At 39.3% G+C, this 144,179-nt stretch overlaps 4 protein-coding genes, 2 long non-coding RNA genes and 1 pseudogene across 6 annotated transcripts; 4 read left to right on the top strand and 3 right to left on the bottom strand.

Moving 5' to 3' along the window:
- The first annotated feature begins 31,047 nt into the window (after positions 1 to 31,047).
- LOC148742983 (adiponectin receptor protein 2-like) lies at positions 31,048 to 36,730 on the top strand (annotated as a pseudogene).
- A 4,260-nt stretch (positions 36,731 to 40,990) lies between these two features.
- Positions 40,991 to 45,801, bottom strand: LOC148742982 (uncharacterized). Its single transcript, XR_016001582.1, has 3 exons — positions 42,900 to 45,801; positions 42,478 to 42,549; positions 40,991 to 41,914 (listed from the first exon to the last, which is right to left on the bottom strand). It is a non-coding gene; the product is annotated as an uncharacterized LOC148742982 (long non-coding RNA).
- A 6,109-nt stretch (positions 45,802 to 51,910) lies between these two features.
- Positions 51,911 to 55,234, top strand: LOC148742981 (uncharacterized). Its single transcript, XM_088749318.1, has 4 exons — positions 51,911 to 52,066; positions 52,194 to 52,674; positions 52,956 to 54,260; positions 54,861 to 55,234. Exons 1-4 carry the CDS (start codon positions 51,911 to 51,913, stop codon positions 55,232 to 55,234), a joined length of 2,316 nt encoding a protein of 771 aa, XP_088605444.1.
- Positions 55,235 to 55,597: 363 nt separating this feature from the next.
- On the top strand, positions 55,598 to 56,629 carry LOC148742980 (uncharacterized). Its single transcript, XM_088749313.1, has one exon. It carries the CDS (start codon positions 55,598 to 55,600, stop codon positions 56,627 to 56,629), a length of 1,032 nt encoding a protein of 343 aa, XP_088605439.1.
- Positions 56,630 to 60,959: 4,330 nt separating this feature from the next.
- LOC148742979 (uncharacterized) lies at positions 60,960 to 64,693 on the bottom strand. The gene is made up of 3 exons (XR_016001576.1): positions 64,642 to 64,693; positions 62,620 to 62,685; positions 60,960 to 61,455 (listed from the first exon to the last, which is right to left on the bottom strand). It is a non-coding gene; the product is annotated as an uncharacterized LOC148742979 (long non-coding RNA).
- A 9,986-nt stretch (positions 64,694 to 74,679) lies between these two features.
- LOC148742978 (uncharacterized) lies at positions 74,680 to 92,380 on the bottom strand. Its single transcript, XM_088760942.1, has 17 exons — positions 92,304 to 92,380; positions 91,093 to 91,176; positions 89,642 to 89,710; positions 88,830 to 88,901; positions 86,056 to 86,127; positions 84,885 to 84,956; positions 84,343 to 84,414; positions 83,613 to 83,678; positions 82,689 to 82,760; positions 81,886 to 81,957; positions 80,959 to 81,033; positions 80,113 to 80,184; positions 78,915 to 79,935; positions 77,792 to 77,873; positions 77,157 to 77,195; positions 76,315 to 76,737; positions 74,680 to 75,891 (listed from the first exon to the last, which is right to left on the bottom strand). The coding sequence occupies exons 4-17, from the start codon at positions 88,841 to 88,843 to the stop codon at positions 75,752 to 75,754; spliced, it is 2,292 nt and encodes a 763-aa protein (XP_088617068.1). The 5' UTR covers positions 88,844 to 88,901; positions 89,642 to 89,710; positions 91,093 to 91,176; positions 92,304 to 92,380; the 3' UTR covers positions 74,680 to 75,751.
- Positions 92,381 to 113,942: 21,562 nt separating this feature from the next.
- On the top strand, positions 113,943 to 119,978 carry LOC111328020 (uncharacterized). Its single transcript, XM_088749308.1, has one exon. The coding sequence runs from the start codon at positions 113,943 to 113,945 to the stop codon at positions 119,976 to 119,978; it is 6,036 nt and encodes a 2,011-aa protein (XP_088605434.1).
- The last annotated feature ends 24,201 nt before the right edge of the window (positions 119,979 to 144,179 follow it).

The following is a 144,179-nucleotide window of genomic DNA, read 5'->3' as shown; positions in this document are numbered from 1 at the left end:
CGAAAAAAATTAAACTTGAAAATTCTGAGTGACCTGTTTCATTCCTTACTTTTCCCTCATAATTTAAGGCCCATTTAAACCAGTATCTATGCTGAGGTGAAAATCTTAACCACATGTTATGTCCACTGGATCACCGAGTAAAATAAGGAGTGTACCTTCCACAAACTACGCCCAGTAGATTGGCAGACTGATTATAACCATCACGGATACATACTCCTCATCGGCACAAGGTGCTCCGGGCGGAAAAAAGGACTTATAGATGCCAATTCTTATTTTCACATATTGCCCGTACTCCCCTTGAAGGAGCTGAGTTCTATCAAAGTCTCGAATCGTATATTGGCTGGTGTAGACCTCTGTGATTATTGCAACTATTTAAAAGAATATAGTTTCATGGAGGAAAAGTGATCACACTTTGTACATTAAATAATTAACTAATGACTGTTTATCTCGTTTTGAAGCCTCTGTTATCGTGTACGTAAACGATAATGTAAACTCTTCATAAACTCTAAGACTAGCCTCATAGAGAAATTTTCCCTTTACTTTTCTAATGCACCTGTAATATGACAGGAATTTATTCTTCATAAATCAATGAGCAAGTGAAACTCCTACGTCAGTAATTAACAACTGTGTCTTCTGCAAGAAGCTAAGAACTGGAACGTTTAAGAGCTTGGTTTGAATCAGTTTTACAGACAATTCTCCTTTCGATGGACATATAGAGGCATGTTACCCTCACACGAGCCGTCTGAGCTGTTTTTAAGGTATCCACAACAGCTTGCATCCATTCTACGAGCATTGAGTCCAACTGTAGGAGATAAGAAAGATACACTGTAAGGTACAGTGTTTTCAGTTTCAAATGAAATAAACTGCGTTATCAGGTTATCGTAAATAATTGTAGCACTGCATTACACTAAGTTCAGTTGCCGCGAATAGTTTTCACTCGCGAGTAGCGAGTGTACCATGATTGGCAAAGTGGCGGTTCGCCTTTAAAGTCATGTTACATAATTTTTTGTCAACGAACACGAGCAATAACTTGAAAAAAGAACACGAGCGCTTTTTTGGACAAAAAACAATAACAAGAGCGCTTTTTTGAGAAAAAAAAACAAACAAACAAACAAAACAAGCAAAACAAAACAAAAAGGCTAGTTAAATAAATAATATAACCTTACCAGTATGAAAACAAACACAACTGATGTCATGAAACCCGTTTTACAAAAATCGATCAAATTAATCATGATTAAGTTCACATGACCTCGATGCGAAATTAAAAGAAACCAAACAAACTGTTGTCACTTACAAAACCATAAACTTTACAAGTGACCCCAGGGCTCTGGGTGAATCTGAAGTGATTATTCAAGAAGCTCATAGTTAGTAGAGGGGACTGGTTAGGAGACCCAGCGAACTTCAAAGAGACATGCCTTTCTTAAAGTTTATTCGAGTCACGCTCTGATGAAAGTGCACAGAATCGAAACATCTGCAGAGCGTTCACTGACAAATTCGAAGCATTGCAGAATACTTTCCAAGTTTCTATAGTTTTTAAGGCGTAAAATTCATTTTTTGAGGACAGCTTACTTCATGTGATGCCAGGGGATAACTGTGAGGTGTTTGGATGCGGTTTATCCAGACGATCGAGAAGAATCAGCATATGGAAGTTGCCTACAGCAAAGGACGAAGAGTCCAGAAAATGGCGGGAAGCCTGGCTTCACGAAATAACCAAAACGCGAGAAATGGATCAGAGCTTCAGAGCACAATCAAAGTACGACAGGGTTTATACATGCGAGAAGCATTTCAAACCCAAGGATGTGCAAATATGTAAGTATAAGCGTTATCTACCTTAGTAACAGCTGAAGTAATGTTTGTTTAAAATCGAAAAGTTCAGCTCCATCGCGTCCTTCGTCTTATTCGTTCATGTTCGAGTCTTTGATAATAATCTTTGCTTCTTTTACAGTTCAATCGACGAAAGTGACAAGAAAGAAGCCAAGATTCAGTGCATTGCCTATTCTAAATATGCCTCAAAGAAGTCACGAATTGTTGACACCGACACCGCGACCAGCAAGAACGATCATGAAAGACCTAGACGCACACATCAACACAAGTTGCTATGAAACATTTTCCGAATTTTGTAAGCGGGCTACATGTCTGAAATCTTTAAATGAATGGACCTCTAAGATGTTTCCCGATAAAGCGATATTCAAGAAGAAAGGTGAGCCCTATCTTCTGCCTGAGTTCGAAGTAATTGAGGACGATAGCCTTGCTTTTACCGTCAAAGTGTTGGGATGTTACCTGGTTGAAGACCATCCACTGTACCTCAGATTTTGTCGCACCGTATGAAACGTAACTTTGTCAGCCCTTGTCAAAGAATTAAACGACTACACTTTCTGTAAAGGTGTTGATGCTTCTGAAATTACGATCAAACTGTACCACCATGTTATTCCTATAGATTCTACAAAGGAAGACGAGGGAGGACAGCAGTTTGCACACAATTTCTCTCTGAACATCAGTTTGGATTTCACCGCAATCGCTCGATGGAATTAGCAGTAACTCTCTTTACAGACCTTATCCGGAAGGAAGCGGAGGAGGTAAAGCTACAGGAGCGATCTTCATTTACTTATCTAAAGCGTTTGACATCATCAGCCAATCCGTTTTGTTAGAAAAACTGTCTCGCTATGGAATACAGGATAATGAACTGATCTGGTTTACGAACTATTTATTCCTCCGAAACCAGATCGCTCAATTTAAGGGAGTATTGTCAGAACCTAACCCTGTTTATCACAGGTGTTCCCCAAGGAAGTATTCTCGGGCCGTTATTGTGTTTAGTTCATTTAAATCATGTCCACAAGCCGCTCCGTTATTGTAAGATTATCACCTACGCAGATGACTCAGTAATTTTCGCATCCTCGAAAGACTTGGATATTATTGAACACAACCTCAGCGAAGACATCAGTAGCCCCGCCTCCTGGTTTCGAGATAACGAACTTATCATTAATCTCAAAAAAGGAAAAACTGAAGTAATGCTATTCGGAACAGCACAAAGATTAAGTGGTTTTGATGGCAAAGAACTAAACCTCTCCGTAAATGGATCTCGCATCGACACGACTACAAATTAAAAGTACCTAGGTGTCTATCTGGACCCTACATTGAATCTTGACAAGCATTTCACAAAACGTACAAGAAATCTGCAGGAAGAGTGAATTTATTACGGCGAATCCGTTCTAACACTGACACTTTAAGCGCTGAACGAATCTACAGAGCAATGATAATGCCCATATTCACTTATTGCGGTCAAATTACGCTTGGTTGGTCAGAGACACGAAGGTGCCAAATAAGAAACCTAGAGCAACCTAGTCAAAGGATTATTCTGCAAAACTCAAAATGTCTAAGCTGTGAACTCCGTCTACCCACAATTGAAAATGTTTTAAAGAAAAAGGCTCCTTTATTTGTTTTTGATTGCCTAAAAGGCAATGTTTGTAGTCCTTTCAAAGAATATTTTAAATTGTTAAACCACAATTTTAATACGAGGAACAGAGGGACAATCGTTGCTCTGCCGAAAGTGAGACTTGACTTTGCTCGGAAAAGTTTTTATTTTTTAGGAGCTTCAGCTTAAATTTTTTACCTTTAAAACTCAAGCAAATTAGCAGTTGGGTACCATTTAGGGAGTCTTTAGATCAATTTTTTGTTAGGGCATTTAGTTAGTTGTGTAGTCATTCTTATCTTATTCTTATATTTTTATCCCTATATTATGTTATGTAGACAGGACCCCATTGATAACAGTACTTCTGCACTGAAGGGCTATATATCCTGTATAAATATTCGTTATTATTACTATTATTATTGTGAAGGTGTAGTCTGATCGTCCGGGTGAGTGTAGTCCTGAGAAGGACTGTTGTCGGTGGCAGTGACTGACGTTTCGACAACCTGTGCGGAAGTCATCATCAGAGTCAAGTAAATGATTGTTGTCAGTAGAATGTTCTTATTCCAGTTCGTGCGAAAATCCCGGAAACGATTACAAAATATTTTAGTTTTTACAAAGATGAGAGGTGAAAGTTTCAGGAATGCGATTAGTTCATAAAAGGTGTAATTTTGGCTCTTGAAGAATCCATGATCAGTTTAATCAAGTCATCATTTAATTTGTCATCAACCTCAATGTTTGATTTCAGTAGTTCTGCCCTCATTTCTTGAAGCTCATTTTCCAGCTGTGCACATTTTAATCTCTGGTTTTGCAATGTCAATTTTACTCTTTCAGGGTCTGTTTTGGATACAGGTGCTTTGACATACGCAGGTGTCTATTCTATTTGGCCTTCATGAAATTATTTGCTGAAGTCTGGTATTTAGAGCAAGCAGTATAAACGGAGTCATCTTTGTTACATATTGAAAAAAAAACATCCATGGGATCTCCAACTTCCCTTGTAATTTTTCACACGAACTGGAATAAGAACATTCTCCTGACAACAATCATTCACTTGACTCTGATGATGACTTCCGCACAGTTTGTCGAAACGTCAGTCACTGCCACCGACAACAGTCCTTCTCAGGACTACACTCACCCGGACGATCAGACTACACCTTCACATGTTACCCCCGGGTTCAAACCATTTACTGCACTATTATTATTATTACAAGGGAAGTTGGAGATCCCATGGATGTTTTTTTTTAATATGTAACAAAGATGACTCTGTTTATACTGCTTGCACTAAATACCAGACTTCAGCAAATAATTTCATAAAGGCCAAATAGAATAGACACCTGCGTATGTCAAAGCACCTGTATCCAAAACAGACCCTGAAAGAGTAAAATTGACATTGCAAAACCCGAGATTAAAATGTGCACAGCTGGAAAATGAGCTTAAAGAAATGAGGGCAGAACTACTGAAATCAAACATTGAGGTTGATGACAAATTAAATGATGACTTGATTAAACTGATCATGGATTCTTCAAGAGCCAAAACTACACCTTTTATGAACTTATCGCATTCCTGAAACTTTAACCTCTCATCTTTGTAAAAACTAAAATATTTTTTAATCGTTTCCGGGACTTTCCGAGGTTAAAATATCTTTAAAACCGACGTTTCGACCAGTTTTACTGGTCTTCTTCAGGATGTTTAAAATGTTGTCAATATGGCAGATTGTTTAGTCTTTTAGCTTGGTGACCGCACTTGATTTCTTGATCATTATACGACGTTTAAACGATGTCAGATTGCGCGGGAAATGTAGTCTGAGGTCTCTCAAGTACTTCTACTTTTGCGATAATTCACTGCCTATTACAGTCTTTTTTCTTGATCAAAGAATGAGTTTAGTGGGGAGGAGCGTTGCGTGACGAGACTAAAAACGGCTGCGAGGGAGACTACCAGTCCCCTGGCACTTTGTCAAATTTAAGGTGTAATTAGGCTCAAACGAAAAATTGTAGAGGAAGTATGATCATTTTTTGGTCAGGTTGACCAAGGACAAGAATAAACAGAACAATATTGTAAGAGATAAACACAGATGATGTTGTCATTAGTAAACTTGGAAATAAATTAGTAGAGGAACCAATTTTTTTTAATTAATGCAGTGAGCTGTTGCAGCTGAAACATACATGCGAGTCAGTAGATTAGTTGTTTAACACATGTCATGGTCTTTTTAATTGTTTTCCACTGCTACGTTTGAAAATCATTTCTTTCAGCTGACTCTACACGTATACGTCATCACCATTTTAGCAAGAGTTATTCGAGGCTTGATGCTCATGACTATGTTAAGTATTTCTACAGTTTTGAAAGGAAATTAACTAAAGAAATGATCATTGTGGAAGACACATTAGGTGTCGTAAGCATAACGCCTATAAAGTAGAATGCGAGTCGAATGGTTAAAATTATTGAGCCATGTTTCCTCGTGGAAACCAAGAAAAAGATTAGCTTTAGTATTGTGGATTCTGCTAACAACTCAATTGATTTAAAACTCGAAGAAGCTTTTTATATAAATAAGATCGAACCTGAACTTAACAAACAATTGCAGCATTATAAGACTTTCCAAGCGTTTTAGTTGACACCTTTGATGTTTGGTGTCACGTTGTAATTAGTACCCGCTTTTGTATTACATCACAATGTAAATATTTTATTCGTCTAGTTGTCTGTCATATAATTACCCGCGTTCTGTTACTCACTGATTGAAGATGGCATAAGCATGCCGAAAAATATCTCTCAAAAAAGTTTTCTATCTCTTACAATGATAATAATGCTAACAATGTTAATATAACAATAATTAAAAGGGGATAGCTCGCAAGACTCATGGTTTCCAATCCCCTAGGCTCCAACATGCCTCTGCCTCTTTTACCTCGCTTGTGAATTATGAATAATTGTCCGATTCTATTGCAATTCCATTTTTTGAGGTTCTTTTTTTTTTCTTCATGCGTAAAATGTATTCGGTCATTCCGCGTCCCAACAGATTCTGCAACTCCGCTGATCCACCGTTCCATCGTTTCTCAGTTCCTCCCTTTCATCATTCTTTTGAAGAACTTAGCGTATCGTATTTCGCAGCTTACTCGCTTCGCGAATTTAGCAGCTCTGTTTCGGCCTAAGGTTACCGTGCACCTTCAGGGGTATCTCGCGTGCCAGCGAAGTAGCGCGTCCGGTTCAAACTGTAGATATCTAAACCCCTATATCAAATTAAAGCTTATAGGACTGGCTATCAGACTATACCAAAAAATTTGAAAAAAATTAATTATCGAATTTTTCACGACTTCTAAATACGAGCGTCCGAATCACCTTTTGAACGTTACATATCAAAGCGAATTTTGTTTTCCGCTTATTTAATTTGTTCCTCCGTTACCGGGGCCAAAGCGCTAAAAGAGCGTGTCTGCGATTTGCCATATTCAATTTCAGTGACACGTTACAGAACATTTTTGAAATAGAATTAAAAAAAGTGTGGAGTGATCGTACAAAAATCGCTCTTGAAAAAAAAGTATCTAGAAATAAAAAAATTCCGAGACACTTTTTTATTGCTTATATGTAAAAATAGCTACTGTCCAAATTTGAGAGCAATCGAACAAATTCCCTTTGACTTGTAGCTCTGAAAAGGTGGATTTAGAGGGCAGGAAGGAACGGAATGGTATACCATTGTCAATGAACAAAGTTGCCTCAATTTCGTTGTTAACCATTCAGTTAGGACCCTAAGTAATGGGGAAAATGGGCATTTTAGAAGACGAGAGAGTAAGTAACCAAGACCCCCTTCCCAACATAGTCACACTAATCTGAATAAGAATAATTCGTTACTGAGTACGTAAAACATGCCTAATATCTCGAAATGTGTATACATGCAATGTTACAACTGTAATCTACTTGAAGGAACGTTTCATCGAAAGGAAGCCCTAATTTAGTTTTCCTAAAAGTTCTCGGTGGCCAGATCTGATTGGTTTTAGGATTGTACTGAAAACTTGTGCGTGATAACGGTATAAACGGTGCATTAATATACAAAGCCCATCCTTAGTTTTACCACTATGGTTTTACACTCGTAAAGGTATCTATGGGCAACGCGAATAATGCAATTCTCAACTTGCATGATTAGGCTGACTGGATTACTTGTCTGTAAAATGGGGGAAGGGACGCTAATCCGAGAGTTATGGGCATTGTCTCCCTTGAATTTGGAATTCACTCACGGTGAAGCTTAATCACACGTACGCCTTGAATAATAATAGTTTGTTCATACTCACAGGAATCGAATACTTGGCGAGATATCTTTAAATTGCTCGTTGCTCACTGTGCGGATTTTGTTGAAATAAAAGCTCCTGTAAACGACGATAGAATGAAAGGGTAACTCGTTAATGACAAACATTAGAACATAAAGTTATATTAAAAAAAAAGACCAATATAAGTGATTGTGAGAGAGCACGAGTAACACCGAATGAGCACAAGTGACCACAAATGACCAAGAGTGAACCCCGAACGATCATGATTGACCACTAGTTACAAAGAGTAACCACAAGTGACCGTGGTGACCACGAGTGACCACAAGTAAACACGAGTAACTCCGAGTTACTATGAGCGACCACGAATGACCACTACTTGCCATTAGTGAATCGTGTGATCAAGAGTAACTAGTAAGCAGTAACTAGAGGAAGGAAGGAGTGGTGTCATCTTCCTGCTTCCCACCACACGAACCTTTTATCCGGTTTCAATCACTCGTCACCATGACGAAGAGAAGAGTCTTCTCTGTCAACTTTGCATCTTTGCTTTTTTTTTTCCTTTGCTTTGTTTTTATCTTTATTTTATATTTTAACGAATTTTTTGGTATTTATCGCTCGTTTTCTTCCCATTCATTTTTTAACTTAATTTCTTCTGTCTGCCGGGGTTCTGGACGGAAACGGACTTATTGGGCAACAATTTTTGACAGCGAAGTAGCTCTGGGAGCTACGCTTTCAATGAAGGAAGTGATACATTGTTTGCAAATGTCAGTCTCCATGAATGGTTTATCTACGTTGAAATCACAAGTTTTTGGATGAAGTCACCTGATGATAATGAGATTATGATGTCAGCCAAATATATAACTTCTTGCTAACCCTTGGTTGTTAGTGTTCACTCGTGGTCATTTGCTGTCAATCTTGGTCACTCGTGTGTAACTTTTGACACAACCTACTCAAATGACGGAGATGCAGAACATGGCGACGACTGCACTCTCACAAGACCCCAGTTTTGCAGTGCTTCATGAGCGTCGATTAAAAATGCTAATGAGAAACAGAGACTTACATAAGCTGCATGTTTGTTAAGCCTTTAAAAACTCCACGCTGTGGGTACTGAATATTGTTCTCCTAAACAGCCCTTGAACGACAAAGAAGACAGATCATTATTACTTAAAGTACATAAAACTCTAGAAGCAAACTTCCATTGCAAAAAAAACTTCTAATAGCTTTATTACCTCTTCCGCGTCTTATTGTAAAAAAATATCTTTATAAATTATATGACACCAAAAAGGAGATTGAAAATACCTCACTGCTTGGGACTACTTAAAACGATTGGGTAATGGCAGTTAGCGGTTGCCTCGCTTAATCCGAGTATGAGTACGCGCTGATTCATATATGGGAAAGAATTGCTACATCCTTTTAATGACTGTCTTTTTTTTCTGTGATGTGACATCATGCCAATGAGATCAGAGTTGGCAGTTGCTATCTTGGATGTAATAGCAACTTCAAACTCGAGCAACGTCATACGTGACTCTGGTAACCTCCAAGCCTAAGGTGTCTGAATCTAAGCCAGCCAAGGCAAACTCGTTTGAGTAATTCAACGAAACCTTAAGCAGAACAAGGGTGAAGGAATAAGTCACTTTTTGTGTCACGCTACACATGTGATACAATTTAACTTATAACTTAGAATTACTTATTCCTCAAGTATGTGTTCTTTTTTTTCGCAATCCCAAATCCCCTAACAGAAAATTTAAATTAACCAAATAATACGACAGCCGCTAATGAACATTGATTACAGATGATCAGATATCTCGCGTGAGGTCAAGAATTTTTACTAGTACGGTTAGGTATAATTTCCTTCCGCCATCTCGTTCATATTTGGACAAGCCTTAGAACTGATCCGGTGGCAGGGTTACGAGGCTGTTTTTCTCCATGTATCTACGCAATAAATGAAATGCACGAGACGCACTGTATCACTATTTGACAATAAAGATAATTTTAAATAATTGCTTGGGCTTAGAAACGTTTATTGTTGGGTCTGGCTAAGATCATTCGTATCAGTTTATTCACCTCATATACACGTTTTTCTTTAAATTATTCGTGCCTTGTTCTTCAGCAAACTGTTTCACTGCTCATCAAAGCTGTCCAAAATTTCATTAAAAGCATCCCTAGTCTGCTTTCGCCGGGACGAGAACATTTTGATCACACCACACTTGCACTGATTGTTCTGACCGCCGGTTACAATGGCTTAACGACGGTATATACTCACGGTGTACATCATTATGATTATTATTAAAAATATTTTAAGAGGGACCCAGTTCGCCATAGCGGTTTTCAGTGACGCCCTCAAAATTAGCAATGTATGAAATAAGTAATCACATAATTGATAAGTAAAAGCTCACAGTGGAAATTATGAAATATTTAAAATATGACATGAACAGAAAATAATAAAATCGATGAGCAAGAGATGACATACTAACGCCGATGTAAATTAGCTGTGCCTAGTTAAATTTAGAACATAGCTAGCAGAGCCGCGCAATCAAATTCAATATACGTAAACGTGCTCAAAATCCTGATAGTGCACGCTGATAGCGTCAGCAAATCGCTTCGCAATAATTTTTTTTTCCGCGCGAGCGGTCATTGTTAGCGCAGAGAAAAATAATATATTTCGCGACAATAATGGATAGAAACATTTATAACTCTTTCGAGGTTATTCCGATGTGTTTCACTTGGAAAATGCTGGCGAACTATTCAGGGACTATGTAACTACGAACGGCGCTCACGTTCCCGAGAAAACCTAAAGTTTGGTTATTTCAGGTTGTTGTTTTGCCGAGAACGGCAAAGAAATGTACCAAAATGTTAAACGGACGTGCAGGGCGACTGTTTTTTCTCATTAAGCCTATTGTTTTCTGCCGTTCTCGTTGCCGTCGCCGTCGTCGTTGTAGAGTCCTAAAGTGCTTACGTCACGTTTCCATAGCACCGGAATTCTGTGGTCTAAACAAACCAATATGGCGTCCTTAGCGTGACACATTGTCGTTGACCTCGAACACTTCAAGAGCTATAATAGCGCATTTTATCCTCCAATAATAGAAATAAGATAAAGAGAATCAAGATAACCTTTGGCCTTACTATTGAAGAGTATAATAAGCGGACAAAAGCACCTGGTGAGCAATAATTCGAGTCAAAACGCCACGGAGACGAAGTTTGCGATGGGCCAGTGTTTTCATCCAGATTGCAATCACACATCTGAAAGCCACTGCTGCCGATTCTTTTCGTTTCCAGACCAGAAAAAACATAAAACACCCTATGATAAATGGATATCATTTGCAAGGTGAGTATTTTTCGAAAAATATATATTTCGATGCTGTACCATCGATTAGAAATAGCTGTTTTTTTTTATCTCAAACTGATTCACGATTAGCTGTTTCTCTTTCTTGTCTTATTTGTTTTCTCGCGGCTTTGCCTTTCCTTGTCTTCAGTCTTGATTTAAGATTATTTAGTTACTAAAAAACTATATGATAGTTGTGAGTATCAAAGCTTTTACACTAACTAGTATTAAGTAACAAGCTCAGAGAAATACTCGCTTCGCATTCACGTCTTAGACTACAAGGTTAAGCATGTGACCAACTAAACTTTGGGTTTTTTAAGCGCAAGTATAGTAACTGCTTCTGTCTTTTTCTGTTATAGGAGAGGAGATAGAAAGCCTAGCTAACATTCGCGACTTTGCAGTTGTCACTTTAAAGATAGGCGAAAAGAAAATATGCCAACCATCAGTGACAGAAACAGGCACAAGCTGTTTGATAGTTTGGACTTGCTGCCAGGTACAGGACCAACACCTCCCAGTACACCTACCCCCAAGAAAAAAACGGAAAGTGTCTGCCGAGCCCACGAAATTACCAACTGTAGCATCTGTGCTTGAAGAGATTAAAGAGAACTCTGAACCATGTTCCACTGAATGCTCACAAGAGGAAAAGACAAGTTCCAAAGAAGCTCTGCTGTCAATAGAGCTTGATATGACTTCAACAGAACTTGCTAAACACAAGGAAGTGTCAAGTTACTATAGTGCACACTACTCTGCTAAGAGCTTGAGCCCTGAGGTGATACGGATGGAGACAGGTCTACCCACTAAGGATGTTTTTGATATTGTTGTGGGATATGTTTCAAGATTCAAGGGTGAAATAAACTATTATGCTGGATGGAAGGTTGAGGCGATCACACTTGAGGACCAGATATTTATCACTCTGATGAAACTGAAACAAAATTATACCAATCTACATTTAGCCCAGTTGTTTTCATGCAGTGTTGCAACTGTTGCTAACATAGTACTAACTTTTGTCCATGTTCTGCATTCTCTCCTGTTCAAAGACATCATGACAACTGTGCCATCTAGAGAAAAGAACAAGATGTGTTTGCCATCTTCTTTCACTGAGTACAGCAGTTGCCGCATTGTGATTGATTGTATAGACATTGAAATTGCTGCACCTAAGCTCATGTCCCAGCAGAATGCTACATATTCCAGCTACAGGGGAATGAACTCTTTCAAAGTCATTATAGGGGTTGCCCCAAATGGAGTTATAACCTATGTTAGTGATCTTTTTCCTGGCTCAGTCAGTGACAAGGTCATGGTTAAAGAGTCTGGGTTTTGTAAACATTTGAGTGCTGGTGATCTTGTTCTGGCAGACAAAGGTTTTCTCATCAGCGATGTAGTTCCAAGAGGTGTTTCAGTGAACATACCACCATTTCTCAACAATGGAAAGTTTACAGAGAGTGAGGCAAGGGCGACAAAATCAATAGCTCGATGTCGCATCCACGTAGAGCGTGCAAATGCAAGACTTAAGAGTTTTCGCATCCTTGGCTTCATCCCAGCATTTTTGAGGTGCCATGCTGACAAGCCATGCCAACTGTGCTCAGCTCTTGTTAATTTGCAGTATCCATTGATCAAGGATGGCTGCAAAGACTTTGAATTTGACTGAATAGAACTTTTTTTTCAACTAAATTATAGTACAATGAGTTTTTTTATATTATTTTTGTATTACTAGAAGCCCTACTGTAACAGATCAAATGGTATTGACATAGCTTTGGTCAAAAATATGATGTGGTCAGTTTTACATTTTTCTGATATTCATCTCCTTTATGTTCATTAATACAAACTACTATGTGTTCTGTGAAAATAGATTATAATGAAAACCAGTGACATTCTTAAATTGTCATTTCAACTAAATCCAGGTCAGGGGCATGTGACCAGTATGGAATTCTTTCGTCCACTAGTTCCAAGTGTGAAAGTCGTGCTGGCTTAAAGGTTTTACTTTTGTGTCTGTGAAGCTGGGAGCCTGAGTCCAGGTGTATAAAACTAAAGCCACACTTCAATTAGCTTAAGGGATGGTGAGAGGTAGTCAGAAAAAATAACCTGTGCTGCATGGATTTTGTTTTGGCTCTCTCCCCTTCCCTTTGCATTGCTATGCAAGCCTACTTAAGTGTGGCATAAGTTTTATGTACCTGGGCCCAGTTGAGTAACCAGGATAAGTGTTACCAGCTACCAGTAGCCATTGGTTGCAAAAAAAAAATTGTTTAAGCTTGCTTTCAGGAAGAATGTAATTTATTATTAAGTTACTATGCTAAATGGAAAAATGTGGGTTCTTTATCTTGTGTCTGTAAATTTGCCATAGCGCTTTAGTTCGCTGTACAGCCACATCCGATCTTCTCGGCTAGGATCGCGCGCCAAAGGGCTGTAATCCTTCTTCTTCGGTGGCGCTGGAAACATCTGGCTTGCAGACTGTACGCTTTCTGCCTTTCGCTTTCGTTTCCATTGGCATTCCAGGTCCGTCCTGCTAAGGTTATGGATGCCATAAATAAAGATGGCTGCCGCGTGACTGCACTTGAACTCGCCGCGAGGACACTCGCATTCTGTGTTTTTTATTTCAAGGTTTTCATCGAGATAAATCTGATAAAAAGATAATTCGAAACAGACACGTAAGTTGCAATATATATTCCGCAATATAAACATTAAATTGGAGGTGAAATCGGGGTTGGGAGTTCTTCGAATTGAACATACGTGTTGTGATCCCAAATTGGCAACTTACTGTGACTTTCTAGTCCTTATTTTTCATGCTTGCTTGGACTTCACCTTTGATGACTCCCCTGGAATAAATAAAGCTTTGGACATGGTCGGATTTGAAGTGGTTTTCTCCGCGATCAAGCGATTTCCGCTCTCCAGAAAAGAAAGAAACGAGTGAGCATATCGATAAAGACGCCATGTTTGAAGTATGAGTTTAAACTGTTTAGACCAGAAAAAAATGCTGTCATGGCAACGTGACGTCACACTTTAGGACTCTATGATTAATGGCTGACACCGAGGTGGCAAAAATCTCAAAATGCGAGTGAAGACAGAGCCTAACTTAACTTAATCAGTTAATTTCCAGGAAGCTATTCATAATCAGTGTAAGGAAAAAATCGAGGAGCCTACAAGTATTCTACACAGAGAAAAACGTTTCCAGCCGTTACTAATATTCTCCTGAATGATTCACTTAGTGAAGCACTTATCAAAGAAAAATCGATTTACGTAGGCAGTACATACAAAATGTCCCAAAACGTTTCTTCCTATAGAAAGTTCACCTTCACCGATTGAAGACATAAGGCCACTTCTTGCCTTCTTGGTATCAATACTCAGCTTAACAAAGTAAATTTAGATAAAAGCCATAATTGGGACAGAGACGGAAACGCCCAGTCAGGCCCTTGGGATATGTGAATTTCACTAAGGTTATTTAGACCCTTGCATTTATCGGAAGTTGGTTTTCCGAGAGGTCCGCAAACTTTAATCGGTGATGTCAAGAGTCATCCAAGAAAAGATGTGAGAAAAAAATGGCGTCGCGCGTGGAGGTGAGATTTATCGATGAGGGCAATTTTCTTATCCACGGGAAAGGTTTTATCTTAAAAGATGATGCCGATAATCTATATTGAGAGGTTGATTCCACGATTTCCTTGGAGTAGAATGATTCGCTCGATGAAATATCAGACTTTGAGGAGGAACTGAGGTCCGGCGCGGACAGCAATGCTGATAGCGAACTTTCAACTTCAACAAGCGCTACGCACGATAACAACGACGACAGTGATTTCGGTGCAGGACCTTTGGCACCAAATAAAGGTGGAAGAAAAAAACCTAAAGCGAAAAGCCGACAGAGAGCGGGGAATATTAATCGTCGCGCAAAAAAGTCGAGGGAGCGGAAAGTCGTTCCCGGTACTAGTGAAGCACGACCAGTAATTCCAACAAAAACAAAAACACTAAAAAGTATAAAGCAAATCGCGACGGAAATAAAAAAAAGAAAGCAACAAAGACGCTGACAAAAAAGGAACAAGACGACGTTATAATGAAACTAGAGGGTAAACGTCCCATGTGCTGGAATTTCTTATTGGAACAGCATTGTAAACAACCAGTCATGAAATATTTGGAAACCCATCGAAAGCTCATCGAGCAAATACTCTAGGCTCGCTACAACGAGCTGCGAAATCTGGTGAATCACATGTTTTTGGTGTACATGGAACATGTATCTGCAGTTGCAGAGGAAGAAAAGAAAGACCGCAAACTTCATTTGACATTGCGCTGGATGAACACTCTAACAAGCTACCTTATTATAGGAAATTAACAATGCATGTAATTAACGCGAATTTCAAAAATTCGCGTTAATTTTATGTATCTTAAATTACCTCATTGTTAATTAAAATGACGTTAATTAAAAGCATCGTTATTTAAGGACACCTTTATTATAAGCAAAGCCACAATTCCTCTACGTCACCGTCAGAGTCGGTTGACGCATCATCCTTTAATATTAAGTTCAAAATGTCCTTAGATTCATCAGTGTAGCGATCGCCTTCTCTGAGGGGATAACTCACTTCTTCAACTTTCTTGCGCAAAATGTCTATCGCATTTTTGTCATCTCATTTCATTTCTTATGTTTTTTACCGGAAATAGAGAGCAAATTTTGTTGTTGGCCGTTGTTGTTTTCTAACGAAATGAGTGCGAAAAATATTAAATTCACGTCTTAATTATGCAACATACCGCAAGGAAATTCGCGTTAATTAAATGTATGTAAACATAACTTTTGGAAAATTCACGTTAATTTTATGACGCGTAAATTTTCTTCGCGTTATTAACATGCTTCGTTATATTCCTATCATAAGGTATTTGGAAGGCTCATCAAAAAATTCAGAGGTATGTGCTCCAGTGTTTCCCGACTTGACAATTAACCATTCATCCGCTACAATTCGGGCCGTGACAGGAATTGTGCACTCTCTTGTTTACGACTTCGCCCAGTCCGAATCGTGCAATCTTGCTATGCCTGTAGATCAGGTTCAGCAGAGAATTTTACCAGAGGATGATGTTACTTTGCACAGAATGTCAGGGGCAGCTCTCTTTCAAATGATTTAACTAAGAAGATACCCTGTCAGCAAAAAAAGGCAAGAGAAAGGTCACTTCGCAAAGCAGGATCCACATGGAGCTTGAACTGGATATTTTGGAGAAACTTAAAGAATCTGACAAAAACAGTCTTTCTCAGGCTCTAAAACTGCTTGATGAGGGTAATTTGACTTTTGTGAAGAAGGATTTTCTTAACTTTGTTAGGGATGCTGATTTGACAATCACAGAATACGTGAATGAGACGAAACTAAACAAGCACAAAACAATTTTTTGGAAGTAGTTCACTTTAATGTGTATAATGATGAGCAATTGTTAAAATCTTTCGAATGGTCAATGGGAAAATGTGGAGCATTAACTACAACTTATCCTTTTTCTGTAATTAATAAGATATACCGTGATATACTTCACAAACTATGTAACACAAGAACTAGAGTTCTTCAGAGGAAAATTTGAGAAGGAGTTGGCCAAATCTGGTAAAGTTGTTGAAGCTGGTCAGTCACCGAGAGACAACCTAAAGACATTTAGTATTACTAAAAAAAGGTAGAGTCTATTAATTTTCATGTAAGAAGTATGGAACTCGGAGACATTATATGATCACACAGGTCAGGACAAAACATACTTTAAGGTTAGAGAAATTTTGAGGGCTAAAGAAAACAAACTTATAAGGGAAGCGTGGCCCTAATTTCTAACCCCAAAAACATTTACGCTCTTTACTTCAGTTTTTAAGGTAAGTATCTCTAGTAAAACTTAATTTTCTTTCAGTCAGTTCAGTTATGTGATGCTCCCGATCTGCATGTGTGATCTACATTGAAAAATTCCCTTCTTTAACACCTGTCACATTCTACCCAGCCACCAGGGGCGACAATTTGCCTGTATGAGCTGTGGCATACCTGTGAAAAAATTCTCCTTTTTCAAACCAAGTTATACAGCAAAAATGTAATTGCTTGCAGGGCAAGCAATACATGACTCTTAAAAACTCTTATATGTTAAGTTAAATGTACTGTTATCCCCTTTCACTAAAGTCAAAGAACTTGGATTAACTTTTATGGCAAAAGGCCTACGTGCAATCATAAGAAACAAATGTAAGAGTGCGCAAGCCTAGATTTTCATTGAAGAATTTTTGCATCACCCCTGAGTACCAATTTACAATATCACGACAGCTACCCTATCCATGGGGTACATAGCCTACCATGGCTCCATGCTGGCCATGGGAATGAGAATCTACAATTGCAATGGCCTCTGTCTCCCAAATTAGAACTGCCACAGTGCGGAGGCTAGAGATCATAACAGCCACTTGCTTCTGTTGCCGGCTTGCCCTTGCTTGCAAAGTGGTTATCAGAGGTGAAAAATCTCCTGATTGCAAATCAAACCCAATGGCTTGATCATAACTTGAAATATGAAAATCATCTCCACAGCTCTCCACAGCATCTTCTATGTCAAGATTTCTAGCCTCTCCATCAAACAGCAGATCATGCAGAGCATTTCCTTCAAACATTGCCTGAGCCAGTACTTCAAACCACTGACTTGGTAGGGTGCTTGCAGTTAACTCTGTGTCATGGAAGTGTTAGGAATTTATTTATTAAATGTAAATTATTTTTTGTATTCTCTTAGGATCAGTGTAGTTCGTGATTATTTGTATCTGTTACGTAATTTTTATTCTTCACTTGTGTAAACTGTTGTGTAATTAACCTTTATTGTGTATATCAAATAGTTTTCTTCATTCTTTTCGGGCACCTTGCGTCCATGTGTATTTAAGGATTTGGGTGGTTTTTTTTTGAAGAGGTGAGGTGAAGGTTTGAGAGTTACGAGCGAAGAGCGTGGAAAAATTTGAGTCAACGGAGACTCGGCACAGTATCATTTCTGAGAAATTCATTCAGAACAATCGTTCCATTTCACGGTAGAAAACCATTTGCGGGGGAACGGGTGTGCAAAGAATCTACCAGACTGTGAGCTAAAGGAAGAAGAGATAGTAACTAATTCAATAACAAGTCTGAGCGAGTCAAGTTACGAGAAGTAAAAAGCTGAAAACTGCAAAGTTGTCAGAAGACGAAGCAAAGTTGAAACGAAGGAAACAAGCAAAGTTGAGAACTGGTGAGACAGGAACCTGGTTGGAGAAACGGGAGTTTGGTTTTGGCAGGGCACTGTTTGTTGGTGGAGCGTGGTGATTTGTGGACAAGAGAAGAACACGGACGCGGGCGTAAGGTGAAACCCAACCGAACTGAACTAAAAAAAAAAAAAACCTTTTTTTTTATCTTAATAGTAATAATCTTGTAAATAGTTTTAGTGTACTGTAGTTTAAGTTAGCGTATTCCTGTAAATTAATTAGATCATTGTATTACCGTTATTGTTAGTCGCTTTATTGTTTTAATTAGCATAATAAATATCTCTAGGCCTACGTTTAGTTGTATTGTGGCGTGTGTTCTCGGGCTCGTTTATGTTCTGTGTTTTGTTTATGTTAGGGGGCACCCACCTTTGTGGCGCGGATTCGTCACACTCTGGCAGACCATGTTTGCCAAACTGAAAGCCAAACCGAGGCAATAAGGGTACATGCATTACTTCCTTGACGGCCACCAACAGTTGACTGGCTAAGGTTACCAGAAAGGGAAACCTGCTTTTAAACCAGTGATGCCAAAAGGATCGTACACCAGACAAACTGAGTAAGATGAAATAAGGTGAAATAAGGACCAATAACATGAAACTTTGACGTTTAATCTCTCCACAAAAATTGAAGGATATATAAGATTTTCTGTTGATCATAATCCCCTCCAACACTCATATACACATCATGTAGCCAAAGCAATTCCTCTGGACTCATAGCATAGCCCCTAATGGTCCCATTCATTGAATTCCAAACAATCTTTGACTTCGTCGTTTATGTAGTGATGACTCTGTTTTCCACCACAAATCAGAGTCAATGTGCCAGTTCTTCGATAAACGTGGTTACCCTGTTTCCGTCGTTCAAGCGGGTTACCACCGCGCTCAACTTATTGATCGACATTCAGCACTACAAACGTCGCATAAGGAAGATTCCGACCGCATTCCATTCACTCTCACGTTTCACCCTCACAACCACTCAGTTAAATCCATCATTCTTAAAAGCTTTAAATTACTTCAAAACGATCCAGAGACAAGCACTATCTTTTCGCAGCCTCCGCTCATTTCATTCAAACGCGACAAAAACATAGGCAATTTTTTGGTCAGAAGTTCTTTTCAGACTAATGACCAACCAGGCACTTTTAAATGCGCTCGTGCACGATGCAAAACGTGTCCTTTCATTCACAACACTGATAAAATATCGGGACCTAAACGATCCATTAAGATCACCGATCACTTCACGTGCACCTCCGCCAATGTAATCTATTGGATAACTTGCACTTATTGCAAAAAGATATACATCGGCGAAACAGGCAGAAGACTAGGTGACCGATTCCGAGAACACCGAGAGACGTGGAAAGGAATGACAAGGACACATCAAAACCAGTCGCTAGACATTTTAATTTACCTAACCATTCTAAGCAACATATGGCAATCTGCGGTCTTTCCTTCCACTTAGGTGGCACGGAAAGCCGTAAAAATCTTGGACAAAAGCTCATCTTTCAAACCGGCAGTCTAAATCCCACAGGGATCAACGAACGCTTTTCATTCCACTAATTTATTCATGTTTTTCTTGTTGCCATGCTCCCACCAATAACGTAGCTCCATTTTCTGCCTTTAAAAGCACACACAACCCACAATTCCTCTACTCGCTCCGACGAAGGGCTAACGCTCGAAACGTCAGCTTTTCTAATCATTACAGTGGCCAATTTACCATTTCAACTTTGTTGATATATCCAAATCTTTGACTGCACCTGTGTTTCATGTAAAGTAAATGCTTCCAGGTAAAATCAACTAAATTAATTATCGCTGCATTGTTGAAGTAACTGTTAAATTGCTTGCACTAAAGATGATTGCACTAAAGCAATGACTTAATTTTTTGTTCTGTCCTGTGTTTAACTTTTGCCAATTTGAACATCCAGAAATTCACGGTTTTAATTTTCCGCACTTACTTAGCTGACCTTTACAAGTGTAAAGATTTTCTACTGTATAAAAATTTTCTTTAAATAAGGCCTGATATAATTATAAGAAAGAACAAAAGAAAAAGACCCAGAAATACATGAACCAGCAGCTATATTTGTTAATTTATTTATTTTTATATTAAGACTTTATTATGGTTGCTTTTACTAGCCTTTGTCTCATCAAAAACCAGGACACCAATGCCCAATGGTCTTTTATTTCCTGTATCAACCTGTATTTTGGTGAAATTTTCATAATCTTGCCTTTGATGAGCAATGTAGTCTTCATGGATCCAAGGCCCATCAGCATTTTTGCTAATGATACGTTGAAGATATTTGGTGCACGGTACTTGCAGGATGCCTAGGTCTCGAACAGCACGAAATGCTGCTTGAATTCTGGCATAGATAGCAAGAGCTATTAAATAAAAGAAGTGAAACTACACAAAATCATTTATGTACAGTACATTAAATTGTATAGAACACAAATTATATGGTCTCCTTTTCCCTTTTATATGTAAATCAAGAAATAGACCAAGAGTTTTTTTCTATGTTTATGACACATTGTCAAGCAATTTTTTTTGGTTGTTTTTGTTCTGATATTTGGACTATTGTATACAGGGCAACACTATACTGGTAAATTCATGCCTTTGATGCATGTTTCTGGCAAAAATTTCTCTGGAAAAGCATATAAAAATTAATTAAATAATAAACTTATCAACTCTTATCGTTGCAGACGACCACCTATTACTTTGTCTGCCAGTTTCTAGAAGAAAGAAAAAGAAATGACGCGATGGGGAATGACATAAACAGAAAAAAAATATATTTATGCACATGGCCGACATGTAAATAAGCGGATAGCGAACGAATATTATTTTCTTAAAATCGAAAAAGAACACTCTGCTTTAGACGGATACATTTATTTATTGCCAATCTTCATTCATCGTACATAGTCTATATAGATATAGTTAAGGCAAAAGGAAACGCAGCGAGCTCTGATGAGCGTTTTTTAAGGTTCCGACCAATGATTTCAATTTAAAAGGGTGGCATAATGAGTATCACTTTACTTGCTAATCGACTGGTATCAAAGAGTATTTTTCACTGATTGTACATTTGTACATGTGAGTTAATTTGTCTTACAAACTACCTGCTTTACTACCACACTTTGTTTTTAAAATAGTATGAAAGAAATACGACTTTTTGAGTATCATACCGTAACTCTGGTGAAATATGGTAATAAATGATGTTTACTTTGTGTTTTTGAAAAAAGGAAGCTTAAACTTCTTGAGTTACCATTCTTGGCCTGGTCCTTGAAAAATGATTCCTTCTCCATCTGCCACATTTCACGGATAACCGCTCCAGTACCGGGCTTGTGATTGTCAGCCTCTTCCACTACTTTCGCTAAACCTTCTTGTCCTTCACTGCACTATTCAATTGACTGAACTAGTTTCACCAGTTCGCTATTCTGTTGTTGGTTGACTGTCACAGATGTTCTACTGATCATTCGCTCCGCAATTCTTATCAAATTCTTTCGCTCTTTTCGAACGTTCTCATGCCTCAATTTTTGGCTTCCGGGCTCAAGCAAGACAATCTAACTTTGGACGACGCCTGCTGTCTTTCAATGCGCTCTTCTTCTAGCAAGCTCGTTCTTCTGTCACGAACAACAAGCATTTGTCTCCTCGCAAGTCTACACTCGCTGCATATGACGCACATTTCGTCGGCCAAATCCAGCTTCCTCGGTTTGTGCCACAACTTGCACTTTCTAGCACTTATGTGTCTCCAAGGCCAAAGCTCTTCTTTCACGTTTGGTGGTTGAATGCGAATATCCGCGAAGATAGCATCGTAGTCTGAAATTCCAGGGCACATATCAAAACCTGAATGTGGTCGAAGAACCTCAATCACTCGCTCCACAGACAATCGATCGTTCAAGTCAACTTGTCCCTCGTCGACAGTTTTATGGATGAATACCTGTAATTTATAATGTCCTGATGGACAGATAAGAAATCTTACTGGATGGTACGTGCCAAGTTTTTCACTGAAGGTGCTCTCCTTGCGAGGAAAGACGCTGAGAGTTACTTTGGTGATGGCCGGATATCGCTTCCATTTCACAGTGCAGCGAAGCGTCAAGTTGATAGACTTCTTCCTCCAGCTTTTTTAATATCTGCACTTCTTTGGAGGTCCTGAGTTCCCGAAGATACTGCTCTTGGGATAATTCCTTGGCTTTCTTCTGTTTCTTTTCAAGAAGACCTTTTAAAGCTTTAACCGCGAGACGCGGACTTCTTCTCACGGCTTTCCCGCCGAAGGAAACAGAATTGGAGTCTTCTTCGGAAGACAAAACCTCGCTTATCTTGCGCTTACGAGTAGGACCGCTTTCTGCAACTTCTTTTTGTGGAACGCACTCACCAGGCCCTTCAATAGACTCATCCGGTATATTTATGCCGAAATCCAGACGCTTGTAAAACGCGGTCGAATACAAGGTCATGTTGAATATTCAACAGTCGCCATTACTATGCATATTGTGATAAGTCCATTTTCGGGTCCGCAGGCACTTAATTTCTAACGTACTGATCGAACACAACAAGCGGCCATGTTGTCTTTATTACACACACAACAACAACCACCCCGAAGGGGGTGGTGACGAAAGTAACACATTTCGTTCTAACAGGGAGGTACACGGTTTCGGCTTTTGCTACAATGCTCCCCCTCCTAAGAGACACTGTCCTCAGTGTCACGGTGCTAACCACTCTAACAGGAACGAATAAAGTCAACAATTTAACAACAGCTCTGAACGTCTTGTAAAGTTCTTCTAAAACAACAAGCACTGATCAGTAAACAACAGAAACTAATGTCACTCAAAGTTCCTTCTGTCTATCACGCTTAAGAAACTCTTCAAAAGTCTATTTGAGTGTTCAATGTCCAAGGTAATGAAGGGGTTAGACCCAATCACCGTAACGATTTGGTTCTCTCGGCTCCCTTCCATGACGTGTCCGTACATTATGTGGTAGGCTTCCTCGGGAAGGGGTCCCACTGTCCTTCTCCAACACGCCCTGTTGGTCTACAACTAGAACCACTGGCAGGGCATCAGCAGGTATCTCTGCATCTGTATCCCTTCCCGTGTCTGCTTCATCGTCAGTGTTCTCCACATCAGATTCAGGCTTCTCGGACATTGTTGTTGAATCAGGTTGGGTGCTACCATGAACAGAATTCTGAGACTCCACGGCAATGCTGCCATCCAGAACACCTTCCCTCAGCACAGTTGGAACAGAGCCACCCGGGATAACAGGCTCAATTTCTCCAACACTCGCAACTTGGGATACAGGCGTAACAGTCTCTCCTTCCTCCGAAATCCAGCTCCTCAATGCTGGTCCGAGATATGGCTTGAGTCGGTCTGCGTGAATAACTTTAGCTTTTGCCCTTCGACTTTTTTGAATACGATAGGTTACATCTGACAACACAGACACCACCAAATAAGGCCTTTCCCACGGATAATCCAACTTGGGGTTCCTGCCTTTCTTTTGGCGTACGTTGTGCAGCCAGACGCTGTCTCCCACCCGGAAAGGCTTACTGGACACTCGTTTGTCATAGTTTCTCTTCTGCCGTTCTGCTGCTTTTCCGAGATGTCGTCGTGCTACCTCGTGGGCGCCAGACAGTCTCTGTTGAAGAGCTAATGCATACTCAGTTGACAGAGGCGGCGTATCTGGAGTTGACTCAGTGACTAGGTCAAGTGGGACTTCAATTTCACGTCTAAGCATTAGCATGTTTGGGGTTTCCCCCGTAGACTCATGCACAGAGCTTCTGTAGGCCATCATGCAAGGTTGAAGTTGTAAGTCCCAGTCCTCTTGACTTTCTTTAAGTTTTCCTCGCAGCATTTCAACCAATGTTCGATTGTACCGTTCCACCTGTCCGTCTGACTGTGGATGCAATGGGGTGGTTCTAGTTTTCTCGATATCCAAGAGCTTACACACTTCAGCCATGACTTTGGACTCAAAGTTTGTTCCCTGATCACTATGTAACTCCCGAGGAACTCCAAAACGACACACGAACTCACCCACCAACTTTTCAGCTACTGTAACAGCTTCTTGATTCGGGATAGGATAGCTTTCAGTCCACTTTGTAAAGTAGTCGGTTACAACAAGAACAAATTTATTACCACGAGGTGTCTGAGGTAGTGGTCCAAGTATGTCCATCGCAAGACGTTCCATCGGAGCACCAACCACGTATTGCTTCAGAGGCGAACGTCGCTTCCTTCCCCAGCTCTTCTTGGCACCACACTCATGACAAACTTTGATCCATCTCTTGACTTGTGAAGTTAGGCCTGGCCAGTAGTACCGAGCTCTAAGCGCTCCCAGTGTCTTGTTGACACCCCTGTGACTTGCAGTTGTATGGTTGTGATGAGCTCTGAGCGCCGTTTCTTGCAGGTTGCTTGGAAGTACAATCTGGTACTGTATTCTAGTACCACTTCCCTCTTCCCACCTCCGGCATAGCACTTGATCTCGGATTTCCAGTTGGTCCCACTGGGCCCAAAGTGCCTTCACTGTGCGGTCATATGGAGAGACATCTTCCCACTTCGGTCGGACTGCACTTGCACCTTTGCACTGTAATATCACCTTTAGGCTAGGATCTGCTGCTTGTTGCTCATGAAGGTACTCTCGAGTCCACGTTAGTTCCAGTTTGATCGTTTTGCACCAAGTTTCAGGCTGATCATTGGTAAAGCAACGTTCAGTAGTAGCTGACGACAATTCTGCTCCACCTCGCTTATCGTGAAGAATTTCCGTTTGCTCCTTTACAAACTCGTCACTCCTACCCTGGGAAACATCCGTCTGAACAGCAACACTAATCACTTGCTCAACCTTCTTCCACTCCTTACACCATTTGCAACCATCGTTACAAGGTCTTCGTGACATGGCGTCAGCATTTTGATGTCGTTGGCCTTCTCGATACTCAATCTCATATGTAAACACACTGAGGAACTCTATCAATCTTGCCAACTGTCCCTCTGGTTCCTTGACTTTAAGCACTGAGCGAAGGGGGGCGTGGTCAGTCCTTATGCGAAACTTCGGCCCCTGCAAATAATGACGAAACTGCTTCACAAACTCCACAACAGCAAGCAGCTCTTTCCGCGTAACGCAGTATTTTCTCTCGGCCTTGGTCAACGTTCTGCTCGCATAAGCAACTGGATGCTCCACCCCATTCTTTAACTGACTCAAGACGGCTCCAATACCATGGTTGCTGGCATCAGTGTCAAGTATGAACTCCGCAGTGAAATCTGGGTATGACAAGACCGGAGCTGTGGCCAACAAGGTCTTCAAGGTATCAAACGACACCTGGCACTCGGATGTCCAAGTAAAGTCAACATTTACTTCAGTCAGTTTGTGAAGAGGCCTGGCTACCAGGGCAAAATTTGGAACAAAACGTCGATAGTAACTGGCAAGTCCTAGAAAGCTCTTTACTTCAGTTGTATTCTCAGGTACTGGCCACTCATGAACTCGTTTAACCTTCGCAGGGTCAGTCTCGATGCCCTTCTCAGATACAATATGGCCAAGATATGCGACGCGTTTCTGGAACAGCAGACATTTGCTTGGTTTTAACTTAAGTCCAGCTGATGCAAAGCGAACGAACACTTCCTCTAAACGCTCCAGTTCCTCTTGAAAAGTTCTCCCATACACAATTGTATCATCAAGGTAGATAAGGCAGGTCTCAAACCTTAGCCCTGCTAAGATCAGTTCCATTAATCTTTCAAAGGTACTTGGTGATGAAGTGAGACCGAAAGGCATAACATTCCACTCGTAGAGACCAGAAATGGTTAGGAAGGCTGCTTTACCACTGCTAGCTGGGTCCATAGGGACTTGCCAATACCCCGATGCCAGATCCAAGGTGGAGAACCATTTTGCACCGGAAAGAGAACACAGAAAGTCATCAATCCTTGGCAACGGGTAAGCATCTTTGACTGTTACTGCGTTGACCTGTCTGTAATCTACACAGAACCTTTGCGAGCCATCCTTCTTGGTGACTAACACCACAGGAGATGACCACGGACTGTTGGATTTCTTCACAATTCCACGTTGTAACAAGTCCTCCACCTGCCTCTCAATTTCCGCATGTTTCGATGGTGATGTGCGGCGAGGATGCTGTTTGATTGGTCTTGCATCGCCTGTGTCGATATTGTGTGTCACTAGGTTGGTTCTGCCAAGATCTTGTTCTGATAAGGAGAATACGTCTTTATGCCGGTGTAAGAGTCCAGCAACTGCCTGGCTTTCTTCTTCGGTCAACTGTTCTGAACTGCGCCGCCAAAGTTCTCTGAGTGGATCTGGTAACAGGTCTCCACTTTCCTCCGCCCTCCTATGGCTTTGGTCAATTCCACTTGTGGAGCCCTGAGAATTAATTTCAGGATACTCCAGCTCTGCCACGTTGGAAACTGGTTTGGCCACAGCTACCACAGTCTGAGCACCGATGGTTTGCGTTTTGTCAGCAGTGTTAAGAATTCGCACTGGTACAAGGCCGTTATCTCCTGCAGAAACCAGAGTCCTTCCAATATACAGGCCTTTGTCTTGTAGACGGTTGCCACAGGGCTCTAGGATTCGCAATCCTTGATTAGCATTTTCAGCTTTGGACTGTCGGTGGATAAGATGAACTGGAATTACTGCTTCACAATGTGGTTCTATCACTACAACACGGCGAGTTACACATCTGAGACTAAGTTGCTGGAAACTCTCACTACAACAGTCAATTTCCTCTCCATTGATAAGAAGTTGTTGCTGAACTAGGTCAATCTTTGCATCTACATCAGACAAGAATTCCATGCCTAATATGGCAGAGTCCTCAATGTCGGCTACCAGTACACGTAAGCTTACATCTTGAGTTCCTATCCTTATAGTAATCTCCCCTGTGCCATACGTATTGGTTCTGCGCCCGTCTGCCACAAACACTTGTGAGCCATCTTCACGTAAGGGGAATTTAGCATCCTCAGGTAACCTCTTGTAGCACTCATAGGATAAAACATTTCTCACGGCACCCGTATCTACCAGCCAAACAACTTTACACTGTCCTATGAACCCAATGACATAAAGTCCATAGGGGCGAGATCTCCGATTAGGTACTACTGTCACATTCCCACCCTCTTTAAGATTGTTAACTGCAGTGTTAGAACTTTGAGGCCCATGACTGTCCAGGTATCCTACTGGGCCCTCGAGGACACCCTGTTCCCGTTTCTCGAGTACTGGTCAGTTGCCGGTCGTCCCCTTCGTTTAGGGCATTCTTTTCTCATGTGTCCCCTCTTTCCACAATGCCAGCATTCCCATCCTCTGGTTTGGTTTCCCTGTGGCTGTAGTTGGTTTGCAAGAAATTCATTCAATTGCGTGATGATGCTTTGCTGAGCTTCTAATTGCTGTTGTTGCTGGTCTATCTGAAGCCTAAGCCCATCCACCTTTGTTTGCAATTGTGTTCGTTCTGTTTCCATGGCTCTGACTTTACTACCCACCCGTCTGAAAGAATTATTGTTGTCTAGAAGTCGGAGGGATTCCAACTCTCTAGCTAGGGAAAGGGCTTGGTCGAGAGTTCCCGGTTTTTCCCGTCTAAGATATAGCCTATCATCCTTATCACTCAAAGCATCAATAAAAATGTTGGACAGCAAAACGTTCCTGCACGGAAGCACCCAAATCCTGGTATGCTAGATCTACCATTGAACGAATATCTGTAGCTAACATTTGTAAACTCTCACCTTCGAATTGTCGACGATTTAACAGCCTGGCCTGATGTAACTCGGCTTGTTTCTCCACGCCAAATCGTAGCTGCAATCTCTCCACAATTTTGTCGTATTGTTGACAATCTGAATCCGTGAGTCCACTTAATAATTTCCTACTGTCACCACGAAGACTGGCGGCCAGAAACATCGCCTTTTCTTCCTCGGTCCATCCATTGACGATCGAGCAGCGCTCAAAATGCATCAGATATTCTTTCAGGGGTTGTTTTCCATCGAAATCTTCCGGTAGTTTAACAGGTTTCCTTGTTTGACGGACCACCGTCAACCCTTGTGACTTTGCGAGGGGTAACAAGTCATCATCGTTACGCCGGAATGGATTCGCAATCGAAGCACGTGACGTTTCGGTCGCTGGAAGTAGTGTGCTATCTCCGACCTCTGATGACTTTGCGAGGGTTAACAAGTCAGCATCGTTACGTCGGAATGGATTTGCAGTCGACGCACGTGGTGTTTCGGTCGCTGGAAGTGTGCTATCCTCGACCTCTGGTGACTTTGAAGTCGAAGCACGTGGTGTTTCGGTCGCTGGAAGTGTGCTATTCCCGACCTCCGATCGTACAAAAAACGGGCTAAGCGCCTCCAAATCTGTTTTGAAAGGATTGTCTGACCTGATAGGAGTGGACCACCGCTACCGCCAATGTGATAAGTCCATTTTCGGGTCCGCAGGCACTTAATTTCTAACGTACTGATCGAACACAACAAGCGGCCATGTTGTCTTTATTACACACACAACAACAACCACCCCGAGGGGGGTGGTGACGAAAGTAACACATTTCGTTCTAACAGGGAGGTACACGGTTTCGACTTTCGCTACAATATTATAAATTCAAGGGCTGGCGCGCTTCAATTAAGATGTGCGGACGTCTCAGGAATTAGACTTCCGTTTAATTGTAACTCTAAAAATAACTTTAGTGAAACTCACATATCCCGGCCACGCCCTCAGATTCGCTCTCTGTCCCAATTATTGGCTCTTGATTTAGAGAAAGATAAACCTGGAGTCAAAGTAATGTTTTCGAAAACAAAACTCGGGTGATGACTGCTCCAGCATGAGTTCAATACACGCTGGGGAGGGCCAAGTTCAAAGCTGGATCTGAAAGCAGGAAATATTAATACAACGAAATTAGTTGACACTTAAGTCAGGCAAAATATATAAACTCGTGCATTGAAAGACAATATTCTCGTCAAAATGAAATAATCCGGGCGATATTTGGATCAATTAAATTTTCTTTCAAATATATTTTACTAATGTCCAATCAGGAGAAGAAGTTTAGTCGTTTTCGAGCCGGGATACCTTGAGACCAGGCTTCTGTTCTAAATTGATTACAATTGTGAAGCCTTTGAGATATAAATGACTTTCAATTCTCATGCAGGTAAATCCCAAAATTAGAAAGTGTGAAGTTTGAGAACTCGGAAAGAGTCCGATTATAATGCAGCTGACTGCAAGAGCAACTCGCGGAGCGAGCTTACTGTGCGCCCGCAATACGTGCATGGGTGTTATTTGATGCTGTCCCGACCTGAAAAGACTCACTAAACCTGCACTGGGTTTGCTAGGCCAATAAGGCTATTTGGTCTTAACTGGATTCTCGACTTCGTTGATGAATCGATTCTAACATTATACCAATCATCCCACTTCACCAAGAAGCAAACTGAAATCTCTGGAACGCCGATTGAATGGTGGAGAAATACAATGAACTGACTAGAAAAAGTGGGCCTTTAGTGTTTGACATGGAATATTCAAATTTTTCTGCGAAAGACTGTTGATGTAATTACGATGGTTCTTCATGTTGCTTTGGGAACCAGCTCCTGTGAAACCACAAAGGGAACTGTTAATGTTTCGTAAGGTGGTACTGAATTGAATATTAATGTTTTTCTTTTCTTTTGGAGGAAATTGAAAGACAAATATTTTGGAAATATCAAAATACGAGAAAGTGGTGGACTGCTTTCTCTTCTCTTTTTAGCAAAATTTTTATTGCCGGTTTGGGAAAAAAATAGACACAAAATAAGGAGGCTTTTAATCGGTTGGTTAGTCTGTGGTAATGAAACGCAGGTTCAGTTACACCAAAGTTTATCGCCACACTGTTTGTGTATTTTTCCTCAATAACCCAAAAGGGAAGCTTAAATTTAATAATTTCTTATTACAGCCAAGCGATAAGTAAGGATATCTATAAAAACTAAGGATATGTTCAAAGTTATTACCTTAAAAAACCATAAGAATGAAAATATCCGTACCGCTTAGTAATGCGTTTGAATGATTTATTGAACATTGTCTATGGTTCTGAAAAGATTAAGACTCCGGTAAGACCGGGCAATCTTTCTGTTGTCGGTTAACAGTCAGAAGCGATGAAACCAAGAAAGGAAATCAACATAAACTTAAGGTCTTAAATGCTCGGAAAATATCTTTATCCTTCAGTTGCTCAAATGAGTGCGTAAGGAGCAGTATAATTCTTATAAATTTGAACCACAGTGCAGACAAGCATCAGTGAACTGAGGCGACAAACTGCTTGCTAACTAAAGGTAATTCAACTACACACGGAAAGATAATAGGGAGATTTTTTATATCCGGGTTGATGGTTTGGTCAATTAAGTGACAGCTCGAGGATAATCTTTATCACAACACTGAATGGTATTGTAAATCGAATTGTTTTGCAACACATCTCTGAGTCGTTCGAATAACTGAACTTTACACTTTCTCTTGAGACTTTATTTTATGCCAAACGCTGATACATTAAAGTAAGAGAGAAAAGTTTACATCCTTAAGCTGAAGTTAATTTTATAGCGTCATTAGAGACAATATTTTCTATGGATTCAATCATTAGCATTGTTGAGGTAACGTGATTTCAGCTGCGCGTTTCCATTTGATAAGCTAATTCAAGAAATCATTGTTATAAAATTAAGGACAGGTTTGAATTACTGGGTAAAATAATAGCACCTAGAATCGTAATTTGCATAAACGCGCGCGAGAAGATGTTGAATACAATGACCTATAGTCAGTACTGTTTAGGTTTCTTAAACCGGCGTTGTAGGTATTCATTTGATGTTTGCCTACTGGGCAGGATTGGGCTTTCTCTGTTGGATCGTACACACTTACGAGCTCAAAGGAGGCTTATATTGTTGAAAAGACATGACTGGTACTCCTCAAAGACACGAAAGAAAGCAAAACGCTGCAAAAGAAAATTCACAAGAGACTAGGAATGGTGTTGCAGAGGAAGAAATCATTTCGCCAGGAGTCAGAGTTGGTATATCATAATGAAAAACACCTTCTGACCCATTCTGAACTACCAGACTGGCCTTGCGGAAGTTAATTTTCATCCAGTTTCCACAGACCACCGATGCCATGTTTTAGATACTGCTTTAAGAGTATCTTCAAACTTCACAGTGAAACGGGTAATAAATATTTGGACTCATTTGATTGGTTTTATTGTGTTTGTGTGTATTACATCGTACATGCTTGTGCGACTCGTCACTGTCGCTAATCCATTCCCTGGAGACTGGCACGAGAAACTTGTCTTTAGCTGCTTCTTTCTCGGCGCAATCTTTTGTTTGGGAGTTTACTGGATTTTTCACACTGTTTACTGCCATTCCGGCAAAGACGGTCCCCAAGACCATTTTTCGAAGGTAAGGTTGCCTGTATTTCTGTAACTTAACATGTCAAAGTTTTCCACGCTGAGGAATGGCGCAGTCACTCGGAGGCTTGAACTGGGTTCATTCGTAAATCTTGTCTTAATGGAGTCTCGATTATATCCGCGTTTCTTTAATAAAACGAACGTTAAAGGAGATGAGCGAAAAAAAAAGCCAGCGTGAAATAAAGTCAGTCACATAATTGTTACATTATTCAAACACTCATTCGGTTCGGTCAGTCAGTCAGTCAATCTCCGTCTGACAGCAGTTAGTCAGTCATTCAATCAGTTAACGAATCGGTCAAACAAAATCTCGTTTTCAGTCGGTCGGTGAGTCAGTCAGTAACATAGTCAGTCAGTCAGTTAGTCAATTAGTCAGTCAGTCAGTCAGTCAACCAGTCGGTCAATCAGTCAGTCAGTCAGTCCGTCAATCAGTCCGTCAGTCAGTCAATCAGTCAGTCAATCAATCAGTCGGTCAATCAGTCAGTCAGTCAGTCAGTAAGCCAGTCAGTCAGTAAGCCAGTCTTAAAGTCAGTCAGCCCTTCAGTCAGTAAGCAAGTCATACTATCATTTACTCAGCTTTTCAGCCAGGTGATCATTTAGCAGGCTACATAGTCAACCCGCTGTTTGACCGGTCTACAAATCAGTTGTTAGTTAGTTACCCTGTCCAGCTAGTAAGCCATTTCCTCCTTCAGTTTCTACAAGAAAGTCTAAGATGATGTACTTACGAAATTACATATATGCATAAATACATTTCATTGAACACATCCCGGTCTGGGGCTTTTCAGTGAACAATTATATAATTTACATACTTGGTACTAAACATACAAAACTAACTAATAACCCGTTATATACAACATAAATTACTTATAACTTAAAAATAGAATGCTTATTTAAATAAAGAGTCATTCAGGAGATTCCTTTTCAAAGCTTTTTTAAAAGAATAAAGGCTCTCTTAAAAGAACCTGGTTTTTCATTTAGTTTCAATCTTGGGTCAAGTTTGTTCCAGATGGCTACACTTCTATAATAAAAGGTCCTCTAACCTGTTGTAGTTTTAAAAAGGGGAATGTTAAGTTGTTGAAAGTTCCTAGTTATACGCCCAGGTACGCTGCCTCTTGTTACAAACTCGGATTTCCAATATTCAGGCGCTTGGCCCGCTATACATTTAAATAATAAGGTAGCATCACGATAGTACAGGATGGTTTTTACCGGTAGCCAGCGTAGATTCCTTAATGTGGAAGAAATATGATCATACTTCTTTACATTGTAAATAATTCGAGCGGCAAAAGTTTGAACATATTGTAGCTTATGAACATTACAAGCTGATGTGGACAACCATACTGACGAACAGTAGTAGATCTTACTAAAAACAGCTGCGTTAATGATAGTTTCAAGCAGATCTTTGTTCAAAGCGAATCTAATGCGGCTCAGTTGGGATAGTTTCCACATGCAAGATGAGACAGTGGCAGAGATATGATTGTCAAAGGATAGTGTGGGATCGAAAGTAACACCAAGGTCTCTGACTGTTCGAGCTGGGATGATTTCCTTTCCAAGCAGGGACAATTTAAAGTCTGGCACTTTAAGAGACATACTTCGACTGCCAAAGACCATCAGTTTAGTCTTCTCAGGATTAAGCATTAAGCAATTGTCGAAACATCAATCGCATATCCGTTGCAGAGCAGAGTTCACTCTTTCTATAGCTTGAATAGAATTATTCGCACAAAAGGATAACAGAAGCTTTGTGTCATCCACATAGCATTCAGTTGAACCATCCTGACAGATGTTTGGCAGGTTATTTACATAAATGCTAATGATAGATAATAATGCTCCTAGTACACTCCCTTGCGGTACACCACTGACTACTGGTAATCTATCAGATAATACAGAGTTGATGCGGACTGCTTGTCTTCTTTGAGAAAGACAGCTTTCGACCATTGAAGTGCAGAAGATGATAAACCAAAGTCCTTTAGTTTCTTTAGAAGAATCACGTGGTTGATAGTGTCAAAGGCTTTACTCATATCAAGATATACGATTGCAGTGATTTTTTTTCTGGTTGATAGCGCGAGGAATAAAATCAGTAGTAGAGATCAGTGCTTTTTCAGTTGAATGCCATTTTTTGTTGCCGCTTTGTTTCGCTGATATTCTTTGATTAGTAGTTAAATATGAAGACAGCTGATTTAATGCCGCTCTTTCGCATATCTTAGAGAGTATTGGGAGCAGCGATATTGGTCTATAGTTGTTAGCTTCTTCGTGATCTCCATTGTTGAGAATTGGCTAAACTTCGGAAATTTTCCAAGAAGCTGGAAAAAAACCATTTTCAAGAGAGGCATTAATGATGGAGGTGATACAAGGAGCGATGGTCTGCGGCAAACTCTCTTTAATTACACGAAGTGGTACTTTGTCAATTCCTGGAGCTTTGTTGTTAGGTATTGAATTAACAACGTCTGTAACCTGAGAGCATTCCCCCGTGGTGAAAGAGAACTGTTCTGAAGTTGCTTAGTTTCTCGGAATGAAGGTGTCCGGAGCGGGTGTGTAATTAAATTTGTTAGCGAGAAGTTGATTTTTTTCTATCGTAGATTTCACAACCGAGCTAAAGAACTTGTTAAATTCGTTTGCTACGGCTTGATCATCTTTAGTAAAACTCTTGACATTCATGGGCTGTTTTGGAATACATGACCTGTTTGTTTTCCAAATGCTTCTAGTGTTGTTGGAATTCTGTCTTATTTGTTTTTAAACGAATTCCCTCTGTGCGAGCCGTATTTGGAATACATGACCTGATTGTTTTCCGAATTCTTCTAGTGTTCGTATGATGCACGATCCTTCGAAGTAGATAGCGCTATTTATGCAATAGCGAAAATCAGACCTGAAAAAAATCAGGCCTGTACGTGATTCGAACCACTGACCTCTGCGATACTAGTGCAGCGCTCTACCAATTGAGCTAACAAGCCAACTGGGAGCAGGCCGTTAAGTTGATTCGTAATAAACCCGTGATGATAAATCAGATACAATGAATATATAAAATTCATTTATTCATTACCTCTAGTCTTATTGGAATTCTGTCTTATTTGTTTTTCAACGAATTCCCTTTGTCCGACCCGTATTTGTGCGAGCCGTATATAAATTCGTTTGATAAAATGTTGATGTGCTTTGTTCCATTTGATTTTCAAGGCTCCATTACGCAGGGAGAGCAATATTTATCATGGGATCATTTCTACCTCCGTTATATTATGGTTTCTACCATTCAAGAGTTTTGAAGAGTGTATACATGTCAATGATCTGTTCTCTTGGTGTGATCTGCATCATTGTTTCCGTATGGGACAAATTCAGTGCGCTCCATTACTGAATATTTAGAGCAGGTAAATTTGTCGTTCAAAACTCAATTAATATAGCAGTTTTCAATTAAGTGTCCAAAAACAAAAGGATAAATAATAATAATCTCAGCGACCAATCAAAACAAAGGTTTACATTATCAGTGGCCAATAAGAGTTCAAAGTAGATACCCGCAAACTGCTTAAAGCGCGGGAAAACGCCGCGTTTGTTTTAGTTTTCCATCTGATTGGATGAGGATTGAATAAAGCTATCAGGTCTTATCAATATAGACTGGTTGGCTATGCGAGTGGTGCCTAATGTTTCACATTGCGGCAAGCTATTTCTTTCTTTTTTTTTGTAAAACATATAAACTAATGAAATTCTTTCGAAAATTACTTTTAATTGGCAAACCTTATTGTATTTATTTGAAAAGAGAGTGTCACAGCGACGGTATTACATAACAAAAATGATGATACATTCATAAAATATTTCTGGAGGCGCATGCGCATGCGATTGAGCACAGATACAGTGCCTGAAGAACAGCGAATAGAGCCTTAGTCATGCGCACTAGGTATGTACAACAGCGAATAGAGCCTCTTCTATGTAGAACTTGATCTTTCTCTGAAAATAAAACCTGCATTGAAAATCTTTGATATACAATGTTATGGAAACTTGAACTAGAAAGAATAAGTGTCCTTTGGCTCTTTTATATTATTATTTCATACCCATTCTCACTTCAGTTTCAAATAAAACCATAATTTTGTATGTACCAGCAAGTACTCAGTTACCGTTTTCGAAGATTTTATTCGCGATTCTTATTCAGTGGCCATATCTCTTTACAATAAAATGACAATTTGCATCACTGGAGAGCTCATCTCAGAAAGAATATTCCGCCAATTTGTTAAGCTGGGTGCGCGCTAGTCATGTGCACTAGGTATGGACAATGGAAACATAATTTGATTTCGCATGAAATGTTCGTTTCAGGTATAATGCTCTGATTTGGCTACTGCGGATTTATTCCTGTAATACATCTCATATGTTTGTATGGAGTAACTTTAGCGTACCGGCAAGCTGCGGGCGCCTGGGTCGCTCTGATGTGTCTACTCTACACTGCAAGTGCCGTTACGTGTGCCACTCGAATTCCTGAGAGATTTTTTCCCTGCAAGTGTGACATCTGGGTAAGCAAGCCTTTGCGGCTCTTATCATCAGTTTTGTTAAATGTTTCTTGGGCTCTTTATCTTTCGTCAGGTTTAACTCAAACCGCGCACTGGAAGTTCGGTTGCTAAACATCACCAGGAAATCATATCTGTATTAGAATTATGTCTAATAATTCTTCTAAGATAGATAGTTTAGATAATTCACCGAAGTCCTGCCCTTGCGGCTTTAAGTCTACCTATTAACTCTTTAAATTCATTTTTATTGACCTACGCTCGAAATGTAAGCTTTGAAAACAATGGCTAATTCACAAAATCAACTCAGATGATAAAATCAAATCTTGTAATACCTTTTACCAATGCAGCGCCACAGTTTCTTTAGAAACCGTTACTCCTCTACTTTGTATTCAGTTTCAGAGCCGCCAGATCTTCCATTTGCTTGTCCTGGCCGCAGCGTTTGTTCTTTTGGAAGGAATTTGTCAGATGGCACAGTACAGATTTGAAAAGGGACCTTTATGCGAAAGTTAAACTTTGTCAGAATCATTCTTTCCATTCAGAAGTGCACATATCTTGCTATGAGAGGACACGTATGAGTACTAGAGTGCCTTGTTGTCGAGAACACGTACGAGTACTAGGGTGCCTTGTTGTTTGAAGAGGAGGTCTGGGTCATAGTCGTAGAACGTCGCCTACAGGTCTCTCCAAACCGTCTTCACGGTCAGCGAGCGCATATACATTTTGAGCTCATTTAAGAGTAAATCAATGGAAAAGCGTTTGAGTGAAAAGTTCCAGTAACTATTAACATCAGGGAAGACACTGCACAACTCAGTTTGAAGTGATGCGTGCGAGAGAACAGCTTGAGTAGAGAGTCGAGTTCAATTTTTGCGTCACAGTGCTACTAGAATTACTACTAAGTATTACTAATATAGTGTAAAGAGGATACAAAGGCGATTTTGTATAACGCCACTATGGGGGCGTTAGGCTTGCGCATTTCTCATGCGCAGGATCCTGAAGACTTTCGCGCTTGTCTATATCTTCTTTCCCAATTGAAGGATTTCTCTGCTAAATAATTTTACAAATCGCCTATGATACGTGGGGTAACATGTCGAAGTTGCTCTGGCTATTTATAGAGTATTATTCATTCCTTTTTCGACGATTTGCGACAATTTCACATTGAATTCTTATTATGATAAAATAATCAAGCGAAGCGTTATTTTGAGCGAGTCTGTAGATCCTCGTAACGTTTTTGTATTTTAACTGGTCACTGTGGAAGGGGAACACATATGAAGCATGTCTATTCGATATCAATTTTATTGAATCTGTTTACATTGCTATTTAGAACTATACTTTTGAAGGTGAAGAATGTCTTTCTTCACATTTAGTTTACTTTTTATCAACCTGTACGCACACACCGGAACAAGAGAATGACAAGTTAAGTGTAACTCGCGGTAAATCAAGGACGGTGGAGCCGAAGCGATGGGGCTCCAACTGTAACCTCCCCAATAACATGTAAAAATATGGTAAGTTTTCGGGGAAAATTGCCCCCCATATCTCTAAGCTGCGTCCACTTGTAACTGTTCAACACTTTCGGCAGATGAGCAATCAAAATTTTTTGTACTGTTGTCCGTGTGTATTCAACGTTGTGGTAGAAATGCAATGTTTTAGTGTAGTGCATTGGTTTCTTGCGCACGGACGCAAAATCTATTCGTTTTGGTACATTTCGTTCTGGACACATGTTGGCATATGGTATTTCGCGGACTGGACTGGACTGGACTAGACTAGTAAAACGCGGACTAGTAAAGCGCGGACTAGTAAAACGCGGACTAGTAAAGCGCGCACTAGTAAAGCGCGGACTAGTAAAACGCGGACTAGTAAAACGCGGACTAGTAAAACGCGGACTAGTAAAACGCGGACTAGTAAAACGCGGACTAGTAAAACGCGGACTTGTAAAACGCGGACTAAACAACAAAAAATAATTCCATACGAAGGCGATCACAAGACTTAATGGCGAGCCAATTCAGTGAGTGACAATCCCTTTTTAACCTTTAAGCTACAAATGGGTTTGACATGCACCAGATACAAACGATTTTATAAGTTTAGGCTAACAAAGAAAGAATTTTATTGAGCAGCAGTTCAAAATCTTAAAATACACTTTTGTCGTAAATTTCTCATCAGGAAACTCGATTTTTCTTTTATATTAAAAATTGGATGAATAAAACTTGTATGAAAAACTCACACGAGTTCACTGATCATGCAAAGATTTTCTCGTAAAGAGAAAAACAGAGATCTTACGAGAAGTATTTTTTATTTCCAACGACGATTAATCTTCGAAGATTTACCTCTGTTCCGTTTTAAAATGTCACGGAAAGTCAAATTGTAAGTGAATGCAAATATGTGTTTTGGAGTCGTCAGTCTGCTTGTTTGTTTTCTGTAACGGCATGTGTAAATCGGTGTTTCTTCCACCGAAAAGCTGAAGTCAATGAGACTCTTTCTACCTAGACACAAGGAGATTTAATGCGACTTTTATTCATCGAATTCCTGCGTTTCTGCTATGAAATTTACGACGAAAGTGTATTTTAGGATTTTGAACTGGTGCTGAATAAAATTCTTTCTTAGCCTAAACTTATAAATTCGTTTGCATCTGGTGTACGTCAAACCCATGTGTAGTTTAAAGGTCAAACAGGGATTGTCACTCACTAAATTGGCTCGCCATTAAGTCTTGTGATCGCCTTTGTATGAAATTGTTTTTTTGTTGTTGTTGTTAAGTCCGCGTTTTACTAGTCCGCGTTTTACTAGTCTGCGTTTTACTAGTCCGCGTTTTACTAGTCCGCGTTTTACTAGTCCGCGTTTTACTAGTCCGCGTTTTACTAGTCCGCGTTTTACTAGTCCGCGTTTTACTAGTCCGCGCTTTACTAGTCCGCGTTTTACTAGTCCAGTCCAGTCTAGTCCAGTCTAGTCCAGTCCAGTCCAGTCCAGTCCAGTCCAGTCCTGGAAATACCATATGCCCTGGCAAATCATGTGGCTGTAAGGAATTTTTGCTCCGTCCTCCGTGTTCGTGCATAAATCCTTGTCGTCTTTAGCAAGCATTAGCCCTGATTCTGGTCGTTAAGTGAAGAGGTGTGCTTGTAATATTCCGTTAACTAAGGGAATTTTTGGGAAAAAAATGATCACGTTATAAAAGAAATCGGCTAAATTCAAGTAAATAAACCATGCCGTAATACCTAAACCATTTAAGTTTTTCCAGACATCAAAGGAGCTAGGCAATCTACTAGTGCTTCTGGGATCGTTTGCGCGTCAGTCAAAATGGCGCCTGATCATGAATGTACACGCTGTTATGGCCAGACACTGATAATCTCGGCTATTACAGCCCTTAAGTATCTTCTGACACTTCACTTTTTGAAGCTGCTTTACGTCGAAAGCAGAGAGTGGGATAGCATGTCTACGAAGTCTTACCAAAAGAACGTGAAACGTACACGAGGGGTTACTTGGCGCTTCGCTCGCTTGTTAGGAAAAATTTAGCTTGTGTTGATGCGGGAAGCAGACAGCTTACGATCACAAGTAAGGCTCCTAACATGTATTTTAACCACACTTCAAGTAACATACGCAGTAATGATAAAGTGTTGATTTCTAAAGATATATGCCGCTTGACATCACAGCAAAAGGTGCCAAAGATCGATCAATGCGTTACTTCTTTGGTGGACGCGCTCTAGTGCCTAGATCTTTTGCATTTAAAAGAAAGCTCCATGCGATTAAAACGATTAATTAGACGTTACTTAAGATAAGAGATTTAATTTTACTCGCTAGGACTTCCAGCGTGCAAGTTAACTTTGTCTGAAGCAATAGTAACCCAATCAAGAAATTCAAGGATGCGACATCTATTTATGGCGACCACCAATTAATCTTATATACGGCATGGCTTTAAAAACTTTTAATGTTTCCATCTTTTTACTCGTGTTCAATTGACCTGAATTTACAGTGAATGGTTTGAACCAGGGAATAGCAGTCAGTGGGTTAGGACATTTGAAATAAGAGTCAACTGGCTCTTCCTTTCACTCAAATCTTTAAGGGGTTGGTTACCATCACCCATAACAGTCTATTCCAGAGCCACCGTTATTCAGATGATAACACTTCATACTTTTATTATGCAACTGTCCAAAACTTTTATTTTGGATTTACTGTCTAGAACCTCCTCTGGCTCTTTGAGCACATTTGAGTCTCCACAAAATGACCATGCTAAGGTTTCCATGGATTAAAAATTAATAAGAATAGGAAGTTTGGGATTAGGAGGAAAAAAACAAAAAAGACATCTTTTGATCAAACTGTGATAGTCTTACTTTATTAAAACACAGGAATCTTTTATAAATAATTGATTTGAAGGGAAAACATACCACAACATTTTTTAACTCAGTAAGAATGAAATTTTAACTTAAAGAGAACTGGAAAAAATTATTTACTTAAGAACTTAGGTGCTAATTTCCTTTAAAGAATTGGAAACAGTATTGAAAAATTTACAAGTAATGACTCAAAAAGTTTCAAACTGATGAAAAACACAGAAGTGAATTTGAGACAACTCAAACATTCCACCTGATTCCTAAATAGGAACCTTAACTCAGCCTCAAATCAATGTCTACCTGCCTGCCTGCCCACCAAAACTCCAACCAAACACTTACCCACCATCTCCAAACACCATAAAAACCACCCTATTCCTCTTTACCCAAGTTAAAACCCTCACCCTAGCCTGTAACCCTCCCTGTCTCTAACCCAAACCCATTTAATACCCACCCATCCCAACATTTTACCTCCCCAACCTCCCATGATCCTTTTCAGTCATAGCCGCATTTGTAAACCCCCGCCCACAATAGTAGCCCTCCCTCCGTCCCAATCTGTTTCTTAGTCCTTACCATCACCACCACTCCACCACCCATACCTTCCACCCAAAACATTTGAGTTATCGCAAACCTACTTTGCTTTGACATCAGTCTGTTATATGGGAACAACATTCTAAATTTCCTCCTGAATGTCCGACAACCTCTAAATTAGAGTAATATGATATGATATATTCAAAAAATACAATTCTTTACTTAATATATGGTTTTTTGGATCTAACTACATGCAGAGTTGCTGCAGAAGTCATTTATTAAACCTTTTCAGCAAGTTTTAGAGTTCAAATAATCTATATAACATGTTGATTGAGAAATCTGAACTTTAACCTCAGCTAAGTACTTCAAGAAAATTGTAATGTGCTAAGACTTGAATCATTTTCCGAAAAAAAAAAAAAACCTTGTTAATTTTGGATTTTATCCCCTGACCTGAAACACTCAGATTTCTCCGTAAGTAATTAGTGGATTAAAAGGTTAGTTAATGTTAGATTATAAGCTTTAAAGAATATTATGGAGAGCTCAGAATGTTCCAAGTGCAAAATGCCCAAATTTTGGAAATGTCATGTTTTAATTTCCAACACCCCTGATTTTAATTCAAGTCTAAGCATGTTTTCTTGGACACAAAAAATTATTTTATACCAAGTTAAAGTTTTTGATATTTGTTGATTGTCATTCAGCTTGGTGAAATATGTATTACATCGTACAACATATTGAGAGCATCTAATTAGTTCTTGCAGTATCAATTTTGGATCAAAAATTTTGGCAAGGAAGCTTTTGGTTTTTATTCAAATTCTCCTGGTCAGTGCCTTTGGAAATTTCAAGAAAAAAGTATGGAGAATATGCACACTAATTTTAAGGTGTAAGAGGTGATTGCACCTTGGCTGGACACGTAAACCCGAAAAAACCCCGCATAGGGAAAAATGGGGACCATGTTCCCCAAACCTGTGCTATGGTGATTGAACCCTCTGGGTTTGAAGGTAGCTTAACAATGTTTTACCCTAAAATGTTTTACTACTGTAATTACACAGCCTTTGTTTGTTACTGTCCTTTATGAAAATGCCTTATCTCCTTCTTAGGCACCAGTAGCTACATTTGTAGAGGCTGAAAAAAAAAATAAAACAGCAGATAATTTTAATAATGTTGTGAAGAAAGTAGTATTAGTTAAGTGCTAAATTTTTGTAACCTATTTTGAATTATTTGGAATGTTGATTTTGCCAACACTCAAAATTTTCACACACAGTTATATCTTTTAAATGTACATTTGCTGCTTGGGTTGATGTACTGTATTCAGAGCATCTGCAGATTCTTTGAATTCAAAGTGGAAGAACACACTAACACTCTGTGAAGTGTATACTAATAATAACAATGTACCACAAGGTACTGTGCCAAAAGTCTTTTAAATGTCAAAATCCCATTATCTAATTTTTTTCGTTAAAAATAACATAGCAGCAGTGTAAGGAATACATGATTTGTTTTGTTTGAAGACGTAGATTTTTGTTAAAGGATGTTACAAGAGTTAGATTTGAAAGTTAGTCCAGAGCAATGAACCTGCATGATTGCTGGATACTTTCTCTGAAATTATTTTGTCTCATGAATAGTGATTGTCTCTTCCTTATTCTTGAAGTGTAACTTACATCCTAAAAACTCAAAGAGAAAGGACCAACCTTTAAGTTTTTGTTTCCAGCATGGGGCTTTCTAGCTGCTAAGGACTGTTTGCTCATGACTGGTCTGATAGGCTGTCAAATGGGTATAACCACAACAAGAATTATATGCCATTTTGTGGTTCATGCAGTCTCCATATATTTCAAGAGTGTTATAAGTTTTTTTTTAAGTTCGTTTGCCGAACAACTTCTATCTGACAAGTTTGGGTGTTCTCATTACCTGTTTGCTGGATATTGTAGTGATATTATTTGGGAGAGTTAATAATTTCCTTGAGGTAATTAAAGGGTTCAATGCTGACCTGGATAGGATCTATGAATTCCTTCTGGTTTATTTTGGTGCTTTCAAATGATCAGATTTCCTGGAAACTAATTAAAGCCTTCAGGCTGTTCTGCATACTGTATTTGTGACAGTTAAGCTTACTTACCTTTTTAAAAGGCTGAGAATGAGTGTCTGAGCTGGAAAAATAATAAGAATTTGTTTGTTTATTTGTCTGTAGTCTGAATTCCTTTTCCTGTTATTAATCTAGTCGTTTGCCCTGGAAATAAGACTTCAAGCTCCCAATATAAAAATGTTACCATGACTAACCTTGTTTTGATGAGAAATAGACAGAAATAAGAGACATAACTAGCACTCACCTTTTTTACTGTTAAAAAAATGTTTGAGAACATACTGGTTAGTAATATGATGAGTTATAGAATATATAAGAAGTATTATCGATACTCACCTTTTTTGCTGTTTAAATAAATGTTTGAGAACATACTGACTAGAAACATGATGGGTTATAGACTGATATAAGAAGTATTATTGATACTCACCTTATTTGCTGTTTAAAAAATTGTTTGATAACATACTGATTAGGAACATGATGGGTTATAGACTGATATAAGAAGTATTATTACACGACTCGGGCAGTCAGAGGGCCAATAACTAAAATCAACCACTCAAAATGCTCTATTGCCGGTCAATATTCTCTAAGTATTGGACCGCGCACTGTCCTGAATGGTCACAAATGATACCGCACTTGTGGCCCTTTGAACTTCAGTCTTATAATAAATCTCCTATTAACCAAGCCTGCTCAGGACTGTACTGGAAGAATATCGGCCCTTGAGCTTTTTTGTACGGACCTCGCTGCACTCGGTCGGTACTGTCAAGATCTCAGGCTGATATTCTCCCAGTATGGCCCTCGCACTTGGTTAATAAGATATATTTATTGATACCCACCTTATTTGCTGTTTAAAAAAATGTTTGAGAACATACTGATTAGGAACATGATGGGTTATAGACTGATATAAGAAGTATTATTGATACTCACCTTTTTTGCTGTTTAAAAAAATGTTTGAGAACATACTGATTAGGAACATGATGGGTTATTAGGAGTGATATAAGATGTATTATTGATACTCACCTTTTTTGCTGTTTAAAAAAATGTTTGACAACATACTGATTAGGAACATGACGGGTTATAGACTGATATAAGAAGTATTATTACACGACTCGGGTAGTCAGAGGGCCAATGACTAAAATCAACCAATCAAAATGCTCTATTGCCAGTCAATATTCTCTAAGTATTGGACTGGGCACTGTCCCGAATGGTCCCGAATGATACCGCACTTGTGTCCCTTTGAACTTCAGTCGTAAAATAAATCTATTAACCAAGCTTGCTCAGGACTGTACTGGAAGAATATCGGCCCTCGAACTTTTTTGTACAGACCTCGCTGCACTTGGTCCGTACTGTCAAGATCTCAGGCTGATATTCTCCCAGTACGGCCCTCACACTTGGTTAATAAGATATATTTATTGATACTCACCTTATTTGCTGTTTAAAAAAATGTTTGAGAACATACTGATTAGGAACATGATGGGTTATAGACTGATATAAGAAGTATTATTGATACTCACCTTTTTTGCTGTTTAAAAAAATGTTTGAGAACATACTGATTAGGAACATGATGGGTTATTAAGACTGATATAAGAAGTATTATTGATACTCACCTTTTTTGCTGTTTAAAAAAATGTTTGACAACATACTGATTAGGAACATGATGGGTTATAGACTGATATAAGAAGTAATATTACACGACTCGGGCAGTCAGAGGGCCAATAACTAAAATCAACCATTCAAAATGCTCTATTGCCGGTCAATATTCTCTAAGTATTGGACCGGCCACTGTCCCGAATGGTCCCGAATGATACCGCACTTGTGTCCCTTTGAACTTTAGTCTTATAATAAATCTCCTATTAACCAAGCTTGCTCAGGACTGTACTGGAAGTATATCGGCCCTCGAGCTTTTTTGTACGGACCTCGCTGTACTCGGTCGATACTGTCAAGATCTCAGGCTGATATTCTCCCAGTATGGCCCTCGCACTTGGTTAATAAGATATATTTATTGATACTCACCTTATTTGCTGTTTAAAAAAATGTTTGAGAACATACTGATTAGGAACATGTTGGGTTATAGACTGATATAAGAAGTATTATTGATACTCACCTTTAATGCTTTTAAAAAAAATGTTTGAGAACATACTGATTAATAACTTGATGATTATCCACTGATAACTGCATGTACATGTAGGAGGCACTAGTAGCACTCACCTTTTTTGCTGTTTGAAGAAATGTTTGTTAACATAGTGATAAATAACAAGTAAAATGATGTATGTATTTGTAAGAGAATGATGGTGCAACCAAAATAGGCTAGTACACTTACCTTGTCCTGAAAAAAAATGCAATAAATTGTCAGCCCCAAATAATGGCACTTACCTTGTTCCTGAAAAAAGTTAGTTGTTAGTAACTATGACTTTCTAAGAAAGTGACACACAGAGAGACAGTCTTTTTTTAAGAATTTTTTATATGTATATGAGAACGATCCTTCGCAGTAAAGCACTATTTGAGCAATAGTGAAAATCAGACCTGAAAAAAAAATTTCAGGCCTGTACGGGATTCGAACCACTGACCTCTGCGATACTAGTGCAGCGCTCTACCAATTGAGCTAACAAGCCAACTGGGAGCAGGCCATCAAATTAGTTCGATATAAACCCGTAGATGATAAATCAAACAACAACAAACATATGAAACATATGTGTGAACTGCGGTTATGAGACGTATATGAGAACGATCCTTTGCAGTAAAGCACTATTTGAGCAATAGTGAAAATCAGACCTGAAAAAAAAAAAAAAAATTCAGGCCTGTACGGGATTCGAACCACTGACCTCTGCGATACTAGTGCAGCGCTCTAACAATTGAGCTAACAAGCCAACTGGGAGCAGGCCATCAAATTAATTCGATATAAACCCGTAGATGATAAATCAAACAACAACAAACATATGAAACATATGTGTGAACTGCGGTTATGAGACTAGTATCGCAGAGGTCAGGGGTTCGAATCCCGTACAGGCCTGAAATTTTTTTTCACTATTGCTCAAATAGTGCTTTACTGCGAAGGATCGTTCTCTTATACGTCTCATAACCGCAGTTCACACATATGTTTCATATGTTTGTTGTTGTTTGATTTATCATCTACGGGTTTATATCGAATTAATTTGATGGCCTGCTCCCAGTTGGCTTGTTAGCTCAATTGGTAGAGCGCTGCACTAGTATCGCAGAGGTCAGTGGTTCGAATCCCGTACAGGCCTGAATTTTTTTTTTTTTTTTCAGGTCTGATTTTCACTATTGCTCAAATAGTGCTTTACTGCGAAGGATCGTTCTCATATACGTCTCATAACCGCAGTTCACACATATGTTTCATATGTTTGTTGTTGTTTGATTTATCATCTACGGGTTTATATAGAATTAATTTGATGGCCTGCTCCCAGTTGGCTTGTTAGCTCAATTGGTAGAGCGCTGCACTAGTATCGCAGAGGTCAGTGGTTCGAATCCCGTACAGGCCTGAAATTTTTTTTTTTTTTTTTTTTTTTTTTTTTTTTTCAGGTCTGATTTTCACTATTGCTCAAATAGTGCTTTACTGCGAAGGATCGTTCTCATATACGTCTCATAACCGCAGTTCACACATATGTTTCATATGTTTGTTGTTGTTTAATTTTTTATATGAACATCATTCTTAAGTTTTCAATGAATTTGCATGTGTATATTTTGGTGACACATTAATTTTTTGTTATGTTATGGAACCATCAATCTTCAGGTCTGCTCCAAAAAATGGGCTCGGAGCTGCTAGAATTAAATCCCTGAAAAGTAAATAAATTAGTAATCTTGTAGTTAAAGTCTGAAGGTAGGTTTCTGAAGAAGAATAACAGACACACAGGTTGTTTTTCTCTACTTTTTGAAAATATTACAATCAGTTGCTTGTTAAATTCTTGCTAAGGGTGGGATGCACTCTAAATTTCCTAAATGAAAAATTAAGCATCTGCAGAAACCTGAAGTGTTCCTGTGTCAGTAAATGTCAACACCCCAATTGGAACACTCAGGGTGTCCCAGATCAGGTTTAAGAGGTTGGCTAGTTAATGAGTAAGGGTCGTTATCAAGCTCTTAGACAGTAAATTTGATGCCAATTGATGTTGAAATCGAAAGACGGAATGATAGCCATAGTGAATTTCAAACCGAAAGCCGAACTCGGAATAGAATAAAACACACCGGTTTTTAAGACAATTGCTTTAATGTATGAACCAAAAGCAAATATTTTAACTGGGCCATTTCTTAAGACTAATGTGAGGTTTCCTCTCCATTGTGACTCCTCATCTGCTCCATAATGTTAGTTGATGTGTTCTATTTTTGCCCAGAATTTGAACTGACAGCTGTTATGCTATCAAACAATTATACAAGTAGTTTATTGTCTATCACCTAAGCTGGTGTGTGCAGTTCCCTATTTCCCACTAAATGAAGTCTTGTGTCCAAGTCTTGTTATTCTGCATTGGAGCTGATGTAGAGGTCTAAAATTTGCAGTTCTTGCCTCGTAGCTCTAAGTGTTTTAGTCTTCAATAGAAGCTGTAAGGAGGGATAAAGGTTCCAGTTCCCCTCCTAGTCTTAAGTCTTGTTGGTCTTCTAAAGGGGAGATGGAAGGACTTATTATACTAGTTCTTGCCTCTTGGGCTTAATTTTGTTGCCTTACACAGGGGTTGAAGTGAAGGACTAGGTGGTGCTTGATGGACTTCGTATAGTTGCAGTTGATCCAGAGAAGGGACATGGTGTTTTAAGGGCTGTAGGCTGGTTTCTTCTGGGTAGTAAGCAGCTGTATTGTTGTTTTTCAAGTTAACCATTTTCTCTCCAGTTGCAAAGGGCCTAATAAGATTAAGACTATGCAAAGGTTTAATAAGAGATTTCCTTCTACAGCATGCCAAGTGTACTTGAACTTTTTGCACGTGATTGACTAGTTGGATAATTTGTTTTTTTTTAAAGCTAACTGTTGATAAGTTAGTCACTGAATTTTCCCTAGTGGCTTAATGCCCCCTAAAAAGCTTGAATCATTTTTTAAAATGAGACCAATACTCCGTCAATTTATTCTGAAAAACTGCCTTTAAATGCTTTGTTAATTAACTTGTTGCATAATTTACCCCTTAAAGGTATTCAACTGTTTGAATTCTGAATTTTCTATTAGCAGGTAAAATGGTTACAAATATCTTTATGCTTTTGCTATATTTTACCTTATTTTCCATAGCCTTGTGTTGATGATCTCACTAAAAAGACGACCTGAAAAAACCAAAGCATGCATGCTGTTATGTACACACACAAAGCTACAGTCAACTGCAACTTACCATCTGCAGAAAGAGCTTGAGATGAATAGAGTTCTCTTCTTCATATCTATCTTAACTGGTCCATGAGATCAGCTACAGCATCATCTTTCCTGGAATTAGTAACGGTTAGTAATATCATCTTTTCTCAAAGTGGAAATGTTAGCTCCCGAAAATGAGCTAGTCTGTAAAGTGCACTTAAAGTGGTTTCTCAAACAGAGCGAGGGTCATTGAACTACCAAAAAGCACATTTGTACCTGAAAATGGGCCTCTTCATGCTGCCCTAGAGGAAAAGTTGAGTGCAATTTTGCCTCCAAATGGGCCCAGAAATCCTGAAATAAAAGATGTCAGTAGCACCTACCTTCTTTCTGGAAAAAATGTTGTATTAGTTTATGTTATGTTGATTGCACTTTGTAGCCCATTTATTTCAGAGTAAGACACAAAAACACAGAGTTGTGCGATTTTTATTTTTGAAAATGTTACATGAATCATTTTATTAGTTAATCGTCTAGGGTAGGATGCGCTTTCCTATATGAAAAATTTAGCATCTGTGGAAACCTCAAGTGTTCTTGTGTCAGTAAATGTTGACATCCCGATTAGAACATTAATGGTGTCCCAGATGGTAGCTAGCTAACGATTCAAGGTCGTTACCAAGCCTATATACAGTAAATTGGATGCCAATAGGTGTTGAAATCGAAGGTCGGAGTGATAGCCGAAGTGAATTTGAAGCTAAAAGCCGAACTCGGAATAAAATAAAACCCACCCACCTGGTGACATCTGGCAGACCTTGCCCTACCTTTCTGTGGGTTGGTTGCTGTACACACGAGGCTGGGATGTTGAGTGAGGAGTTGATTTTGCAAAATTTGGTGACAGCCTGTAAGCTGACTTGTCAAACAATTGGCTTAATGTATGATTGAAAAGCAAATATTAATACTGGGCCATTTCTTAAAACTATATTATGTTTTCTCCTCTCCATTGTGATTCCTTTTCTGCTCCATGATGTTGGTTGATGTGTTGTATTTTCGACATTAATTGGCCCGCAATTTGGACTGACAGCTATTATGCTGTCAAAATACAGCATACACTTAGCCTAGTTTATTTTCTCTGTGACCTAAGCTGGTGTGTGCAGTTCCCTATTTCCCACTAAATGAAGCCTTGACAAGCGGCTTCAACTGGAGTTAAACCACTAAACATGATAGAAGTGGCAAATGAGCTCACTTCCCAGTTGAATGGCCTAATTTATCCAGTTAAATATATAGTAACTAAATCGATGTCTGGTTGAACCTTTGGCCAAAATGGGTTGCCGCAATAATTTTTACAATATAATATGCTTCACTAGATTGCAGTCTATGGAATTGCTGCTATCGGGTGAAACATTATTAAATTGGTATTTGAGGCGCTACTAAGCAGGGAGCCCCAGCGCGGAAGAGTGGATGTTGATGTCCATGGTTGAAGAGCCATTGTAGTCCTGGGGGATATGTGCACAGTTCATCCAGTCGTGATGTAGAATCAAGGCCAAAATTGTCTAAAGAAGAATCTTAAGCCGAAACCTAACCTAAGCCGAAAGTACCTGAAAAGGAACCCTATTAAAATTAAGGGAAGAAAAAAGGGAGGCCCAGCCAACCCCAGGGGACCCAACTAACTTAGCTAACTACATTAAATTAAGCCGAATGACAAATTTCCAGACTTCTGTCTAAAATTTAAAATGAGGTTCAACCAGTGCTTTATATTATAGTCCCTCTCGTCCAACCCACAAGGAATTCTCTGACCTGTTGTGTTTGTCTTCCATCAGTGTCTTCTTACTGACTCATTCCCAGATGATCATCAGAGTAAATGCATGTAACAAGATGTAGCAGACATTGGAAAGAAGTGAAGAGAAACTCGATTTGTGGTCTCATCTTCCCAAACAGTCCAATTCCCCAAATCTTTGTATTTTCTCCATCAGAATCAATCTGGAAGGAGTCAGCCTTGACTTGTTATGTGTTAGCTGGGAAGCAGTGAGAAAAGGAAAGGTGACTGGAACGGACTAGATCAGACTGGACTGTGGTGGACTGGAGTGGAGTGGAGTGGACAGTTGGAACTGGAAGTGGACCAGTTTGTGAGGATTGAGTCAGGAACTGCATGTTATGGCCAGTAGTCAATGGGAGCTGAAAATTGATTAATGAATAATTTTATATAGAGTTAGTGATATAAACTGTAGTACTGTTATATTTTGATTGCAAGAAATTGTTTGAACATTGACAATGGGAGAGAGAGCATTAGAGAGTATTTCATGATTAGGCTAGTTTCTAAGGTTTCCTTTACACACTAAATAGAGCATGTCAATTTGTCACACAGGATAAGCAAGGAATTGCTTATTCTGTGTGACAAATTGACATGCTCTAGGAGTAAAAGTCACTCTGAAAACTTCAAGAATGTTGTGAATATGAAAACTGAAAGTTGTAAGGAATTCCTTAGGAATACTTTTATTGGGACACAAATGGAAACTTGACTGGGATCTTCAAAACTCCTTGTTATGCACAAGGGAACTTTGTCCTGAGAGGCTGTCTGTTCAAATACGAGGTTGTTGTAATGCTATAGTCATCTACCCACCTTAAATCTGCTTGTCCAGTGTAGTTTCCTTGTGGCTGACTTTGGGATGTTGTGATGATTGATCCCTTCATGATATGTGTCAGGGCTGTTGACTGTCTTCATCAGCAGCATTAATTTAGTTCTGACATAGTTACAGTTGCACTAGTGCACAGTCTTGCCTAAAGGCTTTTAGCACTTACTTGAATGGGTTTGAATCCCACTGAGACCAAAAGATCTTTAACTTTTTTTGTTTTTGTTCTTATTTTTGCAACTGTTATGGGTTTGAGTCCCACAAAAGTTCTAAGTGATACTCACCTCCGTTGATTTTAAGTCTGTCCTTTGTCGTTACAGCAAAGCATGTCTTGTATTAAATTGGCTGATCTATTGTGAAGCTGTTAATCAGGCCTTGAAATCTTTTATATTTCTTTATTTGGTGGTTGTTCGGGCCCAGACCCGCAGTGGGAGGATATCACGCCCCCCCCAGTGAGACTGGACTTGTGATGAGACCACCCTACTAAGGGCATTTTTGTTGTGTTAGTATTATGGGATATAGGAACATGGGCTTTTCGCTTGAAGTTAGCAGTCTTTTCGTTGGATTAAAAGGAGTGATTTAAACCATTGTCGAAAGTTGAAGTTATTTAGTAGTCTGAACAAAACATGGTCCTTCGGAGCCGGGTCTGAGAAACCTTTGGGGAAGCAAGACACTAAGCAGAAAAGTAAACATCGAGATAAACGATTACAGGATTGAATATGGCAGACAACTGTGCATCGTCAGCGGAGGAAATTGTGAGTGAAATGTCTTTCCCAAGTCAAAGCCGAGTTACAAAGGAGAGGATTAGCGGCAAAAGGAAAGAAATCAGCTCTCATGGCTCGACTTATTGTTGCTATAAAACAACAAGAATCTAATCTTCCATCTTTGCAAAACAAAAAACAAAAGTAAGGGATCGACTCATATAGGCTCTAAACAGGCCTTGCCAGCTGACAAAGTTCCTGCAGCATCATCTGGTGAACTTTTGTCGTCACAGTCTCCTAATCATCAGTTAAATAATTTTCAGTTGTTAAGAAGGAAAGAAATGATAATCAAGATGGACATTAATGCTGTGATACAAGTAATACTCGAGACAAGAAAAGCCCCAGCAACAACGTCATAGAATAGAAAATCGTGTTCAAAAGTTGAATGGCTACATGGAGAGTTGCAGTGAGGTAAGAGAGGAAATTATTGCTCTTATTTCTGATGATGAAGTAGCTGAAGAAGCTCAAAGGTGGATTGACTATCAACGAGTGATTGATAATGCATTAGACATAGCTCAAGAGTATATATCTATACAGGCAGTTTCCAGGGTAGACGAACAAAGTGCTTCGGGCTCAGCGGAGCAAAAACAGTCACATTTAAAATTACCAAAACTTGAGTTACCCAAGTTTGATGGAGATGATTTTAAAATTTCAAAATTTTTGGGACCAATTTGAGGTTGCTATTCATGATAATGACAACGTGCCAGCTGTTCAAAAGTTCACCTACCTGCGTTCAGTGCTTGAAGGGATTGCTTATCATACAATCGAAGGATTTGAAGTCACTAGTGCTAATTATCAGCATGCTGTTGATGCTCTGAAACATCGCTTTGGTAGGAAAAGAATAATTATTTCATCTCTAGTCAAGTCAATTGTCCAGCTACCAAGGTCAAACGAAGGAGTAGAGTTTTTGCGAGATCTCCATGATACTCTAAAGAATCGGATTAGAGCACTGGAGGCCCTAGGCAAAAAGCCAATGACCCATTCTTGTATCCTCCTTCCAATATTGGAAACCAAACTTCCACCAGAGTTATCCGAGAAATGGGAATTAGAACTAACTGACACCAACGAAGAAAGTGTTGATCTTGAACTTTTCTTCAAGTTCCTGAATAAACAAATGATTTCCAAGGAGGCCGGAAAAAGGAATGCTAATATGATTGGTGAGAATGGTGGGACAGCTTGAGGAAGTGGGGACGAGACAAGGATGGAGCTGGGGCAAGGAACACCCGGGAGAAAGTGTTTTCAGCAGCCGCTCTACTAGCAAGTGAGACAAATCGGAGAAGTTATGCAGCTTGCCATGTGTGTAAGGAGCAGGGACATGAGATCTTTATATGTCCAGAGCTTGAGCGAAAGTCAGTTGACAAACGTTGGCAGTTAGTAAGGGAGAGCCGGCAGTGTTTTAACTGTTTAAAGCCTGCAAATACTTTCCACTATTCTTCAGTCTGCCGCCAACCCAAGTGCAGAGTTGAAGGATGTGGCCGGCATCATCACAATTTACTTCATGGTGACTGGGATCCTGCCATGGAAGAAAAGGGACATACAACGTTAAGTGGATTCGTGGCTTCATACAACTCCAAGATGCAACAAACCTTATTACAGACTGGGACAGCCATGCTGGTTTCAGACGATTTCCAGAGAGCACCTGTAAGGGTTTTGTTTGACTCAGGAAGCCAGAGGTCTTATATCACCAAGAAGGCTGCAGAATCATTTGCCCTTGATGGACCTTCTGAGGTCCTTAGTGTATCCATGTTAGGGGGAGAAACCAGTCAAACGAAGAGAATGAAGAAAGTCAGGGTCTCACTTGCCTCTGTTCAAGAAAACGTTTCAACGCCAGTTAGCATGGAGGCCCTCACCATTGACAAGATCTGCACACCACTAGAACCAGTGGAGCTCAGGCTAGAAGATTATCCCCACCTGCGCAACTTGATACTTGCCGAATCGTACCCTCGTGGACCAGTTAACGTCGATACTTTGATAGGGGCAGACTTTTACTTTTCATTTATGAGTAGTAAATGCAAGAAAGGGGAAACCACTCATGCTCCCACAGCGGTAGAGTCAACACTTGGATGGATTGAAGGAGGACCCATTCAGGGTCTTCCTTCCAAGAACACTCAATCCATGCTGTCTACCGTGTGCATTGATCCAGTTACAGACATTCTTAAGCATTCTCGGGAGTTGGAATCTATTGGAATTGTAGATAAAAGGAATACGCCCATGTTCTTAGAGGAAGAAGAGTCTGTTAGACAGCTCAACGAGGGACTGAAGTTTGATGGTGAGCGTTATGAAGTGCCGCTGTTATGGAAAAGTGATAAACCACCGGGAGTGTACAAGCTGCAAAGGTTGGCATTTGGTGTTAATTGTAGTCCATTCCTGGCCATTGCCACAGTTCAAAGCCATGCAAAGAAATGCAGTGAAGAGTTCCCTGATGCATCAAGGGAAGTCCTGTCGAACATGTACGTGGATGACCGCCTTAGTGGTGCTGATAATGTTGAAGATACAGTGAAGTTACAGCAGTCCTTAAGTACGATGATGGAACGAGGTGGATTTAATCTGACAAAGTGGGCCAGTAATTCGAAGGTCCTTAGCCACATTGCAGAGCAAGATCAGGCAGAGTCCAATACTGTTAATTTCAATGCAAGGGAACCGCTCAAGGCACTGGGAATATGTTGGAATAAACTAACTGACTGCTTCCTCTTTAATGTGCCACCAAGTACGCTGGCCGTTCGTGACCCGGAAACAAAGAGAAGTCTGTTGACCATTGCTTCGAGGGTTTTTGACCCTATAGGACTAATCACACCATTTACAATCAGAGCGAAAATGTTGTTCCAAGAACTATGGTAGAAGGGTTTACAGTGGGAGGACCAGTCAGATGAGGATATTGCTAAGCAGTGGAGGTCGTGGAAATCAGAATTTTCACAGTTAAGTTGTATCACCATTCCCCGCTATTTCATGGAAAACATTGGATGAAGTTCTAGAATAGAGCTCCATGGCTTCAGTGATGCTTCACCTATGACATACGGTGCGGCAGTCTATATCAAGTGCTTGGATGAAACCGGCCATGCGTCAACACATCTTGTCATGTCCAAATCAAGGGTGGCTCTCGCAAAGGCTGTATCGTAACTGAGATTAGAGTTACTTGCAGCCGGTGTTAACGCAAGATTGCTGAAGTTTGTTGTAGAATCCCTAGCGTTAACACTCAAAGTAGAGTAGGTAGTGTACTGGACTGACAGCATGGTAACTCTTCAGTAGATCAGAAGTTCAAGTAGCCAGTGGAAGACATTCGTAGCAAACCGCGTTGCTGAGATTCAGTCCACATGGGACCCACACAATTGGAAACATTGTTCAGGGGAGGACAATCCTGCTGACTTACTTACACGTGGAGTGCCCGTAAAGGTCTTAGCTGATAGCAAGTTGTGGTGGAGTGGACCGTGCTGGTTATCTTCTCAATGCCTGGCTGAACAACGAGAGTCGCCAAACGAATTGACCGAGTCTGTGGAGAAAGAAAGAAAACAAAGGGTGACAAGAACGTGCGCGTTGATTACTATGGAACCAGTAATTGATCCATCTCGATATGAGCAGTGGCTGACGCTAATCCGGGTAACAGCACTTGTGCTTCGAGGTGTTCGAGCTTTTAAGTCAGGAATAAGTGCAGGTTCCAAAGAGCTGTCAGCCGAGGAGCTGCAAGATGCCAAGTTGAGGTGGTACCAGGAGATACAATAAGAGGTGTACCAAGCAGAGTATGAAAGGCTGGAGGAGGACCTTCCTTTACCAAACACCAGTGCTATATTAAAATTGGACCCTTATTACGACAAGAGAGATCGCTTGCTGTGGGTAGGAGGTAGATTACAGCACTCAGACTTGTCAGAGGGTACCAAACGTCCAATAATCTTACCACATAGGCATGCGGTAGTTGAGAAAATCATACAAAGTGTGCACAAGGAGTTACTTCATGCTAGACCTGAGGGCACTCTTTCGGTTCTACGACAAGAGATCTGGCTCACCAAGGGACGTCGTGAAGTTAAAAGAATCCTGGAAGAGTGCCTTGTTTGTCGACGTCAACGAGTTGGTCCATGTTCACAGAAAATGGCGCCACTGCCATCAGAGAGGGTGTCATTGTCTCCAGCCTTCACTCACGTTGGTGTAGACTTTGCAGGGCCATTGTTCGTACGAGGGAGTGCCTCCCCAGAAAAGGCTTACATATGCATCTTCACTTGTGCCTCCTCCCGCATGACCCATCCAGAGCTTACGGATGACTTGTCCACTAAAGAGTTCTTTCAGGCATTTCTTCGTATGATCAGTAGACGAGGGCTCTGTAGAACCATCTGGTCTGACAATGCAAAAACGTTCAAATGCGCTGACCGTGAGATCCAACAGTTGTTCACACAAGGGTCATCTGTCAAAAAAGGATTGTGGGACAGGATAGATCAGGAAGAGCTCCAGGCCAAATTGACCTCCAAGGGAATCAAGTGGAAGTTCGTTGTCGAGCGCTCCCCTTGGCATGGTGGCTGGTGGAAAAGGCTGGTGCATTCAGTGAAAGAACCTCTTCGCAAGATCTTGGGCAAAGTGCTGTTGTCCTATCAAGAGTTGGCCACCATCCTTGCCAGGATTGAAGCCGTTATTAACTCGAGACTGCTCACCACAGTAAGTGACGACATAAGAGATCTAACGCCTATAACACCAGCTCATCTTGCTATTGGAAGATCCCTGTTTAGCTTACTGGACTTCGTAGATGAACTTTCAGCAAACAAAAGCACAACGAGGCAGCGATATCTGTACCAGCAGAAGCTTATTAACCATTTCTGGCAACGGTGGCAGGGAGAGTACTTGCATCAGTTATCCGTCAGAAAGAAGTGGGTGAATGAACAACCACCCCTCAAGATTGAAGATGTAATGCTGATTTCTGAAGACAAGGTGTCGAGAGGAAAGTGGCCGATGGGAAGAGTTGAAAGATTGTTTCCTGGAAAAGACGGCCTCATTCGTACGGTGAAAATCAGCATAGCTATGCTTGGAACTACATGTCAGTACTTTGTAATTAGCGCTTATAGAGAGAATAATTATGTTGGGATATGTAGTAGCTGGTTTAAGAACCGTTACGAGGTCAATCACTTAGAATGATTGCCGAAAACTTTGCTGGAGCGTTTGTGGTGACTCACTACAAAACCTGATGCAGATCTTCATTGCTATGTGTGCAAATCTGAATTGCAGATCTTTGGCTCATAGCGATAAAACATGTAAGCACTTTGAAGAAAGTGCTGGGGATGTACATGTACATTGTGTAAGGTGGTTTTGTACAGCTCACTCTACTTAATCTAGAAGCTAATTTATCTCTTTTTAATTCTGATAAGTGACCAGGACAGAATTTTCCTTACATTATCAACACAATATCAAGCAGACAGGTGATGAGGAATAAAGAAACACATCAACCAGGGAGTTATTAGTTGATCCAAAACCAAATTCTCCAAGCTAACATCATAAAAACTGGCAGACAGTGAAGAGTATTATTCCACGAAACCTTGGCAGTGAGAGGGTTATCAGTCTGCAATAATTTCTGTCAGCAGTTTCCCCCTTGAAAGCGAGCTGCACATCTGAAAATGTAAAAGAAAGCTTTTAAACAATGGAATAGTATTCCATACTGGCAAAGATTTAGTTGGCTGTAATAAAGAGAGAAATGACAGAGATGAAATCAATATTTATAGAACAAGAGGATAGAGTCTATTTCAGTAAGATAGCGGCCATTAAGGAAGATAACTACAGACCCTAGCAACCTTGTTAGAGAAAGAGTTTCAGGTAGGGATATAACAAGTAGAGGTACAACACAATAGGGTCCATAGATTTTCCTTGTAATACTTTGGCAGCATTCTTTTTTGTAGGAGCCAATTGAAACCACTGGACATTCCAGCTTTTGCTTCTTAGCTTCAAGTCTTGTCTTCTCGTCTTCTCAAGGAACTAAAGTTAAGGAATACATAATCCAGTTCTTGCTTCTTATCTTCAAGTCTTGTCTGTCTACTAAAGGAGTTGTTGTAAAAGACTAAATATTCCAGGCTTTGCCTCTTAGCCTCAAATCTGTTCCTTCCCATTTATGAGGTGAAGTAAAGGAGTAAACAAGGCACTCTTTTCTTCCAACTTCAAGAGTCTTCTTCTATAAGATCTAAAGTGAAGTTCTGAACATTCCAGTTCTTGCCTCTTTGCTTGAAGTCTTGTTTTTTTTATATAGAAGCTGAAGTATTCCATTTCTTGCCTAATAGCTTCAAGTGTTGCTGTGGTCTATAGGAGCTAAAGTAATGTTGTCTTTTTTAGGAGCTGAATTGAAGGACTAACTATTTCATTTCTTGCTGCTTTGCTTGATGTCTTGTTGTCTTCAGTGAAAATGAAGTAGAGGACTAAAATATTCCATTTCTTGTCTGGAAGCTTTAACTGTTGATGTCTTCGGAAGGAGCTCAAACGAAATACTCAAGATTCCATGTCTAGCGTCCAAGTCTTGTTATTCTGCATTGGAGCTAAAGTAGATGTCTAACATTTGCAGTTCTTGCCTTGTAGCTTTAAGTGTTTTTGTCTTCCATAGAAGCTGTAAGGAGGGATAAAGGTTCCAGTTCCCCTCCTAGTCTTAAGTCTTGTTGGTCTTCTAAAGGGGAGATGGAAGGACTTATTATACTAGTTCTTGCCTCTTGGGCTTAATTTTGTTGCCTTCCACAGGGGTTGAAGTGAAGGACTAGGTGGTGCTTGATGGACTTCGTATAGTTGCAGTTGATCCAGAGAAGAGACATGGTGTTTTAAGGGCTGTAGGCTGGTTTATTCTGGGTAGTAAGCAGCTGTATTGTTGTATTTCAAGTTAACCATTTTCTCTCTAGTTGCAAAGGGCCTAGTAAGATTAAAACTATGCAAAGGTTTAATAAGAGATTTCCTTCTACAGCATGCCAAGTGTACTTGAACTTTTTGCACGTGATTGACTAGTTGGATAATTTGGTTTTTTTTTAACGCTAACTGTTGATAAGTTAGTCACTGAATTTTCTCTAGTGGCTTAATGCCCCCTAAAAAGCTTGAATCATTTTTTAAAATGAGACCAATACTCCGTCAATTTATTCTGAAAAACTGCCTTTAAATGCTTTGTTAATTAACTTGTTGCATAATTTACCCCTTAAAGGTATTCAACTGTTTGAATTCTGAATTTTTATTAGCAGGTAAAATGGTTACAAATATCTTTATGCCTTTGTTATATTTTACCTTATTTTCCATAGCCTTGTGTTGATGATCTCACTAAAAAGACGACCTGAAAAAACCAAAGCATGCATGCTGTTATGTACACACACAAAGCTACAGTCAACTCCAACTTACCATCTGCAGAAAGAGCTTGAGATGAATAGAGTTCTCTTCTTCATATCTATCTTAACTGGTCCATGAGATCAGCTACAGCATCATCTTTCCTGGAATCAGTAACGGTTAGTAATATCATCTTTTATGGAAGTGGAAATGTTAGCTCCCGAAAATGAGCTAGTCTCTGAAAGTGCACTTAAAGTGGTTTCTCAAACAGAGCGAGGGTCATTGAACTGCCAAGAAGCACATTTGCCCCCGAAAATGGGCCTCTTCATGCTGCCCTAGGAGAAAAGTTGAGTGCAATTTTGCCTCCAAATGGGCCCAGAAATCCTGAAATAAAAGATGTTAGTAGCACTTACCTTCTTTCTGGAAAAAAATGTGGTATTAGTCAATGTTATGTTAATTGTACTTTGTAGCCAATTTATTTCAGAGTAAGACACAAAAACACAGAGTTTTGCGATTTTTTTATTTTTTAAAATGTTACATGAATCGTTTTATTAGTTAATCGTCTAGGGTAGGATGCGCTTTCCTATATGAAAAATTTAGCATCTGTGGAAACCTCAAGTGTTCTTGTGTCAGTAAATGTTGACATCCCGATTAGAACATTAATGGTGTCCCAGATGGTAGCTAGCTAACGATTCAAGGTCGTTACCAAGCCTATATACGGTAAATTGGATGCCAATAGGTGTTGAAATCGAAGGCCGGAGTGATAGCCGAAGTGAATTTGAAGCTGAAAGCCGAACTCGGAATAAAATAAAACCCACTCACCTGGTGACATCTGGCAGACCTTGCCTTACCTTTCTGTGGGTTGGTTGCTGTGCACATGAGGCTGGAAGGTTGAGTGAGAAGTTGATTTTGCCAAATTTGGTGACAGCCTGTAAGCTGACTCGTCAAACAATTGGCTTAATGTGTGAGTGAAAAGCAAATATTAATACTGGGCCATTTCTTAAAACTATATTTTGTTGTCTCCTCTCCAGTGTGACTCCTTTTCTGCTCCATGATGTTGGTTGATGTGTTGTATTTTCGACATTAATTGGCCCGCAATTTGGACTGACAGCTATTATGCTGTCAAAATACAGCATACACTTAGCCTAGTTTATATTCTGTGTGACCTAAGCTGGTGTGTGCAGTTCCCTATTTCCCACTAAATGAAGCCTTGACAAGCGGCTTCAACTGGAGTTAAACCAGTAAACATGATAGAAGTGGCAAATGAGCACACTTCCCAGTTGAATGGCCTAATTTATCCAGTTAAATATATAGTAACTAAATCGATGTCTGGTTGAACCTTTGGCCAAAATGGGTTGCCGCAATAATTTTTACAATATAATTTGGTTGAAAATGCTTCACTAGATTGCAGTCTATGGAATTGCTGCTATCGGGTGAAACATTATAAAATTGGTATTTGAGGCGCTACTAAGCAGGAAGCTCCAGCGCGGAAGGGGGGATGTTGATGTCCATGGTTGAAGAGCCATTGTAGTCTTGGAGGACATGTGCACAGTTGATGCAGTCATGATGTAGAATCAAGGCCGAAATTGTCTATAAAAGAATCTTAAGCCGAAACCTAACCTAAGCCGAAAGTACCTGAAAAGGAACCCTATTAAAATTAAGGGAAGAAAAAAGGGAGGCCCAGCCAACCCCAGGGGACCCAACTAACTTAGCTAACTACATTAAATTAAGCCGAATGAGAAGTCCCCAGACTTCTGTCTGAAATTTAAAATGAGGTTCAACCAGTGCTTTATATTATAGTCCCTCTCGTCCAACCCACAAGGAATTCTCTGACCTGTTGTGTTTGTCTTCCATCAGTGTCTTCTTACTGACTCATTCCCAGATGATCATCAGAGTAAATGCATGTAACAAGATGTAGCAGACATTGGAAAGAAGTGAAGAGAAACTCGATTTGTGGTCTCATCTTCCCAAACAGTCCAATTCCCCACATCTTCAGTATTTTCTTCTTCAGAATCAATCTGGAAGGAGTCAGCCTTGACTTGTTGTGTTAGCTGGGAAGCAGTGGGGTGGACTGGAGTGGACTGTTGGAACTTGAAGTGGACCAATTTCTGAGGATCTAGTCAGGAACTGGAAGTTATGGCCAGTAGTCAATGGGAGCTGAAAATTGATTAATGAATACATAGTTAGCGATGTAAACTGCAGTACTGTTGTATTTTGATTGCAAGAAATTGTTAGAACATTGGCAGTGGGAGGGATAGCTTTAGAGATAGTTTCATGATAAGGGTAGTCTCTAAGGTTCTTTACACATTAAAAAGAGCATGTCAGTTTGACACACAGGATAAGCAAGGACTGGTCTTTTTATGAGTAAAAGTCACTCTGAAAACTACAAGAATGTTGTGAATATGAAAACTTAAAGTTGTAAAGAATTTCTTAGGATTACTTTGATGTCCACTAGATCGCACGATACCAGAAATTTTTCTTCCACAAAATCTGCCAAGGAGATTGGCCGACACGTTGTATCCATCACAAAACCCAAGGGTACATATCATCACTGCAGGGCTTTCTACCAGAAATCTTTAAGGTGAAATTCAGCTCCACATAATGCCCTTTTGGAGCTTGCAAAAGTTGGCTTAAGTGAAACTGTGGCACAACTCTGTGAAGGCATACTTCCGCCATTAGCCCAGCTGCTTATGAAATCAAGAGAAAAAGATAGGACAGTCAGTAAGGTTCCTAACTGAGATCGTGAAATATGTCAATGTCGCCAAAGCTATGAAAAGATAGCATCTCGACTAGAAGCTCTTTTCAAAGTCGTTTCAGGGAACGCTCAATATGACGTTTTGATGAACCCTAATTTTCCCCCCTACACTGTCACCCCCCTGAATCAAACATGGAGGTCACGAGAATAAAAGAAATGATCACCAGCCATTCGGAGACCATTACATTAAACGATTGAGAAATTGGCCAACGTAAACTCAGACGGATTACTCACTGAAACCTAACTGGTAAATATTCAGATAAATCTAGATGTCTTTAACCACCTGATTTTGAAATTAAGCACCCAAAACATATTGTAGATTCTTTCTGAGTGCAAAAAAAAAAAAAAAAAAATTAAATTAAAAGCGAGAAGACATCGAAGCCTGCATCCGAAGCTCTTGTCTATTTTTATTAAGATAATTCAATTCGTAAGATACACAGTCTTTTTCTTTTGTTGTTTCAGGTTGCTATCAAAATTTGATGAGTGGAATTTTTAATTAAGCGCCTTTTGGGCAGACTGTTCTCGTATAAAATGTAAATGACATGACTACGCGAGCGCGCGTTTGATGCCAAACAACAAAAGTGAAAAGTTAAAGATTCTGAGCGCAGTGAATGGGGCCCTTTTTCTTTTTTGTACAATTTTGGAAATGATCGTTTTTCAGTATAATGTAGGCAAAAATTGAAACAGTAAAACCACTAATGCATTTGTTTTGTTGACTTCAGGCGCCGCATAAATTACGACACAAACATGGTCGTGATCTGCTGCGAATAAAACCACTCAGACTCGAGAGAGAAGCAGAAATCAACTTGAGTGCTGTGTTTTCTCGTAATTTCCCAAGGAGCAGTAACTCTATTTTCTTAATGCTCTCCAGCCGGGGTTATCCACAGTGTGTCTTCCGTGCGCATATCATTTACTTTTTCGCGAGTTATTTAATGCACGCCTGGATATTTAAGGAATTAACATGCGGGCTATTTTCATGAGAACAAAAACCGAGTGTCTAAAATTAACTAATTCCAATCCTATTGAATAGGTTTAAATAACACATTTAGTCTCTTAACTTGATACTCCATTAGATAAAGAGAACAGTGCTTACAGAAAAGCAATAATGAAATCCCAGAAGGTCCTTTTGGACAACATCTTCCTGTTTTCTGCGGATGGCCTGAGGGGAAGTTTGAAGATCGAGTAGAGTTTCAGAATATACTCAAATAAATATATCTTATCAGAAGTTTTGTTGTGTGGTATTGCTGATTGTGTTTACGAATTGTGCCGTATTTTGACGAGCCCTTAGGGCGAGAGATTTATTATCCAACACGCCAAATTATTATTTCAGTGCGGGCGAATTTCGCGGATATTTCTGGAGTACAAATATCGCGTGATCTTTGTACTCGTCTCGCGCATTATTACTATATGAAGCACATTTGGATAATAAATATATCTTATTAGACGTTTTGTTGTGTGGTATCGCTGAGTATTTTTACGAGTTGTACCGTATCTTGACGAGCCCGTAGGGCGAGTCAAAATACAAATAACGAGTAAAAATACTCAGCGATACTACACAACAAAACGTCTAATAGGTTATTTGTTATCCAACAAGCCGAACTTTTGTTTCAGCGCGGGAGAATTTCGCGGATATTTATTTACGGGGAGTGCGTGACAGAAGTATGCGAAGCGGAACGGAATTGGCGCGTTGTTGTGTTGCTGTTTCTCTTTTCTTCATTAAATGAAGAAATTTTCTGGTCGTCAAGCTGTTTTTTTTCGTTCGATTCATCTAATGAACTTGGATCTATATTTGCCAGCCATTCTGACTCTTCGTCGTCGGAAATATGATTCAAATTGTCCGCCATTTGTTTCTTATTTCGTAACTACAATCCAATTCTTCGCTTGCGCGATGAGAGGAAACCTGGTTAACCGGTACTCTGCAATAGACGAGTACAAATACCGCGTGATATTTGTACTCGTCTATGGCGTTATTTGTACTCGTCTAGGTGTAGTTGGATAATAAATACATCTTATTAGACGTTTTGTTGTGTGGTATTGCTGAGTATTTTAACGAGTTGTGCCGTATTTTAACGAGCCTGTAGGGCGAGTCAGAATACAAACAACGAGTAAAAACACTCCGGCGATACTACACAACAAACGTTTGATAAGAGATTTACTATCCAACACGCCAAATTGTCATTTCAGTGCGAGCGAATTTCTTGGGTATTTCTGGAGTACAAATATCGCGTGATATTTGTACTTGTCTCGCGTGTTATTTGTACTCACGAAGAGCATTTGGATAAGAAAGGAAAGTAATGGGTAATGCATTTTTATCCAGGTGAAGCGCACTCTATATTTGTGGAATCTTGTAATACACGACAGATCTCTGATTCCGCGTCTGTCTTCCTCACAAAGAAGTTAAAAAGGATAAAATGAAGCCATATCATAATCGTCATGTATTATATAAATTTTTGAAGACGCTGCTGTACAGAACTGAAGCTTTAACGGGGACTTCTCTGAGCCGTATTTTAGCACATTTGACTACTGAATAGAAACGATTTATGTTGTCACAATATTATGAAATTGTCCCTAAACTGGAAAAGAAGGTTGGTAAAGAAATTCTTGAAAAAAGTAATTTCTCCCCTATCTTGCGATTACATTTTCTCCAGTGATGTAATGTTCAAAGTTGTCTTATTCTTCTACGGTATTTCTGCTTTATTCGAGCGCCAGAAAGAACGTGTCGCGGTAAACAATTCACTGTATAAAAAATGTGGACATATTGTTGTTATTATCCCTGCGAACAAATTCTAAATAACTACTAAAAACGTAGTATGGGAAACAGCGTTAATCAGTTTTAAAATTTCTGAACTTCGATTTCTTTTCTGAGGATTGGGCGAAGTTTTTGAGGACAGGCCTGAGTAACTACGATTTCTCTATCAGCCCTTTAAACGAAAAAAATGGAGAGGTAGTCTGAATAAATAATTGCCATGTTTAAATTCCATTGACGCAAAAAATGTCTTCTTTCCCCTGTGCAATTGAAATATCATCCTTCACTTGGTTCTTTGGATGTCATAATTTACTGTCATTTAGTCTTATCTTTCTTTGTACATTTTAAATATCAAAAAGGAATAAATACCTGAAATATATTTTCGCTGCTCCCTCGCTTCGATTCAGATCGAGTGCCTTAAAACAGCAATGAAGTCATACGCAAAAAAGCAGGCTGCATACGGCTTTTCCAGATCATTATCTTAAAAAGACATTCTAATGAGGGAGTTTTCCATTCATTTCAAGTCACAATGGACGACATCCTCAAACATATGTTCTATAACGTCAGGAATTGTGCCTTCGGCTAGTTTTGCTTTTCTATAGATATAACAGGTTTTTCAGTTTTACATGGCGTGAGTCACCAGCTTATTACTGTTTGACAACGAAAAAAAAAAAATAACATTTTATCCAAAGTAGGCTTCTTAACGGGTTTTACAGTAATTTAGAAAACATATATCAATAGAGACAATACAGAAAAACCAGCAAACTTGGAAAATTGAATTGATCATTTTGAGGTATGCTGTCGCCATTGAGATAGATGTTACGTCTTTTATTTTAAATTATACTCAAGAAGTTAACTGAGTTTATGAACTAGACCCAGTTTCTTGCCTTACGTCCAAACATATTCAACAAAGATTTTGAAATCACATGTATGATTTGGGACCAATTTACTCTCCACTTCAATGACATAACTAATTTACACTTAAAAGTCTTTGAAATCACACTTGGACAACAGATGTTATGCCTCCATCAATTCAAAGCTTCAACATCGCCTCTTGTGAGCCAAAATATGTACTGATGCCCGACCCAACTGACGGATATCATAGTCATTTTTCCTTTTTTATTCGCCGGGGGGGGGGGGGGGATGAGGGGGAGGGGGATAAAGGGTAAGATCAGTGACACCAACCCAATCCTCCCTCATTTTTATACTCCCCTGCTACTGTCGCACAGTTGAATAGCACGTTTTCTTTTACTAACTGAACACCTTAAACCGGCCATCTTTTTTATATGAGGCTTTCTAACATAAATGAACACAGTACGCATCTTCTGATTGGTCATTTCAGTTTCCAAGCGGATGCTTTATTATAGGGCCCTCATATGATCGGTGACAACTAGTTATGTCATAAGAGCAATGAAAAGCGTTTTTCCGGGCTCCAAAACACAATCAAATAACTGGGGACGTTGAGAAGATACGAAGGCGAGTGATTTTTAAACTTCATCTCTAAAGTTTTTTTATTTAGGTTCCAGTACAGCTTCTTTTGAAAGCCTATCTTTTTCAGAGCATTCTTTTCCGTTAAAACCAGCTTATCACATATTTGAGAACTGATATATCTCAGCGCTACATCGCTTATCACTGATTTATGTAGTTACAAAACACTTTTCGAAACTTATTCTTGTTTTTCTCGTTGCCATGTTCCCACCAATAACGTAGCTCCATTTTCTGCCTTTAAAAGCACACACAACCCACAATTCCTCTTTTCGCTCCGACGAAGGGCTAACGCTCGAAACGTCAGCTTTTGTAATCGTTACGGTGGCCAATTTACCATTTCAACTTTGTTGATATATCCAAATTACTTCTCGAAACCGACTTTGAAATCAGGGCTCTACAGGACAACATCGGATTGAACTTAACAAATAACTTACACTATCTTTGAAGCTTTTCCTGGTACTGAAAAAGAGTTATCACATAAAATAACTAGTGTGGACAACTCTAAATCACCAAGAGATTCTTCATCTAACCACTCAGAAACTTCCTCTTTTGATAAAAATTTTTCCCTTCCATTATCAACGCAATAATTCTCAAGTAATACCCCACCACACATATATTTTCCGCTCATCCTGGCTTCTTTTTCATCCTAACAAATCGCATAATTTGGTGAGAGGTCCATTCCAGCCGTTTTATTTAATTTGGTTTAGTTGCTTCCCTCGTCTGATAACTTCCATATTTGGTTTGTATAATTCTCATTATGTATATAAGAACGATCCTTCGCGGGTTTATACGGGTTTATATCGAATTAATTTGATGGCCTGCTCCCAGTTGGCTTGTTAGCTCAATTAGTAGAGCGCTGCACTAGTATCGCAGAGGTCAGTGGTTCGAGTCCCGTACAGGCCTGAAATTTTTTTCAGGTTTCCACTATTGCTCAAATAGTGCTTTACGAAGGATCGTTCTTATATACGTCTCATAACCGCAGTTCACTCATATGTTTCATATGTTTGTTGTAATTCTCATTATCCTGACAAGATTGTCACGAATGCTTGTTGTGATCCCTAAGGCTTCTTGTATGTGAAACTGCACCCTTGCTACCACAACTGTGGTGTGGAATCTGAAGCTCAAGCATTAATGCATCGTCCAAGTCATTACCGAAGTCACAATCACCAACTTTAGGTTGCGTAACACAACCACTATTGTCAAATTGCGTTACATCTTGTTTATTTCTTGGGACACCATCTTCGTTCAAGTTGTTCTCGTTTGTATTAAGCATCTCTTCCATTTCATCATTCCTAGAATCATTTAGTTTCTGCTCGCATTCAGATAACAACTTACAAAGCTCTGGATCATCAAAATCATTAGTTGAAAACTCGTCAAACTGAAAAATGAAAATACACGGTTTTGAAAGATTTTTAAATGAAGTAACAAAAGAGCTCATGGTGAGATTAATAAACTACACTCCATGAATCGTATTCAAATCATTTACACAGGAGAGTGATTATTCAATTACCTCACAACTTGACAACGGATAGATTTCTTGTAGCTTTTCTGAAAGTAACCAAACGATACAGGGTTTGCAAATTGCTTTTTTTGAACATACGACAGTAGGCTATGACTAGTTTATATGGCAAAAAGTCTTTTATCCCCTCAATGCTTCCACAAATAGCGCAACCGATAAAGCTTTCCCAATGTTTGGGTAATTAATAGATGAGTCTGAAATTTAGTTAAGCACTTCTTGCCGTTAGGAATATACTCCAGACTTCTCCCCGTTTATTTTTTAAGGCTTCAGCTTTATTTTCTTACTTTTGCAAAGCCTGGAAAATTTTTCGCAAAAATCCATACCTTTCTTATAATTTTAAGAGTGAGCATCTCTTGACTATCTTGACTATCTTGTTGAAGGATTGTGAAAAGCTAGAATAGTGCTGGTAAAGATCTGAATTAGGCGGTAGGTAGATAGAACTGAAGGTTACTTCTCCAGTTCCTGGAAAAAACCCTGCCATACTTTGCATTTCAACTGGAACCTGTGCGAGAACTCTCCCTGAATCGTTCTTCTGCATTTTAAGTCTGCTGCCCGACAAATCCTAAAAAATGTTGTGTTTTCGGCAGCCAGACCATACCAGGGGAACGATAGTCAATCCCTCTACACTCGGGGTCGTGGCATTTCTGGTAGTAAACACCAAGTCTCAAGTCTGCCACAATCCTAGTATTAAAAAAAAAATTAACTGCGTGTTGGTGTATTTTCCACAATCAATGATTCACCTTTCTTATAATTCATGGATGATATTTTGTTTATTAACCTCATTTTCTTTAACGGGAGTTTGGATAGCCTCCATCATTCACCACTTGCAACGAAATGTGGGTTTAAGTTGACTACTGTAAATCATGTCAACAACATAAGTGCCAAGCATTAGAATCATCGTGATCCAAACCGAAAGTAAACACATTGCAAGGCAAAGAAAATACATGCATTTTATATGATAAGCTGAATAACACGTGCAGTCTTATTGGTTCTTACTTATGATCTATTAGAGGAGAGACGCATAGATGACGTCACCATTTACATTATTTGCTTTATAACAATATAAATTAAATAGATTTCAAGTTGCAGTTATAGATCACAGAAGACATTCAAATGTGGAAAGACTTTGTTCTTATCACATTTTGACGTTACCTGTGACCTACTACAGAACAGATGCACGGAAACATGGTATCTGCTTGTTCTTCATTGCTAAAAGAGTAGCTTTTTGGCTTACACCACGTTCTTACTCTTGTAAAAAATTTCCTGTTACAATCAATATCAGATATATTTTCCAGGTGGTGACAAACATACTGAAAAAGAGAAAAAATATTCATATTTGTTCCATGATATGTGGTCACGTCAACATTCCAGAATTGTCATAGGAAGAAAAACTAGGTTATAAAGGACAAATAACTATAATTGAAGAATGTGCCAAAACATTAGATACTTTTGGAAATGGAAAGACTCCTGGTAATGACGGCAACCTGCCAAATTTTACAAAACTTTTTGGAGCTCTGTAGGTGAGCTCACGACAGATATGCTTTTACCGTATTTACCCCTGTATAATGCGCGCCTATGTATGATGCGCACCCTTGTTTTTAACCTAATTTATCAGAAAAAAAGTTTTTCACGACAAAAAAAGACAAGTTAAATACTTGTACAAGTATTTATTAAGACAACAAGAATGTGAAATTTACTATATCGTGAACATCAATATCTTTAATTTGCTACTTAGTTATTTATGACATTATTGAAATCAAACTTAAGAACTTCAAGCGAGGACTAGCTAATTTGACGATTCCATGGCCCGGTAAATATTATGAGTGTGCAACAATATGATTTTGTGTCATACCATCGTATCTTTAGAATTTTCAAATTTTCTGGCCGTAAAATCAAGTAAACAACAATATAACCACGATGAATTCCACTGCGTGCCCTTAGTACATATAAGAAATTTGCGTGTTTTCGCCTATAACAGCAAATCAAGAACTGCTTTAAATAAAGCTTTTGTCCTGAAATATTTCTAGCTCGCTTTCTTCTTGCTTCTCATCGAAAAATTCCATGTAACATGAGATCTCCTCAGAAGCGGCCAAATTTGCATATGCACTCTGAAATCTGATACATCCTTCCATACATACATACAGACATACATACATACATACATACATACATACATAAGCTTTATTTATCCTCGGATCTCAGTGTAGCTTACAAGCTAGTATCTCCGCTCCTAAGTACTAATTTTAAAAGTTACAGCAAGAACAAGGCTAGAATGATAAAAATATAATTCATAATATAATAATATAATAATATGATAACCATTAATATAATAATATAATGTAATATTAATGTAATATTAACAGAAACCGTGCACTAACAGTTTGTGCTTAAATTCACTATAATCTACAGTCTTTCTAAAGTGGTCAGGGAGGGAGTTCCAGTGCTTAACAGATGAATAGCTAAAAGAATTTACACCATATGTGGTTGTAGACGGCTTGGGAAGTGATAAAATATTGGTGCCCCTTAGCATTAACTATGCCCTTAGGGAGTAAGCAGTAGATCTTAGCTTGATCAGTTGTTTCAGATAGCACGGATATTTATCAAGATCAAGATGGAGACAGTTGAATATACAAATAATCATATTTTGTATCCTCCTGTTGGCTAAACCACACACACCTGCCTTGTCTAAAGATCATCATAGTTCGAGTCCCAGTCCTTTAAAACAAATCTTAAAATAGTCTTAAAATAGTCAAAAATAGTGGGAACTTGATGTGTTGTAGGGTATAGGCACTGCCAATTTTTACTAGCTTTTCTAGACATTTGGTACAAAAATGTGCACAGGTGTTTATGAATAGAATTCATCTGAATAGAGGAACAAAAAATTAATGTTTTTCAAGAGTGAAGTTCAAGAAAAAAGTGTGGGCTTGTAATATTGTCAGTATGCCCTATTATCTTCAAGTCATTTCTCAAATCAAATGTTAAGTTTGAAAATTTATGAACATGAGAAAGATCACCAGTACTCCCCAGTGTTAGTTGGGGCACTCTCAGTCATGTGATGCATTTAGACCGACAGAATTTGAGTGACGCTACTTTATGGATTTTATAATGAATAATGTGTAATTTCCACTTAGATACTTAAACGAGGAAGAAGAGAAGGGAAGTAGATTATGAGAATAATGAAAAAAAAATATTTTGCATTTGTAAATTGAATTCATTTCAATACATTTGTATCAGAATTAAATTTAAAGCTGACAAGCTGAACAAAATTGGAACATAACAAAAAAGAAGTTCAGACTTTCTCCTTGAAGCTCATCTTTTCTCTTAATTATCAAGAATTTAATGTCTTATTCACAGCAGTGGTGCTTCCAACTTTATTATCATCTAAACAAGAAAAGCTGAAGAAGGGCTTTAATATCCAGTGGGTCAGTGGGCTTGTAATAATCAGATTTATGTATTTTCTTGTTCACAAGTAGATGGGCCAATAACCGGGGGCCAGGGTTAAACATGTGTATGTGGCAGTTTACATTATCCCCTCCTCCTCCTCCCACTAAAGAATTTTTATTCTTACCTGCATGAAGCCACTCCTTTAAACAAATACAGTATGTTGTCATTTGCACCAAAACTTTCCCTGCTGGTCATCTCTGTCAGCAGCATGCACTATTACTTCAATCTGCCATGAAAAATATCAGCATGTAATTATCTCCTGATGTACAAAAACAGTCACTCAAGTGACTGGAAATGGGGCCACTACATGCATGTACCCTGTTATTTATCATAATCACAGAGGAGAGTGCTGTACCAGCAACTAAAACATTGAATTCTGTAGAATCAATATGACCATCCTACACAACTATGTAACACGAGTGGCGATATTGAGCAACCCTGTCACCATTCCCGCTTTTTCAAACTTTGCTGAATAAACTTGCTTTGTTTCTTGTTTGGAATAATGGCTGCAAGATTTGTAATAATGTGGTGGGCGACGAAGATGTTAATGCATTTTCCAAACAACAAGAGAAAGAGAACACAAAAGTTAAATTAAATGCTGTACGATTGAAACATTTTCAATTAATGAATTCCTTGATGCATTTTGTTTCTCGTTCGTCAATCTACTATACTGAAGAAGGAAACAATTAAATTTTATCCATTTCACGCCTCATTTCATGACCGACATTGAGGGTAGTAAAATGACTTTGCGCTATATTTCAAAGGAAGGATTTTGAATGTTTAAAATAATCGCACAGATTTCTCGGTGTTTGTACGTTGTGACTGACGAAAAAGAAAACCAAATAATCAAAGTGATGGTCCATTTTTGAGTAGTCCAACAAGGTTCTGTCCGTGGACTTGAGGTCATTGTTTTGTCCACCAACCCATTGCTTGGTGATCAGTTCTTTCAACATATGTTAGAGAGTACGTAATTCTCCTAATAAGGCACATTTCATAGACATTGAATCGGTTGAAAATCTTTTCAAGAACTCTCACCTGTCGAAGTACAAACGAGAATTTCATCGAGGCGGGTGGTAGCTATTTCACACATTCGATGTACAAAATAAAGAGAATACTTTTTCTCTAGAACAGGTTACCAAATGTAACACAGCTGTCCAAACGAAAAGTCCAGACTAAACAGCGCGACATCAGTTCTTTCACGACCAGAATAAAATTCCGTCCACCATTTTGAATGTGGTTCCAAGGAAACTGGGTCAAGAGGTAATTACGGCCAATCAGGAATAAGAAAGTGTCTTCAAAGAAATCTTCGCTTTTGATTGCAAAATCTGCATTTTGACTTTCAAATCCAGATTTTGGATTTTACTGTAAAACATGAAATCCAAAAACGGAATACGACGTTGAGAAAACCGTCCTCAAGATGGATCTGAAATCCAACTCCAGATCGCATGGATTTCTATGTTTCACTACTTTTGGGAAATCTAAAGAGGGATTTGCAAAACTACAGCTGTTGTAGGAGAGGTCTCAGTAAGATTCACCGGGAGCTGTAAAACGGCAAAGACATTAGCTTTCGTTCATTAGCTCTAGATTTGAAATACAAATCCATTGTTAAGGACGGATTTTCAGCATCGAAATCCGTTGGTCCTTTTCATGTTCTAGTGAAAAATCCCAAATCTGGAATTCCAAATTTAAATCCAAATTTCCCAATGGGAAGCACGCCAAGGTCAGAGTCGTTTTCCCAACATTCCACTTGTATTCGCAGTTTTTTGGACTCTTTTAAATAGAAATAAGATTATTCTCATAAGGTCATCAACTTAGGGCAGAAACAATTAAAATGCCTTTGGCTTTTCGAATATCAAGGCTATCTTCGGCTGCAAGTTTCTTTAAAGTTACTTCCCACTTTCAAAAGCCGAAACAATTTTTTTTTCTTTTATTGGACTAGATTGAAGTTACACATTTTACCTAACGTTTACAAAAAGAAAAATTTAAAAATCTCAAAAAGCGTCCGACTTATTTACGAAAACGTATTTTCAAATAAAAGTTGTTAAATAAGGAAGGCGTCATAATCTGGTAAAGAGGCGAACCCCCTGCGGGGATATTGGCGGCAACCTCATGTTATTTCCATATTTTGTTAACATCGCGCACTTATCAAAAGCCACACGTGGAAGTCCTCTACTAGTGGAAAGTATTTTCTCAAAAAACATAAATCAAAATTAAAGAGGAGACTCCGAGCAAAGACAAAAAAAAAGGTCCAAAGAAGAGAGAAATGGCACCATTTTGTTAAGGGAAAAGAAACAGTCACGGCAATCCTCTCCACGCTGGCATCCAGACTGCAAAGAAAACAAGAAAGCGCCATCAAATCTACATTTGTCCTACATAAGGTTAAAAACGAGGTTCCTTTAATAAGCAAGTACCGGTCTTGATACCAAACATAGGCAATGGCCTCGAATCGTATGAAATCATGAATGAACCTACCCAAAGGAACTCATCTCAGCGATAACGGTATAAGTTAAGCTGTCTTTCGATTTGCTGATTTGCTTTCAGCAGTTTCTCCAACCTCACTTTTTTTTTTGCCGCGGGTTTTTCCCTCGCCAATTTTTCCCATTACTCAATGTTCAACAGAACGAGATAAAAAAAAAAAACGTGACTGCTATGCAATACTTTTCCTGGGAAAATTTCGATCCGACTGTCATTGATGCCAGGAGGTCCCGTCTTCCCATTGGTTCGCTGTTTCAAGAGATAATCTCTTGGTTTGGCGCTATTTGTTTACAAACCTTTAGGAACTGAAATCTCGCATTTGGTTTTGAGAGGTATAAATACACTTTGAGCGAATTTATAGGTTATGTAGATTTGACCGATTTTCATGAGATCTCGCCAAAACATTACAGGGATAATGACAAACGAATGTGTGACAGAAAATTTTAATATCTGAAATATTTTCTACGTGGTTCATTCATGCAACACGTTTCGCATATTTTACGCTACTCTAACTTTAGATGCAGATATCTAGAGTTTATAATCTCTTGATTGCGGCCTATCAGGACGCCTTTGATTGGTTACTTGAGAATGTGGGTTTTGGTGATCTGCTTTAAATCAAGTCAAACGTTTCCTAATATCCTCCCACACGTGAATTCACTGTCGGGTGAATAGAACTTTATTAAACTGTAACATTTCTACATCCACCATCACCTCCGTACAATCCGCCAGAATACTACTTCGTCGTTGTTACATTTATATCCTGAATTAGGGGCGGGCGATCAGATCAAATGAGAAAATTTAGGATTATTATGGCAGTTTCTTGAGGCACTGGAAATTTTCATTAAAAAAAAAATCCACTCATGACTTCTTAGCTGATAGATGTACATCTAACATCAATATGCATATTGTCGATACTGTCTTGAGGAGAATTTGTTTAACAATTGAGGGCTTCTGAATTTGGCGACTATTTCCTTTATTCTGGTGACCTTACTGTTTGATTTAGGGGTGATATGGTAAGAAGAAATCAGATGCTAGTAACTCTTAGGGGTCAAAGAGTTGAGGAACATGGGGGGAGGGGGTAAGGAGAAATTAGATGCTAGTCATTCTTAGGAGTCAATGGGTTTATGGGTTAATGGATAGTTATCTAGAATAAAACACAATTTTTTTTAAAATTTTATTTATTTAGGCAGACATGCTTGACAATATACAGTGACTTCACTGGATAGTTGACAGTTTACCAACACAGGTTTGACTGATACATATCACTCATTTGATGTTCGTCTTACTGTCTTTCTGTATTACGTCAGTAACACCTTTTTTCTTTCAATTTGTACGAGCTTCTGCAAAATTTACTTAGGAGTAGAGAGAGCAAAAAATCCAAATGAATAAATATTTGAGCCAGATACAAATGCATCATCTGACCTGAGCACTTAGTACATGCGTGCTGTGGGGTAAATAAAATTTATGGCATAACATTGTCAAGTAATGCAGCCATCTACAAATTATTTAAGATCTCGCATTTTTTTCCCAACAAATCATGAGTAAGATATCGATAGGAACTTGGAATTGGATAAATACAACTCAAGGCCTTGCATTGTTAAACTACACAACCTTCTACTAAACATAGCGGAAGTTACAGTTGCGATGAAATAAATCATGAGTAAGATATCATTAGTAAATTTAGACTGAATAAATATGATTCATGGCTTTAAGCATTGTAATACAACACAGTCATCTACTAAACTTATCAGATATTACCACTGTGATGACAAAATCATAACTAAGATAACTTCAGGTTGAATAAGTATGATTCATGGCTTAGCATTGCTATACAACACAGCCTGTTACTGAATGCTTACAGTAGGTAAGATACTCATGCTGACTTCAAATTGAATAAATGCAAGTTATGGCTTAGCATTGCTATACAACAAGCCATCTACAAAATATATCATAAGACGTTAAGATTGAATAAAACAAATCATAAGTAAGATAGCAATATATGGTAACTGATTTAAATTTAATAATTATGATTCATGGCCTAACAATGTAATACAACACAGCCATCTACTGATATCAGCGTTAGATTGAATAAATATGATTTATGGCTTAGCAGTGCCAAAAAACCCAGCAGTGTACTTAAAATCTTACCATTTTTAACAACTGACATGTAAATAAGGGGTGAAAGTAATCTTTTCCTTAGCAGCCTATTAAGTTTGCCTGCTGTTCAGATCAGACCCTAAATATTAAACAACGCCATATGCTGCTACTTTTTCTACGCTTAGCACTAACTGAACTAAAATTCAATCTACATCTGAAATAATTTTATAAAAGACTACTCAAAGATTAACTACTTATCAAGGAAAAACCCTTAGAGATTAATGTTATGGGTAACTTTATCTGCCGGTCTTTTGGAATGACCTCTTGAATTGATAACCGTAACGCAACTGCATTTTGACGCTATTAACGAAAACTACTACAGGTAACTACTTAATCAATTCCAAATTAAATTTGTTTCACAAAGAATGCACTCCATTGAGAATACAATGTTATTGATTACACACTCGTTTCTTTTATGCCATCGATCGCTTCGTAAAACTGATCAAGGTCGCTGTCATCGTCAAACGTGGCCAGCGGTGCTCTTGGAGACTCTCGCCCTGAGGCTGCTGGGAGATTTTCATCTGCTTTGTGTTTATCTGTTGCATAATAGCATGACACAAGGCAAAAAGAAGACATTCAGTAAGTTGCCCTGCGTTAAATACCTATACTCTGTTGAGACTAATTCATAGCGAGATTGTTATATAAAGTGGGGCACCGTAGTACTACGCAAATCTTGCAAAAGCGCTTCCCGAGAACACTATCTTGTCGTTTTGCGGAAAGAAAAACAGTTCCAAGCCTTTCCAATAAGAAAAAAGTTATTTCACTATTCGAGTAAACCGCACAATGTAGTTCAGCTGGATAACGAAGGTGACGAGATTGTAGAAACAAACAATTTGTTTAAGGAATAGCGAGGAGATGTTGTTCACTACTAGTCCTCCAAATTGATGAAAAATATCTCAATGCAACACAGTTATTTTCTTTTTTTCAAAGGAAGCGGAGGCTAGAGCTGATATACATACCCTTATTCGCGATGAACTGCTCGTCTTCCCCAGCTTCCTCGTCCATGCCATCTTCATCTTGCTTCTCAGATTCCTCGAAGTCCTTTTTCGGTTCTTCGTCTTGTTTGTCAGTCTCATCTTCAATGTTATCTTCAACGTGTGCTTTGGATTCTTTGCAGTCGTTTTTCGAATCTTCTTCTTGTTTGTCAGGCTCATCTTCCATGTCATCCTCATGTTGTTCTTCAGATTCTTCTTCTCGTTTATCAGGTTCGTCTCTCTGATCTGATTGGCCTTCTTGGTCATCCTTTGGTTTTTCATCCTGTTCAGTCTCATCTCTCTCTCCAGGCTGTTCACGATCGGTCTGCTCTGCATTTTGCTCATGCTCACTTTGATCTTTCGATTCGTCATCACTGTCATCACTCTCTGCTTCTCGATGGATTAGAACTGAAAAGAGAAAAGTTATAAAATAAAAAGTGCTCTGTACTACAACTGCTACTTCCTATGAGCTTTCTCTTGACAGTATTTATTAAAACAATAACTTTGATGGCAGCTCTTTCAAAAACAAAAAATCAAGGCAGCAATGTTCATAAACTAGCTTCTCCCATAAACATCAGCGGCATTTCTTTTGATCTTTACCCGGTAACCTTGGCATTTAAATAAGGGCGACGGCTACTAACGGGATTTAATTTCCGGTCATTTTAAATGTATTTTTCTTCGCCCATCCTGGCCTCCGACTGCAAGGGTTAGTTGGTTCAGAAGGCATGAAATTTTCACTCTCTTTCCGAAAGGGCGGAACCTCTATTTACGCCTCGATCGAGCGACTTTACCCCCATGTTTACTTGAGCCGAATAAATGTTTCATACCTTCTTCGATGACTCGCATTTCCATGCCCTCATCTTGGCCTTTAGAAAACAGTTATAATATTAATCAAGCGTGTTCAAATGGCATTTACCTTCATGATTGTAAAATCAGTGAGCTGGTCGGTGTGTCAGATCTAAAGCAATAGTCAGCGTCGCCGAAGATAGTATTTTTAAGATAATCAAGCAGAAGTGCAATCACCAGAAGGTTATCGCGTTGCTATGAAACTTAATCAGATTTCAAGAACTGATGAAATTTGGTGAAACAACCTTGCACGACAAATGCTAAAATCAATTAAGGCTGACATCACAGAGGACCAGTCTTAAATATGCAAATCCACTCAGCAGGACTCTGGTGATGACTTCCCTTCAGGTTGTCTTGATATACCCTCAACCGAGAAAAATTAAACTAATCAAAATTAAGCCTAAGCATTGCTCAAAGTGAGAAATGAATTTCTCATGCCTATGGTTGTTCGGAGGACAGAGGTTGTACAAAAAATTGCTTGATCTAATGTCAATGTTAAGTATATTTTGACGTAACCCTCAGTAGAACAGGTTTGTTTTGAGAAACCGCGTCTTCAACGCACGACAAAATGATGATAGTCCTTACTTCCCAAAAACATGGTTTTCGATAAACGTACCTTCATTGTTTTGATTTCGTCCGCACTTTTCTATCAAATAGCCCAAGAACTGTTGGAATTTAGGACTCATAATACGTCGTACCTAGATACAAGGCGTCAAGAACAAAAATAGACAGTCAAAGACTGTATATGGCCACTGGTGAAGCACAATTTTAATAGCATTAAAAAGGCCAGAGCTGTTATAGTGACGCTAGCACGTAGAGTTGCAGAGTATTTGTCTCACATGCTAAACAGAAAACCTGCCTCATCCCACATAAAGATAAGTACCCTGTTCCACAAGAGAAAGATGATTCAGGAATATATTCTCCAATTGACATTGAGCCAGTACTTAAAAGTGGTAACAAATAATAGTATTCAAATAATAATAATAATGCTAACAATTTTAATATAACAATAATTTAAAGGGGCTAGCTCGAAAGAATAATGGTTTCCAATCCTCTGGACTCGAACATGCCTATGCTTCTTTTGATTCGCTTGTCAATTATGAATAATTTTCCTATTTTATTGCAATTCCATATTTTGAGGCTCTTCTTTTATTATGCGTAAAAAGTATTCGGTCATTCCGCGTCCCAAAATAATCCGCAACTCCGCTGATCCACCGTTCTATTGTTTCTCAGTTCCTCCGTTCCATCATTCTTTTGAAGAACTGAGGGTATCGTATTTCGCAGCTTGCTCGCTTCGCAAATTTAGCAGCTCTTTTCGGCTTAACTCGCTGATTCAAACTTCAAAATGCACTCTTCTCAAAGAAAAAATTCCTCAGTGTTCATTATGTACAGATCACATCTACTAAGATATTCCCGCAGAAAAAGTTTGATTTAAATTAAGCGTCGGTGGATGCCACTGTAAAATTATTTTGAGTTCTTTATCGTTAAAAGGTGATACGTTTATGCTGCGTTCTGTTTTCGCGAGGGTTTTTTTCTAGAGGAAGTTTTTTTTTTTTTTGAAAGATCAAGGTCAGTCCGAAAATATCCAAATATCAAGTACCGCTAAATTTCCTTCGTGCTAAGCCAAATGTTTTGCTTAAACTGGTTCATTTTACATTCTTCACGGCATGGAACAAATATTTATGAAAGTAACCTCTAAATCTCAGCTTATCAAAGATATGAAGGTTGCGAGTTATTACCTGTTTTGTTGATAAAGTGTAGAGAATGGGATTGATGGCAGAGTTAACAGGTAGAACAAAGACTGCGATCCAAACTGCCAGGTCACCAGGTGTACGGAAGGATTTTTCCAAGAGAGACCTCAATCCAATTACCACAATAGGCAGCCAGCAGACACAGTCGGTAAGAACAATGAAGAACACTCTTTTGGCGAGCGAGGCCTCCCTCCTCAGATCGGCTACCCTTCGCTTGGCTTTCATTTTCCTCTCTCTTTCGGTCCCTTGCTGAGCCAGGCGCCGGTTTGATGTGCAGGACTTGTAGATAATCATGGAATAGGCCACAATGACGAAGAACACAAGAATAAAGTTTAAACCAACAAACATGGCAACAGAGTACTCCCAGCCTGAGTGCTTATCAGCAGAAAGTTGCAATGGGAGACATACAACTGATCTGCCATAAAAGTGGTGACCTTTTTGGCGACTACCAAAGTAGTCGATGCCCACCGTGGGAATAAATGCAATTAACCCACCAACAATCCAGATAAGGGAACACAGAAGATGCGTAACCTTGATTGTAAGGGACTTTCCACGATAGGGGAACAGAATATTCTTAACCCGGTCGGCGGATATCAAACAAATCGTCATAACAGACACTTCACTTGACAACACGGCAATGGCACCTGTTATCTGACATGACAAACTTGAACGCCAGTTATAGTCATGCAAGAAATACTGCCCTGCCCAAATGGCATCCATTACACCTATTATGATAAGGTAGATACCCATCAGGCCATCAGACCCGGCCAAATGTATCAACATGATAGACTGTATCTTATTCTTCTCCTTTGTCTCCTTAAACACCAACCGCCACACGATGACAAACACAGCACCAACTAACGACATAATTCCAACAACCCAGAGACATATCCTAGGGGCTCGATCTCTGAACATAGTTTCACAACTGGCGAAGCTGTCGACATAAGCAAAGTCGCAATCTGCGTCCTCCTTCGTCAAATGGCAACACATCAGGTTGGTGTCTACAGTCCTACGGTTAATAAAAAAGAGTTGAAATGAATCCCAAAAGGAGAAGAAAATAGAAAATTTCGATTCTGAATTTAAGACAACGAAAGGGTAATAGTAATACTCTACATGTTGTGTTATTGTATACAGATAAATGAAATTTCTCAATTGAACATCTCCAGACACCATTCCACTGACTTACACTGTTATTAGATTTCTCATGTTCGAGAAGAAACCGGCCGGCAGTTCTCGCATTTCGTTGTAATGGAAGTAACTGCAAATTACAGGAAAGCGATTCAATTCAACATCACTCGCTAAGTTATAAAGATGCTGCTGTCTTAAGCCCAAGTATTTTCAAGCTTTCGGGCTCTCTTCTTTTCCTTTGCTCCACCCAGTTGTCACACCCCAAAAATTCACCTCTTAACACTTCGTGAGACTCCCTGGGATTCAGAGGGGTGGAAGGAATTGAAGGGTATACCACTGTCAATGAACAAATTTTCCTAAATCGCGTTGATACCCATACAGTTAGGAACCTGAGGAATGGGAAAAGTGGGCATTTTAGAAGACGAGAGAGCAAGTAACCAAGTCACACATCTGAATACGAATAATTCGTTACTGGGTACGTAAAACATACCTATTGTGTTGAGATGTGTATACATGCAATATTACATCGGTAATCTACTTGAGAGAGGACGTTTAATTGAGAGGAAGCCCTCATTTAGTTTTCCCGAAAGTTCTTCAGTGGCCAGATCTGATCATGATTGGTTTTAGGAGTGTAAAATTTGCGCGTGACTAATGGTATAAACTATGCATTAATATACAAAGTCCGTCCTTAGCTTTACACTCGTAGAGGTATCTGTGGACAACTCGAATAACGTAACTCTCAACTTGCATGATTAGGCTGACTGGATTACTTGTCCGAAAAAATAGGGGAAGGGACGCTAATCCGAGAGTTAAAGGCATTGTCTCCTTAGAACTTGGAATTCACTCTCCTTGAAGCTTACAATCCCACGTACATCTTGAATATTTGCAGCTGTTTCATACTCACAGGAATCGAATACTTGGCGCGATATCTTTGAATTGCTCGTTGCTCACTGTGCGGATTTTGTTAAAATAAAAGCTCCTGTAAGTGACGATAGAAAGAAAGGATAATTCGTTAATGACAAACATGAAAACATGAATTTAGATAAAAAAAAAAGCAGGATAATTGATTGTGGGTGAGCACGAGTGACCACGCGTGACCACGCGTTACCAAGAGTGACCACGAGTGACCACGATTGTCTATGAGCGACCACGAATGATCACTTCTTGCCACTAATTACTCGCATGATCAAGAGTAACTACTGAGCAGTAACCAGAGAAGGGAGGAATGGTGGCACCCTCCTACTTCCCGCCACACGAGCCTTTTATCCGGTATCAATAACTCGTCACTCTTCTCCGTCAATTTTTCATTTTTGTTGTTTTGTTTTTATCTTTTGTTTTATATTTTTACGTATTTTTGGTATTCATTGCTTGTTTTCTTTCCATTCATTTCCCTAAGTTCCTTCCTTCTGCCTCTGGGCGGAAACGGGCTCATTACATAACAATTATTGACAGCAAAGTAGCTCTGGGAACTACACTTTCAATGAAGGAAGTGATACATTGTTTGCATATGTCAGTCTCCGGGAATATGGTCTATCAACGTTGAAATCACAAATTTTTGGACAAATTCACCTGATGATAATGAAATTATGATGTCAGCCAAATTTATAACTTCTTGCCCTTGATCACGTGTAGCCACTTGTGGTCAATTTTGGTTGCTAATGGTCACTCGTGGTCGTTCGCTGTCAATCGTGGTCACTCGTGTATAATTTTTGACACAGCCTTCTAAAATGACGGATATGCAGAACATGCGGACGAATGCGCTCTCACAGGACCCCAGTTTTGCAGTGCTTCACTAACTTCGATTAAAAATGCTAATGAGAAATAGACTTACATAGACTGCAGGTTTGTTAAGCCTTCAAAAACTCCACGCGGCAGGTATTGAATATTGTTTTCATAAACAGCCCTTGAACGGCAAAGAAGACAAATCATTATCACCGTGACCTAAAGTACAGAAAACTCTAGTTGCAAACAATCTTCTAATTCCTTTATCCACTCTACCATGTCTTATCACAAAGATATCTTTATAAACTACGTGACGCTGAGAAGAAGATTGCTAAGGATCACTTTAAAAATTAGGTAATGGTAGATAGTGGTTGCCTTGCTTAATTCCAGTATGAGTATGCGCCGATTTATGTACGAGAAACAATTTCTACATTCCTTTAGTAATTGTCTTGTTTTTTTCTCTCATGTGAAATCTTGCCAGTGAGATCCGAGTTGGCACTTGCTATTCTGGATAATATAGCAACTTCAAACTCGAGCAACGTCATACGCGATCCTGGTAAACTCCAAGGTGTTTGAATCTAAGCCAGCCAAAGCACACTAGTTTGAGTAATTCAACAAAACCTTGAGCAAAAGTGGATCAGGGAATTAGTCTGCTCACCCTTTGCATCACGCCACGGATACAATTTAACTTATAATTTAGGAGGTTACTTATTCCTCGAGTATATGTTTTTTTTCTTTCGCGACCGCACATCCTCTAACAGAAAATTTAAATGAACCAAAAAATAAGACAGCCGCTAATGAACATTGATTTCAGATGATCAGATATCTCGTGTAAGGTCATGAATTTTACAAGTGCAGAGACATAATTTCCGTTCACCATTCTGTTCATATGAAATTGCTGGGTTTACTTACAGGTCTCTCAATTTGGACAGGCCTTGGAACTGATCCCGTGACAGGGTTACGAGGCTGTTTTTCTCCATGTATCTACGCGATAAATGAAATGCACGAGACGCTCTGTATCACTATTTAACAGAAAATATATATTTAAATAATTGTATGGGCTCAGAAATGTTTATCGTCAGGATCAGCTATGATTATTTGTATCGTTTATTCACCTCATATAAACGTTCCTTAAATTACTGGTTCCTTGTTCTTCAGCAAACTGTTCACTGCTCGTCAAAGTTGTCCAAAAATTCATTAAAAAGCATCGTCAGACTGCTTAAGACTGCTTTTACCGGGACGAGGACATTTTGATCACATCGCGCTTGCACTGATTGTTCTGATTGTTTTGATTGTTCTGTAGCGTGTGGTATTATATTTTGGTATATAAACACTAATGAAATACCTGGCGAGCTTTCGCGTAGAGTGAAAGTAACACGTTATCTTCACAAGTAAAAATACCGCCGTTACTAAAGTTCCGTAATAAAGTGCACCTTTTTGCAGCTAAAGGGAAATTACTAGGTTTTTATTGGTGTTCATATAATAAATATTACATGGCCGCTTAGGGATACGAAATTTATCGTCTCGTGTTGAAAAGTATCTTTCAAAACTCGAAGAGAAAGTTCGCTTCTTCGCGCGGCCATGCGATATCCACATGTGCGTTATCTTAACAAATATAATAATTAATGATTCTTATTTTGTGCATCTATTTTAAAAGTTACTGTATATTTTTCGATTAAAATCCTTAAACCAGCTTTTAATCAGGTCTGAGAATGTCAGAGAAATAATGGGTTGGTACACTGATTCTCTGTTTTTACCCAAAGCTCTCTTTTCATTTCTGCCCATTAAACAAGACACGCACTGAACCAGTTTTTGTTACAAACACAAATCACTTACAATGTTTCTATCTCGGAGAGATTTTTTAACTTTGGCAAATGCTGAAGTTTGTTATTGGAGAGAAAGCTTAAAAAGAAAAAACAAAAGGAAAAAAGCTGAAAAGCAAGTAAACTGCGTTGGTATTTGAGACTCTCGGGGAGTTTTTTATCCCAAAAGGGACCTCGTGAATTGACATTAAAACTTAACTGTTTATTTTTATTTTAGGTGAGTAGCTAAACCTTTCATTCCCGGACTTGAGAATGTGAAAAAAAGGTGCCAATTGTACTTCTGCTGTTTAAATGGTCGTTTACATATCATGACAGGAATTCACTTCTCAGTGTTGGTGCATCGAAACTATGAATTCGAACTGTTGAATCTTGTAGCAGTTGGGCTGTAATAATTTAAACCTTCCCTGATCGCTTGGCAAAAAAAAAAAAATGAAGTCACAAGTCAAGTGGAGAAAAGCGTTAAACGAGACAGTCAATCTCACTTTTTTCATCTATATTCTCTTTTCACTGCTATTGGTGACCACATCCACTAAAGTTAGCATTATATACCGGGGCGGAGAGGTTTCAACCTCTCCCTACTCTGTTATATACTGAGGCTAGTGAGGCGCATGCAGTAGTTTACGTTGATATGTTTATTGTAATAGCATTCTATTTGCAATGGCCGCAATGCAAAGGTTTACTAAAATCTCTTAAAAGAAATGTACGGTTTCACTCGCTGTAAAGGCGTACAAAATGCCACTTACAGCCTTTTCAACCGAGTAAGGTTGCCAAAAACATCTTCCGGAAGACGCTGAATTTTGTTGTTTGACAAATCCCTTTGAGAAAAACTGGTTAGCTAACATTTGAGAACACAAATTTTCCTTGGAAGATGGGAAAGTCCCGCTCCCAAGTATTTCTGTAATGTGAGCCAAATCGGCTAGCTGACAATAACATACTAGTAATTTTTTTACTAAATAAGGAAATGAAAAGTTTTTAAAGCGTCTTTAAAAATATCAATTATGACCAAGAATCTCCAATATGCAGAAACTGGACTCAAAGGATATATTTATTCCATCCTTAAAAATGACAGACCTTCTGCTACGATAATAATGAGAGGGAAACCTTTCATTCTATTATGACATCTATTATTCAAATAACACTTTACTCAGTAATTTCCAAATGAGCAAACTCAGTACGAGAAAGGTAGAAATGAGCGATATTCTCAACTGGTTTGGATCACCATGTATGAATGTTAACACTGACCTGTAAAGGATTTTTTTTTTGTACATAGAAAAGTCCTACTTACAGTACTTTCAGTTTGGTATTACTGCTTAGGATCTCTCGTGGCAAACTCTGCAACTGATTGTAGGACAAGTCCCTGAAAAAACGTGTTTGGGGAATAAGATGATTGCCAGCGAGAAAAAAAATAAACAAACAAACATTCAGTTAACAAACTGCATTTCCAAGGGCTATGTGGAACTCTGTCATTTCTGTCTTGGATGACCTTTTTTTCTGCCGAAATTCTTATCTGATAGAGCTTAGGCAGATGTAGTTCATTAATCAGTTTTAGTAATCAGTTGCAGTAACCTTTGAAAACTTGAAAACTCCCTCTCTGGGAAACGTTCAAATTTCCCTGTCCAATTTTTTTGGGTTTTTGTTACGTTCCATAAATAGATACACGTTATTTGATGGTTTAACAAAGTTGTAAGGCAGACGGATGATTTCCGAGTTGCGTAGTATTTATTTTCATTTTAGTGAGGAAAGATGCAAGCATTGTGCAAAATGTTTGCATGTCGAATAAGGGAGGAAGTGGATTCAGTTGGCTATAAATCGAAATTTTTTTCGATTGGACTAGCTTTGCACAATTGCTCACAGAAGTGAGCGCCAGCAAGCTGGTGAAGTCATCTGGACACACCCAATGTCACGTGACCCAGAGCAAGAAAAGAACCCAATGCATATGTCATTATTAAATTTACGATTTGATTTTTTAAGTCTCCTTTCGTTATGAAAAATTACAAGCAGGCATTTCGAGTTAGCATGAAAACGTACAAAATGAGAGCAAAAATGTGTCGACAAGTTTTTTTAAGGGTAATTTGTCTGGTTTTTTTTTTAGAATTCGTCAAACCAGTGTCTGCGTTTCCATAAAGATATATTCTATTTTTATTTAGTGCAAAGAAAGAAAGTGCAACTTTTCGTTTTCGAGAGAGGCACCTTTTTTGTCTACAGCGGAAGTAAAACTTCATTGTGACATTCTCTAACTTTGGAACGTCCTGTTTATGAACTACTCACACAAAACTGATCAAACTCCCTGTCCGACTGGTTAACTAGTGGCTCCAATAAATAAATCAAGAACGAGAGGTGTATAAAACCATATTTTGAACTGCTTGAGAGCAATAGATCACAAATGCAATACAGAGGAAAGAAATATTAACGTTGACGAAGAATTCTTGAAAAAGAATCAGAGAATTTATACTTACACTTCCTCTAATGTGGACATTTCTTGAAGAATGTTTCGAGGCAGCTTTTCCAGCCGATTACCACTCAACCGCCTACATATAAAAAGCGATAAAAAAGATCCTATTGTACGAAAGATGCTTCAAACTTAGGGCAGAGACTTTCAGATTATATTATTGAACCTAGGATATCCACATCATAAACGCTATCCCCATTTTTGACGTGATTTTCTAGTTTAAGTCTGTGTTAGAGCGCAAAGTTTCATCATGTCTTTGCTTTTAGTTCCGGGATATCGTTGCAGTTTTCCTACCTTCGAATACGATCATCGTTTAGTACGCGTTAAAGAATAAATATGGAAAACATTTTCTCGAAGAGAGCCCTGAACCCTATGTTTATGTTTCGCGGGTCATTGTCGGCGTTGCTATGGTGTTTGCGCAGTTTATTTTCCAACACGGCGCCGAGGATTTTAATACCGGTCTTTCAAAAGTTACTATTCGTTTCTTAACTTTTAGCTCTAGCCATCAAATATACTACAACTGATTTTCGTCAAGCAGCATAGCGTTTCCAAAAACCTTCTGGTCCATCTGAAGTAATCTTGTGCATGCTGAGGAAGTAACGTGCCACAGGACACTACTCCCTCTAAATTAGCATCGACAATTTATCGATAGAACCATTGTGTTAAACACCTTTGTTTGTCCTCTTGATCGACTGTTAGTAAGATATATGAGCCCGCAGGATACAGAAGAATTGTGCCTTTCAAATGATCGTACTGTGCAACTTGCTCGAGTTTTCCATGCCAAACTGTTTTTTAATTTCTGTAGTCCTAGTCATGTTTTGGTATTTCTAAATGTGTTGCACAACCAAAGTAATTAGCACCTTCGCACAAGCACCTAGAAATGCGCACGCACAAACACTTAACTACCGTATCAGCACCTGTAGATACGATCTATATAAATCTGAAAACGTTACGCCGTTAAATGATTACACTTTGGATGCAAAACTAAACGTTTTCAATTGAAATCATGTTCACGCTGCTGCAGGCAGATGCGATTACGTCAGAAACAGAAGAGAGCAAGGAATTTCCCAAATAACAACAAACATATGAAACATATGAGTGAACTGCGGTTATGAGACGTATATAAGAACGATCCTTCGCAGTAAAGCACTATTTGAGCAATAGTGGAAATCAGACCTGAAAAAAAAAAAAAAAAAAAAAAATTTCAGGCCTGTACGGGATTTGAACCACTGACCTCTGCGATACTAGTGCAGCGCTCTACCAATTGAGCTAACAAGCCAACTGGGAGCAGGCCATCAAATTAATTCGATATAAACCCGTGGATGATAAATCGAACAACAACAAACATATGAAACATATGAGTGAACTGCGGTTATGAGACGTATATAAGAACGATCCTTCGCAGTAAAGCACTATTTGAGCAATAGTGGAAATCAGACCTGAAAAAAATTTCAGGCCTGTACGGGATTCGAACCACTGACCTCTGCGATACTAGTGCAGCGCTCTACCAATTGAGCTAACAAGCCAACTGGGAGCAGGCCATCAAATTAATTCGATATAAACCCGTGGATGATAAATCGAACAACAACAAACATATGAAACATATGAGTGAACTGCGGTTATGAGACGTATATAAGAACGATCCTTCGCAGTAAAGCACTATTTTGAGCAATAGTTTTTTTCAGGTCTGATTTCCACTATTGCTCAAATAGTGCTTTACTGCGAAGGATCGTTCTTATATACGTCTCATAACCGCAGTTCACTCATATGTTTCATATGTTTGTTGTTGTTCGATTTATCATCCACGGGTTTATATCGAATTAATTTGATGGCCTGCTCCCAGTTGGCTTGTTAGCTCAATTGGTAGAGCGCTGCACTAGTATCGCAGAGGTCAGTGGTTCGAATCCCGTACAGGCCTGAAATTTTTTTCAGGTCTGATTTCCACTATTGCTCAAATAGTGCTTTACTGCGAAGGATCGTTCTTATATACGTCTCATAACCGCAGTTCACTCATATGTTTCATATGTTTGTTGTTGTTCGATTTATCATCCACGGGTTTATATCGAATTAATTTGATGGCCTGCTCCCAGTTGGCTTGTTAGCTCAATTGGTAGAGCGCTGCACTAGTATCGCAGAGGTCAGTGGTTCGAATCCCGTACAGGCCTGAAAATTTTTTTCAGGTCTGATTTCCACTATTGCTTAAATAGTGCTTTACTGCGAAGGATCGTTCTTATATACGTCTCATAACCGCAGTTCACTCATATGTTTCATATGTTTGTTGTTGTTCGATTTATCATCCACGGGTTTATATCGAATTAATTTGATGGCCTGCTCCCAGTTGGCTTGTTAGCTCAATTGGTAGAGCGCTGCACTAGTATCGCAGAGGTCAGTGGTTCGAATCCCGTACAGGCCTGAAATTTTTTTCAGGTCTGATTTCCACTATTGCTCAAATAGTGCTTTACTGCGAAGGATCGTTCTTATATACGTCTCATAACCGCAGTTCACTCATATGTTTCATGTTTGTTGTTGTTCGATTTATCATCCACGGGTTTATATCGAATTAATTTGATGGCCTGCTCCCAGTTGGCTTGTTTGCTCAATTGGTAGAGCGCTGCACTAGTATCGCAGAGGTCAGTGGTTCGAATCCCGTACAGGCCTGAAATTTTTTTCAGGTCTGATTTCCACTATTGCTCAAATAGTGCTTTACTGCGAAGGATCGTTCTTATATACATAAATTTCCCAAATGTTTGCATGAAAAGGTGTCAAGTAATTGCTACTCACAAATATTTCAACATATCTTGCCCTGTGAAGAGATCTTCGGATAAGTTTTTTAAGTTGTTGTTTCCCAGCCACCTGTAAAACGCATAAAAGTTAAATACCATTAGCATTTGAAACAATTTTCATTCCTTGTACTGACTACAATTTGCAAGAGGTCCAACTTTTTGCCTAACTAAAGGTTTGTTTGTTCTAGAATTCACATCTACATGTACTCAATATTATGAGGGCTTGAACATTTCTCATTTTGTTTACCCAAACTATGATTGGCGCATAAGTATACTCATTCGTTGCTGTTCTTGAGTCTAGCAGGTCATACCATCATAATCTTCCTATTAGGGTACCTTCAACTGAGGCATGTCTACGTATATTTTATTGTCATCTTTCAATTATTAGATAAAAATATTTTTTTAAGCCTGCGGGCCAAATTGCACTCGGTAATTATAAATCTTGATAGACAGAGGAACATCAACACGTTTAACCTGAGTTGAACAAGGAATAATATTTCTAATAAAATATATGTCTAAGTTACAGGCCATTCATATGTCATCCAAAGTAAAAAAGATAGGATGTTTGTAAGTCGTGCCTTTTTCTCCCTAACTGCTAATTATTTTGTTAAAGAGGATTTGTACAAGTGCCTGATGTTTATGAAATTCAGTGGTTTGCCAGTATTCAATCCTATCATCAAAACAAACTTAAAAAAGGTTTGATTCAGTCGTGGGTGAGATTCAGTTTTAAATAAAACGATCATATAGGAAGAGGAATCACTGCAAGTCAGTGGCAGTCAGCTATATTAAGCTTCAGAGCGAATAACCTACAGATCAATTAACTTGTAGCGCTTGAACAGATCACTTGGTAGAGTCTCCAGTTTGTTGAAATCCAGAGTTCTATATAAAAATATACGGTTTTTCATTGTTCAGTCGGGAGTGTAGGATTTTATTTTGATCTTGTCCACAAATGTAAACAGACAGAAGTTTCTAAACAATGTACGTGTGCAATTTCAACGAGCCATTGCAGTGCTCACTGATATAAAAAGAAGGAAGATTCAAATGAATTTCTAATCAGTCTAACTATGTTACAGAGAACAGTTTGACGGTCAACATTACTTATCAATATATTAAATGAGCGTGACAAAATTTTAAGTATATCAAGTTGATGAGCTCTATCATATCAAACTTCGCCTATTGTTATGGTATGATTTGTTTTCGGGCAATGGCTCTATTGTTTACACCGGATGGTTTAAATCGTGCTTAGCAGGCATCGAGTTCGGGCAAGAATTTTTGGTGTAACAACTTTTGCCTCAGGATAGTATCCTTGGGAATTTATGTAGCCCAAGAAAATTGAAGTGAGAAATAGTGTGGGAGAGGGAGAAGTGATTGATTGCCACTAAACAAAGGGCAGCGCTCATTTCAGAGCTTTTGTTGTTAGGACCACTTTCTTTTTCGTCTTTTCTGACTTGTTCAATTTGTGGCTCCAATTTGGGTTTTTGGTATTTGAAGAAGAATCAGAATGCATTAGATCTCCTAGAAGTCAGAACTCCTGTAATATCACAAACTAAACATCCTAAATAAATACTGTAAGGAAACCGTCGTTTACCACAATGCAGCTGAGGAAGGGTTCATAGACTTCCAGCTTAATATTATAAGTTGACATCAAAAGTAATAAGATGCACCATAAACTTTGAATAATTTTTTTCGAACAAAAATCGAAATCTCTACCAATTGAGCTAACAAGCCAACTGGTTGAGTATTATAATGCTTTTAGTATTATAATGCGCGCCTTTCTTCAATGGCAAAGACTGTTTCAAAATTTGAATGATCAATGTTCAGTTTGTTTTTGCAGGAAGTTTAGATCAGTTTAAAAATACGATTGACGTAGAACAGAATGTATTAACCAAAAATTAATTATGTATGTCAGAGAGCTCACAAAGTTACCAGCAGTTACCAATTCTTTAATTCGAAGTATGTAAGTCTACGCTGAGCACACTTCGCTCGCTACCAGGTCCAACTCATGAATCCTTCCCACTGTGGAGACCACAACTGAATATGTACAGTCATCGCAATTCCTTTTCAATAATTTTGTGGTTTAAGAATTAGCTGTACATTCAAATCGAAATTGCTCAAATTATCTCAGAATTGACAATACAAAATTGTTTACGTTCCCAGTCACCATCTCGGAGGAGGATATTTGCAATATATATTTTAGAACTTTAGATTTGGTAGAATTATTGATCCAAAACGGTATAGGACTCCAAAACCACAGAACTTACAGGTTTCTAAATTCTTTCCCCTGCCAATATATGCGTGGTAATTGGTCAGAGGACAAGTTCTTTATGTTGTTGTTGTTCAGGAAACTGCATTAAAAAAAAGGAAAACACAAGATAGGCCTGTTAAAAAGTAAATAGGTTAACAAATTAATTTCTTTTTGTGCTGCCATTGTAAACTTGAAAGATAACAAGAAATAAGACAACATCAGACAACTTTCTTAACATTTCATGAAACAGGAATTATCAAGTGCCCCTGATAATATTTTCTAATACAAAGAAGTCCATGATTAGACCGGAGAATGCATGGCTTTTCTCCTGTCGACGAAAGGAGGCTGAAGGCAATCCATTTTCAGAATGCTTCCTTAAGATGTAAATATAGCCTCTCTTTTTACACAATAACTACCACACACAATTTGTATTTAATTCTCTGTTTTAAAAAGCTCTCTTTCTATTAATGTTTTGCCACGTTATATACCATATGCCAACAGAAAATTAAATCCTTATCTCGATGTCTTTACATAAATTTTTAATTAGGTGCTTGAGCAACTTAGCGAGGGAAACAGACTATGAAATGGACTAGATTCCATTTACAATAGAAATTTGCCGAAGAAAAGTCTGCAGAATAGTATTTGGACAAGCTGAGGATAAACTGTTAAGTGTTTTGAATTCAATGTTATTCAGTTGGGAACAGATTGCTCGTCAGGCTTCCGTCGGCTTGAAAATGAAGGAATCATTGCGGGGTAAAGACCTGTGCGATTCAAAGAGGATCATTCCCATAGAATCTTAAAGTATGTCTGAGTTTCCAAAAAAGACGAAGGGAGGAGGGGGGCTTGGCTGCCCTGCTACGATGTCTGTCCCATCAAAATATCAGAATGTCGATAGACATGTCTCGCAAGTTGATGTTCGAATTGTCTTTATGCTTGCTTCATAGTTAAGGGTTAATGTAGCTTTGAACCCAGAAAAGGGATGGGAAAAGTATCAAAATCTTGAGGCAGCACAACGCTGCATGTTTTCAAGAACTTACATCCCAACTGGCGGTGTATGACGTTGAAGTAAAAGTGGAAAACCTGAAACAGCTTCATCGCGCAATCAGTTTATAATCGGTTCTGTTTACCCGAGAGCAGTTATTTTTATACAAATCGCGAGAATAGAGCTAGATAAGGTGGGAGAATGATCAGCAGCCCCATATCAAGCGAGACAAACATTTAACTCACAGTTCTTCAAGACGATAATTCTCAAAGAAGGCTCTTGAAGGTAGGTGTTCGAGTTGATTATACGACAAGTCGCTACAAAAAAGTAAGCAAGGAATATCCAAGTTAGGAGATATGAAAGAAATGAGAGAAACGACTGAAGAACATCATCCTTTAAAATGAATTTTTAGATATCATGGAATACCATTTACAACTTCGGGAACAAGGCTGCCTACGAAGTTTGAAGGCGCGAGACTGTAATGCACAAAAATTGAGGAACAGAAAATGGTCAATTAGTCGAATTGATGGGAGTGGATTCATTACAGTCAAGTTAATGAGGGCAATAAGGGTAAAAAAAGAGGCTGCGCTGGCTGTGATTTAGTTACAATGGAGCGATATCGCTGAAGTGTTCACGGTTGCTGAGGTTTACCGCTCTACAAGCTACCTAAAGCTAGATTGAAAGCCTCTCCCAGCTTAAAAGGTCACCCAATATACGTGGCAAGGCATGCTTCACCACCTGTTCATTCCCGCACCAGTCAGTTGACTTTGGATCGCCCACAAGTCCCGGTAAGTTAGTTGGGATAAAAATTTTCATAGTCAGAAACATCATCACACGTTTTCGAGATAGTTCATTTGATAAAGCGCCTTTAAATGTACGCATAGTTTTTAGAGTTATTCAAAGGTTTTTTTTTTATCTTATTAATTATATCAAAGAACTCATTTACAATGCGGGCAGAACAAAGCTCATCAGAACCAGAGTTTGTTTCACCCCTTCCTGCTTCTTTTCCTTTTTTTTCGTTCCTTTTAATGGAATTGCCAATGCGCCAGTTGACATGTCCCTTGTATGAGGGTGGTTGTCTGTAACCTTATGATTTGGCGACTAGTTACGTCGCCCATAGACTATTTTTGATACCGCGTGAGTTCGCTTCCAGTTCAGTACTCAATAAAAGTGCCGTTCCTAGTCTGTTACAACGCTGGTGACAGAGCTAAAACTGCAAAGCTGACTTTAAGCAATTTTGTTCGTCTGGATATTGTCTATCCGATATCAATCCGCGGGAAAGTATTACCTAAATATAACTCTTAGTTGTGAAAACACCGTTTCACAGTAGCGGTTTTGGAAATTACTCGCTCCGAAGACCGACAAAGTCGATGGCGTTATGTCTCGTACAATATAAATAGAATAATTTTGCTATGCCGCTACTATGGCAATCAGCCGCAAAAAAATAGTCCTCTCTTCTGTGTAGCTCTGTGTTACAATGTACCTAGGTCCCCCATATGCTAGAAGTTCATTCCAGACTCAAGACTGTTGGGTTTTTGAGGCCTTCTCGATCTGATACAACCATTATACACAATGACCCACACGCTCCTGTTCGCAGGCTAAATATTTAGTTCATAGCGAGATAGATTTCGTCGAAGTTAGGAAGAAACAATCAAATTTGAAGAAAGTTATATCATGTGTGTGACTGACACTTCCCAATTTGGTGATGCCATGTGCTTAGTGATCGTTTGTTGAATGTGAGTGAATCTGTAGAAACTGAAGCCCTTAAAGACTGAAACGTGAAAGTGATGGATCATTTCCTGTAAGTCGCCGTGCAGGTGAATTTGAATTTTCTCAAAGAACAGTGATTAGAATCAAATCGTGCCAACCAAAGCTTTATTGCTCACACTTAGTCCAGCGTAAAATGAGCGTTATATATAAAAGTTATAAATCTCCTCAGTATCGCTTAGCCGTTACTCGTCGATAGGTAATATTTTGGATGGTATGGGTTGTCTCAGTTTCTTAAAATTTTCGTCATTTTCGTAACACCAATCATTTTCAGTTACCATGTACATTATCGCTTTCGCGTTACGCTGTATTTATCCTTAAAGTTTCATCATTTGCACTCCAAAAAAGACGAGAATAGGACATATGTCGATATTTCTTTGCATTTCTGTGCAGAAACATTAACATTCTGTTAACGAAGTGTTAGCATTCTTTCATTTGTAAGGACCTCCTAAGGTAATTGCTTGTACTGTTCTCAAGAGGTGTTTCATAAATTAGGCTTTCCTCAAAGTGCCAGGGTTTGCAGTCAAAATCAAAGAACAAAACTCTTAATCTAATTAACATAAATCATTGATAAGAGTGCAGCGTTAACTCATTTACTCTTTAAGGAATTGACACACGACTTCTTCAAATAATTTCAAACCCTTTACAAAAGCTCCCGAGAAATGAAATTGCAAGATATGGAAATGGGTAAACTAGCTGTGGGGGTTCATTGGTGATCAGACATCGACATGAGAGAGGGAACCATATCACAATCATTTGCCTTGAAAAGCACTTCTAAGGTGTGTGCTATGTTATTCAAAATGCAGATGTATCTAAACTGTTAAGAGAGGTTTTTTCGACTCCCTGTAAATCCGTGTGGCTCCCAACAGCCTCCACAATTTTTTTCTGGGTGATGTATATGGAATCAGTAAACAGCTTGAAAAGATTGTTGTTGGGATTATAGACAGGATTTAAAAAGCTAAAGGAAAAACTTTCGACCCCTCTCTTTATTGTCTGCTAAACGATTTCAACATTATGAGAGATGACCTGTCTCATACCTCTCCACGGAACCGTTGAAATTGAGGTTCAGAACAAAATTTTATTTTTAGAAATACAAATGGTAAGACATGTGTAAATGAATAGCCAACACGTGGGCAAATTAGAAGAATTCAATTAGTATTACATATGTGACAGATCTCTTGCTGTAAGATCATGAATTAATCAGATACATATTTTGAAAAAAATTTTCTTTCTTGGTGTATAGATCGGAGCGAGTTTGACAATGATCACCTGAATAATGGTCGAATGAGCCTGCGATGCTGCGCATTCGGAGTCAATACTTTATTGTACATAGTGATAAAGTTCTCAGATACATTGCGTTGATAAGGCAACTTAAAGAAATGTTGAAATCATGAGAGAGGTTTAAAATAATTTCACTTCTAGTCATAAAATGTGAAATAGCTGTTAACCCTTTTTAAACAGACAAAAAACTTTATAATTTGGGCATACAATACTTAAGTTCACTTTGTTTGTCGTTGTATGAAGTAACCCTTACAATATTTGCAGTTTTAAGACACCGTGGGCTCAGACTTTGGGGTCACGGGACCTAGATCATGTAGACTGGAGCGCCAAAATGCCTTCATGCAAGCTTGGCGAGTTCACAAGTGAAGCCGTGTCTCTTGCCCATCTTTGGATGGCTACCAGGACCTGCCAAGGCTTTTTGGGCCAGTTATGAGTGGTAAAAGTCTCGATCGATGTGATATTTTGCTGGTAGGACTGGGTGGCCCGACACAATAATTTGTTAAAATGGAAATGTGGGGTGTTCCCTTCTCAAGTTGTGATGGAATTTCCAAGAACCCTTTTCGGTCATAAACGAGGCAAAGGTTGTGTTTCCGACACTAGCTTTCGTGAAATGAAGGAACGAGGGCTAGCGGACAAAAAGGCCGTTTACACGGCAGAAAGGTCGGGTACGGACATGTCAAAAAATTAGAACGGACTGCATAATTTTAGCCGTTTACACGGATGATGTTTTATCACGGGTCGGACAAAAAGAGGCAGAGGGACCAAGCTAGCAAGGTTGCGTTTACACTGCAGTTTTTGGAGGACCTGACCAATTTCTTGCGTGATGCATGAAATTGGTCCGGACCCGTGTTTTTTCTGGTTTTGGGGCCATAAACGTTTATGGCCCCGAAAAAACACGGGTCCGTACCCATTCCCCAAAACAGGGTTCGGATTGTTTACACGGGCAAAAATTTGAGGTTTGTACTCCTTTTTTGACATGTCCGCATCCGATTTTTCTGCCGTGTAAACGGTCTTAAAGTGAGAAGGAATTTTCCTGCCAAACAACAAGATCTGGCCCTGAGGTGTATTTTGAATGTAAACTTTTAATTTCTTGAGCAAGTTTTGATCTTAAAAGATCGACACTTTTTCAGTGTTGCTCTTGGAGCAGAATGCTGTATTTTTGGGGTTTGTTGTTATGTGAACGGTTCACTGCAATGGAAATCGGGAATCATTGTGGGTGTTTTAGGTTGTAATAGGTGTCACATCAAACAGCCTTGCAATGTACACACTTACATAATGCTGTCTCTTAATTTGAACAAAAAACAAATAACAACAGTCATAGTAACAATTACTACCATGTATGCGTGGCTTGTCGACTAAGAGTTAAGCAATTAATTAACAAAACTTCCTTTTGTCACTATATTGCTGTTGTCATGTCTCTAAATATGCAAGCTGCTAATTAGTTAAAAAGAAGGGATTTAGAGGGGGAGGAAAGCTGTCAAAAGCCTTGCAGCGCTCAATTTGGGATTAGAACACAAACTGCAGGAGAACAGTTTTTAAATTATCAGGTTAGTGCAAAATGCTTTGGGGTCAGCAGGACCACTGCCATCTGACCACTTGCCCCAAAGTGCTGGAGGGCAATGAGAATGCTTGTCACTTGACTTGTGCTAACCCTAACCCAACTATAACCCTAACTCAACTGTAACCCTAACCCAACTGTAACCCTAACCCAACTGTGGCCCTAACATCAAAATACTGGAAAAAGGTCAATGAAACTCAAGTGATTTCTGCAACCCCAACCCTAACCATAGGTTTAAGTCGAGACTCGCCATAGCTGTCTCCTGAGGGTGTCAAATACCTTAGTCACGTGCTGTTAATTTTTTTCAATTTAAAGGATTGTAACAATTCTAGTAAAGACCAAGGCCGCATCGGGATGACAAAAACCGATAAACATTACAGTAGAGTGCACATTAAGCTGACGTACAACTGAGGTTCAATGATATCAATTAGCAATTATCTTTAGCGAAACAGAAACAGTTGCGACTAAGACGACCTAGACCGATGCACATAATGATTAATGCGCCCGAACCTTTATCCACAACTCTTTGCAGCTGAATCAGTACAAGATAATAATTTCTTAATAAGTTGCCACTCCTATAAAGCACCCTCATTCCAATATGCTCCCCTTTTTTTCAGCCGAGATCTTGAAGAAGTGCCCGAGCGCTTATTGGGGGAAGTACGTTCGACAGACTTGGTTAACAGAAGCCATTGAACTTCTCAAGATAAGATTCCCTGCTAGGATTATTGCATTTACAAATAATTCAAGATTGCTCTGAGTTTTTGCAACACAGTTTGATACATCTACGCTCAAGAATTTTGATAATTATTCTGGAATCATGCTCGATCATCGGACTACAGTATTACATACAAACTTATGCCGGTTTAATTCATCTGAGCCTATCACGGGTGTCAATCAGCTACTATTTAAAAACCAGTTGTCAGTATATTATGAAGGACAAATTAAAAGAGTTGCCGGTGACTTGCATTCTTTATTCTGTAACCTCAAATAGCTTCCATGCGAAGTTTCTTTTAGATAAATAGCGATCGTTAAAAGTTCGAGAAACACTCGCACAAGTGTCATGAAATGTAAAACTGTGATCTTTGAAGCCTGGTCTAACATTTCAATGGATATCACTGTCAGGTTATATTCGTATGACACCCGAACTGAATAATTGTTTAATTAGAAACGCCCAAAGAAATTATTATTTTGTAAGAAGAAACCGGATTTTTTAGCTCCCTTTTCATTTTAAGCTGACGTGTACGCTTACCTTAATTGTAGATTATGGTATATTGGCTCATATACCATAACGGCTAAGCCCATAAAAAGTTTTGAATTGCATTATTCAATGATCCAGTTTTTAATAATTTCTAAGATAGCGATCAAGAACTAGAGATTATTCAAATACAACTGAATCAGTTCACCTTTTTTTTATTCGCCTTTGCATATCGGACTGTCAACGGAATGTCACCGTCAGATTATATTTTTAATGCACCCGTGCTTAATTATTTCTGAGTTGGCGATCAAGGTGAGAAAGGAATTTATTAGACTCACGTAATTAGAGATTACTCAAATACAACTAGAACAGTTCCATTTATTTCTTCACTTTTGCGTGTCGGACTGTCATCGTGTATTAAAGTTTCTTATGAAATTCATAAGGTCGTCAATTGGAGGTTCCACTTACCTTAGCAATTATCTGGGATTCGTTCCCCTCTATAACTATCTAGATATTTTCCATAAAATCAAGAGAGCTGTCGAAGCTCCGTGTCTCAGTGTAAGTGTTTCCATCAGTTTCTTTATCGAGTTCAAGTGATGTTTCGCTTTAGCTGTAAATCGTAATAACGTGCTGTGCACTGTGTTATATATTTCCTGAGATCCCAAGATCACGACATATACCGTAAAAACGGTGTAGTTATCATTTCTAGTATTGGTCATATCCAGTGTATGGTTACAATCAGTAATCGCTTCCGGCAATTCTACGTTCGATAAAACTTGGTTTTAGAAACTGCAAAACTCCGTCGAAATCACCGTTATGATATTCTTTTTTACAAACCAAGCGAGAAATACGATACCTTTTTATCGATTGCTCTCGTCTTAATAAAACCTGAAAGAGTGCTAACTTTCTCCACATAAAAACGATTGTTTTCAGGTAAATTTAACCATCGGAATTCAACAATCCAGAGCTACCAGGCTCTAAGCTGTTGCATACAGTCCGTACTGCGGGCGTTTGTAGTGCAGAGTTTCTTTCCAGAGGTCAGCTTCTAGTATTCGTTTCGTGGGTGATAGAATTTGCGAGAAGGGACGGGGGAGGGGGGGCACGGAGGCGGGGATGTAGAATTAGTCCGGCGGTGTTTTATCTCTCGCCATAGATTGTTTTCTCTACCGAATTTACATTTTTCATGTACAGAGAGTGGAATTCTGCGTGAAACTGCTTCAGTCTTTCCCATTACTCGCATGGATGTTACAGCAGTAGATAATGAATAATGTTGGTACTTACAGTCTTTCGAGACGCCAGTTGCTCCAGAAAACTCCCGGGGGTAGGTTCTTTAAATGATTATTGGACAAGACACTGTAAACAAGAAATCATTACATCGAATAATTAGATTTGCATTGTTAGATGAAGCTTAGAACTTTGTATGACTCTTACTGGGTGGAGGGGTCTCAAAAAGTTGCTGATTTAATTTTAACCTCAAAATACATAGGTAAGAATGGGCTTAACGTGAAAAAATATCAGTTAACTTTGGTTTCCTATCTCATCGGAGACAAATAACATCGGTCGATGAGGTTTGAAGGAAGGTTTCTTCGATGAATTCTGAAGTGGGACTCTCCATAAAACTAGCCAAGATAAAACTCTTTGGTAGAAGTATATAGAAAGATTATTCAAGATTTTTCTGGACTGGTGCAACAAAAGGTAATAGTTTAACCCGCTCTCGATTACCCTCCTCCCCTCCCCCCTCACTCGTGATCGACGACTGTTTTAAGAAGCTACAAAAATAAGTTAGTCGACAATGTGTCAGAGATCATAGTCCACTTTAAAAGCCATTCCCTCCTGTGTGAAATATTTTATTGCCACCACTTTCGCTAGAATAGTTACAATCCCATCGATAAAATTGAAATTGACGTCGCTGACAATGAAATTAAACCAACACTATCTAAGGCTTATCAAAAACTTAATAACTGATTATTAGGTAAACTGAAGCTTTTCACACATTGTTCTGTTGATTTTGTGTCCATTTTCCTCTTATGAGGGTCACTTTATTTTTTCATATTATATAAATATACCCAACGTGAACAACTGATTCTGAATGGTCCAAGCGAGTCCGTTATTAAAGCAGAAGACCACACTTTCTATCGGTTTACTGGTGTAATAACCCGCGCGGGGTGTAAGAAGTAGTAAAGAGGTTTACGTCAGCGGTCAAAATTAAAGAAACCTTATGCCCTCTCATTGCGGTGGTTTGGATTTTCCATTCTATAACCTCAAATAGAACGTGTTGCTCAATAAATGGCAATCGATAAAAATTGTGAGAAACACTTGCACAAACCCGGTCTAACATTCCAATAGATGTCATAGTCAGGTTATATATCGATCAAGATGGGAAAGGAATTAACTGGACTTACTGCAATAACTATCTAATATTAATAATAATATTATTAAATACTTGTATTATTAAATACTAATATCAATAATAATATTATTATTATTAGTAAAAAAAGATGAATAATAATATTATTATAATACAACTGAATTCAACTTCTCTTCCTTTTAATCATCGGACTGCCATCATGTCTTAAAGTAACTTATGAAATTTATAAAATCGTCCATTTGATTTTCCATTCACTCTAAAAAGCATTTATTTGGCATTGGGTCCAATTTATACGTCATAAGTGAAAACAATTAGTAACGCCGCTCATAGATTACTTTTGATAATGCATGAGTTCGCTTCCCGTTTATTTAATGGAAGTGCTGTTCCTAGTCTATTAGAACGCTGATGAAATGGCTAAGGCTGCAAAGCTGACCTCAGACAATATTTGTTCTTTTGAACGTTGTCTATCCGATACCTAACTGTACATCTAATTGTGAAAACACAGTTTCACAGGAGCGGGTTTGGAATTTGCTCGCTCCGTGGATCGGCAATGTCGATAGCGTCATGTCTTGTACAATATAAGAACAATTTTGTTGCGCCGTTAACAGGGTAATCAGCCGCAAACAATAGTCCTTTCTCTCCGCGTAGCTCTGTGATTCAGTGAGCCGAGGTCCCTATATGCCAAAGGTCATTCGAGATCCCAGACTGTTGGATTTGAAGGCCTTAATGATGCTGATACAACCACTTTACACAATGACCCAGACACTTCTGTTTTCAGGTTGAACATTTTGTTGACAGCGAGATTTGGCCGAGGTTAGGAGGGAGCAACAAAATTTTAAGAAAGGTATATCATGTGTGTGATTGACACTTCCCAATGGGGACATGCCATGTGCTTATTGATCACCCTTTGAATGTGAGGGAATCTGTAAAATTGAAGCCCTTGAGACTGAAACAAGGTAATGATGGACCATTTCCTATAAGTTGGCGTGCAGGTAAATTTGAATTTTCTCAAAGAACGGTGATTGCAATCAAATAGTGCCAACCAACGCCTTATTGCTGACACTTAGCTCAGCGTAAACTGAGTTATACATGAAAGTTATAAATCTACTCAGTATCGCTTAGCCGTTCCTCGTCGATATGTAATAGTTTGGATTGTATGGGTTGTCTCAGTTTCTTAAATTTATAGTAATTTTCGTAACACCTGTCACTTTCAATTACCATGTACGTTATCGCTTTGGCGTTACGCTGTATTTCTCGGTAAAGGTTTCATTGGTCGCGCTCCAAAAAAGACGAGATTGGGAAATTTCTCGATATATCTTCACACTACTTTGTAGAAATATTAACACTCTGTTAACTTTCTGTTAACATTCTCTCATTTGTAATGGCCTCTTTAGTTAATTGTTTCTACTGCTCTTAAGAAGTGTTTCATAAATTAGGCTTTCCTCAACGTGCTAGGGTGTGGCGGTCAAAATCAACTAACAAAAATCTTAATCTAATTAACAAAAATCATCGATAAGAGTGCAGTGTTAACTCATTTACTCTCTGCATGATTGACACGCGACTTCTTCAAATAATTTCAAACCCTTCACAAAAGCTCATGAGTAATGAAATTGCAATGTATAAAAATGGGTAAACTAGCTATGGGGGTTCAGTTGTGATTAGACATCGACATGAGAGAAGCTACCATATCAAAATCGTTTATCTTGAAAAGCACTTCTAGGGTGTGTGTGCTATCTTATTCAAAATACAGATGTATCTACCCTGTCAAAAGAAGTTTATTCGACTGTAAATCCGTGTAGCTCCCAACAGCTTCTGCAATTTTTCCAGAGAAAGTGATCAAGATGGGAAAGGAATGCACTAGACTGAAATAAAGAGAGGTAATTCAAATACAACGGAATCAGCTCACTTTTTTTCGCTTTTGCAAATTGGACTGTCATCATCTATTAAAGTAACTTATGAAATCAATAAGGTCATCGATTTGAGGTTCCATTTACCTTTAAAAGCTATTATAAGTTCTTCATGGAGTTCAAGTGATCTTTCGCCACAACTCGCCGTAGCGTGCAGTGCGCTCTTTGTCATATATTGTCTGAGATCCCAAGATCGCGGTCGACATATACCGAACAGACGGTGTGGTTATCACTACTAGTGATAGTCATATCCAGTGTATGGTTACAATCAGTGATCCCTTCCGACAGTTCTGCGTTCATTAAAACGTGGCTCTAGAAACTACAAAGCTCCGTCAAAACCACCTTTCTGAGATGCTTTTTACACACCAAACGAGAAATACGATACTTTTTATCGATTTCTCTCGCCTTGATGAATCCTGAAATAAGTACCGACTTTCTTCACATGAGAAGGACTGTTTTCAGACAAATACAAGCATTGGGATTCAACAATCCAGAACAACCAGGCTCTAACCTGTTGCATACAATTCGTACTGTGACCGTTTATGATGCAGACTTTAGAGACCTTAAGATACCCCGAAATCGGTGTACGGGTAACGGATAGCGCCATGTTTTTTTCATTTTGCGAAGACGTCATCGATCTTACCCAGTAGACCCAGCCGTTTTTCCGGGTTAGACACCAGTTTACCCGTAGAAGAATTACGAGTACGAGAGTACGAGAAGGACGAGCTACATGATGGAGAAACGAGTGAGTTTTTTTAAGACATTTTGAATTGTTTGACTGCTTGGCAATGTTATTGCAAGGCTTTTGAAATATTTTTGCCAAATTTAAAATTTTAGCGGTAAAGAAAGCGCGTCAAACTGCATTGACTTTGGATCTCAAACGCGAGGGTTGAACTCTGAAACGATATCTGTTTGTGATGGTAATTTGGGGGATTTCTGAGAATTTCTCCAACGGTTGTGTCTCCCAAAAGCACTAGCATTGACAAATATGGCATGGGAGTCAATGCTGAAGTTGACAATCAAAGAAATTGTTTGGTGATGTGCCTCGATCAAATGGTGGGGTTTGCGATAACAAGTGTCGCGCGCTCGCAATTTCGAAGAAGAAGCATATCATTGGCGTACTTTCTAGAGACAGAACATTCGTAAAGGAGAATTTTGGATACATTTGATAGACTTAATTAAACAATTTACATAACTTGTTTCTGAAGAAAAGGAGCAAACCTTGCCGCCGCGGCCGCTATTTTTGTAAACAATCGTTACAAATTCCTGCGTGTTAAATCTTCGGGTATCTTAATCAAATTAGCTTCGCATATGAACAGTTTACGTGTACGGGTACACTACCCGTACCCGTACACCGATTTCGGGGTATCTTAAGGTCTCTTTCCTCTGCAGAGGTAAGCTTGGAATACATAGGTAAGGATGGACTCTAACGTTAACAAATTTCAGTTCACTATGATTTCCTATTTCATTTGAGACAATTAACATTGATGGATTAGGTTTAAAAGAAGATCTTTTTCGATGAATATGAAGTGGGACCCTCCATACAACTAGCCAAGATAAAACTCTTTGGTAGAAGTATCCTATAGACATATAATTGAGGATTTTTCTGGTTTAGTGCAACAAAAGGTAATAGTGAAAATTTAGACTCTTATGATTTTTGAAATATTAAAAAAAAAACTATATGTCAGCGTAAAGAGTGGTATATCACTCGCAACAATCAGATTGCCGCATTTTTGTTCTAACACAAACCAATCAGACTGCCGCATTAGGGTATGAATCACGAACAACCAGATCACAGCACAATTCAGAATGCTGTCCATCATGCCTATCGTGTCAGAAAATTAGCGTACCAGGATAGGTTGCGATGGAATCAACCCAACATTAACACACGGCCAAGAGTGGCATTAACAAGAATCGTGAGCTCATCTACCCAGTGTAATGGTTCATGTCCTTCGTGAGAACTTTTTGGATGTGACCGGTCAAGATTAGAAAGGTCGTCAGGCCGGAATTTGTCCACCATTAGTACAAGTAAAAACGTGTTTTGTACACTGGTCCTTCACTAACAGTGCAGACAACGTTTTGGAAGGGCTAGTTTTGCTGACTCAGGTAAAAGTTGCGAAAAGCATTTGCATAAACCATATTTGATTGTTAATCTAATTTTGCCTCGTGGTTGCTCTTGTTGCAAAGGTAAAAAAGACCACCAAGCTAAATTTAATTTCTGCGTCGAATCCCTTGCTAATATCCGTTTTTTTGCCTCTAAAAGTTCTCGGTGAACTAAATATTGTACTTTCTCGCTACAAGTACGTGTTTATTTTTTACTCGCCACTATGGACAAGACCTTCTCAGATGAAGTGCCATTTTCCAGTAAACATCGTACGTTTTATCACACATTTTTCTTTTGATTTGTGTCCATTTTTCTCTTATTATTTATTTATTCATACAATATGAATATACCCAACGTGAACGACTAATTCTGAGTGGTCCAAGCGAGTTAATTATTAAAGGAAAAGATAACCCCCGCGGGCTGTAAGAAGTCCTAATGTGGTTTACGTCAGCGTGGGCTGTAAGAAGACTTTTAAGTCTTAAATTTGACCGCTGACGTAAGCCACATTAAAATGTGGTTTACGTCAGCGGTCAAAATTAATGAAAACCTTATCCTCTCTAACTTTTAAACCTATCTCAGCCTTTGCTAGTCTTCAAAGGTGAAACGGTCAAGACGGACTAATTCTGAGACTCAGCTAGAATTTCTTCGCTGGATTGCTGATTTAGGGTTACTGTCAACATCAGATGGTGCCTACCCGGAAACATCGTCCCACGTGCGCTTCTATACAATAAACCATGATGCCTACATACATAAACTTTATCTGTACTCGAATTTTAGAGTAGCTATATATAGGTAATGTATAAATATAAAGGTAATCTATAAATATATGTATACAAAATAGTGATAATAACGATAATAATGATAAAAAACGTATAAAAGTAAAGAAAAGAAAAAAGTATTTTCAAATTCTTAATCTTAAGTTTAAGTATGTCAAGCAAAAAAATAATCCGCTTAAAATTAACATCCTGCATTTTGCTTTTAAACTCTCCAAAGAAACTATTACGAAAATAGTCTGGCAGTGCATTCCACTGCTTAGCTGAGAAGTAAGAAAAGGAATTAAGACCAAAGGTAGTTGTTTTAAGTTTACTGAGTGGAAGAATGTAGTTGCCACGAAGATTATAGGAAGAGTACCGGAGTGAAAACATATTTTTCGTATAAGCAAGAAAATGAGCGAGAAACAAACTCTTAAATAACAGTATGAGGAAATTCTGAACGCGCTTACAAAACTAATTCTAATATCGTATAGATTTAAAAAAAAACAAGAGTTTTGATGGTTCGGCCCGTGAAAACCTAATAAAACTGACGGCGTTTGTTTAACTGAATTACCAGCCTTCAAGCTACCACGGACATCCAAACAAACTGCGCTGTATACCTTAGCAGCTGAAAGGCTAAAAAGGATGTGAGACTTTCCTGATATTCCTATTGGTTCCAGAGAGAATCGATCGATAGTGAAGTCGAACAAAAGAAAATATTTCGACTAATATTCTGGCCCGCAATTTTCGTCAAAATCTGACAAAACTACATACCCTTTGAGTTCGTTTAATTAGAGTTAACTCGCGTTAACTAAAACAGATATCAAGTTTGTGGCCTCCAAATAAATTGAGTTTAGGTTTTTGTCGAAAGTTAAGAGTAAAATGTCAAGGGTTCAAGAAGATTAACTGCTATCTATTATCTATTCATTTACTTTTTTTTCTTCTTATTTTTACACGTACCTTGTGGTCGGAAATGTCCGGAAGTTAGCTCACGCGTCTCTTATTTTCTACTTGCACATGTTTCAGCGCGTTACAAAGTTCGTAGGGGAAGGATTTTTGACAGCGTATTACTGTCTAAGTAATCTTTTTTTCGATTTTTTGGATGTCTTTTGAAAGCTGGAATGCTAGATATGGAACAGAAACTAGAGAATTTAGGGTTTGAAGTGATATTCAATCCGCCTGAATACGGGGATTGCTTCTATACCTCGGCTGCATAGGCTCTGGGCATTGAAACCCAGAGCTTAAAGAACATGACTCTTCTATCTCAATGTTTTGGGAAATGTGAAAAATCATGATTCACTTATTTTGTGCGGTGCAATACAGCTGTCAACGAAATGTGCAAATCGAGATCTTAGACGAAAGTCCGGGAAAACCCTCAGAAATTGCCAGACTCAGTCCCAAAGAAAAAAAACAATGTTTCACTGCAAGCGCATCTCTTTTGGATTTATGTTTGTCCAAAAAACAAAAATTAGGAAGGAAAATCAGTGAAACTATTCGCTCCAACGAAGGGCTAACGCTCGAAACGTCAGCTTTTATAATCGTAACGGTGGCCAATTTACCATTTCAACTTTGTTGATATATTCAAATTATTTCGAAACCTACTTAACTCTCACTTTTATTTGCCCAGTTAAAAAGGAATCCTTAAGTAAGAAAGTTTGAAATCATTTACACGTGGACGTGCTATTTCGGTGAAACAGCCGTGAAACAACTGTGAAACAAACAAGAATCTCTGAGTAGAGTGACGCTTGACGCTCCGATTGGGTGGTTTGAATACGGAATAACCGAGGAATATCGCTCACAAGTTCAAGATTAGAGAATAAGGCCCGAGTCTTAGACTTAACAATTATTCGCCGAAGGCGAGGTGAATATCCTCGACATTATTATCCAACTACACCTAGACGAGTACAAATAACGTCATAGACGCGTACAAATAGTACAAATAATCTCTAAAAGTGCGAGAAACACTCGTACAGATGTAATAAAATGAAAAACTCTGATCTCTGAAGCCCAGTCTAAGACTTCAAGGGATGTCACTGCTAGGTTATATTCGTAAGGCACCCGAACTAAATTATTTCCGAGATAGCGATCGAGAACTAGAAATTATTCAAATACAACTGAATTAATTTACCCTATTTTTTTTTTAGCCTTTACATATCGGACTGTCATCGGAATTTCACTGTCAGGCTATGGCTTTAGCCAGCCAAATGATTCAATTTGCTTTAAACCAGTCCTTCTGAGATATGGCCGAGAAACAAACAGTTATTTTTATAAAAATCATACGAATAGAGTCAGGCAAGGTGAGAAAATAATCCACAGCCCTATCAAACCTTCAAGGTGTTGTTTTTCAAAATCTTTACGTCTACTTAAACGGTATTTTTCGAAATTCCTACTCTGGACATTTACTTTCATATCGAAATAATGTCTAACATATTTCAATTTCATCTTATTTTAGAGTTTAGTGATATTTCAAGGTGTTAATGATAACGATCTGGAATAGGGTCGTGAAGGTGGTTTAAGAGATGGCCCAATCACATGCCCGCTTTATTGACAGGCTAACATGTGTGCTGGCGCGTAACAGAAATAAGCACCACCCACTTTGGTTCGGAATTTCTGGCTATGACGATCTGGAATAGGGTCGTAAAAGTGATTTTAACGTAAATGAATTTTATCTCTCTTTGGTCAATATTGAAGCGCGGAAATTCTTTACACGTGGACGTGCTATTTCAGTGAAACAACTGTTAAACACACAATAAATGGCCGAGGATTATCGCTCGCAAGTTCAAGATTACAGAGTAAAGCTCCAGTCTTATATTTAACAATTATTCGCCGAAGGCGAGGTGAATATCGTCGAACAATCCCCGAGACGGAGTCGAGGGGATTATTCGACAATAATCACCGAACCTGAGGTGAATAATTGTTTTAGTATAATTTCAGAGCTGAACAACAGAGCATTTTCTAAAATCATAACATTTTAGTAACATTTATTAAAATTTCATTTTAACATTTTATTTAGAAAGTCGTGCTGAGAACTGAACCCAGTCAAGAGAGGATAAAGTGTCGCCCCTTGGCCCGTTTTATAGATACTAAGGAGTCTTGTGTGGATTGTCAAGATGGGAGTTAATTAGATGAAAAAAATGAGAATTATGGCGGCTTATTCCGTTCGCTCTATCTATTTAACTTGCCATTAATCAGATAAGCGTGACAAATTCAAATACGTGGAAAACTTACTCTTAACAAGGCATTCTGTAACTTGAAACGTCAGGAGAGAAAGCACAGAATAAGAAATCTAGGGAGATCATCGTTCGTTGCTGATCTTGTGACACTCTAGGTGCTAATTAAATCATTCCAAATATACGTCGACTCCAGTAACTTCCTTTTTCAGTGAGAGATTTGCTGCTGATTCCGGCGGAGCTGCTAGAGTTTACTAATCCTTTCAAAAACACGTCTTAAGGAGTCCACACTCGAGATATCAGCATGCACTCAGCAACTTGTCTAAAACTTTGTTTTCCTCGCTCTGGTAGCCTCAGCATCTAAATTGTGACATTTCTGTCTTTGGTGATCGAGATGGCTTTCTACAGTATTCAGCACGTAGCAGCATAATCGCACAAAAGTCATGCGGGTGATCGGTGAGCCCCCTGAACAAGATGGCATCCGAAATGTTCAATCAAACAAATTATTTTAGTCACTTAGGAAAACTATCGTGACTCAGCATTCCAGAACAACGACCAGGCTCTCACACGTGTAACCTCGAGCACATAGTTCGTAATGCACGCACATATATTGCAGGCTTTTCCTTCGAAGAACATGCAGAAGAGTGTATTCTCAAAATAAAGGTCATACGAAAATCGGAAGAGACTTTTCACAAATCCGAGTATCAAGGTTACAACACGATCAACCTTCAAGGTGTTGTTTTTCAAAATCTGTTCGTCTACTTAAACGGTATTTTTTAAAATTCCTATTCTGGACATTTAGTTTTACATAGAAAATGGTGTCTAACAGATTTCTCTTTCAGCTTCTCTTAGAGTTTATTGATATTTCAAGGTGTTAATGATATCGATCTGAGATAGGGTCGTAACGGTGGTTTTAACGTGAAACGTATCTCATAGAATAAGAAAGTGGTCAAGATATGCACTCGTCCCCTAGTTCTCGCCATTTCTACTACGAAAATGCTCCTTGTTACGTACAATAACTTGAATTTTATGTCTCATTGGTAATTATTGAAGGAGAAGATTATTTACACGTGGACGTGCTATTTCAGTGAGACAACTATGAAACACACAAGAATCTCTGAGTAGAGTGACGCTTGAGGCTCCGATTGGGTTGTTTAAATATGGAATGACGGAGGATTATCGCTAAGAAGTTTAAGATTACAGAATAAAACCCGAGTCTTATCTAAGATGTTAACCCACACCAGGCATAATAGAACATGATTCCTGTTGTTTTTCAGTTTTCAGTGTTTAGGAGATTGAAATGCTTCAGATGCTGATAGATTTTCACACCGGTAAGATCTAAAGCAAGGCTTTTCGTGGACTCTGCAGGCATCAGACAAAGCAGAAAGTTCCTCTTTCAGTGTGTAATCGACAAAGCCACCGGTCCACGCTTTTTTGTATCTTCACACCTTGATTACTGCAACTCAATCCTTTTGTTTCAACTAATTATCAATTTGATCGTTCACAGAACGTTCAGAACACCACAGCTGGGATGATTTTTCCGATTACGAAATTTGAACACATTACACCGACTCTTATAGACCCACAACTGCTTCCTGTATCATTCAGAGTTCAATTTAAAATTTGCTTCTGTCTGTCTTTAAGTCGTTAAACAATCTGAGATGTGTTATCTCTAAAACCTGCCTCCAACTCTGCTCTTCGCTAGTCTACACAATATCTTCTGTTCATTCCTTTGTCACCTGCTCTACACTTGGGGACTGCACTTTTGCACATGCTGCTCCTGCCTTATAGTACTTGTTGCCGTGTGTTACCAACCAGATCCTTTAGCCGCCTAGCTACATTTAAGGAAGAACTGAAAATCTCTCTTTTTAGAAAAGCGTTCAGTACCAGTTTATCATACACGATAAAGCGCTTTTAAATGTACGCACAGTTTTTAGAGTTACTCAAACGTTTTTTTCTTTGTTTATCCTATTAATTATATCAAAGAACTCATTTACAATACGGGCAGAACAAAGCTCATCAGAACCAAAGTTTGTCTCACCCTTCCTGCTTCTTTTCCTTCCTTTTCGTTACTTTTTAATGGATTTGTCAATGCGCCAGTTGACATGTACCTTGTATGGGGGTAGTTGTCTGCAACCTTACAATTTGGCGATTAGTTACGTCGCCCATAAATTACTTTTGACACCGCGTGAGTTCCCTTCCAGTTTACTCAATAAAAGTGCCGTTCCTTGTCTGTTACAACGCTGGTGACATAGCTAACACTGCAAAGCTGACCTTGGGCAATTTCGTTCTTCTGGATATTGTCTATCAGATATCAATCCGCGGGAAAGTATTAACTAATTATATCTCTTAGTTGTGAAAACACCATTTCACAGGAGCGGTTTTGGAAATTACTCGCTCCGAGGACCGATAATGTCGATGGCGTTATGTCTTGTACAATGTAAATAGAATAATTTTGCTTTTCCGTTACCATGGCAATCGGCCGCAAAAAAAAGTCCACTCTTCTGCGTAGCTCTGTGTTACAATGTACCTAGGTCCCCCATATGCTAAAAGCTCATTCCAGACTCCATACTGTTGAGTTTTTGAGGCCTTCAGGATCTGATACAACCATTATACACAATGACCCACATGCTCCTGTTCGCAGGCTGGATATTTAGTTCATAGCGAGATAGATTTCGTCGAAGTTAGGAAGAAACAATGGAATTTGAAGAAAGGTATATCATGTGCGTGATTGACACTTCCCAATTTGGTGATGCCATGTACTTAGTGATCACTTGTTGAATGTGAGTGAGTCTGTTGAAAGGAAGCCCTTAAAGACTGAAACGTGAAAGTGATGGATCATTTCCTGTTAGTCGCCGTGCAGGTGAATTTGAATTTTCTCAAAGAACAGTGATTGGAATCAAATCTTGCCAACCAACGCCTTATTGCTTACACTTAGTCCAGCGTAAAATGAGCGTTATATATAAAAGTTATAAATCTCCTCAGTATCGCGGAGCCGTTCCTCGTCGATAGGTAATATTTTGGATGGTATGGGTCGCCTCAGTTTTTTTAACATTTTCATCATTTTCGGAACACCAATCATTTTCAGTTACCATGTACATTATCGCTTTCGCGTTACGCTGTATTTCTCCGTCAATCTTCATCGGTCGCACTCCAAAAAAGACGAGAATAGGACTTATTTCGATATTTCTTCACATTTCTGTGCAGAAAAATTAACATTCTGTTAACGTACTGTTAGCACTCTTTCATTTGTAAGGACCTCCTAAGGTAATTGTTTGTACTGTTCTCGAGAAGTGTTTCATAAACTAAGCCTTCCTCAAAGTGCCACGGTTTGCAGTCAAAATCAATTAACAAAACTCTTAATCTAATTAACAAAAATCATTGTTAAGAGTGCAGCGTTAACTCATTTACTCTTTAAGTAATTGACACGCGACTTCTTGAAATAATTTCAAACCCTTTACAAAAGCTCACGAGCTAGTAATGAAATTGCAACATATGAAAATGGGTAAACTAGCTGTGGGGGTTCATTGGTCAGATGAACATTGGTCAGATTGGTCAGACATCGACATGGAGAGGGAACCATATCACAATCATTTGCCTTGAAAAGCACTTCTAAGGTGTGTGTGCTACGTTATTCAAAATGCAAATGTATCTAAACTGTCAAGAGAGGTTTTTTTGACTCCCTGTAAATCCGTATGGATCCCAACAGCCTCCACAAGTTTTCCTGGGTGATGTATATGGAATCAGTAAACAGCTTGAGAAGATTGTTGTTGGGATTCTAGACAATATTTTAAAAGCTAAAGGAAAAACTTTCAACCCCTTTCTTTATTGTCTGCTAAAGGATTTCAACATTTTGAGAGGTGACCTGTCTTATACCTCTCCACGGAACCGTTGAAAATGAGGTTCAGAACAAAAGTTTAGTTTTAGAAATACAAATGGTAAGACATGTGCAAATGAATAGCCAACAGGTGGGCAAATTTAGTACAATTCAATCAGTATTACATATGTGACAGACCTCTTGTTGTAAGATCATGAATTAATCAGATACATGTATTGAAAAAAAGTTTTCTTTCTTGGTATATAAATAGGAGCGAGTTTGACAATGATCACTTGAATGATGGTCGAATGAGCCTGCGATGCTGCGCATTCGGAGCCTACACTTTATTGTACATAGTGATTAAGTTCTCAGATACATTGCGTTGATAAGGCAACTTAAAGAAATGTTGAAACGATGAGAGAAGTTTAAAATAGTTTCACTTCAAGTCATAAAAAGTGAAATAGCTGTTAACCCTTTTCAGACAGACAAAAAAACCTTACAATTTGGCCATACAAAACTTAAGCTCACTTTGTTTGTCGTTGTAAGAAGTAACCCTTAAATACTTGTGGTTTTGAGACACCGTGGGCTCAGACTATGGGGTCACGGGACCTAGATCATGTAGACTGGAGCGCCAAAATGCTTTCATGTAAGCTTGGCGAGTTCACAAGTGAGGCCGTCTCTCTTGCCCATCTGTGGATGGCTACCAGGATCTGCCAAGGCTTTTTGGGCCAGTTTTGAGTGGCAAAAGTCTCGATCGATGTGATATTTTGCCGGTAGGACTGGGTGGCCCGACACAATAATTTTTTAAAATGGAAATGTGAGGTGTTCCCTTCTCGAGTTGTGGTGGAATCTCCCAGAGCTCTTTTCGGTCATAAACGAGGCAAAGGTTGTGTTTTAGACACAAGCTTTCGTGAAATGGAGGAACGAGGGCTAGCGGACAAAAAGGCCGTTTACACGGCAGAAAAATCGGGTACGGACATGTCAAAAAAGTAGTACGGACTGCATAATTTTAGTCGTTTACACCGATGATGTTTTATCACAGGTCGGACAAAAAGAGGCAGAAGGACCAAGCTAGCAAGGTTGCGTTTACACTGCAGTTTTTGGGGGACCGGACCAATTTCTTACCTGATGCATGAAATTGCTTCGAACCCGTGTTTTATCTGGTTTTGGGGCCATAACCGTTTATGGCCCCGAAAAACACGGGTCCGTGCCCATCCCTCAAAACATGGTTCGGATTGTTTACACTGGCAAAAATGTGAGGTCCGTACTCCTTTTTTTGACACGTCCGCATCCGCTTTTTCTGCCATGTAAACGGTCTTAAAGTGAGAAGGCATTTTCCAGCCGAACAGCAAGATCTGGCCCTGAGGTGTGTTTCGAACGTAAACTTTTAATTTCTTGAGCAAGTTTTGATGTTACAAGATCGACACTTTTTCAGTGTTGTTCTTGGAGCAGAATGCTGGATTCTTAGGATTTGTTGTTATATGAACGGTTCACTGCAATGGAAATCGGGAATCATTGTGGGTGTTTTAGGTTGCAATAGGTGTCACATCAAACAGCCTTGCAATGTATACAATTACATAATATTGTCTCTTAATTTGAACAAGAAACAAATAACAACAGTAATAGTAACAATAACTACCATGTCTGCGTGACTTGTCGACTAAGAGTTAAGCAATTGATTAACAAAATCTTCCTTTTGTCACTATGTTGCCAACTGCCCGTTAGCCAGCGGATTCTATCAAAATAGAACTTAGTCCCCCACAGTCGAGAGACAAAAACATGTGCTTGTCGGACCCGCCATCTTGTTGTGTTATTGTGTTATTGCGTAGTTTTTCGGATCACGAATTAAGACCTTTGCTGTTCTCGCTCGTTGTCCAAGTTTTATTTTATTCGGATAACCTTCGCCACATTATTTGGTCCTTCGAGCCGGATATTTCACCGGAAATACTGTCCTAAACGAGCGAGATGGCCGAATCAAATTGTTCGCTGTGGGATAAACAACCAGGCCCCGACCGGTTTCCTGAGGATTACTTGCTTGAAGTTGGAAGAAGAAAACCCCGAGATTACTTGCCAAGCCTGAGTCGCTCTCTCTCTGAGGACTTTCGGGATTACATGGCTGGAACAAGGGATAATACGGCTCACGAAGAAACCCGGAAAATCCGAGGAACTCGACGTGGAAAGAAAGCACACGTAACGAGGTTAGTCAACCAGATTAACCGTCACATTAGCAAGCACCTAAGCAAAGAAACACTCGCTTCATTGAAGTTAAACCTTGAGCAAGCTGAGTCCCAATTAGAGAATATTAATCAATCCTTGTTTGAGCTTAATCCCGATGACGATGAACCAGAGTATTGGATGGAGGCTGCCCTTGCCCCTGTTTACGATTGTTTTGACAATATTGAGATGTATTATGCCGAAAGAGCTATGTTGGAGGTCAAACTCGTGAGAGAAGTGGAAGAAATTTCTGTACCAGAACCCTTGAAATCTTCAAAAGAGAATGTTGACAAATTACTTAGCCATGAGAACTCCAAGAGCGATGGCCCAGTAGTTCAAACCTCAGTTGTTCAGATCTCGCCACCGCCTGCGCATCAGCTAATTGAAATTGGAACAAGTCCAGTAAAGCAGCTACCCATAAACACTGTTGAAAATAAAGCACATGATACAACCAGTATAAGCAATCCAACCACTGTGCCAGTTACAAGTTGTACCACACCCAAAGTTCCTCTTACTCATCCTGGAACAGTTACAACTGTTACCGACTCAATTTCCAGTCCTGCAACATGTTACAAGCTCCCATTTAACCCAAATCAAATTAGCACACCAGCTACCCCAAGCCCCCCTTGGAGAGGTTGGACTGTACCCAACCAAGTTGTGTCACCAAGGCCTAGTTTACCAGGAACATCATTACAGCCACACCCAAGATGGGGTCTGATGCCTGACTTCCCAGGACCCCCTCCAGATACTTGGATAGATCAACTTGACGAGTATGGCGTCATCTCTCAGCCTCAGCTAGCAGCACATCACCACTGCAGCTTTTCTGCCATGGAACGTTCACTTCCCAAATTTGACCTTGGAAAATTTGATGGCTCACCGCTTGCCTGGCCTTCGTGGATTGGAAGATTCAAGAGCATTGTGCATGATCAGCCCTTTCTCAATGACAGCCAGCGTTTAGCGTATCTTCAGAACACTCTAACTGGTGCTGCAGAGTCAGAAATCCAGTTCCTTGGAGAAGATGGCGCAAACTACATATTGGCTCTTAGAATGCTTAAAGCAAGATTCGCTGACTCTGGAAAGATTGTGCGTGCAGCCATTACTGCTCTTAAGCACACGCCATCGCCACGCCCTCAAGATCATACTGGTCTTACGAAGCTGTACCAAGCACTGAGGTCAACTGTCGTCACCCTTCACAGACAGAGATTCATTGCCGATCTCTTGAGTGAGACAAATTTGAACATTGCTGTTCAAAAGCTCCCTGAGCTTTTGCAATCAAAGTGGGCGATGGAAGTTCAGAAACATGAAAGTCAGGGAAGGCCTAACTTGTTTGACCTTGACCGATGGCTCTCAGAACATGTCAGAGCAAGACAACACCTGGTGTACGAGGAACCAGCAAAATGTCTGTCACCTAACAGGCGTAAATTCCCAAAACAGTATCCACCCATGAATTCTTCTACACTGTACATCAAGAGCGACTCACAACCAAAGGGAGAAGAACCCACGTATAAAGAACCGAAGTCACCAGCCTGCCTATGCTGTAATCAAGCTCACCCACTTTACAGATGTAACGAATTTAAAAGAAAGTCTGTACCTGAGCGCTATGAGCTGGCCAAGAGTTTCAAAGTGTGCTTCAATTGTCTCAAGCAGGGACATCAAGTTGATAAATGCTCGAACAAAACTCATTGCCAAGTTACCAACTGTAAGAGACATCATCACAGTCTGCTACACTATGAACGTGCAACACCTCAGCCACCGCTTATTCAAGACCCACAAGCTCAGCCCCCACTGTCCCCCGGCAACGTCCTGCCGTATGTGGCAACCACCAATTCCCTCGCAGCTAGCGAGAGAGTGGTTTACTTCCAAGTTGTCCCGGTCCAAATACAAGGTGAAAACGGGGTGGCCATGATCGAAACGTTTGCCATTCTGGATGACGGCAGCTCAGACACCTTGATAAGAAAAGACATTGCCGACGAGCTGAATCTCGAGGGACCGGAGCGATTACTTTGCCTGGGAAACATTGAAAACAATGGAACTCCGCAGTGCTCTAGAGTAGTGAATCTTCTTGTGACGCCAACGGGGAAACAAGCTGTAAACATGCCTGTTCATATCCACCCTGTGTGGACAGTCCCCAGATTAAATGTCCCTCCACAGAGACTTGTCAAGGAAAGCGTTAGAAGAACCTGGAAACACCTTGAAGATCTAGACATCCCTGCTGTGTCTTCTGATCAGATAGGCCTACTTATTGGAGTACAAGTTACAGAAGCCATGATCCAACATGAACACAGACGTGGTCCAAAGGGCCAACCATACGCTGTGCGAACTGACTTTGGATGGACGATTGCTGGTTTAGCGGGAGGTGTTCCTTCCCCCAGAACAAGCTTAGGCTTTGTTGGACACTGTGTTACCTCAGATACCACCTTGAATGAAGAAGTTGAAAACTGGTGGAAGACAGAGTCATTTGGCACCAAGTTCAATTGTGACATTTCAAGATCTACAGAGGACGAAAGAGCCTTCAAGCATTTAGAAGAAGCTACCAACTTTCGATCTGACCTTGGCCATTATGAAACTGGTCTCCTGTGGAAGAATGAAGAAGTCATGCTCCCGAACAATCGTCCCCTAGCAGAAAAAAGACTTATAAATCTGGAGCGAAGCTTGGATAAAGACAGTGAAAGAGCCAAAGCTTACTACCACACAGTTGAGACCTACATTGCCAAGGGCTATGCCAAAAGGTTATCTCCCACCGAGATCGCTGCCAAGGAACCCAAGAATACTTGGTACCTGCCGCATCATGCTGTGACAAATCCCAATAAGCCGGGAAAGGTTCGCCTAGTGTTTGACGCTGCAGCCTCATACAAGGGAACCTCGTTGAATGATCAATTGGTGACAGGTCCCGACCTGCTGAACCCTCTCGTAGGTGTTATCATGAGGTTCCGACTACATGCTGTTGCCATGATCGCGGACATTGAAGCAATGTTCTTTCAGGTACGAGTTATCGAGAAAGACCAGCCATCACTGAGATTCCTTTGGAGAGGTCCGAATAGAGATCATCCTCCGGACGTCTACCAAATGCAGGCCATGATCTTTGGTGCAAAGTCAAGTCCAACCTCTGCGAATTATTGTTTGAAGAGAACCGCCATTGATAACCAGAACACTAGCAGTGAAGAAGCTACCAGTACAGTCCTAAGAAATTTCTACATGGATGACCTCTTGAAGTCCTTGCCCTCTGAGGCCGAAACAGCTCAGCTTGCCCTCCAGCTTATTGAGCTTTTGTCAAGGGGTGGCTTTCGATTGACCAAGTTCATGAGCAATAGCCGATATGTATTAGCTCAACTACCTCCCAAAGACATCCTCAGCAGCCCTGGGAGCTCACAGCCATTTGGTTTGGATCTGGACAGCCTTCCAGTTGAGAGAGCCTTGGGAGTGCTGTGGAATGTGGAACGGGACAGTCTCGAAATTAAAGCAGTCCCTAAACAGTTAGCCCCAACCAAGCGAGGCATTCTAAAGCAGATATCAACCATCTTCGATCCCCTTGGATTGGTGGCACCATTTGTACTGCGGGCTAAGTTGATTCTGCAAGAGCTATGGAGACTCAGGTTTGATTGGGACAAACCCATATCAGGCCCACTACTAGATGCCTGGGAGGCCTGGAAGGCAGAACTACCTCTCCTCGCGACCTTGTCAGTTCCTAGATGTTACCTTATCAACCAACCAAGTACCCAGTATGTCGGTGCACAAATCCACATCTTTGCTGATGCCTCAGAAGTTGCCTTTGGTGCCGCTGCCTATTGGAGATTTAAAACATCGAATCATTCCTATCATTGCTCCTTCATATTCGGAAAGACAAGGCTCGCTCCGATTAAACCCCTGACGATCCCTCGATTGGAACTTCAAGCTGCTGTAATGGCGGTGAGAATGAGTCAGACCATCCAGAAAGAGCTAGATGTGATACCCAGCCAAATTACTTACTGGACAGATTCCACCACAGTCCTGTCCTACATCAAGAGTCAAGGAACCAGATTCCATACCTTCGTCTCCAACCGAGTTGCTGAAATAAAGGAAGTGTCTGACCCTGAAACCTGGCGACATGTCCCTGGACGCCTTAATGTCGCAGATGATTGTTCAAGAGGTCTTTCAGCTCAAGACCTTATCCAAGACAGCCGGTGGATTAACGGCCCAAACTTCCTCTCACAAGGTGAAGACTGCTGGCCAAACCAGTCAATTTGTCAACCGCCAACTGACGAGGATCCTGAAGTTAAAAGTGAAGCCTGGCTTGGTCTTAGTTCTGAAGTCCACCACGAGTTTCTGGATCCAAAGAAGACCTCTTCGTGGACTCATTTATTGCGAGTTACCTCCTGGGTATTTCGGTTTGTGTCACGCTGTCGTCGCAAAAATGAATACGTGAAAGTAGCTAAGGGCCCCTTGTCTGTAGAAGAGCTCATGAGTGCTGAAGAATTCTGGATTAAGAAGGCCCAAGCTCAAGCTTATTTAGATGACCTGAATCGGTTAGCCGCAGGAAAGGAGGTACATTGCAGCAGTGACCTTAGATCCCTGTACCCTTACACAGATGAGAAGGGTAACTTACGCGTCGGAGGCCGACTGAAACACGCTGCAATTCCGTATCAAGCCAAACATCCTGCTATCCTTCCTAAGAAGCATGACATTGTTCCCTTGATCTTGTTACACCTACATCAAAGAATGAGCCACTCTGGTGTAGAGCACATCCTTGCTGAGTTGCGGCAACAGTATTGGATCCCCAAGGTGAGATCCGCTCTCAGAAAAATAGCCAAGTCGTGCCATGTTTGCAGAAAACACAACTCCAAACCAGATCCACCGCTCATGGCAAGCCTGCCCCAAAGCAGACTTGAAGCTTTCACCCCACCCTTTTACAACACTGGTGTGGATTATTTTGGCCCGTTGTTAGTCAAAGAGAGAAGATCAACAGTGAAGCGCTATGGTTGCCTGTTCACCTGCCTGGTGACAAGGGCAGTACACTTAGAAATTGCACACTCACTCGAGACAGACAGCTTTATCATGGCGCTGAGAAGAATGATGGCCAGAAGAGGAAAACCGAGAAACATCTACAGTGACAACGGGACCAATTTTGTTGGAGCCGAACGAGAACTTAAGGAGTGCCTTGATGGAATGGACCAGGCTAAGATCTCAGATACTCTGTCACGCGACAGAATCCAGTGGTTCTTCAACCCTCCTTCAGCTCCTCATTTCGGGGGAGTCTGGGAGAGACTCGTTAAATCAGCAAAGAAAGCTCTAAAGATCACCCTCAATGGGCAACTGGTGAATGATGAAACCTTGCTCACATTAACGGCAGAAGTTGAGAGTCTGCTCAACAGCCGACCGCTAACTCACGTCAGCGTTGATCCTCAGGACCTTGAAGCAATCACTCCTAACCATTTCCTCATCGGAAGGAACAGTCCAAACGTACCTCCCGATGTCTTTGATGAGAGAGATTTGAATTCCAAAAAGCGGTGGAGACAAGCACAGACGCTAACCGACCATTTCTGGAGAAGATGGCTACGTGAGTACGTGCCCGCCCTTACTGAGCGGAGGAAGTGGAGAACCAGACCTCAAAACCATGCCCAAATTGGAGACTTGGTACTAGTGGTTGAGGACAATTTACCCCGTGGTCGATGGAATCTTGGCCGAATCGTCAAAACATTCCCAGGAGATGATGGCCTCATTCGCACTGTCGAAGTTCAGACGAAACAAGGGACATTCAAACGGCCAGTCGCCAAGCTTTGCCTCCTTGAGGAGGCCGAACGTAGTGTATAGACTCGAGTCCTATACAGGGGTGGCTATGTTGCCAACTGCCCGTTAGCCAGCGGATTCTATCAAAATAGAACTTAGTCCCCCACAGTCGAGAGACAAAAACATGTGCTTGTCGGACCCGCCATCTTGTTGTGTTATTGTGTTATTGCGTAGTTTTTCGGATCACGAATTAAGACCTTTGCTGTTCTCGCTCGTTGTCCAAGTTTTATTTTATTCGGATAACCTTCGCCACACACTATATTGCTATTTTCATGTCTCTAACTATGGAAACTGCTAACTAGTTAAGAATAGGGATTTAGAGAGGGAGGAAAGCTGTCAAAAGCTTTGCAGCGCTCAATTTGGGATTGGAACTCAAAGTGTAGTGAACAGTTTTTAAATTATCAAATTAGTGGAAACTGTTTTGGGCTCAGCAGGACCAGTGCCATCTGCCATTTGTCCCAGGGTGCTGGAGGGCAATGAGAATGCTTGTCACTTGACTTGTGCTATCCCTAACCTTTACCCAACTGTAACCCTAACCCAACTGTAACCGTAACATCAAATACTCGAAAAACGTCAATGGAACTCAAGTGATTTCTACAACCCCAACCCTAGCCATAGGTCTAATTCGAGACTCGCCATAGCTGTTTCCTAAGGGTGTCAAATACCTTAGTTACGTGACGTTAATTTTTTCCAATTTAAAGGACTGTAACAATTCTAGTAAAGACCAAGGCCAGATCGGGGTGACAAAAACCGATAGACATTACAGTAGAGTGCACATTAAGTTGACGCACAACTGAGGTTGAATGATATCAATTAACGATTATCTTTAGCAAAACAGAAAATTTTGCGACCAAGACGAACTGAACCGATTCACATAATGATTAATGCGCCCGAAACTTTATCTACAACTTTTTGCAGCTGAATCAGTCCAAGTCAATAATTTTTTGATAAGTTGCCACTCCTATAAGGAACCCTCATTCCAATATGCTCCCCCCTTTTTCAGCCGAGACTCTGAAGAAGTGCCCAAGCGCTTATTCGAGGAAGTACGTTTGACAAACTTGGTTAACAGAAGCCATTGAACTTCTCAAGATAAGATTCCCTGATAGGATTATTGCATTTACAAATAATTCAAGACTGCTCTGAGTTTTTGCGACACAGTTTGATACATTTACGCTCAGTAATTTTGGTAACTACGCTGGAGTCATGCTCGATCATCTGACTACAGTATTACCTAAAACTTATGCCGGTTTAATTTATCTGAGCCTATCACGGGTGTCAATCAGCTACTATTTAAAAACCAGGTGTCAGTGTATTATTAAGGACAAATTAAAAGAGTTGCCGGTGGTTTGCATTCTTTACTCTGTAACCTCGAATTGCTTCCATGCGAATTTTCTGTTAGATAAATAGCGATCGTTAAGAGTGCGAGAAACACTCGCACAAGTGTCATGAAATGTAAAACTCTGATCTTTGAAGACTGGTCCAACATTTCAATGGATATCACTGTCAGGTTATACTCGTATGACACCCGAACTGAATAATTTCTGAGAAAGCCATCACGAACTTGAGATTATTCAAATACAACTGAATCAGTTCACCTTTTTTTATTCACGTTTGCACATCGGACTGTAAACGGAATGTGTCAGGTTATATTTGTAATGCACCCGTGCTTAATTATTTCTGAGATGGCGATCAAGATGAGAAAGGAATTTATTAGACTCAAATAACTAGAGATTACTTAAATAAAAGTGAATCGGTTCCCTTTATTTCTTCACTTTTACATGTCGGATTGTCATCGTGTATGAAGGGGAAAAGGGCTATTGATAGGAAAGGAGGAAGGATTATTAATAAAAAGAAAGCAATCTCCTTTTATAATTTTGTTATGGACAGGTGGCTGCAGGAAAGGAAAGGATATAGGTAGAAAAGAAGCGGTCTTTATTTCTATTTTCCTTCTTGATAGGTGGTTGTAGGGGACGTGATGAAACACTATGTTAGGGGTTTTGAATTATAGATGTTCTATAAAGAGAATATGGCAGCGTCAACTCTTTTTCTGTGAGTTTTGGTGATGTTTACATCTAATTTTCTAAACCACAAAAGTTTGAGACAAATGGAAAGAACATGGCTTTGAACGAATGGTTTCTTATTGGCAATATCCTGAAGAGAATTAACGCTTGTGGCTGTCCGCTTTTAATATAAATTGATTAGCTCTCATGTAGGACTACTTGACCTAGCTACAAACCTATTTCTCAAATCAAGTGGATAGCAAAAAACGTATTTGCCTTAGCTATTTGCCAGCACATGGATTTCGTAAAAGAGAGTCCAGTGAACGAATCCATAGTGAAGTTCGTTTTCTGCGGTGCAGTATAACCATTACCGTAACTGCTTTGGAAAATGGCAATTTTAGATGGTCTTTAGTATAGAAGCTGATTTTCAGTTTAATAGATCTCTTCGTTTGCTGCAGCAACAGAAACGACAAGATCTTCTCAAAAATGTAAAATTCTGCCATACACACCATTAAAGAAAAGCAGCGTGCTAATCGGGATCCCTTTACTGGTCAACACGGAGAGAAGTGCGGGTTGCCTGAAGTTTTTAGTCTTAGTGTTCAGTGAATTGTTCTAAGTGAAATACTGCCGAATTAAAGGCTATACATAGAAACTTGCAAGTTTTTTCACATCATAAATTGGAGAACAAGATGCTCGAGCCGTGTGTTTTATGAATGGACGACAGCTGGATACAAAGGAACGTGAAAAATGCTCGGGATGATAGCGCCGTAGAACTCGGCTGCAGTGACTGATGTGGCCCTCCACTTAACGCATCAGAAAGGATATCAGAGCAAGCTCTTAGTTGTTCACTCAAAGGGCGGACGATGTAATTTCTGAGGCTTGCATCACTGCTATGACCGGAGATCGCCATGATGACCTAGTCGAGATGGACCCCAGTATGGCTGCAGTCGCTCAGATCTCATCATAATTTCTATAAATTTTAACAGTTATGCCAGTTGAGGTTTTTTTTTATGGACTCGTGAATAAATTACACGACCCACACGGATCGCCCAAATCGACAATTCAGTCTTACGAATTGTTATGATCCGTGATTTTGGACAATCCTCTAAGGTGCCGCGAAAGATTAAATAATATCAACCAATATCAACGATCATTCAAAATTAGTAAACCAAGTTTGCGTCGAAATTTCCAACCAAGTAAAATAGAAGAATTACCGAGTCACGTGATGATTAGTGCGCCTGAAACCCATTCAACTCCCTACAACGTATAAGGTAACTGATACACAAATAAAATTGAAAAAGATTAGAATAACCAAACCGCGGGATTCGTAATCATGATGTAACCGCATGCTGAGGAAGTGAGAACACTTCACAAGGTTTTTTTACCCATATTATTAACTCGACATGGGTTCCACAAAATAAAGTGTGAAATTTCTATTTTTTAGGTATAATGTGGCCCAAGTGAATACAATATAGACTGCTACGATCTACGGGGTCATTTGGCTCCTTTCATTTTACAGTCTACATATACTAAATATGCCCAGTTAAGAGCTTTTTTCTAAGTATGTTAACTTACTTGTATAATTCACCTTACATTTTGTGTAAAGAAAGTATAATTTTCAGTACACACATGGGTAAGAAAGAGAAATATACTGAACAGTATACAATCCTTATTCAACAAAATCATTATACATCAGTATATCGCTCCGTATAGACAATTTATGATACTTCATTACACTTCCTTATATTCGGCATTTCATGCAGTCAAAAAACATTGGTCGAGTAGGTTTGAGGGAAGGGTTTTTTAGTTGAATATGAATTTGGAATCGTTATACAACTAGCCAAGATAAAACTCTTTGGTAGAGGTATTATTTAGACGGATAATTCAAGATTTTTGGAAATTTAGACTTTTATCATTTTTGTCTCACCGTGATGGATATGAACCTACGGGATTGTGATAACCCCCCCTACCCTCCCCCTCACCCTCATTCATCATCGACGACTGTTTTAAATAGCTACAGAAATAAGTAAGTCGACAGCGTATTAGAGATCATAGTCCACTTCAAAAGCCAAAATATTTTATTGCTGCCACTTTGGCAAGAATGGTTGAGTTGTGTGCTATTTGTCATATCGTTGTAGAGATTTTTTGGGAAGATATAATAGCAATGTATCGGAAGAAAATTACTCTTACGCTGTAAATCATTGAAGTTGATCGTCTCTCACTGTTAAATTTGCTCAAGTAATTTTTTGCCCGTTGGGTAAGTTTTCTCCGCAATGATTTTATGATCGATTTTAATTGAGCTCTCCATCAAGGAGACTTTCTATTTAACTGTGGCAGAAGCGATGGTGACAACTCCCATGTAATTCACCTTTTCGTGTGACCAATTGAAGTTATTTAAGGCTAACATCTTTCTAGACAGATTTGCAAGCAAAGTTTCAACATCTGTCTAGCAGGAAGAAGAATCGCCCAGACTAGGTGTATATCATCTCTTAAGCAAATAAATTGACACATGTCTTTGGAAAATGAAATTGAAGCAACCTTATGCTCTCTTACTATTTAAATTTTCTCAGCCTTTACTAGTCTTCAAAACCGAAACAGTCACAACGGACTAATTCTGAAAATCCGCTAGATTTTCTCGCCGGATCTTCGATTTCGGATATATTACTTTAAAGCTAGCATTTATGGCGTATAGACTCTGAAATAACAAAAGTTTTGATAGCTAGGTTTTGTTTGAGTTTGCACGAGCAAGCCAAGACAAAACTGACGGTGTTTCTTGAACTGAATTACAAGTCTTCGCGTTACTGCGAATATCCAAACAAACTAAACTGTAACACTCAGCTGATGAAAGGCTAAAAAAGGATGTGAGCCTTTTCCGATATTTCAGTTGGTTCCAGAGAGAATCTTTATTGAAGTTCGACAAAAGAAAATGTTTCGAAGAGCTTCTCTTGACTTTGTACATGCCTGTGGCTCCCAACAGTTTCCAGAATTTTTCCAAAGTGACGTATATGGAATCAGTGAACAGTTTCAAAAGATTGGTGTTGAGGTAGACACGAAAAAAGTTAAGGGAGATGCTTTTGACCCCTCTCTTTCTTTGTCTGCCAAAAGGACTTCAACATTATGGGAGATGACCTGTCCTATACCTCTCCACGAAACCGTAGAAAATGAGGTTTCGAACAAAATTTTACTTTTAAAAAGTGAAATTTTTATGACATTGTAAATGAGCAGTCAACAAATGAATGAGTAAATTTAGTAGAAATCAATTATGTGACAAGACCTCTTGACAGAACTCTTGTTGAAAGATCATGAAGTAACTAACTCAATATATTGAAAAAAGTTCTCTTTCTTAGTGTACAGATGTAACTGCATACTAAGGAATAGAAAATGTTTCACACGGTTTTTTGACCCATATTTTCTCACGCACTGTTCTTTTTTAAATCCACACCGTTAGTTTTCTAGAAACCGTAACCTTGGGTGAACAATTTTGAGAAGATTATCATGTCGAAACTGAGCTCTGTTAAGGACTGCTCTTGGGAGCTAAAAACCACTGATATCCTGAGATAAGATTGCAAAAAGTCTTGGTTCACTTTAACTTACCTGGTTGCTTGGTCTTTACTTTCCCTACCCAACCGCCTCCCTACCCCCCCCCCCCGATACAAGGTTGAGTTTGATTTTGAGGCAAAGTCTTAGTCCTCGTTTGGCGGATGATGATTTTTGCAAAAAGAAGTGGGGAGGGGAGGGGGAGGATAGATGATGAATGAGATGGTATTTTATTGCTCACTGTGGATTTCTTTTCTCCTCCGATTGTATATTTTATCATTTGCAGCTGGTGGATTTCTGCATGAGACAGTTATGAGCCCTCGACTCACTTGTGTGGATGTTACAGTAGTGAATAAAGATTTATGTTGATTGATACTTACAGGTTTTCGAGATACCGAATAGTGCTGAAAACTCCTGGGGGTAAGTCCTTTAATTGATTATGGGATAAGTCCCTGTCAAAAAGAAATCATCACATCAGAAAGTTAGAAATGCGTAGTAAGGTAAAGCTTTAAACTCGCCCCACCTCCCACCTCTATTTGGCGCCTTCATTCCAATATGCGCCCCCTTTTTTTAGCCGAACGTAGCATGTGGACAAGTCAGCTTTCGGTTTTCCTAGAAAAAATCTTAGCCAAAAACAAGGTAATTTCTGTAATTAACGTTTTCCAACCTCTTAGAAGAAACGTGCGGTAGGATTGAGACTATTTCAACTAACTGCTTGCCTGGAACCTAGTGTTTATATCATCACACAGTTCCACATCATGCCATGGATACTTGGACAGGTTATATGAGTTAAATGTTTGTCATTTTTATGCAAAGTTTATCATCGGACAGAATGCGTGGACGTCAATAACTATTCATTAACGATAAAGTAGAAAATTTGAACGTGAAGAGTCCTAAATTAGAGAAGAATGAGTGAAAATTAGCCTACAAGAGTTCGTGAAACTCATTCTTGTAAGTTTTAGAATTGCTTGCTTCTCAATCAGTGCACGGCTTTTTTGAGATTACAGATGTATCTACAATTTTACACCTAAAATAAACGATTTCTTTCAAGTAGAAGTATTGTCATTTTGCTCTTGAAAATACACTAAACTCGGGCATTTTTGGTGTGAAAGTCATTTTCAAGAGCGATTTTCTGAAAGCCTTACTACCCTCGAAAAATAAACGCACGACAAATGACAGACTGATGAATCTTTACTCCAACAGAATCTGTTTTAATCTTGAAACTTGGCTAAAGGGAACCTTTATCCACTTCATCCACTGAGTCTCTTCGCTCCGACGAAGGGCTAACGCTCGAAACGTCAGATTTTGTAATCGTTACGGTGGCCAATTTACCATTTCAGCTTTGTTGATATATCCAAACTTATCCACCTCAGTTTGAAGACGTTTAGTCGAAATTGCGCTCAAAACTGGTGCGTTTTGACAATGGGCATTCTGCCCAGTGAAAGCCAGTAAAGAAAATACAGCAATGTTCAGCATGAAATAGTAAAAAAAGAGCCTCCAAAGTAACTTGGAATTACGATTCGTTCCACAGAAATAAAAGTCACAGCCGTTCACGAAGACTCCCTGATCACATGCAAAGAAACACGGCATATTTAGCAGTCTCGCAAGTGTCGAAATGGTGTTTACGTCAGCGGTCAAAATAAACCTTTCAAAGAAGAACGATTTTCACGTCAATCATAAATAAGCAGCTAATCAGTGATTGCGGCCAGATATATCATATTCGAAACTTTGAGCATTGTACTTTTCAACTTGACCCCTGAAAATGTAGCATTATCCCTAAAGCCACTAACAAGTAATAATAACAGGGTGTTCAAAGCGGCTTACTGCAACTTCTAAACCAGCACTTCTAAAACGCCTGGAACCCGATCAATTTGGGTGTATTCCAGGATCCTCCACTGCGCACGCATTAATAAATCTGATGCACAATTGGGCGCAAGCAACAGACGGAACGGGGAACACCGTCCGAATCTTTGCGTTGGACTATAGAAAAGCCTTCGATCTGATAGACCACAGCCTCTTGTTATCGAAACTCTCGACCTACAACATTAACCCTTACATCATTAATTGGATAATAGCCTTTCTTAAAGATAGGAAACAAAGGGTCAAACTTGCACATGATTGTCTCTCAGAGTGGGGATCGGTCCGAGCAGGAGTACCGCAGGGAACAAAATTGGGACCGTGGCTATTCTTGGTTATGATAAACGATTTGAAAGTACCATCAGCCAGTGATTGTATAAAATATGTGGATGACACGACAGTGTATGAAATCATAAGCAAGGGTGGTCCTAGCAATGCTCAGTCTATGATAAACGAAGTAGCTACCTGGTCAACACTCAATTCATTTCAACTCCATCCGAAAAAATGTAATGAGCTAAGAGTTTCCTTTGTGCGCTCCCCTCCTTCCTACGATCTGATAGAAATGAATGGCTCTAAGATTAGTGCCGTTAGTGTCGTAAAATTACTGGGTGTGTATTTTCAAGACAACCTCAAGTGGAACACTCACGTTACTGAGACGGTTAAAAAGGCCGCTAAGCGCCTTTACTTTTTAACTCAGTTAAAGCGAGCTAAGGTACCATCACCTGAATTAGTTAATTTTTATGTTGCTTGTATTCAATCTGTCTTACTTTATGGATGTCAGGTCTTCCATTATAGCCTCCCCAATTATTTGAGCTTAGGTTTAGAGCGTGTCCAAAAGAGAGCCTTGAAAATTATATACGGTTATGATAATCATTATAGAGAAGTGCTTCAGATGGCAGAGCTGAAAACCCTAAGGGATCGGAGAGAAGACCTTTGCTTAAAATTCTTTAACAACATCGTCTCCAATCCCTTGGATTGTTTGTACCACTTACTGCCTTTCGATAACCGAGGTCAACTTATGGAGTTACGACAACGCAGACCATTTAGAGTTTCCTTTAAAACAAATCGGTTCAGAGATACTTTCATTCCGGCAAGCGCAAGACATTTTAACTAACATTTATTACAATTGTATATGTAAACTAGTTCCCTTTTAGGTTTGATTTTATTGTATAGTTCTATTACATAATTTGTACACCTTTCCAATTCAGCTTCCAGCTGCTATTAAGGTATTCTTCTCAATAAACGTCTAAACGTCTAAAACATACTCTGATCGTTAAAACCCAGTCTAACATTGTAGTGGATATCACTGTCTGGTTATATTCGTACGGCTCCAGAACTATTTATTTCTGAGATAGCAATCAAGATGGGAAAGGAATTAACTAGACTGAAATAACTAGAGATTATATTTAAATACAACTGATCTGAATTGACCTTTTCTTTCCTTGTGGCACTGCAATTGTTTCCATCAGGTTTGTCAGTTCAAGTGATGTTTTCCAGGGACGGATCCAATGGCTTTATGATCGATTTGAATTTGACTTACAATAAAGGACACTCTATATTCAAGTGCGGCACAAACAATGTTCAACTTTCCCAAATTAAACTCTCAATAAAGAAAGATTTTTGACGACAAACAGGAAAAACGCAGCTCACTGGTAACTTTCAAATTATCAGTTTGAAGGTTTTTCTAAATCTTACCATTTTTACTGCTGGTTATAAACAGTCCTATATCTCGGGGGATCTTTGGATCTAAAGACTGAAAAGCCAGCCTCAAGGCCTCTTGTTATACTCACTTTTTCAAAAGCCATTCTCAGTATTACAATATTCGCCTAAAGTCATAATCAGAGAATGTTAAAGGGCTTATTTCACTGAGAACTGTGCTTAGGAAATATTCTACCCTTTCCCTCTTTAGAATGTTTCCTTCGTCTAGCGTATGGAAAAATCGCCAACACTAGCTGTATATCATCTCCTAAGTACATCAATTGACACATGTCTTTGACAAAATAACTGAATTAAAGAAACCTTACACTCCCTTACTTTTTAAATTTCCTAAGCCATTGCTAGTCCTCAAAACCGAAACAGTCAAGACGGACAAATTCTGAGAGTCGCTAGATTTTTTTCGCCAGATTGTTGATTTAAGGTAACCTCCGGAAAAGTCATGCAATGCGTGCTTCTTTAAAAGAAACCATGAAAAACTACCTATCACGGTTAAGCTAGCGCTTATAGCGTATAGATTGCGAAAATAACAAAAGTTTTGATGGTTTTGTTTTGGTAGGCGCCTGCAAGCCTTTAAAGACAAAGCTGACGGTGTTTGTTTAACTGAATTACAAGCCTTTGCGTTACCGCGGACAACCAAACAAACTGGATTGTATCACTCAGCAAATGAAAGGCTAGAAAAGTATGTGACTCTTTTCCGATATTCCTATTGGTTCGCGAGAGAATCTATATTGAAGTTGGACAAAAGAAAAAACTCAGTTTCGTTAAAGCCTCACACGCTTTTGCGCGTTAGTATCCGATGAATATTCTAACCAAGTTTCATCAAAATCCAACAAAACTAAATACCCTTTCAATTCGCCTAACACCAGTCATTTTCAATTACCATGTACATTATCGTTTTAGCGTTACGCTGTATTTCTCCGTAAAGTTTTGATCGGTCACGCTCAAAAACAACGAGAATAGGACATTTCTCGATATTCCTTCACACTTCTGTGCAGAAATATTAACACTGTTAACTTTCTGTTAAAATTCTCTCATTTGTAATGATATGTTGAGTTAATTGTTTCTACTGTTCTTAAGAAGTGTTTCATAAAATAGGCTCTCCTCAACATGCCAGGGTGTGGCAGTCAAAATCAACTAACAAAACTCTAAGTCTAATTAACAAAAATCATTGATAAGAGTGCAGTGTTAACTCATTTACTCTCTGAATGATTGACATGTGACTTCTTCCTATAATTTCAAACCCTTCACAAAAGCTCTCGAGTAATGAAATTGCAAATTATAAAAATGGGTGAACTAGCTATAAGGGTTCAGTTGTGATTGAACATCGACGTGACAGAAGCTAGCATATCAAAATCATTTGTCTTGAAAAGCTCTTCTAAGGTGTGTGTATCTTATTCAAAATACAGATGTATCTACCCTGTCAAAAGAAGTTTTATTCGACTGTAAATCCGTGTGGCTCCCAACAGCTTCCAACAGAAAGGAAGTCACTAGACTAAAAATGCGAGAGGTAGTTCAAATACAACGGAATCAGTTCACTTTTTTTCGCTTTTGCAAATTGGACTTTCATCATCTATTAAAGTAACTTATAGAATCAATAAGGTCGGCGATTTGAGGCTCCATTTACCTTTAAAAGCTACTATAAGTTCATTGTCGAGTTCAAGTGATGTTTGGCCACAACTGGTCGTAACTTGCAATGCGCTCTTTGTCATATATTGTCTGAGATCCCAAGATCGCGGTCGACATATACCGAGCAGACGGTGTGGTTATCACTTTTAGTGATAGTCATATCCAGTGTATGGTTACAATCAGTGATCGCTTCCGACAGTTCTAAGTTCATTAAAAAGTGGCTCTAGAAACTAGAAAACTCCGTCAAAATCACCTTTTCGAGATCCCTTCTACAAACCAAACGAGAAATACGATACTTTTTAATCGATTTCTCTCGCCATCATCAATCCTGAAATAAGTACCGACTTTCTTCACATAAGAAGGATTGTTTTCATACAAATTCGAGCATAGGGATTCAACAATCTAGAACAACCAGGCTCTAACATCTTCCATACAATTCGTACTGTGAACGTTTATAGTGCAGACTTTAGAGACCCTAAGATACCCCGAAATCGGTGGACGGGTAACGGGTAGCGCCATGTTTTTTTCATTTTGCGAAGACGTCATCGATCTTACCCGGTACACCCAGTCGTTTTTCCGGGGTAAACACCAGTTTACCCGTAGAAGAATTACGAGTGCAAGCGTAGGAGAAGGACGAGCTACATGATGGAGAAGAGTGAGTTTTTAAGACGTTTTGAATTGTTTGAATGCTTGGCAATAATATTGCAAGGCTGTTGAAATATTTTTGCCAAATTTGAAATTTAAGCGCTAAAGAAAGCGCGCCAAACTGGATTTGACTTTGGATCTCAAACGCGAGGGTTCAACTCGGAAACGATATCAATTTGTGGCAGTAATTTGGGAGATTTCTGAGAGTCTCTCCAACGGTTGTGTCTCCCAAAAGCACTAGCATTAACAAATATTTTTTTTTTAATCCACACCTTTAGTTTTCTAGAAACCGTAACCTTGGGTGAACAATTTTGAGAAGATTATCATGTCGAAACTGAGCTCTGTTAAGGACTGCTCTTACGAGCTAAAAACCACTGATATCCTGAGATAAGATTGCAGAAAGTCTTGGTTCACTTTAACTTACCTGGTTGCTTGGTCTTTACTTTCCCTACCCAACCGCCTCCCTCCCTCCCCCCCCCCCCCCCCGATACAAGGTTGAGTTTGATTTTGAGGCAAAGTTCTAGTCCTCGTTTGGCGGATGATGATTTTTGCAAAAAGAAGTGGGGAGGGGAGGGGGAGGATAGATGATGAATGAGATGGTATTTTATTGCTCACTGTGGATTTCTTTTCTCCCCCGATTGTATATTTTATCATTTGCAGCTGTTAGATTTCTGCATGAGACAGTTATGAGTCCTCGACTCACTTGTGTGGATGTTACAGTAGTGAATAAAGATTTATGTTGATTGGTACTTACAGGTTTTTGAGATGCCGAACAGTGCTGAAAACTCCTGGGGGTAAGTCCTTTAATTGATTATGGGATAAGTCCCTGTCAAATAGAAATCATCACATCAGAAAGTTAGAAATGCGTAGTAAGGTAAAGCTTTAAACTCGCCCCGCCTTTCACCTCTATTTAGCGCCCTCATTCCAATATGCGCCCCCTTTTTTCAGCCGAACGTAGCATGTGGACAAGTCAGCTTTCGGTTTTCCTAGAAAAAATCTTAGCCAAAAACAAGGTAGTTTCTGTAACTAACGCTTTCCAACCTCTTAGAAGAAACGTGCGGTAGGATTGAGACTATTTCAACTAACTGCTTGCCTGGAACCTAGTGTTTATATCATCACACAGTTCCACATTATGCCATGGATACTTGGACAGTTATATGAGTTAAATGTTTTTCATTTTTATGCAAAGTTTATCATCTGACAGAATGCGTGGACGTCAATAATTATTCATTAACGATAAAGTGGAAAATTTGAACGTGAAGAGTCCTAAATTAGAGAAGAATGAGTGAAAATTAGCCTACAAGAGTTCGTAAAACTCATTCTTGTAAGTTTTAGAATTGCTTGCTTCTCAATCAGCGCACGGCTTTTTTGAGATTACAGATGTATCTACAATTTTACACCTAAAATAAACGATTTCTTTCAAGTAGAAGTATTGTCATTTTGCTCTTGAAAATACACTAAACTCGGGCATTTTTGGTGTGAAAGTCATTTTCAAGAGCGATTTTCTGAAAACCCTACTACCCTCGAAAAATGAACGCACGACAAATGACAGACTGATGGATCTTTACTCCAACAGAATCTGTTTTAATCTTGAAAATTGGCTAAAGGGAACCTTTATCCACTTCATCCACTGAGTCTCTTCGTTCCGACGAAGGGCTAACGCTCGAAACGTCAGATTTTGTAATCGTTACGGTGGCCAATTTACCATTTCAACTTTGTTGATATATCCAAACTTATCCACTTCAGTTTGAAGACGTTTAGTCGAAATTGCGCTCAAAACTGGTGCGTTTTGACAATGGGCATTCTGCCCAGTAACAGTCAGTAAAGAAAATACAGCAATGTTCAGCAGGAAATAGTAAAAAAAGAGCCTCCAAAGTAACTTGGAAATATGATTCGTTCCACAGAAATAAAAGTCACAGCCGTTCACGAATGCTCCCTGATCACATGCAAAGAAACACGGCATATTTAGCAGTCTCGCAAGTGTCGAAATAGTGTTTACGTCAGCGGTCAAAATAAACCTTTCAAAGAAGAACGATTTTCACGTCAATCATAAATGAGCAGCTAATCAGTGATTGCGGCCAGATATATCATATTCGAAACTTTGAGCATTGTACTTTTCAACTTGACCCCTGAAAATGTAGCATTATCCCTAAAGCCACTAACAAGTAATAATAACAGGGTGTTCAAAGCGGCTTACTGCAACTTCGCACAAAAAATGATCATTTTATTGGACCAAATTCTTAGGCTACACGTATTTATGGCTTACTGAGCACGCGAGGCAGTAGCCGAGCTTTTAATAAGGTAACCTAGTCTAAAAAGTGTGAGAAGAATTGTATTGAGAAATGGCGTTTGAAACGTAGATGCTGAAAAGGACCCCAAAAACGTCTTTTTAAAGTAATAGAAACGCATTTGACACATTTACGATCAAGAATGTTAGTATTCATGTCAGAAGTATGTTGATCATTATTCCCCAGATTATGCCGGTAAAATTTATCTAAGCCTATCGGTGACCTTCAGACGGTCTCAATTCAGGTATTTCATGATCAGATCTCATTATTTTTACTGCTCGTCACAAACTGTTCTGAATCTCGAGGACTTTGGATCTTGGAGTTAGAAAGTTGACCTCTAAATGTTTCCAAGTATACTTAATTAAAGTCGTTCTCGGTATTACAATTGTCGCCTGGACGCATACTCTAAAAATGTTAAATGGCTTATTTCGTTGAAAACTATCGGGAAACACATCATCTTTTCACTCCTTGTAATTGTCATGTTTTCTTCGCCCAGCATATGAGAGAATCAACAACTCTGGGTGTATATCATTTCCTCAACGAATAGCCGGTGACGAGTGTCTCTAGGATAATATCTAATTTGTTAAGATTATGGGATGCTTTTTTATTTTGTTAAATTATGGGATACTATCTTATTTTTTAAATTGTGGGATACAGTACTATCTTATTCTTAACTTAGCCCTTAGCTAGTCTCTAAAGCCAAAATAGTCGTTATGGACAAATTCCAAGAATCAACAAGACTGTTTTTTTGCAGGATTGCTGATTTAAGCAAACAAGAGACTCCATCTAATATTTCGGTAAGGACGGGTGTCAATCAGCTACAATTTAAAAACCAGGCGTCAGTGTATTATGAGGGAGAATGGAGTTGTGGCGGTTTGGATCTCCACTGATGAAATCGGTTCCGTCCGAATGTGTTACTGAATAAGTGACTACCGCTAAAAATGTCATTAAATGGCATACTCTGATCGTTAAAACCCGGTCTAACATTATAGTGGATATCACTGTCTGGTTATATTCGTACGGCTCCAGAACTATTTATTTCTGAGATAGCAATCAAGATGGGAAAGGAATTATCTAGACTGAAATAACTAGAGATTATGTTTAAATACAACTGATCTGAATTGACCTTTTCTTTCCTTGTGGCACTGCAATTGTTTCCATCAGGTTTGTCAGTTCAAGTGATGTTTTCCAGGGACGGATCCCATGGTTTCATGATCGATTTGAATTTGACTTACAATAAAGGACGCTCTATATTCAAGTGCGGCACAAACAATGTTCAACTTTCCCAAATTAAACTCTCAATGAAGAAATATTTTTGACGACAAACATGAAAAATGCAGCTCAACGGTAACTTTCAAATTATCAGTTTGAAGGTTTTTGTAGATCTTACCATTTTTACTGCTCGTTATAAACAGTCCTATATCTCGTGGAATCTTTGGATCTAAAGACTGAAAAGCCAGCCTCCATGCCTCTTATTATACTCACTTTTTCAAAAGCCATTCTCAGTATTACAATATTCGCCTAAAGGCATAATCAGAGAATGTTAAAGGGCTTATTTCACTGAGAACTGTGCTTAGTGGTATGTCAGACGCAGCTTCTAGAGGCGTTAATCCAGCTACCCTCTACCAACATATTGATTGTGGTCAGAGAGGTTCGCCTCCAAGCACGATAGACATTGCTAACACCATCAACCAGGCGTTCTTGGCTCCTATGCGCGTCTTCACCCCCCTTTCACCTAACACCTCAACCAACTCTGACCAGGAGAGTGCTTTCCAGGTATCAGAATTCTCTGTTTTAAAGAAGCTATCCGCCTTAAATCCAACTAAGGCAACCGGTCCGGACGGAATCCCCGGTTGGCTTCTTAAAGAGAATGCAGATTTACTAGCACTACCTGTGACTGATATCCTTAACTGTTCGTTTAAGGAAGCACGGTTGCCTCAGTCTTGGAAGGACGCTAACATCACTCCAGTACCAAAGCAGAATCCAATACACGATGTAAACAAACATCTACGTCCAATATCCCTAACTCCCGTGCTTTCTAAGGTTGCTGAAGATTTCGTCGTGGAGAGTTTCCTCAAGCCTGTTGTGTTGGCGAAAGTGGATGTACGGCAGTTTGGGACTGTGCCAGGTTCCAGTACGACACAAGCACTAATAAGCATGGTCCACTCATGGCTTAGTGCTACGGATGGGAACGGTGCAACTGTCAGAACCATCCTCTTTGACTTCCGCAAGGCGTTTGACCTCATTGACCATCAGATCCTAGTTCAGAAGCTCATTTCATACGATCTTCCAAGCGGAATAATTGACTGGATAGTGGACTTTCTGTCCTGTCGCCGACAGCGTGTTAAACTTAGTCAGGACTGTTACTCGGAGTGGGGGGCCATCCCATCAGGGGTCCCACAGGGCACAAAACTTGGCCCCTGGTTATTTACTATTATGATAAACGACCTCATCATCCCGGGTACAGACATGTGGAAATATGTCGATGACTCCACTATTTCTGAAACAGTCATGAAGTCTGAGGTCAGCAAAGTCCAACAAGCGGTTGACGAACTCGCGACGCAAGCTTCTGCTGACAAGTTCCAATTAAATGAAACCAAGTGCAAGGAACTGCGCATAACATTCAGTCACTCTAGAAAGAACTTTGATCCAATTAAGGTTAATGATCAGGACTTAGAGTGTGTAGAGCAAGCAAAGATCTTAGGTTTGCAGATATCTTGCGATCTCACGTGGAATAATCACGTATCCGAAGTTGTAAAGAAAGTAAACAAGCGCCTGTATTTTTTGCGTCAGCTTAAGCGTGCACAGGTCAAGTCGGAGGAACTTTTGCTCTTCTATTTGACTTGTATTAGGCCTGTCACTGAATATGCATGCCCTGTTTATCATCATAGCCTCCCGCAATACCTTTCAGTAGATCTTGAGAGATGTCAAAGGCGAGCTTTACGTATTATCTATCCAGATTGTTCGTACAATGAGGCGCTTCTTTTGACTGGTCTAGTTCCCTTACACAACCGCCGCGAGTTCTTATGTGATAAGCTTTTTAATTCCATTCTGTCTAATCCCTCGCACAAGCTCTATAGCTTACTACCTCCCAAGAATGAGTGCGAAGTCAATTTAAGGAGTCAGCACTCTTTTACTACACGGCGCCTCCACACCATTCGTACTCGAAATAGTTTTATCCATCACTATGTCCATAAAACAATGATGTAATATTGTTTTTCTCTTAATTATATATTTTTGTCTTTTTAATTAGTTCTTCTTAGCCATGTATTTTTTGTAGTATATATTTTATTGTAAATCAAACGTAATTCAGCCTGTGGCTGCAAGGTTTTTGATAATAAACTATATATCTATCTATCTATCTATCTTAGGAGATATTCTATCCTTTCCCTCTTTAGAATGTTTCCTTCGTATGGTATGGCGTATGGAAGAATCGCCCACACTAGCTGTATATCATCTCCTAAGTACATCAATTGACACATGTCTTTGACAAAATAACTGAATTAAAGAAACCTTACACTCCCTTACTTTTTAAATTTCCTAAGCCATTGCTAGTCCTCAAAACCGAAACAGTCAAGACGGACAGATTCTGAGAGTCAGCTAGATTTTTTTCACCGGATTGTTGAATTAAGTTAGCCTCCGGAAAAATTATACAATGCGTGCTTCTTTAAAAGAAACCATGAAAAACTACCTATCACGGTTAAGCTAGCGCTGATAGCGTATAGGTTGCGAAAATAACAAAAGTTTTGATGGTTTTGTTTTGGTAGGCGCCTGCAAGCCTTTAAAGACAAAGCTGACGGTGTTTGTTTAACTGAATTACAAGCCTTTGCGTTACCGCGGACAACCAAACAAACTGTATTGTATCACTCAGCAAATGAAAGGCTAGAAAAGTATGTGACTCTTTTCCGATATTCCTATTGGTGTGCGAGAGAATCTATATTGAAGTTGGACAAAAGAAAAGACTCAGTTTCGTTAAAGCCTCACACGCTTTTGTGCGTTAGTATCCGATGAATATTCTAATCAAGTTTCATCAAAATCCAACAAAACTAAATACCCTTTCAATTCGCCTAACACCAGTCATTTTCAATTACCATGTACATTATCGTTTTAGCGTTACGCTGTATTTCTCCGTAAAGTTTTGATCGGTCACGCTCAAAAACAACGAGAATAGGACATTTCTCGATATTCCTTCACACTTCTGTGCAGAAATATTAACACTCTGTTAACTTTCTGTTAACATTCTCTCATTTGTAATGATCTCTTGAGTTAATTGTTTCTACTGTTCTTAAGAAGTGTTTCATAACTCAACATGCCAGGGTGTGAAATACATATATATGAACTGCGGTTATGAAACGTATATGTGCACGATCCTTCGCAGTAAAGCACTATTTAAATTAATAGTGAAAATCAGACCTGAAAAAAAATCAGGCCTGTACGGGATTCGAACCACTGACCTCTGCGATACTAGTGCAGCGCTCTACCAATTGAGCTAACAAGCCAACTGGGAGCAGGCCATCAAATTAATTTGATGGCCTGCTCCCAGGGGTTTGCGATAACAAGGGGTTATAAAAGGGGTTTGCGATAACAAGTGTCGTGCGCGCGCGGTTTCCAAGAAGAAGCATATCATTGGCGTACTTTCAAAAGACAGAACATTCGTAAAGGAGAATTTTGGATACATATGTTACACTTAATTAAGCAATCGAGATAACTTATTTCTGAAGAAAAAGAGCAAACCTTGCCGCCGCGGCCACCATTTTAGTAAACAATCGTTACAAATTCCTGCGTGTTAACTCTTCGGGTATCTTAATCAAATTGGCTACGCACATGAACATTTTACGTGTACGGGTACACTATCCGTACCCGTACACCGATCTCGGGGTATCTTAAGGTCTCTTTTCTCTGCAGAGGTAAGTTGGAATACATAGGTAAGGATAGACCCTAACGTTAACAAACTTCAGTTCACCATGATTTCCTATCTCATTTGAGACAACATTGATGGATTAGGTTTAAAGGAAGATCTTTTCGATGAATATGAAGTAGGATCCTCCATACAACTAGCCAAGAGAAAGCTCTTTAGTATAAATATGCTATAGACAGATAATTGAGGATTTTTCTAGTTTAGTGCAACAAAAGGTAATGGCTAGTGAAAATTTAGACTTTTATGATTTTTGAAATATTAAAAAAAACTATTTGTCAGCGTAAAGAGTGGTATGTCACCCGCAACAATAAGATTTCCGCATTTTTGTTTTATCACAAACCAATCAGACTGTTGCATTAGGGTATGAATCACGTGCCAACCAGATCACAACATTGGGGTATGCTTGCACATTTCAGAATGCTTTCCATCATGCCTATCAAGTCAGAAGATTAGGGTACCAGGATAGGTTGCGATGGAATCAACCCAAAATTGACACACGGCCAAGAGTGGCATTAACAAGAATCGTGAGCTCATCTACCCAGTGTAATGGTTCATGTCCTTCGTGAGAACTTTTTCGATGTGACTGGTCAAGATTAGAAAGGTGGTCAGGCCGGAACTTATCCACCATTAGTACAAGTAAAAACGTGTTTTGTGCATTGATCTTTCACTAACAGTGCAGACAACGTTTTGGAAGGGCTAGTTTTGCTGACTGAGGTAAAAGCTGCGAAAAGCATTTGCATAAACCATATTTGATTGTTAATCTAATTTTGCCTCGTGGTTGCTCTTGTTGCAAAGGTCAAATAGACCACCAAGTTATATTTAAATTCTGCGTCGACTGCCTTGCTAATATCCGTTTTTTGCCTCTAAAAAATCTCGGTCAACTAAATATTGTACTTTCTCGCTACAATTACGTGTTTATTTTTTACTCGCCACTATGGACAACACCTTGTCAGATGAAGTGTCATTTTCTAGTAAACGTCGTACGTTTTATGACACATTTTTCTTTTGATTTGTCCATTTTTCTCTTATGAAGGTCACTTTATTTATTGATATAATATGAATATACCCAACGTGAACAACTAATTCTGAGTGGTCCAAGTGAGTTAATTATTAAAAGAAAAGATAACCTCCGCGGGCTGTAAGAAGTCTTAATGTGGTTTACGTCAGCGGTCAAGATTAATGAAAACCTTATCCTCTCTAACTTTTAAAATTATCTCAGCCTTTACTAGCCTTCAAAAGTGGAATGGTCAAGACGAACTAATTCTGGGACTCAACGAGATTTTTTCGCTGGATTGCTGATCTAAGGCTACTGTGAACATGAGAGGGTGCCCACCCGGAAACATCGTCCCACGAGCGCCTCTATACAATAAACCATGATGCATACGTACTTAAACTTTATCTATATACTCGAATTTTAGAGTGGCTATATGTAGGTAATAGATAAATGAAAAGGTAATCTATAAATATATGTATACAAAATAGTGATAATAATGATAATAATAATAATAATAATAATAATAATAGTGATAAAAACACATAAAAGTAAAGAAAAGAATATATCATTTTCAAATTCTCAATCTTAAGTTTAAGTATGTCAAGCAAAAAATAATCTCCTTAAAGGTAACATCCTGTATTTTGGTTTTAAACTCTGCAAAGAGACTATTACGAAAATAATTAAACAATAGAGTGTTTCTGTCAAGAAACTATCGGCTGATAGTTGCCCCGCGGAAATTTGATGTTCTTAAAACAAATATGCTAGTTTTAGGAACATTAAACTTCCAAGGGACAACTATCAGACCGATAGTTCCGAGACATAAACACTATATTGTTTTTATTGTTCACCACTAAATTTTCTTCCGCGCCTACAGCTTGTCACAAATGTCAATAATTCGCAACCGTACATTGGCTAAATAATACGTTATACCTGTCAGAATTGGAAAGTCGCTGTTTTTTCGATCTGCCTAACTTCACGGCCGTCAAACTATTCAAAACTTTTCACGGATGAGTACTATCAATCCAGGTATTATCCGCGGACGGGCACTATCCATCCGGCTATTTTCCGCGGGCGGGCATTATGGGCTGATAGGGTCTCTCCACGGATGAACACTGTCGCGTCACGTGATCGATTTAATCCAATAATAACCGGAGAGAACTTAGTGGTGAAGTATAAAGGCTGATAGTTCGTAAAGAAACCGTTTGGGGCTGCGTCGGTGGGGGTAACGAGATAATTTGGATATGTGAACAAAGTTGAAATGGTAAATTGGCCACCGTAACGATTGCAAAAGCTGACGTTTCGAGCGTTAGCCCCTCGCCGGAGCGACTAGAGGAATTGTGGGTTGTATGTCCTTTCAAAGGCAGAAAATGGAGCTACGTTATTGGTGGGAACATGGCAACGAGAAAAACACGAATAAATTAGTGGAATGAAAGGCGTTCGTTGATACCTGTGGGATTTAGACTGCCGGTTTGAAAGATGAGCTTCTGTTCAAGAGTTTTACGGCTTACCGTGCTACCTAAGTATAAGGAAAAACCGCAGTTTGCCATATGTTGCTTTGAATGATTATTACGAAAATAGTCTGGCAGTGCATTCCACTGCTTAGCTGAGAAGTAAGAAAAGGAGTTAAGACCAAAGGTAGTTGTCTTAGGTTTACTAAGTGAAAGAATTTAGCTACCATGAAGATCATAGAAAGACGACCGGAGTGAAAACATATTCTTCACATAAACAGGAAAATGAGCGAGAAACAAACCCTTAAATAACAGTATGAGGAAATTATGAACGCGCTTCCAAAACTAGTGCTTATAGTGTATAGATTTTGAAAATAGTAAGAGTTTTGATGGTTTTCTTTTTTTGGTTCGGCCGGTGAAATCCTAATAAAATTGACGGAGTTTGTTTAACTGAATTACCAGCCTTCAAACTTTCACAGACATCCAAACAAACTGGACAAGGCTAAAAAAGACCTGAGGCTTTTTTGATATTCCTATTGGTTCCAGAGAGAATCGATCGATAGTGAAGTCGGAAAAAAGATAATATTTCGACCAATAGTCCGCCAATTCTCGTCAAAATCTAACAAAACTACATACCCTTTGAATTCGTTAACTGAAACAGACATCAAGTTTGCGGCCTCCAAAGAAATTTAGTTTAGGTTTTTGTCGAAAGTCAAGAGCAAAGTGTCAAGGATTCAAGAAGAGTAATCGCTCTCTATTATCTATACATTTAGTTTTTTTTCTTATTTTTACATGTCATAAATGTCCGAAAGTTAACTCGCGCGTGTCTTCTTTTCTACTTGCACATGTTTCAGTGCGTTATAAAGTTCGAGGGGAAGGATTTTTGTCAGTGTGTTACTGTCTAATTAATCTTTGTTTCGATTTGTTGGATGTCTTTTGAAAGCTGGCATGCTAGATATTGAAAGTAAACTGGAGAATTTAGGGTTTGAAGTGACATTCAATCCGCCTGAATACGGGGATTGCTTCTATACCTCGGCTGCACAGACTCTGGGCATTGAAACCCAGATATCAGTTAAAGAACATGACTCATATCTCAATGTTTTGGTAAACGTGATAAATCGTAATTCCCTCCTTTTGTGCGGTGCAGTACAACTGTTAACGAAATATATAAATCAAGGTCAGACGAAAGTCCGGGAAAACCCTCAGAAATTGCCAGACTCAGTCCTAAAAAAGAAAACAACGTTTCACTGTAAACGCATCTCCGAGTTTGGAATTACGTTTGTTCAAAAAAAATAATTGAGGAAGGGAAATCAGTGAAATATTGTATATTTTTAGGATTGACTCTAAAAATCTCCAATAAAGTAAGGACGAAACTTGAGGAGAGCGATGCAAGTTATCCACGCCAGAAAAAGTTTTATCTCATCCATTACCGCCGCCCGTTTCATCTGTCGCCTGCTCATGAACACATGTTTCAGCTTCGCAAAAGGCTGTTATTGTGGAGCCTTTGACCTATTTCGCGGTCTACATTACAGTAGAGTCCACATTAAGCTGATGCGCAAGATTGAGTGATATGAGTTAACGATTATCTTTAGCAAAACAGAAACTACTGTGACCAAGGCGAATTAAACCAATTCACGTAATGATTAATGCGCCCGAGACCTACTCAACTCTCGCTTTTACTTACCCAGTTAAAAAGGAATCATCAAGTGAGAAAGTTTAAAATGCGCTGTTACATAAAGCTTTCAACTTACCCCACCTCCCCTCCTCCCTCGCTTTCTTTAAAGCAAATAAAACTTGTTTCTATCACCACTTTATCCTCAACTTTTTATCCTCAACTTTCACAATTCCTCTATTCGCTCCGACGAAGGGCTAACGCTCGAAACGTCAGCTTTTGTAATCATTACGGTGGCCAATTTACCATTTCAACTTTGTTGATATATCCAAATTATTTCGTTACTCCCACCGACGCAGCCCCAAACAGTTTCTTTCGAAACTATCAGCCTTTATTCATTTTTACAGCTGAATCTGCACAAGCTAATAATTTCTCAATAAGTTGTCACTCCTATAAAGCACCCTCATTCCGATAAGCTCTCCATTTTTCATCCAAGATTTTGAAGAAGTGCTCAAGCGTTTATTCGAGGAAGTGCCTTAAACAGAATTGGTTGACCAGGTTTGAAAGTAGCCATGCAACTTCTAAAGATAAGATTCCCTGATAAGATTAATATATTTACAAATAAGTCAAGATATCACTGACTTTTTCCACCGCAGTTTGACACATTTACGCCCAATAATTTTTTAGTAATTATGCCAGAATCATGCTCGATCCTCTGACTACGGTATTATACAGAAACTTATGCCGGTATGATTCATTTGAGCCTATCCGTGACCGTCAAATAGCTTCAATTAAGGTCTTTCAGATCTCACCATTTTTACTGCTCGTCAGTTCTGGATCTGAAAGACTCTTTGCATCTGAAGACTGGTAGGCCAGTCTCCAAATGTTTCTAAATATGCTAACTTTAAAATCACTCTTCGCCCAAACGCACATTTCATTTAGAAACACACCGTCTCTTCGCTTCTTAAATTAGAATTTTCTCTGCCTAGCATACGAGAGAATCGCTCAGACTGGGTGTATATCATCCCCTCTGCGAATAAAGTGGCACGTATATCTGGGATATTAAAAGAAACGTCTTCCTATCTAATTTTTATTTGAATTAGCACTTTGCTAGGCTCAAACCGAAACAGTCACGACGGACAACTTCCAAGAATCAAATTATAATTTGTTTCCTCTCAACTTTATAATTTGGCGATTAGCTACACCGTCCATAAATTACTTCTGATACCGCATGAGTTCGCTTCCAGTTTACTCAATAAAACTGCCGTTCCTAGTCTGTTACAACGCTGGTGACATAGCAAAAACTGCAAAGCTGACCTCGGGAAATTTTCGTGCTTGTGGATATTTTCTATCCGATACCAATCCGCGGGGTAGGATTACCTAAATGCAACTCTTTTTTGTGAAAACACCGTTTCACAGGAGCGGTTTTGGAAATTGCCTGCTCCGAAGATCGAGAATGTCAATAGAGTGATGTGTCGTACACTGTAAATAGAATAGTTTTGTGCCGTTACCGTGGCAGTCAGCCGCAAATAAAGTCCTTTCTCCTGTGTAGCTCTGTGTTACAATGCGCTGAGTTCCCCTAAA

The sequence above is a fragment of the Stylophora pistillata genome, chromosome 1 (assembly GCF_964205215.1).
Source record: "Stylophora pistillata chromosome 1, jaStyPist1.2, whole genome shotgun sequence".
NCBI lineage: Eukaryota > Metazoa > Cnidaria > Anthozoa > Scleractinia > Pocilloporidae > Stylophora > Stylophora pistillata.
This window is presented reverse-complemented; position numbering and strand designations above follow the sequence as displayed.

Bases quoted from the DNA above. Each gene is read 5' to 3' on its own strand.
- LOC148742981 (XM_088749318.1), top strand. From the start codon at position 51,911: ATGGAGAGTTGCAGTGAGGTAAGAGAGGAAATTATTGCTCTTATTTCT. The intron at 52,675-52,955 runs GTGAGAATGGTG...ACTATTCTTCAG, and splicing joins AAGGAATGCTAATATGATTG to TCTGCCGCCAACCCAAGTGC. The intron at 54,261-54,860 runs GTCTGTTGACCA...AACATTGTTCAG, and splicing joins TGACCCGGAAACAAAGAGAA to GGGAGGACAATCCTGCTGAC.
- LOC148742980 (XM_088749313.1), top strand. From the start codon at position 55,598: ATGGCGCCACTGCCATCAGAGAGGGTGTCATTGTCTCCAGCCTTCACT.
- LOC148742978 (XM_088760942.1), bottom strand. The intron at 84,415-84,884 runs GTAAGTAGGACT...TTTTTCTCAAAG, and splicing joins AATACCAAACTGAAAGTACT to GGATTTGTCAAACAACAAAA. The intron at 75,892-76,314 runs GTATGTATATCA...ATTATGCAACAG, and splicing joins GCAGTTCATCGCGAATAAGG to ATAAACACAAAGCAGATGAA.
- LOC111328020 (XM_088749308.1), top strand. From the start codon at position 113,943: ATGGCCGAATCAAATTGTTCGCTGTGGGATAAACAACCAGGCCCCGAC.